The sequence below is a fragment of the Ziziphus jujuba genome, chromosome 11, assembly GCF_031755915.1.
Source record: "Ziziphus jujuba cultivar Dongzao chromosome 11, ASM3175591v1".
Classification (NCBI taxonomy): Eukaryota; Viridiplantae; Streptophyta; class Magnoliopsida; order Rosales; family Rhamnaceae; genus Ziziphus; species Ziziphus jujuba.
In genome coordinates this window covers 15,697,071-15,839,085 of record NC_083389.1, presented here as the reverse complement: position 1 = coordinate 15,839,085, position 142,015 = coordinate 15,697,071, and the positions used below count along the sequence as shown (strand labels likewise).

Sequence of the window (142,015 nt, the reverse complement as noted above, 5' to 3'; positions counted from 1 at the left end):
CTATGGAGGTCTTGGTTGGATTGCATGCTTGAGGTAAGTGACCCACCTTCAAACTTAATTTTGGGTGTTTAATTATATGTATTTTATGATAATTGATTATTTGAAAATGCAATTTTTCATGTGTTAATTGTTTAGTAAAATTATATATTGGAATTTTGATGGCACAATTTAAATAAATTGAAATGTATATGTGTATTAAAGCATAATTTGATTTTAACAAATTATGGAGATTTTATTTTTATGAAATTCAATTTTTTAAAAAATTGTGAATTTGAATTGTTGTTCAATTTAATTGTGAATTTATTTATGTTTTATAAAAATGTATTTATATATTGATGAATTGTGGAATTTAATTATATTTTAAATTTTAAGGAATTGAAGGAATATTTATTTTAAATTATTGTTAATTTCATTGATAGATTTGAAATTGATGGAATTTATGCGATTGATTTATGATGATATTCATAAAGGACTTATAAAAAATTTACGGGTTTAATTGGATAGAATAAACCCGGTGGTATTTAAGAAATTTTTTATGTCAGGACCCGTCCAAGATCCCTCACCAGAACCCTAGACAAGCCCTGATTCCAAGAAAACCCTACCAAACCTTCCAATGGAAAATCCGGCAGAAGCTCCCCTAAAGGTTGGACTTACTACAATTTTTCTGCACTGAAAACATACTTCTATATATATACCACCTTATTCCTCCACCTTACTACAATTTAATTCCACAATAAACAGCACTTCCATAAATTAAATAGGAAACTAATGCAATATTTAATAAAATATATCCAATACAGTATACAGAGCATCATAGGGTACAATTAAGTATGGAAGTTATACAACAAAGGATGGAAAGAAATATTACAATAGAAATAAATGAAAAGAAAGAGAACTCCTCGAAATACGACAGCAACGAAGATCAAGCTCGCTCCAGACGAACGTCCACCAATCTTTGTACCTAGGGGAATGGATTTAAAAATATGAGATGTTAATCATCTCAGTGAGTGATCCTATTTACTATACAATTATAATAGCAACAATAGTCAAAGTACACTTGAATAATTAAGAATAAATAAGTAAATAATTAATAATTAATTGAAAATAATATTTTCTCACAAAACCCTCACCATTCACTCCGTTAGAAAAGTTTCCCTTTTAAAACATTTTCGCAAAACCCAATCATTTATGCCCCAAAAAAATTAAGGAATAATTAATTTAATAAATAATTAAATAATTCAAATACGAATAAAATACAATAAAATAATTTAAAATACTTGCATTAAAGAAATATAACATAAAAGTGAAATTCAATATATAATTCGTAAAATTTGATTTAATAAATCAAAATAAACAATGTCAAAAATATAATTTCAATAATTACAAACAATCATGTTAAATAAGTGGTAAAAATATTATAAAATTCATTTTGGAATATTCAATCAATCTATATAATAAAAATATGGCAAGATGCATTTTAAAAACATTGATTTAAAATAAGTGACATAAAATATGAATAAATACATTTTAGAAAATATTAGTGGGAAATAGGTGATGAAACAAGTTAAATATATTTAATCTAAATACGATTTTAAAACTTTAGGATTAGAAATTTATATCTGAAAAATAATACTTGACGTATCACACTATATACCAGTGATGGCCTACGATACCCAGCGTCCCAAGCACTATCCGACAGGAGGTTAAAGAGAGAAACTTGCGTATGGTCGCTTCGGCATCCCGACAGCGCCGCTGCTTAAACCATCATCTCGGCCATGGAAGGGGCCGGTTTATGGCCAATATCAAACTTGTCTGCCCTCGGTTCGATGGCAACTTACGAGAAACATTATAACTTGCGCACTCATCTACATACACAGTACAGACACCAGTACTGTATGAGTGCATCTAAAACAAATAATCATATTATTTTTAAAAAAATAACATTTTTTGCAAAACTCACCTTGGGAATCATACCATTTTTTAAATTCACAATCCCATATTTTTTCTTTAATATCTCCAGCGTAAGTCCATCAATAATAATGTACAAATAACTTTTCCCAAATCATAAAATCAATCAAATAATATTTTAAGGGCATAATTATATAATTTGAAAGCACCAAACTTAAACCAATATTTTTCTTGAAATATCTAAAATCGAATCATGCCCAAAAATAATATTAAAATCCAAATACAATTAATTAAATGAAAACACCTTGCTCATGCATAATAAATTCAATTAAATCACAATAATAATAATCAAGAATTTCTTAATAAACCAAACTTTTATTTAGCATCAATAAGCATATATATATATATATATAAAAGAAATCACCAAAATTGAGAATACAATTTACCACAGTTATAAATAAATTCCACCACATGAGCATATTTTCTAAATATTAAATTAACACAAAATAAATATAATTAATCACCCCAAAATAGTTTTAAAGGTGGGTCACTCACCTTAAGCACATGTATTAATCGAGATCCTCTGCAAGATCAACTCCACTATCCACACGTGCACCTAAAATATCCACAATACACAAAACTAGTTATTTTAATATTTTAATCGAGTAACTCCCAAATGGGTCCCTGGGGAGCAAACACAAACGACAACCAAAATTTACGAGTGATATACTGAATCGAAGCTTGTGAAATGAGGATTACGAATCTGGTCTCACTTTTCGGAGATCGGACCCAACGTGGCCGAAATCTCATCGGAAAGATGTTAGATTTTGGATCCTCGAACCTCACAAACTACCGTGAGTTGGAAGAAACCGATCTCAGATCTGGGTTTAGGGGGTTGAAACTAGTAGGAAAGGCAGGCGGTGCAACTGGAAACTCATCGGAAAGTCGATTTCCCGACAAGCTACCGTGGTCACCGGAACCCATCACCGCCGGTGGCGCATCCGGTGGCCACTGGTCGTGATTTTTGAAGGAAATGTAGAGTGGAGGATGGGCGAATGGATGGGACCAGCGGTGTGGCAAACGAAGGCCGGATCGGAGAGAAATCTAGGTTTGAAGCAATCGGCGTAGCCCCCAGAAAAAGTCTCGATCCGAATGCGTCGGCAGTCCGGTGGCTGTGAGATTTGGTGGGCTGGCTGGAAATGGAATGGGCAAGGTGGAGGTCGGCTGCCTGTATGGGTGAAATGTGAAGTCCCACATCGGTTGGAAAGGGGAACGAAGCATGGCTTATAAGCATGTGGATACCTTTCCCTTGCGAGGCCTTCCCAGGAGAGAACGTAAAACCGTGTGGGCTGGATCTAAAGCGGACAATATCATGATTGGGCCTGAGATACCCGTGCCATTGGGACTGGTAGGTAGGGGTTGTAAGAGGATTCCCCCTAACCATTGCGAGGCCTTTTAAAACCTTAAGGGCTCGGTTGTAAAAGGATTTTCCATATCCAAAAAGAACAATATCGTATGCGGGTGGACTGGGCTGTCACATGAAAGGGGTGGAGGACGGCGAACGGAGGGTCGCCGTGGGTGGTGGCTTCTCTCTCTCTCTCTCTCTCTCTCTCCTCTCCTTTCTCTTTCTCTCTCTCTCTCTCTTTCTCTCTCTCTCTCCGGTCACACGACTCACACATGGGTTTGACCTAATAAAAGGCCATCTCGTGGGTGCCACTGTGCACTCATGAGAAAGGTTGAGGGCTTGACATGTGGTGCACATTTTTCACAATAACACCATTTAATTGGAAAAAAGTATAAAATAATACTGTACCAGAAAAATTTTGCGAGTCCATAACTTTTTAACCTGGTGTCCAAATTAGGCGTGCCACTAGTCTATAGACTCATATCGATGAGTACTTTACAACCATACAAAAGTCAAATCGAAATTCTACATAAATAAAAAGTCAAACTTGGTACCCTTGGACAGCTTGGACCACAACTTGCCTTGCGCATAACTTTCAAATGGTAGCTCCGATTTCGACACGCTACTAGTCTACGAACTCGGAACGATACGTACTTTGAAATGGTGTCTCGATCAATGCAAAATTCCATCCAGAACAAAAAGTCAAAATTTTGACCCTCTCGGTCAACGATCAACCTCAGTCAACGTGCAAAAATTCCGACGTAATTTGGGGCGGGGTTTTACATTTGAGATTTTGAAAATGTATAAATTTTATGATTTTTATATGCATCACACACGTACTGGTGTTCTGTATATGTGGATATGATTAGCGCGCAGGTGGATGTGCTTAGTGCATAGGTGGGTGTGAGTAACGCACAGATGATTTATGGGGTTGTCCTGTGGTTGCCATCGGATGAGGGTAGGCCGCCCTTCCATGGCCGCGACGCCTGTTTGTAGTGGCGCGGTGGGACGCCGCGCAATGGTATGCCGATTTCTCTCTTTAACCTCCTGTCTGGTGGTGCTTGGGACGCTGGGTACTGTTGGCACCACTGGTATATAGTGGGTGTATTAAATGGTTTTCACGACGTGATTTCAATCATAAAATATTTTAGAAATTTATTTAAATTAAAGTGTATTTAATAGTGCTTTGTAAATTAAATTGTTTTGGTATTTTAAATTAAACTCTATAAAATATTTTAAACGGATATTTTAGATTATTTTAAATATTTCTTTTAGAAATAAATTGATTTACTTTATTTATTTAAATATTCCTTGGATCATTTTAATATAAATTTTATTGTGATTTTGTATTATTTGTTATGATACTTTAGTTATAATTTAATATTTGTTATTAGCATTATTTTTATATTTTTACCTCTCACAATAAATTTTGGATTGTTAATTTATTGCCTTTTAATTAAATACGTTTTGGATTTTGGGGCTTAAAATATCGGATTTTGTGAAACGTTTTGAAAATGGAACATTTTAAACTGAGTGAATCGTAAGGGTTTTGAGAGAAAATATTATTTTCAAATTCTTAATAATTAATTACTTATTTATTATTGATTAATCAAATTTATTTTATTGTTATATTATTATTATTTATTTCCCTGATTAATAGATTAGGCCACTTACTGAGATGATTAGCATCTCACGTTTTTAAATTCTATTCCCTTAAGTCCAGGTTAGTTGACGTTGATCGTCCGGGGGCGAGTTCGACGTCTTGGTTCATTGCCGAAAATCCAAGAGGCTTCTCCTTTCCTTTCTATGTTGTATTATTTCTTTTTATCTTATATTGTATTAAATTTCATATTCAACTGTAGTTGATAACGTTCTGTATACTATTTGGACGATTATTTATTTAATTATGCACTGGTTCCCTGTTAATTATTGAAGTGCTAAAATTTATGATAATACTTTGTAGTAAGGTGGGAGGAATAGGATGGTGTATATAAAAGTGTATTTTTTATACAGGGAATTTTATGGTAAGCCCTACCCTTAAGGAAGATGTTGTCGGATTTTTCGTTGGATGATTCGGTGGTGTTTTCCTGGGATCAGGGCTTGTCTAGGATTTTGAGAAATTTTGGATGGATCTTGACAATGTGAGGATGCCTCTCTAGTTCTGAAATGGAAAGTAGGCCATAACTACCATCATTTTTTTTTTTTTTTTTGGATAAGAACCATTACTATCTTCTTTGTTCTAAACTTTATGGATATATAAGTGACATTGCAATTAAAAATCCTCCTTTATATATATATATATATATATATATATATATATAATTTTGCTATATAAAAAGCATATGATCATGTCCATAGTGTAAGCACATATTTTTATGCAACATGTTGTGGTATTAGGCCTGCACGATAGAGGAGGATAAATAGTACGGCTATATATATATATATATATATAGTATGGTGAGCTGAGGAGGTTATTTCTCTGCTATTAAAAAAAAAAAAAAAAAAAAAAAAAAAAAAGAGAAATATGTGTTTCACCGTATAAGCACATAATTTTATGCAACATGTTGTGGTATCTAATATTAGGCGTGCACTATAGAGGAGGATAAATAGTACGGCTATATATATATATATATATATATAGTATGGTGAGCTGAGGAGGTTATTTCTCTGCTATAAAAAATAAAAATAAATAAAATAAAAACTATGTGTTTCACCGATTGACAGAAGGAAGGGTATTATTTATATATATATAGATCCAACAAAAAACTAAAATAAATGATAAGTATTTGCAATTTCTAAAGACTAATTATATATATATATATATATATATATATAAAGTATGGTGAGCTGAGGAAGTTATTTCTTTGCTATAAAAAATAACTAAATAAATAAAATAAAAATAAACACTATGTGTTTCACCGATTGACAAAAGGAAGGGTAGTAGATATATATATATATATATATATATATAGATCCAACAAAAAACTAAAATAAATGATAAGTATTTGCAATTTCTAATAACCAATTGGTGTGTTAAGTAAAATGACCAAACTAGAAGAAATGTTTATGTAATTTACCCAGATAAGAAAATCCAATTTTGCATAATACTAAAAACTACTGGTCAATGCTTCGCAGCTTGATCCAATTTTGTAGCTTAAAAATGTTTTTATCTAGTGAAGTTAGAGTTCAGATTTTCAACCAGATTTTACTCCTGTGAGTGAAACTAGATGTGAAGAATAATGTATCTGAATAATATTATGCCTGGTGTTATCTCTCTATAAAATCTGCTTCATTTTATTGGCTACTGTTTTGATGATAATCAAATGAAGTGGGACTTGTATGGCATATATGGTCCTTGAAGGCTAAAATTCCCAACGTTGACCAGTAGTTTTGTTGAATTAAGCTGCGAAACAGACAGAAAGACAGGTTTAACAATTGTAGTTCTTTGCTCTGTCTGCAATTTACTCATAGAGATTACTTGTCATGTTTTCAGATTGCTACATCTCTAAAAGAATTTGATTGGAACGGGGGGCTGCTAAGAATGATCCCAAATCTTTTGGTGGAAAGTTATAAAAACTTTAATACTAAAAGAACTAATAACTTCATCACAATTCTGTATGGATTTTTTATTATCTGGAATGCTATTTTTGTTACTGCTTGTTGGGTTTTTGTTTGGTTTTGACCAATAAGACAATGTTGGATGTCAGATTAATGGAAGCAGTACTTGTTTAAAACTGATGAGGCTCTTAAACATCTTGCTTTTGTTGGCTTGGTGTTGCCTTCTACATGCATATATAGGGATAAAGACTGTCCTACTCCAAATTCAAACTTCTTGAAAATTTGGACAGACAGGGTTCATTTTTGGTTTCAGGATGAATTCTAACGGTCAGAGCTTAGTTTTTCTTTTCTTTTTTTTTCTTTTTTCTTTTTTTGACATACATTCAACTTATTTAAAAAAAAAAAAAAAAAAAAAAAAAAAAAAACAAAGTTGCTTTTATGGATTGGAGGAACTGGTGTGTAGAACTTAGTAGAAAAAAGGAAAATGGGGTGAAAAATAAAAGAGAAAGAAGGGGGGGAAAAAAAATGAAAGAATGAATTAAAGAAGAAGATGGAAATTTTATATGAAAAATTAATTACAAGTTATCATGCTCTATAACATGTGCTCCTCTCCAATCCTCACCAGGCTTTACAACAAGAGGTACCAACATGGATGTAGGACCAGTGCATATGAAATATTCCTTACCATATTTTTCAGAGAAAGAACCAGGGCTTGATAAGTAGATATCCTCAAATCCCATCCTTATTACCCTGAAGAACAATTCTCGTCCCTGAAAACGATAACAATCATATTAGAGTTGCTAACTTAATTAAGAGACTAATAATGGTGTGCCATTTTTCTATCTGTCAGCATTTGATCCCATTTCTTTTTGCATTAGTACAGTTTTGTTTCGAAAAAGTTCAAATTCTACAACATCACTTCGTAAACAAAACTTGGCTTTGATTAAAAGAAAGTTGATAGCAATGTAACTGATCAAGAGTTTCATATTTTGAAGGTGGTTTGTCGTAAAATGCCTTCAATATCGCTTTAGGAGGGGCTGCATAAACTCTGCTGAGCTTGTTTTTCAGAATGGTGAAAGACACATCTTGAGAAGTCCACAAACCTGGTTTCTTTTCAGGCTTATAGGTGTGAGCAGTAAGAACAGCCTCGAAGACCTTGGATTGCTGCCCCATTTTGCTTTTTGAACTTGAAATGGCTAAGTATAGCATTTGTAAGAGTCACATTCTTCTTTCCTTTGTTCTTCACAATGTGTGCTGTTGCCATGCTTACTGGATGTAGTGTAACGACATAGATTAGATCAAGTACTCCACTTGTGCAGCTGGGCTCTACCTGCAGCAAAGAAGCAATGGCATGGGAAAAAAAGAAAGAAAGAAAAGAAGAACATTTTCTTCCCTGGTTTCATCATTTTAGAACTATTTACTCTGATTCTCACAAAGATATGATTTAGGCATTTTACCCACTCAAGAATCCCCCTTCCAAAACTCTGCTACTACTTAAATTCAACTAATCGAAAGTGGACAAATTGGACAATAGGTACCCAACATAACTTTGGTGGAATTGGACACAAAACATTAGCAATAGGAAAATGGCTATTACAGCAAGAATTTTGGAGTAAATAAACCAAATGAGGCCTAGACTTTCACTGAGAAAATTAGAAGCATCAAGAACCATATTTTGGAGTAAATAAACCAAATGAGGCCTAGACTTTTATTGAGAAAATTAGAAATGAGGCCTAGACTTTCATTGAGAAAATTAGAAGCATCAAGAACCATACCATCTGAACCTTTGCCAATGGAACAAGACAGTTGAATTAAGCAGTACCTGGAGAGCCTCAATGGCATCAGAATCAACATCTTTTACAGTCCACTCAGCAGGCATAAGTGACCCTTTTGATCCAGGCTCTGATGCATCATTGATGACCAAACTCCTTTGGTTCTAGTAGAGGCTGAACCATTTGCAGGAATTGTATAAAGAACCTCCTCATAGCCATCATCTTTCCAGTAGACTTTAGGCTTGTATGATGTAACAAGAGCATCAGGTACCTGTAGCTTTAAGGAACTACCATTCTTTAACAGTAAGCTCAACCATTGGAATGTTGTCGGATTGCCAAAACTTAATGCCCTTTCTGCTGAATTTCTCATTAAGGTTATCAGGAACGTAAACTGTGGTTGTTGCTGGGGAACGAGCCTTTAAGATGTTCGGTTTCGAAAGAGATAAGGAAACAACAGACGGCATTAGGGAGAGAGAAGAAAACTCTTCCCAGTTTCAGCAACACATACACCAGTGGTTTTGTCTATAAGGCTAATCAGCAAATAAAATATTTGTTTTAAAGTAAATATAGTAGTAAAAATCAGCAAATAATTATGAATAACCAAAACACAAAAATAAACTCCCTCCCAAGTCCTAGCAATCTATATTAGTGGGGCTGGTCTACTACCAAAAGTACTAACCCCTTGTGGAAGAAACTCTCCCACATCAAGAGTCTTCAAGAACAATTGGCGTTATTGCCACAGTTTTATTGCTTTTGGCTAAGCTATTTTGTCTTACAATATCTTCCAACAACCCAAAAAATAAATAAATAAAGGGAGACTCTCTTTCCCATTTTACTTTCTTTTTTTTTTTTTTTTTAATGCATCATTGACATCGGCCGCGTTTCAGTGTAGGAAATATATGTATGAAACTGAGTTGGAATACTTTGTGGGGAAATTTTCTTAGAGCCGTCGACAACCCTGGATTCATTAATTTATCAGGTAACCAATCAAATAGGAAAAACAGACTTAATTCGCTTATTTTTTTAAAATTTGAAAAGGGTAAAATATAAAAAAACACAATTAAATAGCATGGCATAAACCCATCATCCCATGGAACATTGTCCAGAGATGAAGTTATAGTTAATTTACAACCCAAAATCTAAAGGCAAACTAGCCAACTCATAAATTTAACGGCTGTTGGCCTTCTTAAACACAAGTCAACCCTCTGTCACACATTCGCTAAGGAAATGTCATGAATTAATCATTGCTCGAGAATTATGGAACTGTGCAAACGGCACAAGGCTTGGTTTGGAATCCCATTGGATCCATATATATTTGAAATATAGGAATATATAGGATTGGATAAGAGTAGTATTTTTTTTTTTTTTTTGGGAAAAAAATTAGAGAATAATTTGGAAAATGCTTTAAAGACGTTTTTGCATTTATTGAAAAAGTTTGGAAACGGATATATAACAAAGATATGAATAATATTTATCACTTCCAATAACAATACTTTTTTCCATATATATCAACCAGGATTCTATCAAATTGAGATTAATTGATTTTGTCATCATGTCTTCTTTTGTAAGTTGTTGGATTCCTCTAAATGCTTAAATTTAAAATTTTATTTATAGTTCACCCAACTATATAAAATTCACTTTCCCAACTATGATTTTAGTAAATCATCCAATCTTATATTATATCATTGTTTATTTTTAAATCACAATTATTGAAATGATCCAACGGCTTACAATGGAAGACTTGTACAACCATGTTGTGTCAGGAGCCAACTCGAGTGTGTCAACGTAGTTATCTTCATCAAGCCACTTACTTGATGTCTAACTTTGTAGGCACAGTTCCTTTTTCCCAAGATCAACGAAAAAGGGAGAAGTCAGCTGATTCTTTTGAAGAATCGAAAGCGAAGCGCTATTCTGTGGTGGGGGATGGGAAGAGAAACGGCTTGGGAGAAAGAAATTGGATGATAAAATCATCTGATCGATCTGATGTGAGCCTGACTATTTGATATACATAGTCAGTTTTTTTTTCAGGATATCTAATGGATTTTCTGGGATTTATTTCTGAGATTTTATAATGAATTTTGAAAGGTCTATAAATGCATTGAACAACAAGCCTAAGCTTTGCACAATTAATTTTCATTTTAAATTCATATAAAGATAAAAAGCTAACAAGGTAGTTTAATATTGGTGTTATTAGTTTTTTATTTGATACATGGTGCTTATATGAGATTTTTTAAACTTGAAAAATAACTAGGTCCTCAAGAATTTGTTCGGGACTTTGCTCACATTATTTCATTGCTTTGATCTTTTATTCATAGTAGGGTAAGTTCCCTGTACTTTTTTGTTACTCACATATAAAACTCTGTGATTATAAGCGAGGTCGCCCAATTTATGATAGGGGATAGCTATCTCTTAATTTTAAAATTTTGGTTAAATACATGCAATTGTCATAATCAAACGGTAATAGATGGTTGTTATGGTGGACAAACCGTGCCAATAATAACATTACTATAGAATAAAATAAAACATGCAAAAAGCTAGAGATGAAGGATTATTTGGTTAATAATTATAAATTTTTTCACTTTACCAATTAATTTCATAGTCTCCTAATTCATTATATGTCCTTGGTATATAATTAGATGGTGCAAATGCAACATTAAGCAATGACAACCGAGACACAACAGCAAAATATAAGGAAGACAAAGCAAACAACACAATTCTTCTCCTTTATTTAGTAGTATATACAGTCGTTAACGGTTATTTACCATAGCTATAGGCTAGGTATTATATAAATACCATTAACGATCTGCATGTTCATGTGAGAAGAAAGAAAACATACATATATTAGTGTGTGTGTATGTATATATATATATAGATATAGTTTTTTTTTAATATAAGCATTACACACCAATCACCCTGAAAATTTGTCCAATCAATACAAGAACATTGCCAAGCAGTCCAGGGACAATGGTAAGAACGCCAAGAGGGATTCTAAGTACTCCACGGGGAGGGAAAATAGTGCAGTTGACGAGCGGGAGGCCGACAAAGAGGGCACAGTCTGTTGTGTTAAAGAGAAGGCCCTGAACCACGTTGAGAGTGACGTTGTAAAAACCGGCGGTGTTGGTGACGGCTTGTGCGAGAGTGGTCCTGCCTCCATCGCAGGACAAGTTGACAAGAGCACCAACCACAGGTGGGCTGGGGACAAAGGGAATAGGAGTCCCGGTGACCGTGCAAGAAAGGACGCCAAGAGCCTGAACTTGAGCTACGTTAGTGGAATTTTGAAGCACGGGAGGCAAGGTAGAAAAGGGAGGCAAGATCTGAGCTGATGAGGATGTGGCTGTGGCAAGAACCAAGATGGCAAGGAAGAGCAAGTATGCTGAAGGATTTTTTGCCATTGTTTGCAATCTAGCTACTTTGTGATATCAGGGTTTATTTCTTTCTTTCTTTCCTTCTTTTTTTTTTTTTTTTTTTTTTTTGTTGTTGCTCTTGCAGATCTTTGGAAGAACCACTTATGGATTCATATACTTCTAACAAATATATATATATATATATATATATATATATATATTGTTTAAAGGATGACTTCAGCTCTATGGATATCAAGTTGGCCAAATAAGAGATTTATTGCTATGTTCCTAACCTTGTTTGGAATAAATTGACCTGCAAGTGCAAAGGATGGTTGTTTACTCAAGTAAATTATTCAATTTTAAATTATTCTATTTATATGATACTTAATAAAACATAACTTTTTTATATAAAGAAAGTCGTTATATTATCAGAACCATCAGAATAAAAAAATCATCATAACATTTATTATTAGTTTTTAAATTGCTATAAAAATTAAAATCTAAAAATGTATATATTTGTGTATTATACGAGTCTAGTAAAATATTAAAACCATGAAAATATAAAATGCATCATATTAGAACTCATATAAATTTTGAACATATTTTTAAATCTCAACTCTTACAGTAATCTAAAAACCTATAAAAAATGTCTAAATGATTTTTCACTAAAACAGTCTTAACTTATGAATTCATGTATATATATATAACTTTGTTATAACATACTTGCATATTTATTTTATGGTAGGCATCTCACAACTGACCACATTTAGTGAGATGTATGGTTTTTATAAATTTATTTATTTATTTTTTTCATCTCATCAAATATGGTGGGATGTAAAATATTCATTATAATGTAAGTGTATAAGCTTACCATAGCACAACTATTTATAAAAGACCAAGCTCATATTATGTGTCAATAAAATTTTATTTTTTAGCCACCAAATTACTTTAAGAGCTGATACTTAAAAATATATATACAATTCATTTTTTTAATAAGATTTTAAAATTTTACTAAATTCATTTTAGACCACTAATTCATTTTCAAATCTCAATCCTTAAAATAATTTAAAAACTAATAAAAGATTTTAATATTAAAATCATCATGTGGATATGATGTGAGATCCACTCTATATATGCTGACTTTGCTTAATTATAGCCATGCCAAACTCTATAGCTGGCAGTTCATTTAACCGTTACCAAGTTTTTGTTCACCAATTTGCATGCTATGTACATAGAGATATGCCCATTTTGCATTTTAATGAAACAGGCATAGTCAAAGGCCTTAGCCGCCTTAACCTTCCGGCGGCTATGTGAGGATGCCTCTCTAGCTCCCAAATGGAAATTAGGCCATAACTACCATCATTTTTTTGTTTTGGTAAGAATATTACTATCTTCTTTGTTATAAATTTTATGGATAATTGACATTGCAATTAAAATTCCTTCTTTATATATATATATATAATTTTGCTATAAAAAGCACATAATCCTTTCCACAGTGTGAGCACACAATGTTATGCAACATGTTGCCATATCTAATATTAGGCGTGCACAATAGAGGAGGATAAATTGTACAGCTATATATATATATATATATATAAAGTATGGTGAGCTGAGGAGGTTATTTCTCTGCTATTAAAAAATAATAATAATAACTCTGTGTTCCACCGATTGACAAAAGGAAGGGTATTATAACTATATATATATATATATATCTATAGATAGATAGACAGATGCAACAAAAAACTAAAATAAATGATCAGTATTTGCAATTTCTAAAAGACCAAGTGGTGAGTTAAGTAAACTGACCAAACTAGAATAAATGTTTATTGAATTTACCCAAATAAGAAAATCCAATTTTGCGTAATGCTACAAACTAGTGGTCAATGTTTTTCAGCTTGATCCAATTTTGTAGCTTAACAATGTTTTTATCTAGTGAAATTATAGTTTAGATTTTCAACCAGATTTTACTCCTGTGAGTGAAACTAGATGTGAAGAATAATGTATCTGAATAATATTAAGCCTGGTGTTATCTCTCTATAAAGTCTGCTTTACTTTATTGGCTACTGTTTTGATGATAATCAAATGAAGTGGTACTTGTATGGCATATATGGTCCTTGAAGGCTATAATTCCCAACGTTGACCAGAAGTTTTGTTGAATTAAGCTGCAAAACAGACAGAAAGACAGGTTTAACAATTGAAGTTTTTTGCTCTGTCTGCAATTTAATCATAGAGATTATTTTTCATGCTTTCAGATTGCTATATCTCTAAAAAAATTTGATTGGAAGTGGGGGGGGGGGGGGGGGGGGGGGGGGGGGGGCTGCTAAGAATGATCCCAAATCATCTGGTGGAAAGTTATAAAACTTTAATATTAAAAGAACTAATAACTTCATCACAATTCTGTATGGATTTTTTATTATCTGGAATGTTATTTTTGTCACTGCTTGTTGGGTTTTTATTTGGTTTGAACCAATAAGACAACTTTTGATGTTAGATTAATGGAAGCAGTACTTGTTCAAAACTGATGAGGCTCTTAAACATCTTGCTTTTGTTTGCTTGGTGTTGCCTCGGATATGCATATTTAGGGATATAGACTGTCCAAGTCCAAATTCAAACTTCTTGAAAATTTGGACGTACAGGGTTCATTTTTGGTTTCAGGATGAATTCTAACATTCAGAGCTTAGTTCTTTTTTCTATTTTTTTATTTTGGAATCACTATCTTCATTAGAAAAGGAAAAAAGAAAAACTTGGACATAAATTAAGTTTCATTTATAGATTGAAGGAACTGGTGTGTAGAACATAGTAAAAAAAAGGAAAATGGGCTGAAAAATAAAAGAGAAAGAAAGGAAAAAAAAAAATTTGAAAGAATGAATTAAAGAAGATGGAAATTTTATATGAAAGATTAATTACAAGTTATCATGCTCTATAACTTGTGCTCCTCTCCAATCCTCACCAGGCTTCACAACAAGAGGTACCAACATGGAAGCAGGACCAGTGCATATGAAATATTCCTTCCCATATTTTTCTGAGAAAGAACCAGGGCTTGATAAGTAGATCTCCTCAAATCCCATCCTTATTACCCTGAAGAACAATTCTCGTCCCTGAAAATGGTAACAATCACGTTAGAGTTGCTAACTTAATTAAGAGACTAATAATGGTGTGCCATTTTTCTATCTGTCAGCATTTGATCCCATTTCTTTTTGCACAAGTAAAGTTTCATTTTGAAAAAGTTCAAATTCTACCACATCGCCTTGTAAACAAAACTTGGCTTCGATTAGAAGAAAGTTAATAGCAATGTACCTGATCAAGAGTTTCATATTTTGAAGGTGGTGTGTTGTAAAATGCCTTCAATCTCTCTTTAGGAGGGGCTACATAAACTCTGCTGAGCTTGTTGTTCAGAATGGTAAAAGGCATATCTTGAGAAGTCCACAAACCCGGTTTCTTTTCAGGCTCATAACCAAAAGCAAACAATCCAGGATCTTCAGTTTTCATTGCTTCAGCAGGTGATAATATTTCAAAACGCGACGATAAAGGAGGGTGTGAGCAGTAAGAACAGCCTCGGAGACCTTGGATTGCTGCCCCATTTCGCCTTTTGAACCTGAAATGGCTAAGTATAGCATTTGTAAGAGTCACATTCTTCCTCCCTTTGTTCTTCACAATGAGTGCTGTAGCCATGCTTACTGGATATAGTGTAACGACATAGATTAGATCAAGTACTCCACTGCTGCAGCTCAGTTCAACCTGCAACAAAGAAGCAATTGCATGGGAAAAAAAGAAAGAAAGAAAAGAAGAACATTTTCTTCCCTGGTTTCATCATTTTAGAACTATTTACTCTTATTCTCACGAAGATATGATTTAGGCATTTTTCCCACTTAAGAATCCCCTTTCCAAAACTCTGCTACTACTTATATTCAACTAGACAACCACTGAAAGGTGAACAAATTGGAAAATAGGTAACCAACATAACTTGGGTGGAATTGGACACAAGACACTAGCAATAGGAAAATAGCTATTACAGCAAGGATTTTGAAGTAAATAAACCAAATCAGGCCTAGACTTTCATTGAGAAAATTAGAAGAATCAAGAACGATATCATCTGAACCTTTTGGCAATGGAAAAAGACAGTTGAATTATGCAATACCTGAAGAGCATCAATGGCATCAGAATCAACATCTTTTACAGTCCACTCAGCAAGCAGAAGTGACCCTTTTGAACCAGGCTCTGATACATCATTGATGACCAAACCGATCCCTCCTTTGGTTCTAGTAGAGGCTGAACCATTTGTAGGAATTGTGAAGTAAAACGTGGATCTCGATCGGATATGATGGTGATTGATACTCCATGAAGACTCACAATATGTTGTACAAACAACTGGGTCAATTTCTTGGGCGAGAAATGCTCTCGTACCGGTAAGAAGTGTGCCGACTTGGTAAGACGATCAATGATCACCCAAATACCATCGTATCTTCTAGTTGTAGGGGGGAGCTTGAACACAAAATCCATATTGAGTTCTTTCCACTCCCATACAGGAATAGGTAAGGATTAAAGTAGCCCTGAAGGCTTCTGTCTTTCTGCCTTTACTTGTTGGCAAATTAGGCATTTTGATACAAAATATGCCACTTCCCTCTTCATGCCAATCCACCAATAATACTTAACAAATGTTCGGTACATTTTGGTACTTCCAGGGTGCATCGCATACATCGAGCTATGCGCCTCCTCTAAGATCTCTGTCTTGAGTTTTGAAATATCAGGAACGCAAAGTCTTCCTTTATACACAAAGGCTCCATCCCTCCTTATGGAAAACTCCAGATCAAGACCTTCTTGTGCCTTGCTCTTAATTGTTCTCAATTTAGGATCTTCCATTTGAGTCTCCAATATACGAAAGGATGCATATGCATTAACACTCACATTTTCTTCAACTCCACCATAAGAGGTAGTTGGATGGCTTGAATATGGGCAAGAGATTCGGTTGCCTTCCTACTCAAAGCATCTGTGTAACACCCCGTCCCAAATCGCACCGGAATCCGTGCACGTTGACCGAGGTTGACCGTTGACCGAAGGGGTCAAAAGTTGACTTTTTGACTCGGTGGGAATTGCAAGATGACTAGGGTACCGTGGCGAAGTGCACGATGCCACGAGTTCGTAGACTGGTAGCACGTCGAAAACGGAGCTACGGTTTGAAAGTTATGGACGAAACAAGTTGCGGTCCAAACTGTCCAAGGGGTGCCGGAGTTGACTTTTTGTTTATGGGGAATTGAGCTTTGACTCATGCATGGTTGTGAAGTGCTCGTCGATACGAGTTCACAGACTAGCGGCACGCTCAAAACGGACATCTGGTTAAAAAGTTATGGACGTTTGAAGTTTACCGGATACCGTATTATTTTAATGTTTTTTTTGGGTCGGTGAACAGTGAAATGCCACGTGTCAGTTTCTGATTGGTCCACGTGGCATGAACAGTGTCACACAGGGTTTTAATTTTGAAAAAACTCTCGGGGAAGAGAGAGAAAGAGAGAGAGGAGAGAGAAAGAGAGAGAGGAGAGAGAAAGAGAGAGAGAGAGAGCCACCGGAGTTTTCCACTGTTCCGGCCGAGTTACTGTACACGCGCCGGACAGAAAGCTTGCCCACCTCATTTCCGGCAAAACCTCCAAGTTTCACGGTGAACGGCCGCCGGACGCGCCCGGATCGGACGTCCGAAGTTTGGCGGCGATTTTTCCCCTCCACCGCCGGCCACTGCGAATCGGCACTGTTCCGGCCATTTTCCGGCCACACGCGCCTGACAGCCTTGATCCTCTCCTCAAGTCCGGCCTACCCACCAAAAATCACGGCCATCGGACCACCGACGCGCCGGGATCGGAGCGTTTTCCGGCGAGGGGTCGAATATCTTCAAACGGTGATTTCTCCGCCGTCCGACCTCCGTTTTGCTCACCGTCGGTCCCGTTGGATTGCTCTCCTCACGATCTACAAATCTGCAAAATTTCACAGCAAACGGCCACTGTCGGAAAATACTGTTCCGGTGACGGTTGCCGGTGACGTGGCGGCCCGCCGGAAGTTACTGTTCCGGCGAGTACCCGAAAATTCCGGCCAGCTCCAGTCCGCAGTGTTCGACCTCCTGAACCCAAATCCGACTTCCGTTTCCGCCAATTCGCGACGGTTTGGGAGAATTGCGGAGCCGAAACTCGAAAAGCTTTCCGGCGAGATTCCGACCCCGTTGGGTTCGATCACCGGAAAGTAAGACCGAATCCGTGATCCTCATCACGCGAGCTTCGATTCGGTATATAACTCGTAACCCTTAGATTTTGCGTGGTGTTCGCTCCCCGGGTATCCATTTGGGAATTACCCGAATAAAATATTAATATTTTTGGTTTGTGCACTGTGGTTGTTTAGGTGCACGCGCGAGTAGTGGAGTGGATCCCGAGGAGGATCTTAGTTGATTTACGATCTCCAGGTGAGTGACCCACCTTCAAAAAATTATTTTGGGCAATTAATTAAATTTAATTGGTATTTAATTTAGTATTTAATTATGCTCATGTGGTGTGGTTTAATTATGATTTTAATGCGGTTTAATTTAAATTATTTGTTATGCATGAGCAAGGTATGTTTCGGTATTAATTTCACGTGGTTTCAAATGTGATTTCTCGGGCATAATTAGGTTAAATATTTTATGAAAATATTTGGTTAAATTTTATAAATTATGCCCGCGGTATTTTTATGGTTGCATTTCGTATTTCGAGAAATTGTGGTTTGTTGGTTATCAATTGATTCGTACCGGGTTATTAAATAAAAATATGTGGGATGGTGTTTGTGAAAAATTTGGTATACTTCCCACGGTGGTTTTTGGAAAAAACGGTACGGTTGGTTGTTTATGTTTATTTTTAGACGCACTCATACAGTATTGGTGTTCTGGTGTATGGTGTATGGACACGTGGTAGTGCGCGGTTATTATCTGGTTTAGCGCACGGTTATTACTTCACCCGTGAGTTGCCATTGGACCGTGGGCAGGCAAGGTTATTGTTGCGCACAGCCGCCCCCCTCCTTGGCCGGGTGATGGTTTTTAGCAGTCGGTACTGTCGGGACGCCGAAGTGACCACTGCAGGTTTCTCTCTTTAACCTCCCGCCAGTCGGTGCTCGGGACGCTGGGTATCGGAGGGCATCACCGGTATATGGTGTGGTGCGTCAGGTGTAATTGTCGGTGTAATTGCAAATAATGGTTTAAACCCCAAAGGTGTTCAAAATTTATTTATTATAATTTATTATATTTTTATTATATATTTGGGGTATGGATTTCTTTAATTGTTGTTGTTAAATTATTTAATCCCTTGGTTTTTGGAAGGTATGCACATTGGGTTTTGCGAAAAGGTTTTAAAAAGGGAACATTTCAAACGGAGCGATTGGTGAGAGTTTTGAGGGAAATCATTATTTTCCAAAGGTTATTATTATTTATTATTAATTGTTGGTATTTGTTCCACTCCTTAATTGTTATTATTTTATTATTATTATTAAAAGGTGTTCAGTAGTTCGGGTTACTCACGGAGATGATTAGCATCTCACACTCTTAAATTCCGTTCCCTTAGGTGCAAGTGGTGGTAGACGTTCTTCCGGAGCGAACCAAGTTTTCCGCTGCTGTTGTGTTTCGAGAAGTTTCTTTGTACTCTTTCATTTCAGTGTATTATTTCTTTTCAGCCTTGTTGTATTTCTGTTGTTTAGCACTTCTTAAAGCTCTGTATACTATTGGAATACTTCTGTTTTATTTATGCACTGGACTGTTGTTGCTTTGAGAAGTGCTGGAATTTGTGGAATCAGTTTGTAGTTTGTGGGAGGAATAAGGGGATGTTTTTAGAACTGTGTTTTCAGTGCAGGTAAGTTGTGGTAAGTAAATCCCTTAGGGGAGGCTCTGTCGGATTTTCCTTTGGAGGGTCCGGTAGGGTTTCCCTGGGATCAGGGCTGTCTAGGGTTCCGGGGAAGGAATTCTGGACGGGTCCTGACAATCTGCTACTACATTCGCCTTACCCGGGTGATAATCAATCACATAGTCATAATCCTTCAACAACTCCATCCATCTGTTTTGCCTCATATTTAATTCCTTCTGAGTGAAAATGTACTTGAGGCTTTTGTGGTCGGTATAAATTTAGCATGTGGCCCCATACAAGTAGAGTCTCCACTTCTTTAGAGCAAAGACTACTACAGCCAATTCTAAGTCGTGTGTAGGGTAGTTTTGCTCATGCTGCTTCAGTTGGCGTGAGGCATATGCTACCACCCTTTGATTCTGCATTAGCACGCAACCCAAACCTTGATGGGATGCATCACAATAGACTTCAAAACCCTCATTCCGATTAGGTAAAGTTAAGACAGGTGCGGATGTCAACCTTTGCTTCAATTCCTGAAAACTCTGCTCACACCTGTCCGTCCAAGTAAATGCAACATCCTTTCGAGTTAAATTGTGAAGTGGTCTGGCAATTCTCGAAAATCCTTCTATAAAACAATGGTAGTATCCTGCTAATCCAAGAAAACTTCGTACTTCCCTCACAGTAGTAGGGCGCTCCCAATTCAACACTGCCTTCACCTTATCAAGGTCCATATAGATACCTTTGGCTAACACAATGTGTCAGAGAAAACCCACTTGATTTAACCAAAACTCGCACTTATCGAATTTAGCATAAAGCTGATGCTGTCTTAGAGTTTGAAGCACTCTCCTCAAACTCTCGCCTTCTGCCCTCACGATAGGCAGGAGGGCGGTACTCTATGGTGAAGGCAATCTTAAACTGATCCCATGTGTGCCTCCTACGAGTCTTTTCCACCTTCCACCACTTCCTGGCGTCACCTTCTAACATACAGCCGAATATTCTAACCATATTTTTGTCAGGGCACTGCATCCCTTCTTCTAGGATCTTCTCCATATTAGATAGCCAATTCATAGTCGCAGCTGGACCTTGGGTCCTATTAAAACTCACGGCTCCCAATCATCGAGCTTGGTCCACGGAATGATTACTAGAGCTTGAACTCCCTAAGGCTCGAGTTAGTTGAGAGATAAGATTTCTAAGGCTCAATCTGCTTCCGAAACTTTCAGCCGAGCCTTTTCGAGTACTACGTGCGCCCCGCCTATGCATCATAGCAAATTCTGAAGAAACAAACAAGAGTTCAGAGATAAAAACACTTAAGCATTATTACAAAAAGAAAAAATTTACGGATGGGATGTACAGCAATGCACAGTCCCTTAGGATTACAAGAACCTATGCTCTGATACCAATTTGTCAAGACCCGTCCAAGATCCCTCACCGGAACTCTAGACAAACCCTGATCCCAGGGAAACCCTACCGGACCTTCCAATGGAAAATCTGACAGAACCTCCCCTAAGGGTTGGACTTACCACAAATTCCCTGCACTAAAAACACACTTCTATATATATATACCGCCTTATTCTTCCGCTTTACTAAAATTTAATTCCACAATAATCATTACTTCGATAATTTAAACAGGGAACTAATGCAGTATTTAATAAAATATATTCAATACAGTATACAGAGCATCATAGGGTACAATTAAGTATGAAAGTTATATAACAAAGGATGGAAAGAAATATTACAATAGAAATAAATGAAAAGAAAGAGAACTCCTCGAAATACGAGGCAACGAAGGTCAAGCTCGTTCCGGACGAACGTCTACCAATCCTTGTACCTAAGGGAATGGATTTAAAAAATATAAGATGCTAATCATCTCAGTGAGTGATCCTATCTATTGTACAATTATAATAGTAACGATAATCATAATACACTTGATTAATTAAGAATAAATAAGTAAATAAATAATAATTAATTGAAAACAATATTTTCTCTCAAAACCCTCACCATTCACTCCATTGGAAAAGTTTTCCTTTTTAAAACATTTTCGCAAAACTAAATTTTTTATACCACAAAAATCAAGGAATAATTAATTTAATAAATAATTAAATAATCCAAACATGAATAAAATACAATAAAATAATTTAAAATACTTGCATTAAAGAAATATAACATAAAAGTTAAATTCAATATATAATTCGTAAAATTTGATTTAATAAATCAAAATAAACAGTGTCGAAAATATAATTTAAACAATTACAAACAATCATGTAAAATAAGTGGTAAAAATATAATATAAAATGCATTTTGAAATATTCAATCAATCTATATAATAAAAATATGGCAAGATCCATTTTAAAAACATTAATTTAAAATAAGTGGCATAAAATATGAATAAATACATTTTAGAAAATACTGATTGGAAATAGGTGATAAAACAATTTAAATACATTTAATTTAAATACGATTTTAAAACTTTGGAATTTGAAATTTATATCTGAAAAATAATATTTGACGCACTACACTATATACCAGTGATGTCCTACGATACCCAGCATCCAGAGCATCGTCCGGCGGGAGGTTAAAGCAAGAAACTTGCATATGGTCACTTCGGTGTCCGGACAGCGCCACTGCTTTAACCGTCCACCCGGCCATGGAGGGGGGCGGCTTATGGCCAATATCAAACTTGCCTGCCCTCGGTCCAATGGCAACCCACAAGAGACATTATAACTTGTGTGCTCATCCACATACACAGTATAGAACACTGGTACTGTATGAGTACGTCTAAAGTCAATTACTAAATTTATTAAAATATCAAGTTTTTCTAAAATTCACCGTGGGAATTATACAATTTTTTAAATTCACATTCCTACATATTTTTTAATCTTCATCATAAATCCATCACTTTAAAATCTATCAATTTCAAATCCATCCATTTAAATATAACAATTTTCAACACCATGAAAACCTGATCCACAAATAATCAAACGTATAAATATTGATTTTGAACTCAATACTTTAACACAATTATTTTTCTCAAAATCTTAAAATCAATTTGTATCAAAATCACATAAATTTCATATTTGCTTAAATCCACATAAGTACATTTATTATACGCAATTAATTCCATAATATAAATTTAACAATAACCAATCATTATTTAAATCTGTAACTTCTTCAAAAGCAAATGTATGAATTCCATGCAATATATGCTTAAATCAATAAACTTTTGGCATCATAAATTCAAAAATAAATTTAATAACAATTTAAAACATAATTTATTTAAAAACCCAAAATATAATTTTTGATGCAATACATATATTAATTAATCATAATTTGGTATTATAAATTCTAAATATCAATTCCTCTCAATATCAACATATTTATTTTCCATAATTTCAAATAACACAAAATATATATTTTTAATAGTCCTTAAAATAGTTTTGAAGGTGGGTCACTCACAGCAAGCACTCTAAAATAGATAGAGAAAAATTAGTTTTCAGAATTTTTTGGTTAGTGAGTGCGGTAAAGATTAAGTACTCTAAAAGTTCGAGCGAAATCCAGGTGGTGTTTTTGTCTAAGATTTCGAATCCATTGTATCCTGAGAGACTGCCATCGGAAAACACTCGCACCAGTGGGACGAAAATTATCTTAAGGAAACTGTGGTATCACACAGGCCTCAGACCATTTTTTCAACCAGTAGATTAAAGCTAAGGACATTCAGGTTCTTAATTTTATTTTATTAATTTTTATAAATTTTATTTACATTTGTAGATCCACATGTATATACACATATATTATATTCCCACAATATTTTTTTACAGTATTAACCCCTTGTGGAAGAAAATCTCCCACATTAAGAGTCTTCAAGAACAATTGGCATTATTGCCATAGGTTTATTGCTTTTTGCTAAGCTATTTTGTCTTACAATATCTTCCAACAACCCAAAAAATAAATAAAACAAACTTAATCTGCTTATTTTCTTAAAATTTTGAAAGCGTAAAATAGAAAAAACACAATTAAATAGCATGGCATAAACCCATTGTCCCATGGAACATTGTCCAGAGATGAAGTTATAGTTAATGTACAACCCAAAATCTAAAGGCAAACTAGCTAACTCCAAAATTTCACAGCTGTTGGCCTTCTTAAACACAAGTCAACCCTCTTTCACACATTCGCTAAGGAAATGGCATGAATTAATCATTGCTGGATAATTATGGAAGATAAACGGCACAAGGCTTGGTTTGGAATCCCATTAGAACTATATAGGATTCGATAAATAGTAGTTTTTTTTTTCTTTTTTTGAAACAATTAGAGATTAATTTGGAAAATGCTTTAAAGAGGTTTTGCATTTATTGAAAAAAGTTTGAAAACGGATATATAACAAAGATATGAATAATATTGATCACTTTCAATAACAAATATATCAACCAGGATTTGCTCTAAATTTTTAAATGTAAAATTTATTTATGGTTTACCCAACCTGATAAAGTTCACTTTCCCAAATATGATTTTAGTAAATCATCAAATCTTACATTATATCATTGTTTATTTTTAAATCACAAGTATTGAAGTGATATAAGGGCTTGCAATGGAGGACTTGCACCACTCTGTTTTGCCAGCAGCCAACTTAAGCATGTCAACTTAGTTATCTTCTTCAAGCCACTTACTTGATGTCTAACTTCCCAACCGGTAGACAGTTTCTTTTCACCAAGATCAATGAAAATGGGAGAAGTTAGTTGATTCTTCTGAAGAATCAGGAAGCGAAGCACTATGCCCAGCGGGGGACGGCAAAAGAATTGGCTCCGAAGAAAGAAATTGGATGATAAAACCATCTGATCGATCTGATGTGAGTTTCACTCGCTGATATACACAGTCAATATTTTTTCAGGATATCTAATGGATTTTTCATTAGTACTTTTGTTATTAGATCTTAAATTACTTCCAAGATTAGAATTTAAAAATAGATTTGGGATTTATAAAATTTTATAAAATGTTAAAATCAAAGTAAAGTAAACCTTATCAGGACTTACAGACTTCAAATGTATGTTAAATTTTAAAAATGATAAGGTATATTGTTCCTCATGTAAGAATTTTATATGTATATGTCATATTTAACAACTGTCAGATGCTTGTTTACCATTTTCAGTCATGTAATTCTTGTTGAACAAATTGTCAAGCACATGCCTAAATTCTAAACATATAAAATTCAACTTTTCCTTCACCCTTTACAAATTCATTATTAAAAAAAAAAAATTACAAAGGCATCTTTAATAATTAAGAATTTATTACCGAGACTTTAATATGAATTTTGAAAGGTCTATAAATGCTTTGAACAACAAGCTTAAGCTTTGCATAATTAATTTTCATTTTAAATTCAAACAAAGATAAAAGGCTAACAAGATAGGATAATATTGGATTTACGGTGTTTATATGAGATTTTTAAACTTGAAAAATAACTAGGTCCTTAAGAATTTGTTTGGGACTTTGCTCATATTATTTCATTGCTTTGACCTTTTATTCATAGTAAAGTAAGTTCACTACACTTTTTTTTACTCACATATAGAGATCGCCCAATCTATGATGGGGGATAAGCAATCTCTCATTTCTAAGAGTTTGGTTAGATATATGCAATTGTGATAATCGGACAGTAATAGATGGTTGTTAAGGTGGGCAACCTCGCGAATAATAGCATTACTATAGAATAAAACGTAACATGCAAAGAAGCTAGAGATGAAGGATTATTCGGTTAATAATTATAAATTAATTTCAGTCTCCTAATTCATGATATGTCCTTGGTATATAATTAGATGGTGCAAATGCAAAATTAAGCAATGAAAATAGAGACACAGCAGCAAAATATAAGGAAGACAAAAGCAAACAACAAATTCTTCTCCTTTATTTAGTATTATGCATAGTCATTAACAGTTATTTATAACTTGGTATTATATAAATACCATTAACGACCAGCATGTTCATGTGGGATGAAAGAAAACACACATATATTAGTGTGTGTGTGTGTTTGTGTGTATATATATATATATATAGATATAGTACTTTATAATTAAGGATTACAGTCAAATCGCTCTTAAAAGTTCTCCAAGATATACACGAATTTCGTCAATCACGAGAGGAAGTTGGCTAACCGTTAAAGGGACAATGGAAAGCAAGCGAAGAGGGGTTCTAACTACTCCAGAGGCAGGGAGAGCAGTGCAGTTGGCGAGAGGAAGGTTGACAAAGATGGCACAGCCTGTTGTGTTAAAGAGAATGCCCGGACCCACGTTGAGAGCGATGCTGTAAAAACCGCCGGCATTGGTGACGGCTTGCCCGAGACTGGTCCTGTCTCCATCGCAGGACAAGCTGACATTAACACCAACCACAGGTGGGCCAGAGGGAGGCAGAATCCTTCTGACCGGGCAAGTAACCCTGCCAACAACCTGAACTTGAGATCCAACAGCCACATTGAGAGACGTGGCGGATGAGGATGTGGCTGTGGTAAGAACCAAGATGGCAAGGAAGAGCAAGTATGCTGAAGGATTTTTTGCCATTCTTTGCAATCTAGCTACTTTGTGATATCAGGGTTTATTTATTTTTATTTTGTTGTTGTTCTTGCAGATCTTTGGAAGAACCACTTATGGATTTATATACTTCAAAAAAAAATATATATATAGTTTAAAGGATGACTTTAGGCCTATGGATTTATTGCTATGTTCCTAACCTTGTTTGGAATCTATTGACGTGGCAAGCGCAAAGGATTGATGTTTACTCAATTAAATTATTCAATTTTGAGTTATCAATTTATATCACCTTTAATAAAACATAACTTTTTACATAGAGAGAGTTATTATATTATCAAAACCATCCAAATAAAAAAATCATCACAACATTTATTATTAATTTTTAAATTGCCATAAAAATTAAGATCTAAAAATGTATCTATTTGTGTATTATACGAATCTAGTAAAATATTAAAAACGTGAGAAAATACAGTGAATCCTATTAGGATTCATATAAATCCCGCATATATTTTTAAATCTCAACTTTTAATTAATCCAAAAACTTATAAGAAATGTGTGAATGATTTTTCAGTAGAACAATTTCAACTTATGAATTCATATATATATATATATATATATAATTTTGTTAAAATATATTTGCATATTTATTTTATGGTAGGCATCTCACAACTCACCACATTTGGTGAGATGCATGGTTTTTATAAATTTATTTGTTTGTTATTTTTTTCATCTCATCAAATATGGTGGGATGTAAAATACTCATTATAGTGTCAGTGTATAAGCTTACCATAGCACGACTATTTACGAAGCTCATATTATGTGTCAATAAAATTTTATTTTTCATCCATCAAATCATTTTACGAGCTAAAATTTAAAAATATATTTTTTATATACAATTCCTTTTTTTAATAAGATTTTAAAATTTTATTAAATCCATTTTAGACTATTAATTCATTTTCAAATTTTAATCATTAAAGTAATTTAAAAACTAATAAAATATTTTAATATTAAAATCATCATGTGGATATGTAGTGAGATCCACTCTATATATGCTGACTTTGCTTAATTATAGCCATGCCAAACTCTAGCTGGCAGATCATTTAACTGTTACCAACTTTTTATTCACCAATTTGCATGCTATGTACGTAGAGATATGCCCATTATGCATTTTAATGAAACGGGCGTAGTCAAAGGCCTTAGTCGCCTTACTCTTCCGGCAGGCTATGTGAGGATGCCTCTCTAGTTCTGAAATGGAAATTAGGCCATAACTACCATCATTTTTTTGTCTTGGTAAAAACCATTACTATCTTCTTTGTTACGTAAATTAATGGATAATTGACATTGGAATTAAAGGTCCTTCTTTATATATATATATATATATATATATATATATATAATTTTGTTATAAAAAGCACACGATCATTTGCATAGTATGAGCACCTACGTTATGCAACATGTTGCGGTACCTAACGTTAGGCGTGCACTATAGAGGAGGATAAATAGTACAGCTCTATATATATATATAGTATGGTGAGCAGATGAGGTTTTTTCTCTGCTATTAAAAAAATAACAATAACTATGTTTTTCACCGATTGACAGAAGGAAGGGTATTTTATATATATATATATATATATATATATATATAGATGCAACAAAAAACTAAAATAAATTACATAAGTATTTGCAATTTCTAAAAGACAGATTGGTGTTTTAAGTAAAATTACCAAACTAGGAAAAATGTTGTGTAATTTACCCAAATAAGAAAATCCAATTTTGCTTAATGCTACGAACTACTGGTCAATGCTTTTCAGCTTGATCCAATTTTGTAGCTTAACAATGTTTTTATCTAGTGAAACTGTAGTGATTTTACTCCTGTGAGTGAAACTAGATGTGAAGAATAATGTATCTTAATAATATTAAGCCTGGTGTTATCTCTCTATAAAATCTGCTTTACTTTATTGGCTACTGTTTTGATGATAATCAAATGAAGTGGGACTTGTATGGCATATATGGTCCTTGAAGGCTATAATTCCCAACGTTGACCATTAGTTTTGCGACAGAAAGATAGGTTTAACAATTTAAGTTCTTTGCTCTGTCTGCAATTTAGTCATAGAGATTGTTTTTCATGTTTTCAGATTGCTACATCTCTAAAAGAATTTGATTGGAACTGGGGGCTGCAAAGAATGATCCCAAATCTTTTGGTGGAAAGTTATAAAACTTTAATATTACAAACTAATAACTTCATCACAATTCTGTATGGAATTTTTATTATCTGGAATGTTATTTTTGTCACTGCTGTTTGGGTGGTTTCGACCAATAAGACAACTTTGGATGTTAGACTAATGGAAGCAGTACTTGTTCAAAACTGATGAGGCTCTTAAACATATTGCTTTTGTTTGCTTAGTGTTGCGTTGTTTATGCATATGTAGGGAAAAAGACTGTCCTAGTCCAAATTCAAACTTCTTGAAAATTTGGACATACAGGGTTCATTTTTGGTTTCAGGATGAATTCTAACACTCAGAGCTAATTTTTTTTTTTTTTCAATCACTATTTTCATTAGAAGAGGGGGGGAACATACATTCAACTTAATTTAAAAAAAAAAAAAAGAAAAAAAAAGTTGCTTTGATAGATTGGAGGAACAGGTGTGTACAACTTAGTAAAAAAAAGGAAATAGGGTGAAAAATAAAAGAGAAAGAAGGGGGGAAAAAAAATGAAAGAATGGATTAAAGAAGAAGATGGAAATTCTATATGAAAGATTAATTACAAGTTATCATGCCTCCAATCCTCACCAGGCTTCACAACAAGAGGTACCAACATGGAATCAGGACCAGTGCACATGAAATATTCCTTCCCATATTTCTCAGAGAAAGAGCCAGGGCTTGATAAGTAGATCTCCTCAAATCCCATCCTTATTACCCTGAAGAACAATTCTCGTCCTTGAAAACGGTAACAATCATGTTAGAGTTGCCAACTTAATTAAGAGACTAATAATGGTGTGCCATTTTTCTATCTGTCAGCATTTGATCCCATTTGTTTTTTCACAAGTAAAGTTTGGTTTTGAAACAGTTCAAATTCTACCACGTCACTTTGTAAACAAAACTTGGCTTCGATTAGAAGAAATTCAATAGCAATGTACCTGATCAAGAGTTTCATATTTTGAAGCTGGTGTGTTGTAAAATGCCTTTCAATCTCTCTTTAGGAGGGGCTACATAAACTCGGCTGAGCTTGTTGTTCAGAATGGTAAAAGGCACGTCTTGAGAAGTCCACAAACCCGGTTTCTTTTCAGGCTCATAACCAAAAGCAAACAATGCTGGATCTTCAGTTTTCATTGCTTCAACAAGTGATAATATTTCGAAAGGCGACGATAAAGGAGGGCTTGAGCAGTAAGAACAGCCTTGGAGACCTTGGATGGCTGCCATATTTTGCCTTTTGAACTTGAAATGGCTAAGTATAACATTTGTAAGAGTCACATTCTTTTTTCCTTTGTTCTTCACAATGTGTGCTGTAGCCATGCTTACCGGATTTAGTGTAACAACATACATTAGATCAGGTACTCCACTGGTGCAGCTCGGTTCAACCTGCAACAAAGAAGCAATGGCATGGGAAAAAATGAAAGAAAGAAAAGAAGAACATTTTCTTCCCTGGTTTCATCATTTTAGAACTATGTACTTTGATTCTCACAAAGATATGATTTAGGCATTTTATCCACTCGAGAATCCCCTTTCCAAAACTCTCCTACTACTGAAATTCAACAAAATAGCCACTGGAAGGTGGATAAATTGGACAATAGGTACCCGACATAACTTTGGTGGAATTGGACACAAAACACTAGCAAAAGGAAAATAGCTATTACAGCAAGGATATTGGAGTAAATAAATCAAATGAGGCCTAGACTTTCATCGAGAAAATTAGAAGCATCAAGAACCATACCATCTGAACCTTTGCAAATGGAACAAGACAGTTGAATTAAGCAGTACCTGGAGAGCATCAATGGCATCAAAATCAACATCTTTTACAGTCCATTCAGCAAGCATAAGTGACCCTTTGATCCAGGCTCTGATGCATCATTGATGAACAAACCGATCCCTCCTTTGGTTCTAGTAGAGGCTGAACCATTTGCAGGAATTGTATAAAGAACCTCCTCAAAGCCATCATCTTTCCAGTACACTTTAGGCTTGTATGAAGTAACAAGAGCATCAAGTACTTGTAGCTTTAAGGAACTACCATTCCTTACAGTTAGCTGAACCATTGGAATGTTGTCGGATTGCGAAAATTTAGTGCCTTTCCTGCTGAATTTCTCATTAAGGTTCTCAGGAACTGAAACTGTGGTTGTTGCAGGGGAAAGAGATAAGGAAAGAGCAGAAGGCATTGGGGGGAGAGAAGAAAGCTCTTCCCAGTTTCGGCGACACATAAAGGTCTATAAGGCTAATCAGCAAATAAAATATTTGTTTTTAACTAAATAGAATAGGAAAAATCAGCAAATAATTATGAATAACCAAAACACAAAAATAAACTCCCTCCCAAGTCCTAGCAATCTATATTAGTGAGGCTGGTCTGCTACCAAATAAACTCTTCACACCTACATCATGGAATCATCCGTTTGAGATATTATTTCCAACCTTTCAGAGTAAAATTTACCGGAACTCCATTAAAAATAAAAAGTACTAACCCCTCGTGGAAGAAAATCTCCCACATCAGGAGTCTTCAAGAACAATTGGCGTTATTGCCACCGGTTTATTGCTTTTTGCTAAGCTATTTTGTCTTACAATATCTTCCAACAACCCAAAAAAATAAATAAATAAAACGAAATTTATCTGGAAACCCTCTTTCCGATTTTACTTTCCTTTTTGAATGCATCATTGACATCGGCCGCATTTCAGTGTTGGAAATATCTATATGAAACTGAGTTGGAAGACTTTGTGGCGTAATTTACTTGAGCCGTCGACTAGCCTGGATTCATTAAATTTAGCAGGTAACCAATCAACTAGGAAAAACAGTCTTAATTGGCTTATTGTTTTTGAAATTTTAAAAGGGTAACATAGAAAAAAAAACACAATTAAATAGCATGGCATAAACCCATCATCCCATAGAATATTGTCCAGAGATGAAGTTATAGTTAATTTACAACCCAAAATCTAAAGGCAAACTAGCTAACTCCAAAATTTCATAGCCGTTGGCTTCTTAAACACAAGTCAACCCTCTTTCACACATTCGCTAAGAAAATGCCATGAATTAATCATTACTGGATAATTATGGAAGATAAACGGCGCAAGGCTTGGTTTGGAATCCCATTGGATCCATAGAGGATTGGATAAATAGTAGTTTTTTTTCTTTTTTCTTTTTTTTTTTTTTCGAAAAAATTAGAGATTAATTTGGAAAATGCTTTAGAGACGTTTTGCATTTATTGAAAATGTTTGAAAATGGATATATAACAAAGATATGAATAATATTTCAATAACAAAATATTTTTTTTTTCCATATATAGCAACCAAGATTCTATCAAGTTGATTAATTGTTTTGTCTTACTTTGGAAGTTGTTGGACTGCTCTAAATTTTTAAATTTAAAATTTTATTTATGGTTCATCCAACTTTATAAAGTTCACTTTCTCAAATATGATTTTAGTAAATATCAAATCTTATATTATATCATTGTTTATTTTTAAATCACAATTGTTGACTTGATATAAGGGCTTACAATGGAGGACTTGCACCACTTTGTTTTGCCACCAGCCAACCCGAGCAAATGGATTTTCCATTAGTACTTTTATTATTAGATTTTAAAATGTTTAAAGGATTGGAATTTAAAAAAGATTTGAGACTTTTAAAATTTAATAAAATGCTAAAATCCTATAAAAATTAAGTGAACCTTATCAGGACTTATAAACTTCAAAAGTATATTAAATTTTAAAAATGATAAAGTAGATTTTTCCTCATGTAAGAATTTCTCTCTGTACATATCATATTTAACACTGTCAGATGCTTGTTTACTATTTCACTCATATAATTCTTGTTGAATAAATTGTAAAGCACATGCCTAAACTCTAAACATATAAAATTCAACTTTTCCTTCACCTTTTACAAATTTATTATTAAAAAAAAAAAGTTTTACAGAGGCATCTTTAATAATTTAGAATTTATTACCGAGACTTTAATATGAATTTTGAAAGGTCTATAAATGCTTTTAACAACAAGTTTAAGCTTTGCATAATTAATTTTCATTTTAAATTCAAATAAAGATAAAAGGCCAACAAGGTAGTATAATATTGGTGTTATTATTATTATTTTTTTTTATCTGATTTATGGTGCTTATATGAGATTCTTAAACTTGAAAAATAACTAGGTCCTTAAGAATTTGTTTGGGACTTCGCTCATATTATTTCATTGTTTCGATCTTTCATTCATAGTAAAGTAAGTTCACTACACTTTTTGGCTATTCACATATAAAAATTTTGCTATTATAGGCCAGGTTGCTCAATTTATGATGGGGGATAAGCAATTTCTCAATTCGAAGAGTTTGGTTAGATATATGCAATTGTGATAATCGGACAGTAATAGATGGTTGTTAAGGTGGGCAACCTCGCGAATAATAGCATTACTATAGAATAAAACGTAACATGCAAAGAAGCTAGAGATGAAGGATTATTCGGTTAATAATTATAAATTAATTTCCTTTACCAATTAATTTCAGTCTCCTAATTCATGATATGTCCTTGGTATATAATTAGATGGTGAAAATGCAAAATTAAGCAATGAAAATAGAGACACAGCAGCAAAATATAAGGAAGACAAAAGCAAACAACAAATTCTTCTCCTTTATTTAGTATTATGCATAGTCATTAACAGTTATTTATAACTTGGTATTGTATAAATACCATTAACGACCAGCATGTTCATGTGGGAAGAAAGAAAACACACATATATTAGTGTGTGTGTGTGTTTGTGCGTATATATATATATATAGATAGATATAGTACTTTATAATTAAGGATTACAGTCAAATCGCTCTTAAAAGTTCTCCAAGATATACACGAATTTCGTCAATCACGAGAGGAAGTTGGCTAACCGTTAAAGGGACAATGGAAAGCAAGCGAAGAGGGGTTCTAACTACTCCAGAGGCAGGGAGAGCAGTGCAGTTGGCGAGAGGAAGGTTGACAAAGATGGCACAGCCTGTTGTGTTAAAGAGAATGCCCGGACCCACGTTGAGAGCGATGCTGTAAAAACCGCCGGCATTGGTGACGGCTTGCCCGAGACTGGTCCTGTCTCCATCGCAGGACAAGCTGACATTAACACCAACCACAGGTGGGCCAGAGGGAGGCAGAATCCTTCTGACCGGGCAAGTAACCCTGCCAACAACCTGAACTTGAGATCCAACAGCCACATTGAGAGACGTGGCGGATGAGGATGTGGCTGTGGTAAGAACCAAGATGGCAAGGAAGAGCAAGTATGCTGAAGGATTTTTTGCCATTCTTTGCAATCTAGCTACTTTGTGATATCAGAGTTTATTTATTTTTATTTTGTTGTTGTTCTTGCAGATCTTTGGAAGAACCACTTATGGATTTATATACTTCAAAAAAAAAAAAAATACAGTTTAAAGGATGACTTTAGGCCTATGGATTTATTGCTATGTTCCTAACCTTGTTTGGAATCTATTGACGTGGCAAGCGCAAAGGATTGATGTTTACTCAATTAAATTATTCAATTTTGAGTTATCAATTTATATCACCTATAATAAAACATAACTTTTTACATAGAGAGAGTTATTATATTATCAAAACCATCCAAATAAAAAAATCATCACAACATTTATTATTAATTTTTAAATTGCCATAAAAATTAAGATCTAAAAATGTATATATTTGTGTATTATATGAATCTAGTAAAATATTAAAAACGTGAGAAAATACAGTGAATCCTATTAGGATTCATATAAATCCCGCATATATTTTTAAATCTCAACTTTTAATTAATCCAAAAACTTATAAAAAATATGTGAATGACTTTTCAGTAGAACAATTTCAACTTATGAATTCATATATATATATATATATATATATAATTTTGTTAAAATATATTTGCATATTTATTTTATGGTAGGCATCTCACAACTCACCACATTTGATGAGATGTATGGTTTTTATAAATTTATTTGTTTGTTATTTTTTTCATCTCATCAAATATGGTGGGATATAAAATACTCATTATAGTGTCAGTGTATAAGCTTACCATAGCATGACTATTTACGAAGCTCATATTATGTCTCAATAAAATTTTATTTTTCATCCATCAAATCATTTTACGAGCTAAAATTTAAAAATATATTTTCTATATACAATTCCTTTTTTTAATAAGATTTTAAAATTTTATTAAATCCATTTTAGACTATTAATTCATTTTCAAATTTTAATCATTAAAGTAATTTAAAAACTAATAAAATATTTTAATATTAAAATCATCATGTGGATATGTAGTGAGATCCACTCTATATATGTTGACTTTGCTTAATTATAGCCATGCCAAACTCTAGCTGGCAGATCATTTAACTGTTACCAACTTTTTATTCACCAATTTGCATGCTATGTACGTAGAGATATGCCCATTATGCATTTTAATGAAACGGGCATAGTCAAAGGCCTTAGTCGCCTTACTCTTCCGGCAGGCTATGTGAGGATGCCTCTCTAGTTCTGAAATGGAAATTAGGCCATAACTACCATCATTTTTTTGTCTTGGTAAAAACCATTACTATCTTCTTTGTTACGTAAATTAATGGATAATTGACATTGGAATTAAAGGTCCTTCTTTATATATATATATATATATATAATTTTGTTATAAAAAGCACACGATCATTTGCATAGTATGAGCACCTACGTTATGCAACATGTTGCGGTACCTAACGTTATGCACACGATCATTTACCGTAGCTATAGCTAGGTATTATATAGATACCATTAACGACCAGCATGTTTATGTGGGAAGAAAGAAAACACACATATATTAGTGTGTGTGTGTGTGTGTGTGTGTGCGTGTGCGTGTGTGCATATATAATATAGTACTTTATAATATGAGGATTACAGTCAAAACCCTCCTAAAAGATCTAAAAAATACACATAAGTTCGTTGAATCACTAGAGGATGTAGGCTAATCGTTACAAAGCGAATGGCACCAATGAGAAGCTGTAACACCCCGTTCCGAAGTACATCGGAATTTCTAAAATTTGACCAAGGTTAACCGGGTTTGACTTTCGTTGACCGAGAAGGGGTCAAATGTTGACTTTTTGCTCCTAATGGAGTTTAACATTGACTGAGATACCGCTAAAAAGTGCACATTGTCACGAGTTCATAGACTAGTAGCACGTCAAAAACGGAGTTGCGGTTTGAAAGTTATGAGCAAAACAAGTTGAGGTCCAAACTGTCCAAGGGGTGCCGGAGTTGACTTTTTGTTCATGCAAATTTGAACTTTGACTCATGCATTGTGAAGTACTCGTCGATACGAGTTCATAGACTAGCGGCACGCTTAAAGTGGATATCTGGTTAAAAAGTTATGGACATGCAAAGTTTTTCGAATACCGTAATATTTTAATATATTTTGACTTACTGAATAGTATGTGTCGCGTGTCGTGTTTTCAACCAATCACCTGAGTGAACAGCATCACCCACGGGTGGCTTTTATTTTGGCAAAAACACGTTAGCCGAGGGGAAGAAAGAGAAAGAGGGGAGGAGAGAGAGAGAGAGAGAAAGAAAGCTAGAGAGAGAAACCCAATCGGCTAACCGCCGTTCACCCATTTCCGACCACTAGAAAAGTACATGTGCCACCCTAGCTTGAAGCCCACCTGAAAACCGGCCAGCCAGCCAAAAATCACTACCAACTGACCGCCGACGCGATGCGCCCGGATCTAGACTTTTTCTCGCTGCAGTGTTGATTTTTTCAAACCCAGATTTCTCCCTATCCAGCCTCCATTTGCCTCACCGCCAATTCCATTGAGTCACCCATTCCCCGATCGACCTTCCCACCAAAAATCACGGCCATTTTCCACCGGACGCGTGCCCGGAGGTGGCGGATTCCGGTGACCACGGTGGCTCGTCGGGAAATCGACTTTCCGACGAGTTTCCAGTTGCACCGCCCATCCTTTCCCACTAATTCCGACCCTCTGAACCCAAATCCGGTGTCCACTTTCCTCAATTCTTAACGGATTGTGAGAATCAAAGGCCTAAATTCTGAAAGCTTTCCGATGAGATTCCCGCCACCTCAGGTCCGATCTCTAGAAAGTAAGACCAAATTCGTAATTCTCATTTCACAAGCTTCAATTCGATATATTACTCATAAATTTTGGTTAACGTTTGTGTTAAACTCCCGGATACCGGTATTATTTATCCGAATAAAATATTAATTTATTTGAGTTGTATAATATTGTTGTTCTAAGAGCACGTGTGCGTTGTGGAATTGATCCCATGGAGGATCTTGGTTGGATTGCATGCTCAAGGTGAGTGACCCACCTTCAAAATTATTTTGGAATGTTAAAAATATATATATTTTGTGTTAATTGGTTATTTGAAGAATATGTTTTATGTGTTGAATATTTAACAAATTTATATTTGGAATTATGATGCCAAAATTGAATGGAATTAAATATTTGTACATTATAAAATATTTTGGTTTTAAGGAGTTTGAGATTTTGGTAATTATTATCAAATTTTATTGTTGGAATATTTCATAAAGGAATATTTCAAAAATATGTTTATGTGTTCAATATTATGAGAATTTCTATCTAGAATTGTATTGCCAATTTATAATGTTTTTAATATATGTTTTCGTGCCAAAAGAATATATTTGGAAATTTAAAGAAATTGTGGTTTTGATTTATTTTAATTATTGCTATGGTTATTATTCAATTATTGTGCACAATTATATGAATTAATTATATATGGAATTTATATGGTTTTCATATTACTGATTTAAATTGATTTTTGAGAATTTGAGAAAAATATAGATTTAAATTATTATGTTTTAAAAATATTTATGCATTGAAATATTAATGGCTTGACCTTATGCCATTGAAAAATTTGTATATTCAAATTGATGGATTTGAACTTGATGGATTTTAAAGTGATGGATTTATGATGAGGATTAAAGAAAAAATGTGGGAATGTGAGTTTGAAAAATAGTATAATTCCCACGGTGAATTTTGGAAAAAATTGTGCAATTTAATAATAAATTTGGTTATTTGTTTTAGACGCACTCATACAGTACTGGTGTTCTATACTGTATATGTGAATGAGCGCACAAGTTATAATGTCTCCCGTGAGTTGCCATCAGACCAAGGGTAGGCAAGTTTTATATAGTGCACATAAGCCGCCCCCCTCCATGGCCGGGTTGATGGTTTAAGCAGCAGCGCTGTCGGGATGCCGAAGTGACCGTATGCAAGTTTCTCTCTTTAACCTCCCTCCAAATGGTGCTTGGGACGCTGGGTATTATAGGGCATCACTGGTATATAGTGTGGTGCGTCAAGTATTATTTTTCAGATATAAATTTCAAATCTTAAAGTTTCAAAGCAGCATTTAAATTAAATGTATTTAATTTGTTTTATCATCTATTTCCAATTAGTATTTTCTAAAATGTATTTATTCATATTTTATATCATTTGTTTTAAATTAATGTTTTTAAAATGCATCTTGCCATAAAAATATTAGATGGGTTGGTTGAATATTTCAAAGTGAATATTATAGTATTTTTCTACCACTTATTTTATATGATTATTTGTAATTGTTTAAATCATATTTTTGACACTGTTTATTTTGATTTATTAAATCAAATTTTATGACTTATATATTGAATTTTACTTTTATGTTATATTTCTTTAATGTAAGTATTCTAAATTTATTTTATTATATTTCATTATATTTTATTCATATTTGGATTATTTAAATTTTTTTCCAAATTAATTATTCTTTTATTTTTGGGGCATAAAAGATTGGGTTTTGCAAAAATGTTTTAAAATGGGAACTTTTCCAACGGAGTGAATGGTGAGTGGTGAGGGTTTTGAGAGAAAATATTATTTTCAATTAATTATTATTTATTTACTTATTTATTCTTAATTAATCAAATGTACTATAATTATCGTTACTATTATAATTGTACAGTAGATAGGGTCACTCACTGAGATGATTACCATCTCATATTTCTAAATTCTGTTCCCCTAGGTACAAGGATTGGGAGACGTTGATCGTCCGGGGCAAGCCCGACGTCTCAGTTCATTGACGAAAGTCCAAGAAGCATTTCCTCCCTTTTCCTCTTCATCTTGTATTGCTTCTTTATCTGACATTGTATTAATTTCATATTTATTTGTATAATGCTCTGTATACTGTATTGGAAACATTTTATTAAATAATGCAATAATTCCCTGTTATTATTTTGGAGTGCTGTAAACTTGTGGAAACAAATTGTAGTAAGATGGGAGGAATAAGGTGGTGTTTATAGAAGTGTGTTTTCAGTGCAGGAAATTTGTGGTAAGTCCAACCGTTATGGGAGGTTCTGTAGGATTTTCCATTGGAAGGTCCGGTAGGGTTTCCTTGGGATCAGGGCTTGTCTAGGGTTCCTGTGAGGAATTTTAGACGGGTCCTGACAGAAGCTGGGCTCTAACTACTCCAGAGGCAGGGAGAGAAGTGCAGTTGGCAAGAAGGAGGCTAACAAAGATGGTACAACCTGTTGTGTTAAAGAGAAGGCCCGGAGACACGTTAAGACTGATTTTGTAAAAACCGCTGGCGTTGGTGACGGCTTGCCCAAGACTGGTCCTGGCTCCATCGCAGGACAAGCTGACATTAGTGCCAGCCACAGGTGGGCCAGAGGGAGGCGGAATCCTTCTGACCAGGCAAGTAACGAAGCCAGCAGTCACAACGTTAGTTCCGCTAGCCAAATTTACAGACGAGGCTGATGAGGATTTGGCTGTGGTAAGAACCAAGAAGGCAAGGAAGAGCAAGTATGCTGAAGGATGTTTTTCCATTGTTTGCAATCTAGCTACTTTGTGATATCAAGGTTTATTTATTTATTTATTTCTTTTTATTTTGTTGTTGTTCTTGCAGATCTTTGGAAGAACCACTTATGTATTTATATACTTCAAAAAAAAAATATTGTTTAAAGGATGACTTTAGTTATCAAGTTGGCCAAATTAGAGATTTATTGCTATGTTCCTAACCTTGTTTGGAATCTATTGACCTGGCAAGTGCAAAGATTGTTGTTTACTCAATTAAATTATACAATTTTAAATTATTAATTTATATGACACTTAATAAAACATAACTTTTTATATATAGAAAAAGTCGTTATATTATCAAAACCATTTGAATAAAAAAACTGTCACAATATTTATTATTAGTTTTTAAATTGCTATAAAAATTAAAATCTAAAAATGTATATATTTGTGTATTATACAAGTCTAGTAAAATATCAAAACCACAAAAAGATAAAGTGTATCCTATTAGGACTCATATAAATCTCAAATATATTTTTAAATCTCAACTCTTACAATAACTTAAAAGCTTATAAGAAAATGTCTGAATGATTTTTCATTAGACCGATCTCAACTTATGAATTCATGTGTGTATATATATATATATATATAATTTTGTTATAACATATCTGCATATTTATTTTGTGATAGGCATCTCACAACTCACCACGTTGGGTGACATGTATGGTTTTTGTAAATTTACTTATTTATTTTTTTCATCTCATCAAATATGGTGGGATGTAAAATACTCATCATAATGTAAGTGTATAAGCTTACCATAGCACAACTATTTATAAAGAAGACCGAGCACATATTATGTATCCATAAAATTTTATTTTTCAGCCACCATATCACTTTAAGAGATAACATTTTAAAATATATGTTCTATATACAATTCATTTTTTTAATAAGATTTTAAAATTTTACTAAATTCATTTTAGACCACTAATTCATTTTCAAGTCTCAATCTTTAAAGTAATTTAAAAGCTAATAAAAGATTCTAATATTAAAATCATCGTGTGGATCTGATGTGAGATCAACCCATATATATGCTGACTTTGCTTAATTAAAGCCATGCCAAACTCTATAGCTGGCGGTTCATTTAACCCTTACCGGCTTTTTATTCACCAATATTCATGCTATGTACATAGATATATGCCCATTATGCATTTTAATGAAATGGGAATAGTCAAAGGCCTTAGTTGCCTTACCCTTCCAGCAGCTATGTGTGTAACACCCTGTCCCGAACAACATCGGAATTTTCTTCACGTTGACCGAGATTGACCGGGTTTGATCACCATTGACCAAGAGAGGTCAAATTTTGACTTTTTGATCCGGATAGAATTTCTCTTTGATCGGGGTATCATTGCAAAGTATGCATCAATCCGAGTCCATAGACTAGTAGCACATAAAAAACGGAGCTATAGTTTGAAAGATATGAGCAAAGCAAGTTGAGGTCCGAACTGTCCAAGGAGTGTCGGAGTTGACTTTTTGTTTGTGCACAGTTGAGCTTTGACTCATGCATGTTTGTGAAGTACTCATCGATGTGAGTTCATAAACTAGTGACACGCCCAAAACGGATATGTGTTTTAAAAGTTATGGTTCTACAAAATTTTCTAATATATCATTATTTTATTATTATTTTATTAATTTACTTTCCTTTTCTTTTTGTTTCTTTTTCTTTTTCCTTTATTTTGTTCTTTCTTTTTCTTTTCTTTCGAGTATGTAAAAAAGAGAAGGGAATGTGTGAAGTCCCACATCGGTTGGATAGAGGAACGAAGCATGACTTATAAACGTATGGATACCTTTCCCTTGTAAGGTCTTCCCATAAAGGAACATAAAACCATGAGGGGTAGGATTGGGCTCATGACCTAGCTTCCAAAGCGGACAATATCTCGATTAGGACTGGGAGGCCCGGGCCAGTGCGACTGGCAGGTAGGGGTTGGAAGAGGATTCCCCCTAACCACTGAGAGGCCTTTTAAAACCTTGAGGGTTGGGTTGTAAGAGGATTTCCTAGGTTCAAAGAGGACAATATTGCATGCGGGTGGTCTGGGCTTCACAAATGGTATCAGATCCGGATCCGGATCGGTGTGCCAGCGAGAACGCTGGGCCCCAAGAGGGAAGGATTGTGAAGTCCCACATCGGTTGGAAAGGGGAACGAAGCATGGCTTATAAGCATGTGGATACCTTTCCCTTGCGAGGCCTTCCCATGAGGGAACGTAAAACCGTGAGGGGTAGGATTGGGCTTGTCAGGACCCGTCCAGAATTCCTTCCCCGGAACCCTAGACAGCCCTGATCCCAGGGAAACCCTACCGGATCCTCCAACGGAAAATCCGACAGAGCCTCCCCTAAGGGATTTACTTACCACAAACTACCTACACTGAAAACACACTTCTAAAAACATCCCCTTATTCCACCCACAAACTACAAATTGATTCCACAAATTTCAGCACTTCTCAAAAACAACAACAGTCCAGTGCATAAATAAAACAGAATTATCCCAATAGTATACAGAGCTTTAAGAAGTGCTAAACAACCAAAATACAACAAGGCTGAAAGAAATAATACACTGAAATGAAAGAGTACGAAGAAACTTCTCGAAACACAACAGCAGCGGAAAACTTGGTTCGCTCCGGAAGAACGTCTACCACCACTTGCACCTAAGGGAACGGAATTTAAGAGTGTGAGTAACCCGAACTACTGAACACCTTTTTGTGATAATAAAAAATAATAGTAATAGAAATTAAGGAATAGAACGAATACCAACAATTAATAAATAAATAATAATAATAACGGTTGGAAAATAATAATTTCTCTCAAAACTCTCACCAATCGCTCCGTTTGAAATGTTCCCTTTTTAAAACCTTTTCACAAAACCCAATGTACATACCTCCCAAAAACCAAGGGATTAAATAATTTAACAAACAACAATTAAATAAATAAATACCCCAAATATAATAAAAATGTAATAAATTATAATAAATAATTTTAGAACACCTTTGGGGTTTAAAACACTATTTGCAATTTACACCGACAATTACACCTGATGCACCACACCATATACCGGTGATGCCCTCCGATACCCAGCGTCCCGAGGTACCGACTGGCGGGGGGTTAAAGAGAGAAACCTGCAGCGGTCACTTCGGCGTCCCGACAGTACCAACTGCTAAAAAAAAACCATCACCCGGCCAAGGAGGGGGGCGGCTGTGCGCAACAATAACCTTGCCTGCCCACGGTCCAATGGCAACTCACGGGTGAAGTAATAACCGCACGCTAAACCACATAATAACTGCGTGCTAAACCACATGTCCATACACCATACACCAGAACACCAATACTGTATGAGTGCGTCTAAAAATAAACATAAGTAACCAACCGTACCGTTTTTCCAAAAACCACCGTGGGAAGTATACCAAATTTTCACAAAACACCATCCCACATATTTTTATTTAAACAACCCGGTACGAAACAGTGATAATCAACAAACCACAATTTTCCTCGAAATACGAGATGCAACCATAAAAATACCGCGGGCATAATTTATAAAATTTAACCAAATATTTTCATAAAATATTTAACCCAATTATGCCCGAGAAATCACATTTGAAACCACGTAAAATTAATACCGAAACATACCTTGCTCATGCATAACAAATAAATTAAATTAAACCGCATTAAAACCATAATTAAACCACACCACATGAGCATAATTTAAATACTAAATTAAATACCAATTAAATTTAATTAATTGCCCAAAATAATTTTTGAAGGTGGGTCACTCACCTGGAGCACGCAATTAACCCATGATCCACCACGGGATCAATTTCACGACTCGCCGGTGCTCCTAGAACAAAATTCACAGACAGTCAAATAAATTAATATTTTATTCGGGTAAATAATACCCGGTACCCGGGGGTCAAAACACAAACTTTAACCAAAATGGTCGAATGATATACCGAATCGAAGCTCGTGGAACGAGGATCACCAATCCGGTCTCCATCGACCCTAATTCCGCCGGAGGTGGCCGGAATTTGGTCGGGAAGTTTCGGCCAGTATTGATCTTGAGGGATCTTTCAAACGGTGGGGAATTTGGGCAAACTAACCTCGGAAATGGACTCAGAGGGGTCGAAAATAGTGGGATAGAGGTCGCGACTTCGCCGCCGCCGCGACTTCGCCGGCCCGATCTGGGCGTCCGGCGGCGGCTTGCCGGGAAACTTGGTGGCCGAGGTCGCGAGGTGGCAGGCTTTGACGGTGGCCGGCGCGTGTAGCATTCTGGGGAGTGAAATCCGGCGAAACACCGGTCAAACAGGGAGACGCAGAGAGTCAAAGGAGAGAGAAATGGAGAAAAAGCTTGCTGCGTGTTTTTGGTCTCTCGGGCTCGGGGAAGAAGAAAGGAAAGGGAAAGGAAAAAAAGAAAAGAAAAAGAAAAAAAGAAAGAATGGTGTTTTCCCACGTGGGGAAGGAAAAGAAAAAGAAAAAGAAAAAGAAAAGAAAAAGGAAAAGAAAAAGAAAAAGGAAAAAGGAAAAATAATAATAATTAAATAAAAAAAATATTATTATTTAAAATAATAATAAAAATAATTTGATTTTTCACATGGTTGACATGTGGCATTTCACCATGGTGACACATGGCCACCTTCATTAAGTCACACGTGGCACATCGTTATGCATGTAAAAATAATAATAAAATAATACAATATTTGAAAAACTTTACAGGTCCATAACTTTCAAACCACATGTCCAAATCGGACGTGCCACTAGTCTACGGACTCGTATCGACGAGCAGTTCACAACCATGCATGAGTCAACACTCAACCTTGCATGAATAAAAAGTCAACTCTGGCACCCCTTGGACAATTTGGACCTCAACTTGTTTTGCTCAAAACTTTCAAACCGTAGCCCCGTTTTCAACGTGCTACCAGTCTACGAACGCGTGCCAGCGTGTACTTCGCCACGGTACCCTGGTCAACTTGAAATTCCCACCGAGTCAAAAAGTCAACTTTTGACCCCCTTCGGTCAATGATCAACGGTCAACCTCGGTCAACGTGCAAAAATTTCCGACATGATTCGGGACGGGGTGTTACAGGGCTCACCACCTAGCTTCCAAAGTGGACAATATCTCGGTTGGGTCTGGGGGACCAGGGCCAGTGGGACTGGCAAGTAGGGGTTGGAAGAGGATTCCCCTTAACCACTGAGAGGCCTTTCAAAACCTTGAGAGCTGGGTTGTAAGAGGATTCCCCAGGCCCAAAGAGGACAATATCGTATGCGAGTAGTCTGGGCTGTCACAGAAGGGGTACTATTCATCATCTCCTCCCTCTCCCCTCTCTCTCTCTCTCTCTCTCGCTGTCTTTCTCTGTCTCTCTCTGTCTCTCTCTCTCTCTCTCTCTCCCGTCAATATCTCTCCTCGGTCTGCACCATTTCTAGCCATCGAACGGCCACACGTACTAGCCATCAATGAAGTCCAGTCGTCGACAAGCTCAGTTGCCAAGTTTGGCGGCTAGCCGATCGGCGACGCACCCAGATCGGCGACGACCCATTTTGATTTTCCGGCGGTTTCGCTGTTTTTCGGCCAACCCAGTCCAATTTCATACTCTTTTCCCCCTATTTTGGACCTTCTGAGCTCGATTTTGATGTCCATTCAGCTCAATTCCCTATCGGTTGGGAGATACTACAAGTTGAAGTTCGGCTGAAACCTTCCGGCCACCTCCGGTCGAGTTGAGTCCAACAAAGGTCGGTAATGTCATCCTCGTTTCATTAGCTTTCCATAGATACCTCATTTGTGAATTTTGGATACCGTTTATGTTAGTTTCCAGAGGTAATGGGTATTATTTATCCGAATAAAATATTAATTTATTTGACCCTGTGTAATATTGTTACTCTAGGAGCACGTGTGAGTCGTAAAATTGATCCTATGGAGGTCTTGGTTGGATTGCATGCTTGAGGTAAGTGACCCACCTTCAAACTTAATTTTGGGTGTTTAATTATATGTATTTTATGATAATTGATTATTTGAAAATGCAATTTTTCATGTGTTAATTGTTTAGTAAAATTATATATTGGAATTTTGATGGCACAATTTAAATAAATTGAAATGTATATGTGTATTAAAGCATAATTTGATTTTAACAAATTATGGAGATTTTATTTTTATGAAATTCAATTTTTTAAAAAATTGTGAATTTGAATTGTTGTTCAATTTAATTGTGAATTTATTTATGTTTTATAAAAATGTATTTATATATTGATGAATTGTGGAATTTAATTATATTTTAAATTTTAAGGAATTGAAGGAATATTTATTTTAAATTATTGTTAATTTCATTGATAGATTTGAAATTGATGGAATTTATGCGATTGATTTATGATGATATTCATAAAGGACTTATAAAAAATTTACGGGTTTAATTGGATAGAATAAACCCGGTGGTATTTAAGAAATTTTTTATGTCAGGACCCGTCCAAGATCCCTCACCAGAACCCTAGACAAGCCCTGATTCCAAGAAAACCCTACCAAACCTTCCAATGGAAAATCCGGCAGAAGCTCCCCTAAAGGTTGGACTTACTACAATTTTTCTGCACTGAAAACATACTTCTATATATATACCACCTTATTCCTCCACCTTACTACAATTTAATTCCACAATAAACAGCACTTCCATAAATTAAATAGGAAACTAATGCAATATTTAATAAAATATATCCAATACAGTATACAGAGCATCATAGGGTACAATTAAGTATGGAAGTTATACAACAAAGGATGGAAAGAAATATTACAATAGAAATAAATGAAAAGAAAGAGAACTCCTCGAAATACGACAGCAACGAAGATCAAGCTCGCTCCAGACGAACGTCCACCAATCTTTGTACCTAGGGGAATGGATTTAAAAATATGAGATGTTAATCATCTCAGTGAGTGATCCTATTTACTATACAATTATAATAGCAACAATAGTCAAAGTACACTTGAATAATTAAGAATAAATAAGTAAATAATTAATAATTAATTGAAAATAATATTTTCTCACAAAACCCTCACCATTCACTCCGTTAGAAAAGTTTCCCTTTTAAAACATTTTCGCAAAACCCAATCATTTATGCCCCAAAAAAATTAAGGAATAATTAATTTAATAAATAATTAAATAATTCAAATACGAATAAAATACAATAAAATAATTTAAAATACTTGCATTAAAGAAATATAACATAAAAGTGAAATTCAATATATAATTCGTAAAATTTGATTTAATAAATCAAAATAAACAATGTCAAAAATATAATTTCAATAATTACAAACAATCATGTTAAATAAGTGGTAAAAATATTATAAAATTCATTTTGGAATATTCAATCAATCTATATAATAAAAATATGGCAAGATGCATTTTAAAAACATTGATTTAAAATAAGTGACATAAAATATGAATAAATACATTTTAGAAAATATTAGTGGGAAATAGGTGATGAAACAAGTTAAATATATTTAATCTAAATACGATTTTAAAACTTTAGGATTAGAAATTTATATCTGAAAAATAATACTTGACGTATCACACTATATACCAGTGATGGCCTACGATACCCAGCGTCCCAAGCACTATCCGACAGGAGGTTAAAGAGAGAAACTTGCGTATGGTCGCTTCGGCATCCCGACAGCGCCGCTGCTTAAACCATCATCTCGGCCATGGAAGGGGCCGGTTTATGGCCAATATCAAACTTGTCTGCCCTCGGTCCGATGGCAACTTACGAGAAACATTATAACTTGCGCACTCATCTACATACACAGTACAGACACCAGTACTGTATGAGTGCATCTAAAACAAATAATCATATTATTTTTTAAAAAATAACATTTTTTGCAAAACTCACCTTGGGAATCATACCATTTTTTAAATTCACAATCCCATATTTTTTCTTTAATATCTCCAGCGTAAGTCCATCAATAATAATGTACAAATAACTTTTCCCAAATCATAAAATCAATCAAATAATATTTTAAGGGCATAATTATATAATTTGAAAGCACCAAACTTAAACCAATATTTTTCTTGAAATATCTAAAATCGAATCATGCCCAAAAATAATATTAAAATCCAAATACAATTAATTAAATGAAAACACCTTGCTCATGCATAATAAATTCAATTAAATCACAATAATAATAATCAAGAATTTCTTAATAAACCAAACTTTTATTTAGCATCAATAAGCATATATATATATATATATATATATATAAAAGAAATCACCAAAATTGAGAATACAATTTACCACAGTTATAAATAAATTCCACCACATGAGCATATTTTCTAAATATTAAATTAACACAAAATAAATATAATTAATCACCCCAAAATAGTTTTAAAGGTGGGTCACTCACCTTAAGCACATGTATTAATCGAGATCCTCTGCAAGATCAACTCCACTATCCACACGTGCACCTAAAATATCCACAATACACAAAACTAGTTATTTTAATATTTTAATCGGGTAACTCCCAAATGGGTCCCTGGGGAGCAAACACAAACGACAACCAAAATTTACGAGTGATATACTGAATCGAAGCTTGTGAAATGAGGATTACGAATCTGGTCTCACTTTTCGGAGATCGGACCCAACGTGGCCGAAATCTCATCGGAAAGATGTTAGATTTTGGATCCTCGAACCTCACAAACTACCGTGAGTTGGAAGAAACCGATCTCAGATCTGGGTTTAGGGGGTTGAAACTAGTAGGAAAGGCAGGCGGTGCAACTGGAAACTCATCGGAAAGTCGATTTCCCGACAAGCTACCGTGGTCACCGGAACCCATCACCGCCGGTGGCGCATCCGGTGGCCACTGGTCGTGATTTTTGAAGGAAATGTAGAGTGGAGGATGGGCGAATGTATGGGACCAGCGGTGTGGCAAACGAAGGCCGGATCGGAGAGAAATCTAGGTTTGAAGCAATCGGCGTAGCCCCCAGAAAAAGTCTCGATCCGAATGCGTCGGCAGTCCGGTGGCTGTGAGATTTGGTGGGCTGGCTGGAAATGGAATGGGCAAGGTGGAGGTCGGCTGCCTGTATGGGTGAAATGTGAAGTCCCACATCGGTTGGAAAGGGGAACGAAGCATGGCTTATAAGCATGTGGATACCTTTCCCTTGCGAGGCCTTCCCAGGAGAGAACGTAAAACCGTGTGGGCTGGATCTAAAGCGGACAATATCATGATTGGGCCTGAGATACCCGTGCCATTGGGACTGGTAGGTAGGGGTTGTAAGAGGATTCCCCCTAACCATTGCGAGGCCTTTTAAAACCTTAAGGGCTCGGTTGTAAAAGGATTTTCCATATCCAAAAAGAACAATATCGTATGCGGGTGGACTGGGCTGTCACATGAAAGGGGTGGAGGACGGCGAACGGAGGGTCGCCGTGGGTGGTGGCTTCTCTCTCTCTCTCTCTCTCTCTCTCCTCTCCTTTCTCTTTCTCTCTCTCTCTCTCTTTCTCTCTCTCTCTCCGGTCACACGACTCACACATGGGTTTGACCTAATAAAAGGCCATCTCGTGGGTGCCACTGTGCACTCATGAGAAAGGTTGAGGGCTTGACATGTGGTGCACATTTTTCACAATAACACCATTTAATTGGAAAAAAGTATAAAATAATACTGTACTAGAAAAATTTTGCGAGTCCATAACTTTTTAACCTGGTGTCCAAATTAGGCGTGCCACTAGTCTATAGACTCATATCGATGAGTACTTTACAACCATACAAAAGTCAAATCGAAATTCTACATAAATAAAAAGTCAAACTTGGTACCCTTGGACAGCTTGGACCACAACTTGCCTTGCGCATAACTTTCAAATGGTAGCTCCGATTTCGACACGCTACTAGTCTACGAACTCGGAACGATACGTACTTTGAAATGGTGTCTCGATCAATGCAAAATTCCATCCAGAACAAAAAGTCAAAATTTTGACCCTCTCGGTCAACGATCAACCTCAGTCAACGTGCAAAAATTCCGACGTAATTTGGGGCGGGGTTTTACATTTGAGATTTTGAAAATGTATAAATTTTATGATTTTTATATGCATCACACACGTACTGGTGTTCTGTATATGTGGATATGATTAGCGCGCAGGTGGATGTGCTTAGTGCATAGGTGGGTGTGAGTAACGCACAGATGATTTATGGGGTTGTCCTGTGGTTGCCATCGGATGAGGGTAGGCCGCCCTTCCATGGCCGCGACGCCTGTTTGTAGTGGCGCGGTGGGACGCCGCGCAATGGTATGCCGATTTCTCTCTTTAACCTCCTGTCTGGTGGTGCTTGGGACGCTGGGTACTGTTGGCACCACTGGTATATAGTGGGTGTATTAAATGGTTTTCACGACGTGATTTCAATCATAAAATATTTTAGAAATTTATTTAAATTAAAGTGTATTTAATAGTGCTTTGTAAATTAAATTGTTTTGGTATTTTAAATTAAACTCTATAAAATATTTTAAACGGATATTTTAGATTATTTTAAATATTTCTTTTAGAAATAAATTGATTTACTTTATTTATTTAAATATTCCTTGGATCATTTTAATATAAATTTTATTGTGATTTTGTATTATTTGTTATGATACTTTAGTTATAATTTAATATTTGTTATTAGCATTATTTTTATATTTTTACCTCTCACAATAAATTTTGGATTGTTAATTTATTGCCTTTTAATTAAATACGTTTTGGATTTTGGGGCTTAAAATATCGGATTTTGTGAAACGTTTTGAAAATGGAACATTTTAAACTGAGTGAATCGTAAGGGTTTTGAGAGAAAATATTATTTTCAAATTCTTAATAATTAATTACTTATTTATTATTGATTAATCAAATTTATTTTATTGTTATATTATTATTATTTATTTCCCTGATTAATAGATTAGGCCACTTACTGAGATGATTAGCATCTCACGTTTTTAAATTCTATTCCCTTAAGTCCAGGTTAGTTGACGTTGATCGTCCGGGGGCGAGTTCGACGTCTTGGTTCATTGCCGAAAATCCAAGAGGCTTCTCCTTTCCTTTCTATGTTGTATTATTTCTTTTTATCTTATATTGTATTAAATTTCATATTCAACTGTAGTTGATAACGTTCTGTATACTATTTGGACGATTATTTATTTAATTATGCACTGGTTCCCTGTTAATTATTGAAGTGCTAAAATTTATGATAATACTTTGTAGTAAGGTGGGAGGAATAGGATGGTGTATATAAAAGTGTATTTTTTATACAGGGAATTTTATGGTAAGCCCTACCCTTAAGGAAGATGTTGTCGGATTTTTCGTTGGATGATTCGGTGGTGTTTTCCTGGGATCAGGGCTTGTCTAGGATTCTGAGAAATTTTGGATGGATCTTGACAATGTGAGGATGCCTCTCTAGTTCTGAAATGGAAAGTAGGCCATAACTACCATCATTTTTTTTTTTTTTTTTGGGTAAGAACCATTACTATCTTCTTTGTTCTAAACTTTATGGATATATAAGTGACATTGCAATTAAAAATCCTCCTTTATATATATATATATATATATATATATATACATATATAATTTTGCTATATAAAAAGCATATGATCATGTCCATAGTGTAAGCACATATTTTTATGCAACATGTTGTGGTATTAGGCCTGCACGATAGAGGAGGATAAATAGTACGGCTATATATATATATATATATAGTATGGTGAGCTGAGGAGGTTATTTCTCTGCTATTAAAAAAAAAAAAAAAAAAAAAAAAAAAAAAAAAAAAAAAAAAAAAAAAGAGAAATATGTGTTTCACCGTATAAGCACATAATTTTATGCAACATGTTGTGGTATCTAATATTAGGCGTGCACTATAGAGGAGGATAAATAGTACGGCTATATATATATATATATATATATAGTATGGTGAGCTGAGGAGGTTATTTCTCTGCTATAAAAAATAAAAATAAATAAAATAAAAACTATGTGTTTCACCGATTGACAGAAGGAAGGGTATTATTTATATATATATAGATCCAACAAAAAACTAAAATAAATGATAAGTATTTGCAATTTCTAAAGACTAATTATATATATATATATATATATATATAAAGTATGGTGAGCTGAGGAAGTTATTTCTTTGCTATAAAAAATAACTAAATAAATAAAATAAAAATAAACACTATGTGTTTCACCGATTGACAAAAGGAAGGGTAGTAGATATATATATATATATATATATATAGATCCAACAAAAAACTAAAATAAATGATAAGTATTTGCAATTTCTAATAACCAATTGGTGTGTTAAGTAAAATGACCAAACTAGAAGAAATGTTTATGTAATTTACCCAGATAAGAAAATCCAATTTTGCATAATACTAAAAACTACTGGTCAATGCTTTGCAGCTTGATCCAATTTTGTAGCTTAAAAATGTTTTTATCTAGTGAAGTTAGAGTTCAGATTTTCAACCAGATTTTACTCCTGTGAGTGAAACTAGATGTGAAGAATAATGTATCTGAATAATATTATGCCTGGTGTTATCTCTCTATAAAATCTGCTTCATTTTATTGGCTACTGTTTTGATGATAATCAAATGAAGTGGGACTTGTATGGCATATATGGTCCTTGAAGGCTAAAATTCCCAACGTTGACCAGTAGTTTTGTTGAATTAAGCTGCGAAACAGACAGAAAGACAGGTTTAACAATTGTAGTTCTTTGCTCTGTCTGCAATTTACTCATAGAGATTACTTGTCATGTTTTCAGATTGCTACATCTCTAAAAGAATTTGATTGGAACGGGGGGCTGCTAAGAATGATCCCAAATCTTTTGGTGGAAAGTTATAAAAACTTTAATACTAAAAGAACTAATAACTTCATCACAATTCTGTATGGATTTTTTATTATCTGGAATGCTATTTTTGTTACTGCTTGTTGGGTTTTTGTTTGGTTTTGACCAATAAGACAATGTTGGATGTCAGATTAATGGAAGCAGTACTTGTTTAAAACTGATGAGGCTCTTAAACATCTTGCTTTTGTTGGCTTGGTGTTGCCTTCTACATGCATATATAGGGATAAAGACTGTCCTACTCCAAATTCAAACTTCTTGAAAATTTGGACAGACAGGGTTCATTTTTGGTTTCAGGATGAATTCTAACGGTCAGAGCTTAGTTTTTCTTTTCTTTTTTTTTCTTTTTTCTTTTTTTGACATACATTCAACTTATTTAAAAAAAAAAAAAAAAAAAAAAAAAAAAAAAACAAAGTTGCTTTTATGGATTGGAGGAACTGGTGTGTAGAACTTAGTAGAAAAAAGGAAAATGGGGTGAAAAATAAAAGAGAAAGAAGGGGGGGAAAAAAAATGAAAGAATGAATTAAAGAAGAAGATGGAAATTTTATATGAAAAATTAATTACAAGTTATCATGCTCTATAACATGTGCTCCTCTCCAATCCTCACCAGGCTTTACAACAAGAGGTACCAACATGGATGTAGGACCAGTGCATATGAAATATTCCTTACCATATTTTTCAGAGAAAGAACCAGGGCTTGATAAGTAGATATCCTCAAATCCCATCCTTATTACCCTGAAGAACAATTCTCGTCCCTGAAAACGATAACAATCATATTAGAGTTGCTAACTTAATTAAGAGACTAATAATGGTGTGCCATTTTTCTATCTGTCAGCATTTGATCCCATTTCTTTTTGCATTAGTACAGTTTTGTTTCGAAAAAGTTCAAATTCTACAACATCACTTCGTAAACAAAACTTGGCTTTGATTAAAAGAAAGTTGATAGCAATGTAACTGATCAAGAGTTTCATATTTTGAAGGTGGTTTGTCGTAAAATGCCTTCAATATCGCTTTAGGAGGGGCTGCATAAACTCTGCTGAGCTTGTTTTTCAGAATGGTGAAAGACACATCTTGAGAAGTCCACAAACCTGGTTTCTTTTCAGGCTTATAGGTGTGAGCAGTAAGAACAGCCTCGAAGACCTTGGATTGCTGCCCCATTTTGCTTTTTGAACTTGAAATGGCTAAGTATAGCATTTGTAAGAGTCACATTCTTCTTTCCTTTGTTCTTCACAATGTGTGCTGTTGCCATGCTTACTGGATGTAGTGTAACGACATAGATTAGATCAAGTACTCCACTTGTGCAGCTGGGCTCTACCTGCAGCAAAGAAGCAATGGCATGGGAAAAAAAGAAAGAAAGAAAAGAAGAACATTTTCTTCCCTGGTTTCATCATTTTAGAACTATTTACTCTGATTCTCACAAAGATATGATTTAGGCATTTTACCCACTCAAGAATCCCCCTTCCAAAACTCTGCTACTACTTAAATTCAACTAATCGAAAGTGGACAAATTGGACAATAGGTACCCAACATAACTTTGGTGGAATTGGACACAAAACATTAGCAATAGGAAAATGGCTATTACAGCAAGAATTTTGGAGTAAATAAACCAAATGAGGCCTAGACTTTCACTGAGAAAATTAGAAGCATCAAGAACCATATTTTGGAGTAAATAAACCAAATGAGGCCTAGACTTTTATTGAGAAAATTAGAAATGAGGCCTAGACTTTCATTGAGAAAATTAGAAGCATCAAGAACCATACCATCTGAACCTTTGCCAATGGAACAAGACAGTTGAATTAAGCAGTACCTGGAGAGCCTCAATGGCATCAGAATCAACATCTTTTACAGTCCACTCAGCAGGCATAAGTGACCCTTTTGATCCAGGCTCTGATGCATCATTGATGACCAAACTCCTTTGGTTCTAGTAGAGGCTGAACCATTTGCAGGAATTGTATAAAGAACCTCCTCATAGCCATCATCTTTCCAGTAGACTTTAGGCTTGTATGATGTAACAAGAGCATCAGGTACCTGTAGCTTTAAGGAACTACCATTCTTTAACAGTAAGCTCAACCATTGGAATGTTGTCGGATTGCCAAAACTTAATGCCCTTTCTGCTGAATTTCTCATTAAGGTTATCAGGAACGTAAACTGTGGTTGTTGCTGGGGAACGAGCCTTTAAGATGTTCGGTTTCGAAAGAGATAAGGAAACAACAGACGGCATTAGGGAGAGAGAAGAAAACTCTTCCCAGTTTCAGCAACACATACACCAGTGGTTTTGTCTATAAGGCTAATCAGCAAATAAAATATTTGTTTTAAAGTAAATATAGTAGTAAAAATCAGCAAATAATTATGAATAACCAAAACACAAAAATAAACTCCCTCCCAAGTCCTAGCAATCTATATTAGTGGGGCTGGTCTACTACCAAAAGTACTAACCCCTTGTGGAAGAAACTCTCCCACATCAAGAGTCTTCAAGAACAATTGGCGTTATTGCCACAGTTTTATTGCTTTTGGCTAAGCTATTTTGTCTTACAATATCTTCCAACAACCCAAAAAATAAATAAATAAAGGGAGACTCTCTTTCCCATTTTACTTTCTTTTTTTTTTTTTTTTTTTAATGCATCATTGACATCGGCCGCGTTTCAGTGTAGGAAATATATGTATGAAACTGAGTTGGAATACTTTGTGGGGAAATTTTCTTAGAGCCGTCGACAACCCTGGATTCATTAATTTATCAGGTAACCAATCAAATAGGAAAAACAGACTTAATTCGCTTATTTTTTTAAAATTTGAAAAGGGTAAAATATAAAAAAACACAATTAAATAGCATGGCATAAACCCATCATCCCATGGAACATTGTCCAGAGATGAAGTTATAGTTAATTTACAACCCAAAATCTAAAGGCAAACTAGCCAACTCATAAATTTAACGGCTGTTGGCCTTCTTAAACACAAGTCAACCCTCTGTCACACATTCGCTAAGGAAATGTCATGAATTAATCATTGCTCGAGAATTATGGAACTGTGCAAACGGCACAAGGCTTGGTTTGGAATCCCATTGGATCCATATATATTTGAAATATAGGAATATATAGGATTGGATAAGAGTAGTATTTTTTTTTTTTTTTTTTGGGAAAAAAATTAGAGAATAATTTGGAAAAAGCTTTAAAGACGTTTTTGCATTTATTGAAAAAGTTTGGAAACGGATATATAACAAAGATATGAATAATATTTATCACTTCCAATAACAATACTTTTTTCCATATATATCAACCAGGATTCTATCAAATTGAGATTAATTGATTTTGTCATCATGTCTTCTTTTGTAAGTTGTTGGATTCCTCTAAATGCTTAAATTTAAAATTTTATTTATAGTTCACCCAACTATATAAAATTCACTTTCCCAACTATGATTTTAGTAAATCATCCAATCTTATATTATATCATTGTTTATTTTTAAATCACAATTATTGAAATGATCCAACGGCTTACAATGGAAGACTTGTACAACCATGTTGTGTCAGGAGCCAACTCGAGTGTGTCAACGTAGTTATCTTCATCAAGCCACTCACTTGATGTCTAACTTTGTAGGCACAGTTCCTTTTTCCCAAGATCAACGAAAAAGGGAGAAGTCAGCTGATTCTTTTGAAGAATCGAAAGCGAAGCGCTATTCTGTGGTGGGGGATGGGAAGAGAAACGGCTTGGGAGAAAGAAATTGGATGATAAAATCATCTGATCGATCTGATGTGAGCCTGACTATTTGATATACATAGTCAGTTTTTTTTTCAGGATATCTAATGGATTTTCTGGGATTTATTTCTGAGATTTTATAATGAATTTTGAAAGGTCTATAAATGCATTGAACAACAAGCCTAAGCTTTGCACAATTAATTTTCATTTTAAATTCATATAAAGATAAAAAGCTAACAAGGTAGTTTAATATTGGTGTTATTAGTTTTTTATTTGATACATGGTGCTTATATGAGATTTTTTAAACTTGAAAAATAACTAGGTCCTCAAGAATTTGTTCGGGACTTTGCTCACATTATTTCATTGCTTTGATCTTTTATTCATAGTAAGGTAAGTTCCCTGTACTTTTTTGTTACTCACATATAAAACTCTGTGATTATAAGCGAGGTCGCCCAATTTATGATAGGGGATAGCTATCTCTTAATTTTAAAATTTTGGTTAAATACATGCAATTGTCATAATCAAACGGTAATAGATGGTTGTTATGGTGGACAAACCGTGCCAATAATAACATTACTATAGAATAAAATAAAACATGCAAAAAGCTAGAGATGAAGGATTATTTGGTTAATAATTATAAATTTTTTCACTTTACCAATTAATTTCATAGTCTCCTAATTCATTATATGTCCTTGGTATATAATTAGATGGTGCAAATGCAACATTAAGCAATGACAACCGAGACACAACAGCAAAATATAAGGAAGACAAAGCAAACAACACAATTCTTCTCCTTTATTTAGTAGTATATACAGTCGTTAACGGTTATTTACCATAGCTATAGGCTAGGTATTATATAAATACCATTAACGATCTGCATGTTCATGTGAGAAGAAAGAAAACATACATATATTAGTGTGTGTGTATGTATATATATATATATAGATATAGTTTTTTTTTAATATAAGCATTACACACCAATCACCCTGAAAATTTGTCCAATCAATACAAGAACATTGCCAAGCAGTCCAGGGACAATGGTAAGAACGCCAAGAGGGATTCTAAGTACTCCACGGGGAGGGAAAATAGTGCAGTTGACGAGCGGGAGGCCGACAAAGAGGGCACAGTCTGTTGTGTTAAAGAGAAGGCCCTGAACCACGTTGAGAGTGACGTTGTAAAAACCGGCGGTGTTGGTGACGGCTTGTGCGAGAGTGGTCCTGCCTCCATCGCAGGACAAGTTGACAAGAGCACCAACCACAGGTGGGCTGGGGACAAAGGGAATAGGAGTCCCGGTGACCGTGCAAGAAAGGACGCCAAGAGCCTGAACTTGAGCTACGTTAGTGGAATTTTGAAGCACGGGAGGCAAGGTAGAAAAGGGAGGCAAGATCTGAGCTGATGAGGATGTGGCTGTGGCAAGAACCAAGATGGCAAGGAAGAGCAAGTATGCTGAAGGATTTTTTGCCATTGTTTGCAATCTAGCTACTTTGTGATATCAGGGTTTATTTCTTTCTTTCTTTCCTTCTTTTTTTTTTTTTTTTTTTTGTTGTTGCTCTTGCAGATCTTTGGAAGAACCACTTATGGATTCATATACTTCTAACAAATATATATATATATATATATATATATTGTTTAAAGGATGACTTCAGCTCTATGGATATCAAGTTGGCCAAATAAGAGATTTATTGCTATGTTCCTAACCTTGTTTGGAATAAATTGACCTGCAAGTGCAAAGGATGGTTGTTTACTCAAGTAAATTATTCAATTTTAAATTATTCTATTTATATGATACTTAATAAAACATAACTTTTTTATATAAAGAAAGTCGTTATATTATCAGAACCATCATAATAAAAAAATCATCATAACATTTATTATTAGTTTTTAAATTGCTATAAAAATTAAAATCTAAAAATGTATATATTTGTGTATTATACGAGTCTAGTAAAATATTAAAACCATGAAAATATAAAATGCATCATATTAGAACTCATATAAATTTTGAACATATTTTTAAATCTCAACTCTTACAGTAATCTAAAAACCTATAAAAAATATCTAAATGATTTTTCACTAAAACAGTCTTAACTTATGAATTCATGTATATATATATAACTTTGTTATAACATACTTGCATATTTATTTTATGGTAGGCATCTCACAACTGACCACATTTAGTGAGATGTATGGTTTTTATAAATTTATTTATTTATTTTTTTCATCTCATCAAATATGGTGGGATGTAAAATATTCATTATAATGTAAGTGTATAAGCTTACCATAGCACAACTATTTATAAAAGACCAAGCTCATATTATGTGTCAATAAAATTTTGTTTTTTAGCCACCAAATTACTTTAAGAGCTGATACTTAAAAATATATATACAATTCATTTTTTTAATAAGATTTTAAAATTTTACTAAATTCATTTTAGACCACTAATTCATTTTCAAATCTCAATTCTTAAAATAATTTAAAAACTAATAAAAGATTTTAATATTAAAATCATCATGTGGATATGATGTGAGATCCACTCTATATATGCTGACTTTGCTTAATTATAGCCATGCCAAACTCTATAGCTGGCAGTTCATTTAACCGTTACCAAGTTTTTGTTCACCAATTTGCATGCTATGTACATAGAGATATGCCCATTTTGCATTTTAATGAAACAGGCATAGTCAAAGGCCTTAGCCGCCTTAACCTTCCGGCGGCTATGTGAGGATGCCTCTCTAGCTCCCAAATGGAAATTAGGCCATAACTACCATCATTTTTTTGTTTTGGTAAGAATATTACTATCTTCTTTGTTATAAATTTTATGGATAATTGACATTGCAATTAAAATTCCTTCTTTATATATATATATATATATATATATATATATATATATATATATATATATAATTTTGCTATAAAAAGCACATAATCCTTTCCACAGTGTGAGCACACAATGTTATGCAACATGTTGCCATATCTAATATTAGGCGTGCACAATAGAGGAGGATAAATTGTACAGCTATATATATATATATATATATATATATATAAAGTATGGTGAGCTGAGGAGGTTATTTCTCTGCTATTAAAAAATAATAATAATAACTCTGTGTTCCACCGATTGACAAGGAAGGGTATTATAACTATATATATATATATCTATAGATAGATAGACAGATGCAACAAAAAACTAAAATAAATGATCAGTATTTGCAATTTCTAAAAGACCAAGTGGTGAGTTAAGTAAACTGACCAAACTAGAATAAATGTTTATTGAATTTACCCAAATAAGAAAATCCAAATTTGCGTAATGCTACAAACTAGTGGTCAATGTTTTTCAGCTTGATCCAATTTTGTAGCTTAACAATGTTTTTATCTAGTGAAATTATAGTTTAGATTTTCAACCAGATTTTACTCCTGTGAGTGAAACTAGATGTGAAGAATAATGTATCTGAATAATATTAAGCCTGGTGTTATCTCTCTATAAAGTCTGCTTTACTTTATTGGCTACTGTTTTGATGATAATCAAATGAAGTGGTACTTGTATGGCATATATGGTCCTTGAAGGCTATAATTCCCAACGTTGACCAGAAGTTTTGTTGAATTAAGCTGCAAAACAGACAGAAAGACAGGTTTAACAATTGAAGTTTTTTGCTCTGTCTGCAATTTAATCATAGAGATTATTTTTCATGCTTTCAGATTGCTATATCTCTAAAAAAATTTGATTGGAAGTGGGGGGGGGTGGGCCTGCTAAGAATGATCCCAAATCATCTGGTGGAAAGTTATAAAACTTTAATATTAAAAGAACTAATAACTTCATCACAATTCTGTATGGATTTTTTATTATCTGGAATGTTATTTTTGTCACTGCTTGTTGGGTTTTTATTTGGTTTGAACCAATAAGACAACTTTTGATGTTAGATTAATGGAAGCAGTACTTGTTCAAAACTGATGAGGCTCTTAAACATCTTGCTTTTGTTTGCTTGGTGTTGCCTCGGATATGCATATTTAGGGATATAGACTGTCCAAGTCCAAATTCAAACTTCTTGAAAATTTGGACGTACAGGGTTCATTTTTGGTTTCAGGATGAATTCTAACATTCAGAGCTTAGTTCTTTTTTCTATTTTTTTATTTTGGAATCACTATCTTCATTAGAAAAGGAAAAAAGAAAAACTTGGACATAAATTAAGTTTCATTTATAGATTGAAGGAACTGGTGTGTAGAACATAGTAAAAAAAAGGAAAATGGGCTGAAAAATAAAAGAGAAAGAAAGGAAAAAAAAAAAAAAAATTTGAAAGAATGAATTAAAGAAGATGGAAATTTTATATGAAAGATTAATTACAAGTTATCATGCTCTATAACTTGTGCTCCTCTCCAATCCTCACCAGGCTTCACAACAAGAGGTACCAACATGGAAGCAGGACCAGTGCATATGAAATATTCCTTCCCATATTTTTCTGAGAAAGAACCAGGGCTTGATAAGTAGATATCCTCAAATCCCATCCTTATTACCCTGAAGAACAATTCTCGTCCCTGAAAATGGTAACAATCACGTTAGAGTTGCTAACTTAATTAAGAGACTAATAATGGTGTGCCATTTTTCTATCTGTCAGCATTTGATCCCATTTCTTTTTGCACAAGTAAAGTTTCATTTTGAAAAAGTTCAAATTCTACCACATCGCCTTGTAAACAAAACTTGGCTTCGATTAGAAGAAAGTTAATAGCAATGTACCTGATCAAGAGTTTCATATTTTGAAGGTGGTGTGTTGTAAAATGCCTTCAATCTCTCTTTAGGAGGGGCAGCATAAACTCTGCTGAGCTTGTTGTTCAGAATGGTAAAAGGCATATCTTGAGAAGTCCACAAACCCGGTTTCTTTTCAGGCTCATAACCAAAAGCAAACAATCCAGGATCTTCAGTTTTCATTGCTTCAGCAGGTGATAATATTTCAAAACGCGACGATAAAGGAGGGTGTGAGCAGTAAGAACAGCCTCGGAGACCTTGGATTGCTGCCCCATTTCGCCTTTTGAACCTGAAATGGCTAAGTATAGCATTTGTAAGAGTCACATTCTTCCTCCCTTTGTTCTTCACAATGAGTGCTGTAGCCATGCTTACTGGATATAGTGTAACGACATAGATTAGATCAAGTACTCCACCGCTGCAGCTCAGTTCAACCTGCAACAAAGAAGCAATTGCATGGGAAAAAAAGAAAGAAAGAAAAGAAGAACATTTTCTTCCCTGGTTTCATCATTTTAGAACTATTTACTCTTATTCTCATGAAGATATGATTTAGGCATTTTTCCCACTTAAGAATCCCCTTTCCAAAACTCTGCTACTACTTATATTCAACTAGACAACCACTGAAAGGTGAACAAATTGGAAAATAGGTAACCAACATAACTTGGGTGGAATTGGACACAAGACACTAGCAATAGGAAAATAGCTATTACAGCAAGGATTTTGAAGTAAATAAACCAAATCAGGCCTAGACTTTCATTGAGAAAATTAGAAGAATCAAGAACGATATCATCTGAACCTTTTGGCAATGGAAAAAGACAGTTGAATTATGCAATACCTGAAGAGCATCAATGGCATCAGAATCAACATCTTTTACAGTCCACTCAGCAGGCAGAAGTGACCCTTTTGAACCAGGCTCTGATACATCATTGATGACCAAACCGATCCCTCCTTTGGTTCTAGTAGAGGCTGAACCATTTGCAGGAATTGTATAAAGAACCTCCTCAAAGCCATCATCTTTCCAGTACACTTTAGGCTTGTATGAAGTAACAAGAGCATCAGGTACTTGTAGCTTTAAAGAACTACCATTCCTTACGGTTAGCTCAACCATTGGAATGTTGTCGGATTGTGAAAACTTAATGCCTTTTCTGCTGAATTTCTCATTAAGGTTATCAGGAACTGAAACTGTGGTTGTTGCAGGGGAGCAAGCCTTTACCATGTTCGGTTTGGAAAGAGATAAGGAAAGAACAGAAGCCATTAGGAAGAGAGAAGAAAGCTCTTCTCAGTTTCAGCAACACATACACCAGTGGCTTTGTCTATAAGGCTAATCCATACTTTGTCCAACCTGTTTTGTTTGTATTTGTTTCTTGGCTTCATGCTATCACCTTTTGTACCAAAAGCTTTCTAATAAAGTATTTGCCTATTTTGCCCTCTCAAGCTGGACCAGTAAAAACCTCCTCAAGACCGACGAGCGTTCAACCTCATCCTTATATGAGCCGAGGCATCCCAAACGATCAGTCATTTGACCATGTTTTAAGTTATCCAAATAGTGGTATTTTTTCGCCGAACAAATAAACTTCAGGTTGCCATAAAATCAACTATCACCCAACGATTGGCTTTTGCCTTATTTCTGTTTATTAAACGTTCATTGCACCCCATCACCTATACAATGGTTGGTTGAAGTTGAAACGTAGAAGTTTTCAAATTAAGCATCCATTAACATTACCGAGGGCTAAGTTTTCACTCTATTACACGGATATTATGTCAAATAATAAAGCATTTTGAGACTACTGTAGAATCCAGTTCTTTATCTTCTCTATGAAACATGGCCTAACACGGCAGACCAATCAAAGTCCAGCTCCACGCTTTACCGTAGAATCATAAGCAATTGATTAAGAACAGTTAAAACTTTTGATTATCAAGAGCTTTTTGAGCACCCAACAAAATCGTAAAATCATGTTAATGGGGTAAGTCATAGAGGAAAGACAACAAACATATTTTCACCAAATATTTCACTGGGGCAATCTAACTAAATATCGCTCAAGCACCACCAAATATTTCACTGGGACAATCTAGCTAAATATCGCTCAAGCACCCACTCATGTTTTCAGCTACAACCGGACCACAAAGTGCATAACAGGTTTATCATCCTCGCATAAAGCACGGTTACAAGTGGCATATACATTTCTTTCATCACAAACAAAATTTTTCCGAATGACATATTTTGGCATCTGAAGAAAACAGAAGATGCCTAAACCAAGTTCAAGAACCTGCCCTAGGGCAATACAAGCAAGATTCAAATGTTCATTTGTCATGCAAAAAGTTTAATCTTCATCCATCCCTGCAGGCTGATCTCTCCTTGGACCACCCGCTGGCTTTGCCATTATAATCTGCAAGGTAGTCAATGATTAGTCAAAAAACTTTTTAACGATAAAAACATAGTATCATTATATCAGGCATAATGTGCTTAATTAGATAGTGTTACTTCTAATTGACATTGACCACCAATTTGGTGGCAAAGACTTTTTTTGGAAAAATAAATAAATAAAACAGATACAATACAAGTCAGTATCTTGATAAGTGACCAAAAACTGTTTGCACTTTGTTTCAAGGTGGGAATTTGTATGTGATGATATTTTCAAAATTCCATTTTGTAGGCTTATTAATCATCAAATTCGTAAATATGCATGTCATTGCATGTAGAGAACCTTGAACTGCAACTGCTTCACAACAGTTCTTGGCAGATTCAAACATCTTTGAAGTTAACAATCAAAGAGGGGGGGGGGGGGGGGGGGGGGACCTGAACAATTTTGTGAGTCTTGAAACTCACTAACCAGTTATATTCAACGGTGAGGGGTCTGGAACAATACTAAGCTTCACACATCTTAAAGCAATTTCATGATTACCTCTTCCTTTATTTTACTTCAGCTAGCTTTGTTTTTCATCATCTTCTAAATCATGTTGCAATCTTTAGATAAGAATTTAACTAACAAGTTGTCATATAAACGTTTATGAGAGATTGTTTAGGGACAGCATGTTTGATGACATCAATAATCCCACAAGAAGGTTATACATTCAATACCTTAAAATTTATTAAACCCTGGGAGACTAGTAGGGCTCCAAGCATCATGATTGATTAAGAAGAAAAACAAAAAATTATTTACTCACATCAAGCATTTATTATTCTGGATACAATAAATCATGGAACTGTTGTGCATTGTCTACACATTGTAAGGGAGACCTAGTCTGGACTACGAATTTATTTACACTCCATTTAGATGCTCATTTTTTCTTCTTTAAGAGCTTAGAAGAAAGATCCAACTCATCACCATTCACCAATTACTCATAATCTAAATTTAACCAGGTTCAACCAGGGACTGAAAGGTGAAAGATCAAATATTAGAGAAGTGTACGGCAAGTACAGAATCCATGATCAATTATTACTAGTTAATTACCTGGTCCACACGTAGCACAGTGCAGGCAGCATCTGCAGCATACTTGAGAGCAAAGAATCTGGAATTAATAGTCCAAGAAAAATGAATCACGCCAACATCGCACACAATAATTATAATTTCTCTCAAAATAAAAACATTCTTGTGTTATTATTAAAAATAACCCAAAAAAATTATAAACTCTGACCTGCATAAAAGACTGCAACACTTTATCTACAAGACCACAATATCTATAGTGCTTTTTAAGTATGACTACTTAGTTAATCTAATAGATCTAGGCAATCTAATAGATCTAGGCATCTATATTTCCTTCCATATAAATGCCAATAGCTAAGCAACACTCCATAATGTATTCCTATCTGTAAATTTTTATAGAAAATTTCAAAAAGGTTGACACAATCACTTAGATATACTCAGAGTCAATTGGATATCATGAAGGAACCAACTATACAGGAAAATACTAAAGCACTTGACTTGATAGGAGCAGGGAACCCTTAGCTGACATATCCTTGCAAACACTTCTTCCAAACATGCATAGAAGCATAGCTAAAACAGTAAAAGCATTCTACCTAAACTTTCAAAAAGAAAATATGGGAACTAGCTTACTTGGTAATATGAAGGTCCCAAACATTCATAGTTGAGATATCCTTGCAAACACCTTCTTCCAAGTCAATGCCAACTTTAGCATTTCCAGATGCATGCTCAGCATATAAAGAAGAAATGATCTCCATTGCATTAAGCCCAGCATTCTCAGCTAGAGTTTTAGGAACCATCTCAAAACTTTCTGCAAATTTTGCTATAGCGTACTGATCCAACCTGCAAAGCCATTGCTGTAAACATTAGTTAAATTTTCCACTATAAGAAGACAAAAGTATAGAATGTTCAAATTCCAATCATCTGTCTAATATCAACATTCTATATATTTCTTAAGGCAGCCAAACTAGCCATGCGCAAAAGCTTTTCACAGTTCAAATAGGAAGAAATGAAAATACCTTGTAAAATAGTTCACAACATAAAATGTTAATTTATCTCAGAAACTTTTGACAGTCCCCTAAATTATAATCGTAAGAAATCAATTTGATTTCCTAGAAAGCAACAAAAGTAACACAATTCATTTTTATTTTCACGGACAAGTTTCAATGTTATATTTTCTAAAATTGGTGAGGCACCACAACCATCTATCTTCCTCCAACAGAAAGATTGGAGCAATATCTCTATTGCATAGAACATCACACAATAAAAAATCACCAAAATTGATGATAGTCTAGCCACATTGGCTTTTACAATGGTTTTAAATTATTAAGCCAAAAGGAAAAAAAAAAAAAAAACCGATACCCTGTTTCTTTAAAAGAGAATTCCTTCACTCTCTTAGCTAACTCAATTTCTGTAGCTGCAGCTCCAGGAACTATACGGCTGTCCCTGCACATAGCCTGACGAATGAAATGTATTGAGCACAGATATTCAAGTCAAAAAAACCCAAGCCAAATAAGCCTAATTTAGAAACTATTATCAGAAACTATATCCTAAAAAATGATTACAAATGCAGATAAAAACCATCCTCAAACAAACAGGCAAAATGAAAACATTGTACAAAATTACCTTGTAAGTATTGACACCATCATCAACTGCTCTTTCAAGGTCATCTAGTATGCTATCAGTGCTTCCTCGTAAAACCACAGTTGATATAGAGTTTCCACCTTCTTCGTTCTTCACTATAGTGACCTAAATAACATTATACAACTTGTTAAAATATGGGGAAAAGGAGCAAAACAATTTGATATGAAGAATACAAACTTTTAAACAAATAAGGCTACAATATTTTACTTACCCTAACACCACCAATCTCTTCAACCGAAACCGAATCGACATATCCCAGATCATCCGGATTTGGCCGGCTAAGCTTCAACTGATATAAGAATAAAAAGAATATTAAAAAGAATATTAAAAAGTTTCAACACATTATTACTGGTAGTAGCCTTACCATAGCAACTGCACCGGTTGTACGGCAAAATCGTCTTAGTTCAAACTTTGAACTAATCTTGAGAACCAAGAGCCTGCAAGCAAGAATTCAAATTAAATTACTACAAAAGCTTCAAGTGCCTCTAAACAGAATCTTAATCATTTGGCATACTACAATGAAAAACTATGCCCCACTATCAACTCTCATAATTGTGCAACATGCATAAAAGTATAATCCATACTTGCATGAAAAGAACAATTTAATAAAGGAGAAAATAGAAGTTGTACTTGTAACGTTCACAGAAATGCAGTGCCATCTCTCCAACTGCTGCTCCACTGACAATTACCTTTGCCCCTGAATCTGCGACTGCTTTGATGAGCTCCTCAACTTTAGCTTCTTCAGTTTTAGCATAATTCTCTAGCTACAGCATTCCAAGAAAAACTATTAGAAGCCATTTTAAATACACACCAAACATTAAAAAACCTAGGTAGTTTATTAAACCTGAAGTATAGACAAAAACAAACTGTTCAAGTTGGTTTCAGTTGGGTTTCTGCTCAAGCTAATTTAGTTAAAAATCAATCCAAGCTAAAGCCTAGATAGAGGCGAATTTAATAATTGAGCCCAAGCTCATGGTTACCAGCCAATGTTTATGATAAAGATTATACTTCCATTAAGCATACAAAAGTACAACCTATAGTTTTATAGAGAAAAAATGTAGGGATTCTAAACTCAAGTTGGATTGTTCAAGCTGGAATCTACTTCGAGCTTGGACAACTTTCCTCAAGTGAAATTATGAAACTCAAGCTGGTTGTTCAAGCTTCAGTCAAACCTAGGGCTCCGGCAGATGCATACTGAAATACACATAAGATATATATCCAACTCCCTTATGTGTAAACAAAAAATAAACTAGTTAGACATTAACCAAGGGACCCCAAAAACCAAAAAAAAAAAAAAAGAATGCAAGAGTAGATAGTACTCAACATGCTGACCCCTTCTCTTTACCAACATATGAACATGAATAAGTATCCATGCATGCATGCACACACAAACACACCATATTATAATAGGTTAACAACACTATTAATTGACTAATCTCCTAATAAATAGACAATCTAAAGACAGAATCCTTTCAAATCAACATAACCATGACACAAGAAAGTCCTCCTCAATAAGTTACCTGCTCAGCATTATGAATTAAGACGGTTCCTTTTGTTTCAGTTGCAGAGGTGTCAACACCACCAGCAAACACAGCAACCTGAAAAAGTTTTCACAAATTATAAAAGTTCGGGAAGCTGCACTAAAGCACATTCCAGTTTACATTAGTACCACATAACAAAAGGTTGAATAGATAATCTGCTAAAAAAATACTTGAATGAAGCACAAAACTCATTGAAACTATGTATTGCATGCCTTTATACAGGAAAACAAAACAAAACCCAAAAAAAAAAGGAAAACGAACACAAAAGAAGAACATTAATACAAAGCAATCGCCAACACATTCAAAGGTTTGCCCATGTTTGTAGAATTAAGAGCATAGCTCCACAAACTTATCTAAATTGAATAATGTTACATATATTAAACACAATTCTAAAAAATGTACCTACAATCCACGTAGGATAAGCAGCCTAGAAAGTAACCAGAAATTTTATCCCTTAATAAAAAATAACAAAACTAAAACAAAATAACTTCAACTACCTAGAAAAATACTTGAAAGACCAAATCAGAATAGTTCATGAACAAGCACATATGCTTAAGCTCAACACAAACAGAAATAACGAGTACTAACCTTGGCCTTCTCCATCCGCTTTATACTCCCAACAGCATCACTTTTCAACACCATGCCACGAACTATTGTACAATTATGCAAACCCCCTCCCAAAAGCTTTGCAACACGCACATTGTCCACGTTAAAGTTTGCTGGGTTCTTGGGGCATACTTGGATACATGCCTGTGTTGGCCAATGACAAACATATATAAACAACATTCTGACCAAAAAGGATGAAGATTAGTAAGCAGAATAAGTAAGCTGTAATTACATCAGCAACAAGAGAGGATAAAATATCTTCTTGTCCAAATTGCTTGCTGGCAACAGCAGCTTTCATTCGAGACACCACTTGTTCCTTATTGCGCACATCCATATTCTCGGACCCTTTCTCCACCAGTTCATCTAAGATTTCAACTGTCTGAAACGTTTTCAAGAAAAGACCAAAGACATCAAGAACCATTCTACATCTAGAAAACCGTTCGACATCAAAATCCCAGTAACCAAACTGTCTAAGAAACTAAGTAACCTTATTGATGGCTTTAGTATATAACTAAACAGTCTAAGAAACTAAGTAACCTTATTGATGGCTTTAGTATATCCACTAATGATCTCACTTGGATGCAACCCCATTCTGATAAGTTCCTCTGCATTTTGAAGAAGCTCCCCAGCGAAAGAAATTGTCAAATTAGCACCATCCCCAATTTCTTCCTGTTGAGCTTTTCCCGCTAAAACCAAAATCTTGGCAGCAGGATGCTGAACTTCGAGTTCATTCACAATGGTAGCAGCATCATTCGTGACAAAGAGCTTGTCCAGATGATTGATGACCATCTTATTCATACCTAAGAAAGTTCAAAATTATCCAGAAAACAATTATTCTACAAGAACAAACAAACCCAAATGCTAAAAAACAAAAACCAAGGAAGAAAAAAAAAAAATCATTTTCAACATCTGGATCTTTCAGAGCAAAGATTTGAGAGTATAGCAAAATGGGGGGAAATGTGAAAATACCATTAGGACCGAGAGAAGTGCGGGTGATGACGGAGAGCTGCTTGCAAGCATCGATGTTCTTGACGACGGCTTCGTCGAGACCAGAGAGGTGCTTGTGACCCTCCTTCAGCATTGCTTGTATTCCGTACGGCTGCATTTGGTACCCCATCTTCCTCTACTTTTTCTTCAACACCCAAAAAGCACAGAGAGATAGAGAGAGAAAGCTAGAGAGAGAAATACCAAAACCTCTGGAAATGGTTTTGCTCTGGAACTTCAAAAAGAGAGTGTGTATATGTGTGAGAAAGAGAGAGACCGGAAAGCCCTAGAACTAGTGCTTCCTTGTTCGGCGTGGGTTTTAAAATGGAGGCTAAACTCACCAGACAGTGAGTTTAGGATAAATGACTGACAACTGGCTTGAGACTTGGGCGGGTTTTCCCCGCCAACCCAGCCCGTCAAATTTGTTTAATTGGGCTGGATTTCTTTTGGGAGAATAGGGTTGGATTTTAACCCCACTAAAAAAATTTTACTTTATTTTATTGTGCATTTACAAATGTATAATTATATTTAAGATTAGATTGGATATTTTTTAAACGTCATGACCATTTTTATTTAGGATTTTCTATGGAACAATTTCTTTTGTTTAGCTAATTATCTATTATTAGTAAAACAAAAAATACAAAAAAAACATTTTATTTTATCGTTTGACATAATTGTTGGGCTTTCATTTCCAAAAGGCCCTTTTAAACAAATACTTCCAAGAATTTAATCAAATTGGTCTGCTTCATGAATGTCACCTAAATTTTGTAAAAAGTTCATAAGAAAAAGGTAAAAGAATATTTTACATTTTATGACCATCATTTTCTTTTCCACAGAGAAAACCAAAAGCCGAAACGAAACAGAACAATAAATTTATTCTTGTTGGATATAGGTTTTTGTCAATGTCTGTACCAGTACAATCTGAAACAGTTCCATCAAGACTGCAGAAGAGTGTAATGTAAAACCTGGAGAGTAGGAATTTCTTTTTATTCCTCTTTATCAGGTTCAAGGCCAAGCATTATTACATTTCATAGAGTCTCTAAAACAAAAAGTATCCCAAATCAGCAGGACCTTTCTCTTTGTAACCTCTAACAAATAATCTTTGACTTTTCTCATATTCATTTGCAGATTCCATGGCAGAACTAACAAGATAGTATTTGACCATCGGTTTCTTCATTACATAATAATCTCTCTTGTTAAAAACGTGTATTTTCTGGGAATCCAGTTTACTATTCTTAAAATGAAACATTCACTTCCCTCAAAACTTTGGCAGCATCTTCAGGGAAAACAGGATTTATGTAGCATCCAGTTCCAATTTCAAACCCTCCTACCCCCGTTAATTGAGGTACTATCTGTAAGAACCAATGAGAATAAGGTTTCTCTGAATCATTAACATGAAGTGGCGATGTCTGAATCATAAAATTGAATGGTGGATTGTTCAACTGCAAGGATAGTTTTCTCAGCATAAGTTTCAGTAAACCGCCAAAGTCAACAACCTGCAAAGTGAACATCAAGCAAGCTAAATAAGTATTTAAATCATTTTGATACAATTTGCATCCATAGTCATAGAAGAAAAAAACTTGCAACTAAGTTGTGAAATGTAAATTGGCTTGAAGGTTTTCCCAGCCACTCATGACCCAATCAACATTCTTCATAGAATGCCCTCATCAAGATTTCTGTAGCAAAGATGGTGTTCTTCAACATTATTAATGCCATTTTGTGTAGAATTATTACTCTTATTCAAAGCCAGTATTCTTTTCCTTATACTTCAATCTTCACATAAACACCAATAATTCACTTATCATTTTCTTTCAATCTTATTCAACATAGTGTTCCACTTTCATAACTTGGCCATTCATCAAGAACATCCTCATCAGCAACCACCAAGAATGAATTTTTATTACCACTGATTTTTATTTTTATTTTGCGTTCAAAAAGCTAAAAGTAATGTACTATAGTTCTTAAAATTTATTCAAGGACCAACCAAAAAAAAAATAATAATAATAATACTTGCAGTTCTATCTTCCTCCCTAAGCAGGCAACAATTATGTACATAGAATAGATTATTTACAATCACATATGCTTCATTGGCTAAATTAAGTAAGATAATAAATTGTCTCCCATTTGTGATCTAGAAGCAAAATCAGTAAACAAATGAAGATAAGGATGTGATGATATTACCTTCTCACTATCTATTTCATGGAAATGTGGAGAGTGATCCCGGGGAATGATCCATATCTCAAATGGGAATGTAGCAGCAAAAGGGACAATGGACGTAAAATGGGATGAAGCATCAATCAAAATGTCCTCCGAATGAAGTTCACAAATACTACATTTTCCCGTCTTGTCAAAATACTCCTTCATACTGCCAAGTCGTGTAGAAACCGCAGGAGGAGCAACTGGAAGAGCCAGTATCTGACTATGAGAATGACTCATCGACGCCCCAGCAGATGCACCATGGTTCTTGAAAACCTTTTAAAGCATAAAACGAACATCAGCTTAAAAGGTTATGCACAATGAGATGGAGAAAGAGAGGGAAAAAAGAGAGAAGAGGTGATATTTCACATGAAAAACGAATTTCCCTTTCCAAATCATACTTCCAAATGACTTATTCAGATAAGAACCATACAAACTGTAAACAAACCCGGCTAAGATATCAACCTAAGAAAGAAAAATTATTTAATCTTGAATCCAACCGCAATCCTTACTAGTTCAGCTCTATAAGCTATGGTTTTACTAGCTTCATTATCATGAGCAGAGCTCATAAACTCTTTTCATATCATATATTTGAGAATCAATTCTTAACATTATGCTTTTATTTTTTTGATTAATTTCTTTCAGGTATCACAATTCTAATAGAAAATTTTCAAACATGTAAAGAAAAAATTTATACAATGATAAATATAATCTTGAACTATTGAGAAAAGAATAATGAAAAACCAAAATTTTAAATATATTAACTCAATTATTATATGATTCGCTACGTACATTACTAACATCTTCGAATTAAAATAACCCAGCAAAAATCAACTTTACACTTTTAAAAACATTGCACGTTAAAAATTGCATAATAAAATTTCAGTGAAATTGAGAATTTTTCCAAATTGAAGACCCAGAAGGAGTGAACCAAACCTGGACATATCTGATCGAATCGCAGCTTGCAATATGCTCAATCCTCCTCCTATAAGCAAGGACAACCTCACCGATCTCTCGCGGCGACAGATCAGATAGCTGGACCGAGTGGACCGGGGCTTCGATCACAACGTCGTGGAAACCGAACCCGTCCAAAACCCTGCCCCATGGAGCCGAACCCAGATCTGAATCAGGGTTCGGAACAGATGGGCGGTCAGGAATTTCCCTGCTGAGAGCGGGGTAGAGGTTCTGGATGACCCGGATTTTCCAATCCGGGCTGTCGGGCGGGAGGCGGAAGATCTCGGGTGCGCACTCGTGCTCGTGGCCGATGCAGAAGGGGCATTGTTGTTGATTAGGGTTAGGGTTTTGGGGGAACTTGGACTTGAAGTCGGACGGTCGCTTGGCTCTGGCGGGTGAGAATATGACCCACCGGTTCGTTACCGGGTCTTTTCTCAGCTGGGAGCTCCGAGCCGGTGATTCTTCTGCCATTGCTGTTTTGCTTTTTGTCTCTTTGGTCGATTAGTTATTATCGGTTGGTGGTATTACGATGTCGTTTTTGCTAAAGGAATTATAGAAGAAAGAAAGCACCTTTTTTTGTAAAAATGTCTCCATATATGTATATTCTTTTGTTTGTGAGCTTGGCAAAATTTATTTATTTATTTTTTCTTTTTTCTTTTTTTTTTTTTTAACAGAAGTGTGCTTGCAAAACTCAGCATTAGAGTTTTGTGATACACTATGCTAGAGTGTTATCTTGTAGTGATTATTGAAAGTTTAACCAAGCAATCTGACACCAGTAAGTTTTTTTTGTTCTTTTACTTGTTTGTTTTTTATAATAATAATAATTATTATATATATATAAATTGGGAAAGCAGAATTTTTTTTTTTTTTTTTGTTTAATGAATCCAAAATGTGGAGCTAACACTAGTAATTATTATTTTAATCCAACACTAATAATTATTGTTATTTTGATTATCCCATTATAACCTAGGTTAACAATAAGTTTTAATTTGTTGCATATTATAATATGGTTTGTATTTATAAACAAGTTAATGTAATAAAAAATAAAAAATAAAAGAGTAATTTTGATGTGTTTCCCAATAATTGAATCGGATCTAATATTTGACTCTCTGAATTTTTTCATTTTGATATTTTAGTCTCTAAATTTAAATTTTACTCACACAAATGTTCATAAGTTGAATTACAGTTGCATAAATAATTTTTAAATTAATCATGTTTTGACAATTTAAGAAAAATTTAACTTCAAAAAACTAAAGTGTTAAAAAATTTTCAGTAAATAAAAATACCAAAACATATTCAGTTAAAAGAAAAAAAACACAATTACCCATAAAACAATATTACAAGTTGGTACTTAACATTTAATAAATAAATTTGATAATTTTTACAAAATTTAAAAAAAAAATACGGATCGTTTATTAAACATTTCTTCTTCTACGATAGTCAAAGTATAGTCAATAATTAATTTTTAAATTTTTATTTGCTTTAAATATATTTTTTCTTAAAATCTTAAATTTTTAGTATATATTTGTGTATAAATATAATACTTTAATTTTAAGTTATTTATTTCTTTGATTAGGAGCTTGGTGAAACAAAAGAGGGGGCAATTTGGTCATCTTCTATGTACTGAACATCAAAACCCTAACAACATAAACCCTTACGACTTCACTACTCAAAAAGCAAAGTCCGCCATTGCCGAGACTCGAGAGCTCCTTTTAACTATTAGCGAATTCGTCCTTCATTGTCCCGTCAAAAAGACCAATGAGACCTCCGAGAGGCGGTGGTGGTTTTAGGGGAGGCCGTGGAGACCGTGGCGGCCGCGGAGGTGGGGACCGCGGTGGCCGTGGTTTCCGCGGAGGTCGCGGCGGTGGCCGCGGTTTCGGCGGTGGGTTTCGTGATGAGGGTCCTCCCGAGCAAGTCATAGGTGTGTTTACATTTTTTTTTTTTCATTTTGCTATGCCCCTTTCTGTGTTTCTTGGTTGGTTAATGAGAAACTTCAAAGCATTTTTAGTGTGAGAGTGAGTGAAGCTGGAAAATAATCTATGAGTTTGGGCTTCTGTGACAATAACAAAGAAGGAAAAAAGGCTAAGAAATGTTGGGTTTTGATGATGAACATTTTCTCAGTATATATTTTATTTAACGATGATTAGAAACTGGAAATCTCTGCAAAACTTAAAACTGGTTTTATGCTTATTGTTTCATCTGGTTTTTATCTCTGTCAATTTTTCTCTTTGCACATTTAGATTAAACACTTATTTATTGGTTCTTGGTGTACACAGAGGTATCGGAATTTCTTCATGCATGTGAGGGTGATGCAGTCACAAAGGCTTTGACTGACAAGAAAGTACCCTTCTTTAATGCACCTATCTATTTGCAGAACAAGACCCAGATAGGGAAAGTTGATGAAATCTTTGGCCCCATCAATGAGTTTGTGAGTTCTCTTGTGTGCATTGGTACTTTTTGCTCCTTGTAGTTTGTGTTTAGCTTCACTTATATATTTTTCCTTTTGTTGCAATTGCAGCATTTTTCGATTAAAATGATGGAAGGCATTGTGGCAACTTCTTATTCAGCCGGTGATAAGTTCTTCATTGACCCAGCTAAGCTTTTGCCGTTGGAAAGATTTCTTACACAGCCAAAGTATGCTTTACCATTATTTCATTATTACGGAAGACAGTTGATTTCTTTATTTTTTATAAGTTGAGTGAGAATTATAATTATTCATTTCCAAGTCATATGAAGAGTCTATTCTCAGCCTTGACCTCTAGAACTCTAGAAGTGTGTTTATGGGTAGCAGGGGATTCCCTAGTTAGACAATATGGAATTCAAGGTTCAACCTGCATAACCTCAAATTAGCCCCATATTTAGTTTTTATTTTGGATTTGCAGAGTTGGAGGGAAGAAGTTGAGTTTTGAGAGGTAGGTGAGTGGTAGTACTCTGTTTTTGATCGTGTAGTTGATACCATAAAATCTTTTTAGCCAAGTTCTTGATTTCAGGTACAGCATAATTCTTGACAATGTTGTCTTTCCTTGTTTTTTAATGTTCTAATTGAATTTGAACTTAAATGCAAATCATTATCTGAGATGGTTGCTTTGAATATTCTATTTACAAACTATTAATATTTTTGGACATGTGTTCCGAGTTTCTTCTTGTGTTAGGCATTTCTTTCACCACTACCAATCAGCTAGGCTACTTTTTAGCTGTTTGGCTTGGGGAGAATTCATGAGGTCACATGATTAGTGCAGTTTTTGCTTTGATGTTTTATGAATGCAGTTTTTGACCTATTCTTGGTTGTTTATATTGTGCCCCCCTTCTCAGCCAACATGGTTCTTAAGGAAGCTTCCATGCAGAACTTTCTGTTATTTGGCTGCCATGGATGTATATTGTCTGTGGGAATTTAGATAGTAGTTAAAAATCAGCTTATAGTAACAGCCAGTGCATCATTCTGTTTCTTTCTCGGTTTCTCTTAGCATTGTTCTGCATCCTGTGTACCTCTAGAAGTGTTCATGCATGCTCCTTAAATCCCTTGAAAAAGATCCATTATTATTGCAGTCATCCGATCATGAAATATATCTAACATTATGTTTCGCATTTAAAAGCAATGTAATTGGCTGGTTTCTGTTTCAGGGGACAGGGTGCTCGAGGTGGAGGCCGAGGAGGAGGCCGAGGGGGAGGTAGAGGTGGTGGCCGAGATGGTGGCTTTCGTGGAAGAGGAGGTCCACGTGGAGGCAGAGGCGGCCCACCCAGAGGTGGTGGCCGTCGTGGTGGCTTTAGGGGTAGAGGGAGATTTTAGAATATGTAATATTTTTACTGCTCTTCTCCTTTTCTGTTATTACTTTTGGATGCATAGGCCTCACAACGATGGACAATCAGTTTCAATATTGACATTTTCTTTTTAATTGAGTGATTAGTCTCACTGCATATTGTAATTTTGACCCAGCAGCAATGTGGACGTACAATGGTTTTGGGTTCTTTTTTAATTCTCATTCTAAATTTATAGTACTCGTCTTGAAGAGATCATGGGCTGCCTACTTGACATGTGATTGGTATTGTTTTTGGAGTATTCTATTATGCTACCGAATCCTCAGTTGCACCTCTTTCTAGGTGGTTGTTCTTGTTCATACAGGGTGCCACTACTATTTGTTCTGTTTTTGCATTTCAACATCAAAATTTGACCTTTGAACTCGTTTGCCACATCTTCAAAAGCATCTGGGAATGCGTTTTGAGTTTCAGAGGTGAGAGTCTAAATGAGCATCCACTTTGGTCATCAATTTGGAGTTTCTCCTAAGGGGTTCAGTGTCCTCTTGTGACAAAAATTGATTAAAAATGAGTTATTGCGTTTTAAATAAAGATTGGCAGCATGTAGCTTTTTTCTCTGTTTTTGTTGGACGCGCCAAATATGACTCTGAGGTCTGCTTCTAGAATGGTGTTTGCTTTAATTAGATTTAACAGAGATTGGCTTTTTCAAAACCAGCATTTATGTGCATGCGGGAGATTATAATGTGTGCTTTATCAGATATTTTTACAATACAATTTGGCTTATGTAATTAACCCTCCAACAAATTATCAGTTTACCATACAATTTGGCTTGTGTAATTAACCCTCCAACAAATTATCAGTTTGTTTTTCTGATTGTATTCTCTTTACTCTTTACTGTTCAGGAAAGACTGATTTTTTACCCTTTTCAGATTACTTTCAGTGAAGGTCATCAACGTCATAGAGACAACTTTATTTGGTGGTTTTTAAGAGTTCTGTTAACTGAAAAATACGTAATAAATTAATAAGCTGTACAACATAAACAGAGAATTACTGTTTGTTACGTTGTACATTTTATTTCCAACTTGCATGTATATCTAAAACACACTTAATCCGAAATTACCGGATTAATGTAGGACGGTGCTCTAAATCTGTCTGGTGGGCTTCGTCGTCTTGGATGCTTTAGGTTTCGATGTAAATTTTGCTTCTGTTCTTGAGTCAAACCATAAAACCCAGACAGGAATATTCAAGGCAACAACTAAAAATAATGAAACAACTGCTGAATTTCTTCCCGAGCAAGAGAAAGAAGACCAAACTAAGGGAACCCCATTAGAGTCATCTTTATTCAAAGAGAAAATAATTAATCTCAGGCTTCCCAGCCCCTAAGAACAGTAGCTCGTGCAACTCGGTTAACACCGAGAGTGAAGGCTCCCATTCGGAGATCACAATTATGGGTTTTGCACATCTCCTTCACATCTTTAAACCCTTTTGTCATGTATGTCCTTAACTCATTGTTCACCTTCTCCTCATCCCACATGAAACCTTGTATATTCTGCAATGCACAAAACAACCAAAACCAAAAAAGTATAAGAAATCTGAGCAGTTTAAAGTTTTGATGCAAAAATTTTGTCATTGGCAAACTACCTGAACCCACTCAAAGTAACTAACAGTAACACCTCCTGAGTTTGCATATATATCAGGAAGAATGACTACTCCTTTCTTTGACAAAATCTGCAAAACAGGAAAATACTTAGGAGATAACTGGCATTTTAAACTCCATAATCTAAAATGCTGACAGAAACTTACCTCGTCGGCCTCAGGGTCAGTTGGATGGTTAGCTGCTTCAATTATGAATTTGGCCTTTATGTCGTTTGCATTTTCCCTTCAATCAAACAAAGAAAAGAGCATTCAGATTTTATATAATTTTATACTCATTTCACCAATAAAACAAACGAAGTGAAAACCAGATTTTATCTGCTGAGGAACCTAAATTAACATGAACAAGTGCTGATTCAAATGGATAATAAAAGAGGACCTGTTTATGACACCTCCTAGAGCAGCTGGGATGAGAATATCACAGTCCTCAACCAATATTGACTTGGGATCTATTGGATCCCCTCCATGGAATCCCTTGACACCGCGGTTTTCTTTGGCATGGATAAGTAAACTTGGAATATCAATTCCTTTGCTGTTCTTTATAGCTCCACTGATGTCACTTACTGCAACAATCTTGCCACCATTCTCATGGATTAACTGTGCAGCCCAGGAGCCAACGTTACCAAAACCCTGAAAATGGAAGATATAACATATTAATATATTAATCAAGAAAGTTAAACCAAGCTTTTGTTTCTTTGATCATCTCCAGTGTAAAATATAAGATCACCTGTATAACAAACCGCTGTCCGGAGATGCTCTTCCCATGCTCTTTAAGTAAAGCCTCTGTTGCGAAAAGTACTCCTCTCCCTGTAGCTGCATCTCTTCCAAGTGATCCACCAAGATCCTGATTTAGAAAATTAGAGAGTTAAATATAAATTTGCTACACAAATCAGACTATTTTCTTGGAATTTTTTTTTTTTTTTTTTAATATATACTTACCGTGGGTTTGCCAGTCACTACCGCAGGTGAGTAACCATGAAATTTGGAGTATTCATCTAGTATCCATGCCATAGTCTGTTCAAAAACAAAGAAATTTCAATAAATGGCATTTTCAAGCCAATAACAGCTAAAACAAAGAAAAATCTCTGCCGAACTCAACCTGTGGTCCTGTTCCCATATCTGGGGCTGGAACATCAGTGTGTACCCCAATAAGATCATGTATCTTTTGGGTGAAAACTCTTGTAAGCCTTTCCAGTTCAGATACGCTTAAATCCCCTGGGTTACATCCTATCCCACCTTTGGCACCTCCATATGGGATATTCGCTACTGCTGTCTTCCATGTCATTAGCTGTGCTAAAGCATTCACCTCATCTGGGTCAACCTGTATCATCCATTTAACAACCATTCAGTCCAAACCCTATATCATTTGCGAAAATTTGCAGAGAATTTTGCAAATTTTTTTCACCACTATGTTAGTAATTCATACAGGGTTTAAAAATTAGACTAAAATAACTCACCTCTGGGTGATATCTGATTCCTCCTTTCATGGGCCCTCTAGCATTGTCATGTTGAACCCTGAAACCAACAAAAGATGCTAAAGTGCCATCATCTTTAGGTATGGTACACTCCACCTGAAAATTTGATCAAAAGGAAAATGAAATGAAAGCAGCAGTGTCAAAAACCAAGAAAAACCACTGAGGCATTTTATCAGAAACCAAACAGATCCATTGAAACCAATTACATCAAATTTATAACCAAATTCATCTTCATGTTTTATGCATTACAGAAAGCAGAGCTAACCCAATTGCAAGCTAGGTGATCGGTGTTTCTACCTCCATTGCCGAACATAACAAAGTAAGAAATATTGCAATTTGCTTACCTTAATCTCCCTGAAGGGTATTAGCAAACTTTTCTCAAGCTTGGAGTCTAAACCCAAAAGCCGAGCTGCGAGCTTAAAGTTTCTGTTCGTAGCCACCAAAGCATTCATGGTGTTCTTTTTGGCACTGTAGTCGGTAAAAAAAGGGTAAACAAAGAAACAAGTTTGAGACACTTGTATGGAACTACGGAAAACCAAGAATAAGATGAAGAAGAAGAACAAGATCGATGGCTTTTATAATGAGCAAAAACAAGGCCAAAACACCCACAAGTCTATAACAAATTATTAATCGAAGTCTTGTACCAAAATTAAGACTTGGCAAAAATGAAAAACGAGAAAAAAATTATAAACAACAATTATTATGCAAAGAAAATTACACGTTTTTGTTTTTCGGTCACTAATATGCAATATTCTATGTGGGTATACAGAAAGTTAGATACCATTAGACGACATATTGTTGAAAAGGCAAAGTAAAATCTGACCTGCAGCTTCTAGGATTGACTTAAAAAAATAAATTTCAACACCAATAATTCTTATTTGGTTGCTTTCAAGAAGCTTAAACTTGACCACCAGTACATTTTTTGTTACTGTTTGATCTCAAATTTCTCCATGCAATCTAAAAACTATGTTGTTTCCATTAGAACAATAAGAAACTACCAATATTGACCATATAATTAGTTTTGTTCTTCCATCAGAATCTACTAGCATTTCATACATATGTATACTTGATATTATTTTGACAAATAATTATTTGTCCTGTTTTTCATGATTTAATAAATTAATGACAAAATAGATTAGGGAAAATCCTCATGTTACATTTAACAAGATATTAGATCGTCAAATTAGTATACCTGATGGTATATTTCTGGATTTCGTTTTTCGCATTGATTAGATTTTTCATCACGCGGCAACATGTGTACAACTTGAACAATGTTTACTTATTTATTTTATATATATATATCTGTAAGCTTTAACAGACAACATATTATGGAAACAATTTATAAATACAGTACAAATTTATTTGTTACATATATAAGCTTTAACAGACAACATGTTATGGAAATAATTTATAAATATAGTATTAGGTACAGAGCTAGATCTTTGTTCAGTTACATATTTTTTTCCAAGCAAGTTGCTCTGTTTGTCTCTTATAACTATATTGTTGTTATATTATTATTATCATTTTATTTGTTACTCAATCTAGAGACACAATCTGATTACTTTCGAAGCTAGAATAAAAAGGTTCTGGTGATTAATCCTAAAATCATTAGTTAAAGTACATGGAACACACAGTAATTTATGCAACAAAGTTCATACAAGATTTGCAAACCACATGGAAATTATTTTATAAAAGATTTATCAGAAGGAGCAAACTCTCACATGCCATGATCATATATATATATATATATATATATACATATCAAAATAAATAAATAACTGAGTAAAACGTGGCGCCTCGATTTGACTCGAAAGGATATGGTATAAAATAATACGAACTTCATTAAAATATTGTACACACTTGGAATTCTGATCTGTAACTGACAAGGAGGGGAGATTCATGCATGTCTGCACCAACCATTGATCTTAGCTAATGGGTTTTGGGATATGAATGATGATTGTGTTTTAAAAGAAGAACACAAATTGGTCTTTGTTTAAAAAGTTTTATAACCAATTGGGATAAGGTTCCCAATTGGTTGATGAGTTGGTGATGTTGAGAAACATTTGCCCCAAAAAACCAGCTTAAAAAATAAAAAACATTTACATTTGAGAGGTTGAAAACTTTTGTGAATGTTATTGCATGAACAATCCAGGGATAAAACCTTTATTTTTTTTTTTTAGAATTTCCCAAACCATAAATATATATTTTTAAAAAAATTTTAAATTAATGTTGGATAGAAAAGAGAGGATGCCTATAGACATATGCATCCGTATAGTAACCAATTTCCATAAATTAATAAAACAAGTGCATTTTGTGGGTTAATTCTTAATTACAAACTTGTTTGGAGCTACCAGCAAGTCTTTCCCAATAAACCACCTTTTCGAATACCCAAAAGAAGAAAAATTAAAGGAAACGCCAATTCCTCAACCTTTCAAATTTCAATCTCGTATTTTATAAGATTGCTGAGGATCCAGAAAAAAAAAATAAAAAATAAAAAAAATAAAAGTTAGTAGACCCAATTCGATACTACTTTCCACCAAAAAAAATATAAAAATATAAAAAAAATTCAATATTACTTAAAAACTACATGATCCTTAACCTTAGAAAGTTTAGGCACTCATATAGAACCAAGAACGCAGTGTAGGGTTTTCCATAATTTTTTTTTTTTTCATAAATTTTAAATTTCTTTAGGAAAAAAAAAAAAAAAAGAAGGTAATTTTAAACTTTTAATCGTGCAGGTCAACACTTTGACAAAAGGCTTCGGAAAATGAAAATTTTCTAAACCATAAGAAAAAGAAGCCGAGTAAAATAAGCTTGTAAATTAATAACAAACTGTCACGGCTATTAAACTGTAGCCAATTAGCCAAATGCAGATGCAATTGCAAAAAGCATGAAAATGATGGTTCCACCAAAGATATACCACCAATAATCCAAACCAGAAATTGATTTTTTGGCAGAAAAGGAAAAATTAAAGTTCAAATTCAGGACAGCCAAGAAGAAAAAAACACAAACACATACCCATTCAGACTCTCTCTCTCTCTCTCTCACTGCTTAGCAAAAACCCAACATATGCATGTGTCTGCCTACCTACAGAGCCGGCATTAACGACCCACGTACCACCCACAAGAGAATTGAAATAGACTTTATGAAAGTATATGATATAAAAAACAAATATATATAATTATATTCAATAAATAATAATAAGAAGCTAGAGGAAATTAAGTAAAAGTTATACCAAATAAAATATGGAGAAGAGGGGTCTGTCCAAAGTTCAGCACAGAAAGAGAAAGAGAGAGAGCTGCCAGGCTAGCTGGGTTTGGATCTCCAGGAGATGAACTTCGAATCTAAGAGCAAATTTATGTGTGTTTGTGTGTGTGTGTATATATATATATGTATATGTAAAACCAATATGCCAAAATCAGAATCTAATTCCCAAAGGAATGATGAATTCTGGGAACATAAAAAAAAAAAAAAAAGGAAAAGAGTAATGTGAGATAGAAGTACTAGTATTGTTGATATAAAAAATAAAAAAATAAAAAAATAATAGGTGATATCTGTGATAAAGAATATGAATATGATTCTCAAAGGGCCTGTGGGATTTTCCAAGTACCACTACTTACTAGGAGGTCCCAAAAAAGAGCACCATTCGTTTGAGATTTTGTTAGCAACAATTTATAGTAGTAAAAGAGATCAGCGGACATGAATCACTAAGGAAACAGAGAAAAACAGAGAGACACAGAAGATAAACATCAGAGTGGGCAAATGCGTTCACAGGTACGTGAATCCAACGCAATACCCACCACATTGCACAACCATATACCACCTATATATATATATATATATATGCACAATGCATATATATATATATGCATGTGTATGTATATAAATTATAGGATACAATGTATATAAATATATACCATGGTTGAAAACTTCTCGAAGGCATTTTATGCGCAGGAGGGGGTTTTTAAGATTATTTGTCTTTAATGGCTGTCTAATTAATTTGATTCACCACTCTCCCAGTGTTATGTGTTAATTCTATAAAGTATGTATATATATATGTGTGATATAGTCCAATTCAGGTCAGGTCTCTCAATTTTGTTAGTAATATGTTGCAGTAAGTTGGTTCGTAACAAGTTGTGGGATGAAAATTTTATCCCAATTTATAATTTGGCTACGTCAGTAGGTTTCGGTATAAAGTAGATTTCTTTTTTTTGATCTTGAAATATAAATTATGTCTCATTAAAAAAAATTTTGATCTCTATTTTATAGTTATTTGAAAAAAAATATTATTTATCACTGTTGATAATAAATTAATATTTTAATATTAAATTTTATTGGTAATGAATAATTACTAATGGTAATGAATAACGAATTGAAATTTTTATATAAAACTTGTAGATGGGTGTGTGTCAAGTACCGAGGGTTTCATTTCGAATAATATTTAAAACTAAAAACTTGTCAGATAAATGCCAACCTTAATATTCATCATGTTAATAAATTGATTTTCAACGTAAAGTAAAAACTTAAACAAAGATCAGCCAAAAAGAATAGACAAACTGGGACGGAAGCAGAATCAAAATAAATTGACAACCATAAACAGTGTGCAGGATATAATATGTACAAATATATACATATATAGTTTTCGATCACGACAACTTAATGATCAAAAGAGCACGCTTTTGTAATAGCGTATCCACTTTTCTTACTTGCTCCAAATTCATCAATCATTACAAGTTTTCAATATAAGATATATATATATATATATATATAAATTCTCTTGACCACAGGTTTGATTAAATCTAAAATCCATGATGAAGATCTATTATCGATAGTAGAATGATTTTGGACTTTAATTTCTTTTTTTGTCTAGAATTCCTTTAACAACCTCATTAATATATAAAAATTCTCTTATTTACATACAAAACATTTTTCTCATCAATTTCTTGACTTTAAAAAGTAAGAGATAATTATAAGTCAGCTTAAACGTTGACACATCCTATTTAAAATTTTTAAAATTTAATTAAAGTATTATTATAATTTTATCTAATAATTAAACATTTGTCATGCAAACATCTCATTTAACTAAATGAAGGTTTCTCTTATAAGAGAGTATAGGATTTTGAAATATTAAGAATGCAATAAAGACCTTATTCTAACAAAAATTCTATATAGCAAATCATGTCATTCATATTGATTATTCTTCATCAATCAAATTTTTAGGAAAAAAAAAAATTCAGTTAACCTTTTTATCATAATTACCAGTAGGTTTCATGCAAATTTGAAGGTTGTTATTTCCCTATTTATATGATGTGATATTATTAAATGGTGTAGCTTGTCACATAGGCTATTGTAATTGGATGGATTAATATGATTGCATGTAATTGGATGGATTACATACAATTGGATGGTTGTCCTAAATAGATCTAACAATGTATTGTATTGAATCGTATTTATATAAAATCCAGTTCATGCTAACATGATCCATTAAGTACATGTTCTTAAAATTTTTGTGTACCCTATCATTTAATTCGTTAACCAATTAAAATTATATAAAAATTTAAAAATTTAAATTTGACTTAACTTTCAAATAATGAAATATTTTTTAAAAAAATTGCAAAATGAACTTGTTTATTTCATATTTCTAAAAAATTTAAATTGATACAAACTAAGTAATCTTTGAAATTATAAAACTTGCATAATATTAAAAATATTATCTTTAATGATTTTATGAATTTGTCGTGTTTCATTCATGAATACCTAATAATTAATGGATTTTATTGGATTTCATAAATATAAATGATATTATCAACCTAGTTCATAAATTATCGGTCATGTCTATGTAAGACTTTATCAAACCAAATCTCCAACTAAATGACGGCTATGCCCTCATAATAGCAAAATTATATATATATATATATATATGTATATATATATTTTAAATTGAGAAGGCTCATCAAATTCAAATCAACCTTTAGTTCTTTTGCTACGACAAGCTAGTGACTGGTTGATTAATGTATGAACATTTCCACTAAGAATACTCCATTAAGAACACTTGCTTTATACTAATGGTCAATTGATTAGAGTGGATGAATGGAATTACTTATACTATCTTGAATAATAAGCATTTTTTTTATTTTTTGCGGTGCTACTTTACAATTGGTAAAGAAATATTTTTAGCCAAAAGAAAATAGTAACGAAATATTATATGGATACTTGGACTTGCGCATATAACAATACTTAGCCTTTCTGTTTTTTGGTAATATAATACCTTAACCTTTCTTGAATCTGCAATTTTAAGGATATGATGTCACTAAGTGCTTTTAGATAAATATGGAGTACTATCACTTTCACAAATGCTAATAAATATATTCACCAAAAAAGATACTAATAAATATTAAATACGTATAATATATCACGTAAGTATTATAGTACTAGTGCATGCAATTATATATTAAACTTTTATAAAGCATATTGGTTGATATGCTTATCCTTTTATAAACAGAGAATATCCACCTTCTCCTTTGCCATGTTCATTGTTATTGAGGCTACTTAATTAGTAAAAATTATTCATTCTTAATTTATACTCCGTGCACTTTACCATAATATATAAAGTAGAACTATTTATTAGTTAATTGCTTCAAGTTGATGGAGATCGTTTTGGTTGAAATTCTTTCAACTGCTGAAATAGATAAGAAAATAGTATTAAAAAAAGTGTAGAAACCCTAATCAATTGGGTTTATATGATGATCAAAAATTTATAAAAGCACCAATTCAGGTCCACCAGATGGTTTTGAAAAATAAAACAAGGATATATATATATATATATATATCACGACGATATGATAATTTTAACATCAAATTTTATTTATTAATTTTTTGATTATATTTAATGTTAAAATTTAAAATTTAAAAAATAACTAAATATAAATTTATTGACATATTAAAATCCTATTTAAAAAAATTGAACTATGTGGAAACCCTTATAATTAATAAATATAATTTTAAATTTTAATCTTTAATGCATTTAAAAGAATGAAAATTTTTTTTTGACTTTAATCATAACATTAAAGGCTCGATTTGATATAACCGTTTATCTATATATATATATATATTTGATAAATTGATAGGAAGATTATTTAGCACTAGATGTGATTGAATCCAAAATCTAAGGATTATGATGATTGCTAATTGTCAACTATGTTCCAAAAAACTATGAGTTAATATATTATTAATATTATCTAAAATTATTATTATTATTAATTTGTTTTATAACTTGTAAGCTTAAAAACACTTTAATTCACTTTCCTTTAATAACGAAAAGGGACTTTTTTTTTGAAATACTAAACAATATAATTAATTACCACCAAATTATATCATATTTGATATATATATATATATATGGAAATTTTCTCCTAAAGGATCATAGACAATTTAAGGTTCATACGTAGAACCTCTCGTAACATGTTGCAGGACTCTATCCCCAAAAGAATGATATATATATATATATATATATTTAGATATCAAATCAATTGCTTAGCAATCAACTTACTCACTCTAGACCTTCTAGGGCTTTTGGTTGTGGGGCGCAAGCAGAGGTGGATGTTGCATGTGATATGCATCTATATGTATATAAATGCATAGAACGTAACTAAGCCTGGTTACAAATCATATAATAGAATAGGATTACATATTATTATGGCAGCAGAGTTTCACTTTGAAGCAGAAATTAGAAACATGGATTCGTGAAACATAAAAAGCTCAAAAACCAACATGTTCAAATGGATGGACCATGGATGTGGTCCATACATATCAATATATTGATCATCATCGATCAGTATCGGATTTGATACTGTTTGCGTGGTGCTGATGGAAAAAAGAGGCCCGATTGAACAAATTCTAGTGTTTCACACGCATGGCATGGTAATGGGGTGGTTGAACAATTAATTGCTTCACCTCATTAGTTTATATATATATACACGCATATTTATACCTTTCCATTTTCTTCAGAAATATATATACACAATTTTGATCTTTTGGAATCTGGTTATAAACTCTTGTGTGACCATTTTTGTAACTTTGTGTTGCTATTCGAACCTTTTAGGTTTGATGCTATATTCCCATAAACAAATGTATTAAAACGGAAACTTATCCTTGGGCCCTTCGCCTTTAATTTCTCCAATAATCTCCAATCTGCATGCAGGCTTCATTCAATGTCACATGTATACTGTCGATGTTAAAAAATAAAATAAAACAAATAAATAAATTATAGGGCAGTGTCTAATTATATCAATGCCTGAATTTTATGTAATATATATGTTACACTCGTTCAAGCAGCAATTAGAATTCTCTCTCTCTCTCTCTCGAAAAATCACAAAGGTTTACAAAAGTGTTTTCTTTAATAAAATTCCAAGTCTGAAAAAGGATATTGGGATTAGATTTCAGGGGTCAAAAGCTGCAGGTTTCCCACTAGTAACCAACCCCTATAGGCCTTGTTGCCTTCATAGTGATATAAAGCCATCCAAAATCCAAGATAGAAAAGAAGCCCGGCATTGCCTCCCACTGACTTCTTAATCTTTCCTTTCCAAGAGAGCATCTTCTCCTTATCATGCACTCTGCCTGAGCTTATTGCAATATAAGGCTCACATCATGGTTCTATGATTTGAACCTTTTTATCGGTTCTTAGATGTTTTAAATATTAAAATTTTAAAATACATTGATGGTTTGTTAATGAATTACTAAAGTTATATATAAATAAATTAATACTTATAGAAATCCATATAAGTTATTAATGTATGTTTAAATCTCAACTTTTAAAGTAATTAATAAAATTATAAAGAAAATGTTGATAATAAAGCTATTAAATTAACCGAAATATGAGTTTTATTGTAAATACATATAGGATTTTGTTATGATAAATAGAAACCATACTAATGTAATATTTCAATTAATGATTTAAAAATTAAAATATCAAGGTAATTTAACAACAAAATCATTATTTTTTTAGAAGTTCAAATCATTCTATATACCTTTCAAAATTTTAAAAATTATAATAATAATAATAGTAAGTTAAAACTAAATGCCTAATTATGCTAGTGGCAATCATTAAATTTGTTACATCAATAGATTTTCAATATAAAATGAAATTCTAACATATTAAAATTGTATATTATATATATATATATATACACGATTTGCTATAGAAATGATCAAATTATTACTATAAGATGAAAATTTAATATCAAATATTATTTCAGAATGATTAATTTTGTAGTAGAGTGGACAGTTCCACTATATAGGTAAGTTTCGCTATATAGGCAAGTTTCGTAAAAAAATATCTACTCTGAAGCAAAACTAACATTTCCAAAATGATATTCAATCTTAGATCTTCATCTTAACAAATAAATCTACTTTTTTGCGTTGCAAAATTTTATATATATATATATATTATTTTACATAAAACCTAAATCCAAATAAAGAGACCATGTATGTTTACAAATTATTCTTAAATAGCTAATTCTATTTTTTATTGTTTTTCATGAACCAAATTATTGCACCTTTCGATTTTGAATTATATGTACTTTTCTTTTCTTTATTGTTTTTGCCTTTATCTCTTGGCAAATGGATACAAGATAGATCGGCATTTGCTTACTTTTGCCAAGAAAAAAAGTGCTTGATTTAATGTTTTGCTCCTCTCACTTGGGGGTCAACAAAAAACACCAAATTAATTCCCTATTTCACTCTTCTAAGGAGTATACAACCTACTTGATCAACATGTTGGTGGAATAAAGTTCATTTGTCTTTACCCAAAACATCCTTTTCTTTTTCTTTTTTCTTTATCTTTTTCTTTTTATCTTTTTCTTTCTTCTGCAGTATTGTTTACTCAACTCTAAAGTATGAATGCAATTCACCAAAAAGAACTCTAGAAGGATTAAGAGAAGAAAAGTCGTAAGTGAGAAACCTTTGAAATATCCAATTATGAGCTCCAAATAACCAAGGTAATACATCAGTAGAGCAATCAATTATATGGGGCCAAGATGTTGTGATAAATGAAACAAAATTTGTGAAGTTCCACTAGAAGAGAATCTCTTAGGTATGGAATCCATCTCAGAATCTATGACGTTCCATCTCTTCCACCATGGGCACAAAGATAGATTCCCTTACGTCTGGAGAATCACTTGGGATTCCATTTTGTTAACGAAACAATATTTTGTTTCATTTGATTCATTGTAAAGCCTTCCTTTAAGCAGTCCATTTGTGTTTCATTCATTAGCATATCCATCATCAGAGGCTCTTTTTTAATGGATTGCATACTTCATCTTGAATTAGACTCTCTATTACTTAAGTACTTTTAACGAATCTAATTTTTCATTCAGATTTGACAGAAAATAAAAGTAAAGGAAAAAAATTTAATAATTTTTTTTAATATTTCAAAATTATCCTTATTAATTAAAAACTAATTGATTGAAATATCTTGTATGTAGGATATTTTTGTAAAAAATCTGACTTATATTAATTATTTGTTTTCATTTTCATTAAACAGCAATTATTATAAATATATTATTTTTTCTTCTTCTTTCCTTTCCTTTTATTAATTATCTAAAGAAAAATTACTAATAAAACACTTTCTTTTCCTTACTAAACTTATCTTCTTTTTTCTCTTCCTCGCTTCAATCCAAACATTATACATACGATAACGGTGTCACTATTTTGAACTTAAAAATGATAAATGAAATTAAATATAAACCAACAAAATAATAATAATTTATTTTATCACATTATTTAGTAAACAAGTTGATGGCCACTTAATACCTATAAGATTATTGATAAATAATATGTAGACCCATTAATGTTCTGGACTCGACGGCCCATAAGGATATTTCCCATAGTATATGATTCCATTGTTTATCTTATTCTACTTGTAAGTTGCACGAGGTTATAATAATTTACGAGGGACTATAGTATTCATTCTTCCCTTAATTTGTATACTTTTCTAGCAAAATAATACAAACTAGTTATATACTTGTAACTATGGATATAATTATATTAATACTTGTAAACAATACAACAATATATTTAATATAATTACAAATCACCCAAATATGTTACCAATTTTGAAGATATACGTTCATATTTTCATAAATTACAAAAACATTCCTCACATTTCAGTTTTGTTGCAATATCATTCCTTTATGTAGAAAATATGTATTTATATAGTTCGTAAAACATATAAATTTGAATTTGTGTAAATTTGGAAATACAGGGGCATATTCGCAAAACTAATTAAACAAAAAAAAAATAGAAAATTAACTGAAATATAAATTTGTAATTATTTAAAATATGCAACGAAACTGAAATACATGTTTGTACTTAGTACATGTACGTATTTAGTACCTTAAGAAAATACAAAGGCATATTTATGAAACTAACAAAACAAACGGATACTAAATTTAGAACTTAGGAAAAGTAAATTACTTCTATGACATTTGAGTTTGTTTTTACCAGAAGATATAACCGAAAAATAATTTTAAAAAAAGGAAGTAAAATAAAATAAAAGAAAAGAAAAAGAAAAAAGAGGAACCATCAGTTATCAATTCTATGATAATAAGCATAATTGACTTATAGTATATCCCAAGCATATCACATGTTATCAGGATATTCTGTGATAGGGCTCACGTCTTTCATCCTAATTGAAACACTAAATAATAACAATAATAATAACTAATAAGAAAATCAAAAAATTGCAGATTACTTCAGTGAGAGATGTTAAAAAATAAAAATAAAAATAAAAATAAAAAATTCAACACGGTGAAAACCTTGTTTTGAATTACTAAGTGGAGTTGATGACAGTACATTGTGTTAGTTTACCAGCAGAGCAGTGCCCTGTCCCACTGAAGACAGACTTAACTATATCACAATTTTGAAGACCATGAATAACCGAAACTAATTCAAACAGAACCCTGTCCTAAGATGGACCCAATACGCCACATTTAAATAGGATGTTTCCTCATCTACATGCCACATCCACAGTTAACTGGATCAGCTATTTATCAATTACACCCCATCATGAACAAATATTCAGACTTGTCAATAGCAATGGAAATTTCATGTCCTTCAAAGTGCAATTCCAACATGATATGAAAAACAATACTGAAAACTGAAATATTTTAACTCAAAGTTCTCCCAAATGTCAGTCTTATAATAACCTTTACTTTTTTTCTTCTTTTTTTTTTTTTTTTTTTTTAAATAGAGCCAGTCCTACACCCATTGTTTTAAAATCGTCTGAGGCTTACATCTTGAGGCCCGCCTCGAGATGATGCTCAAGGCATTGCCTTGAAGCTGTAGCCTTGGCACCCTATGCTGAGGCTTACACCTCAACATGGTGAGGCTCACCACCTCATGGCTTAAGCCTTGAGGCAGTTGAGGCACAAGCTTTACCTTTGCCTTAGTTTGGATGTGGTTTTTTTTTCTTATGGTTTCAGTGGTTAGTGGTTTTTCTTCTTCTCCTCTCTCTTTATTAACTTTTCTAGAGGCTGTATTAAAAGAGTATTTGAAACAATAAGAGAGCTGAATCAATCATGTGAAAGAGAGTGTAACTAAATTAGAAACTATTTTTAACAGAGGAATAATCAACTTAGTGGTTATAAATTTAATTGTTTTCTTATTCTTCTATGTCTCTATGATCTTTTTAGTGTTTTTTATCTTTCTATAATTTTATTTTTTTTATCTAATTTGAAACTTATACGCCTCACCTCAAATAGCAAAAGCACCTCTTGTATGCCTTTTAAGACTTTTAAAACCTTGCTTACAACTAAAGAGAAAGTAATGATGACTAACAAAAATACATGAAATAGGTATGAAATTGTGATAGCTTTTTAATATCATGTCTGTGATACTCCCTATATGACTTTATCTCTAAATTTCTTATTGGAGATTTTCTTGAAACACATGAGAATTAAGTTCTATAAATTAACTTCATTGACTTGCTTGAAGACAAAGTTATTGCAATTTAAGTTTTTCCAGTTTACACCTCCTTAGTGAGGAACAATTGCATTGTAAAACACAATTAATATTAGTTCTATTATACGTAGTTAACAATTAGCAGCAAACAAATATAAATTGCTGGCACCAACAGCACCGCTAACCACACAAAAATAAAGGCCAGCAATAAAAGGCTCATAAAAGGGAACCAAGATAAAAGAACCATTTGCATCATGCACATCAATCATAAGTCATAGCAATCGAGCATACATTGCCCGAGAGGTTATGTTTCAAAAACGTAGTAGAATTTGAATATCCCTACTTGAAAACCAGACAACATTAAAACTAACAGCAAAGCAAATTGAGGAAAACTCACAAAATCCATAATTTATCAACAATAAACTTAATTAGCACGAGAACATTACCTCAGCCAGCATCTGATCAGCCTCATCAAAAACAAGAATCTTCACATGGGTAACACCCAATTTCTTCGCAGACATCCACTTCTTTATTGTACCAGGAGTACCAATCACTATTTGTGAAGTCACCGGTAGCCGTTTTTAAATGTTAGTATCATTGGTTCTATCCGCTGGAACAGCACATTCCGAAGTTATTCCCGTATACATCCCCATCCTTTGGAGATTATACATATTCTGTGACATTCATGTTGGAAATAATGTGTGAATATATATACGTAAATACATGTGGATACAACATAATAATGTAAAATAAAATTATATAGATATTCAAAGAATTTAGAACCTGTACTTCGTTAATTAATCTGTTTTTTAGAAGTCTAACCGAAACCTATATGATACTACAGTATCCTTAAAGACATTTTACATCCACCGATACAAGAGTTTTATGATGAATGTCTCCCAGTATACAACGTTGCAAAAACTTTCAAATCTAGCACTTCCGAAATTTTTTTCTTCGAACTTTTAGCGTACCTTCACTTTATCATCGTTATTGTTTTCTCTTTGTTTTTCAAATATTTCTCAAAATTTTTTTTTTTTCTGTAAAACTTCAAAAACTGAAAAGAACGTTTTTTTTTTTTCAAATACGTACAAACTTCAAATTCTCACAAAAAAAATTGTTTACTCGTAAAATTTTTTTCCACTATTTTCAAAATATTATTTTATTTATTAATTAAAATAAATATTATTTTATCAAAACTCAACCAACCGAAAAACGAACCAAAGCCCAAATCATACACACATATGGCTCTGGCCCAAACTCCAACAATTCATTCACTTACCATCGTCAATTTCCATTCAATTCTTATGGAACTCATAAGAAACTACACCAAATTATTCTCACTTTAGCAAGAAAGCAAATAGAAAATTGCACCAAAAATCAATTATTGACGTTTGATGCAAGTTCTGAAAATTCATTATATACAGCAAAACAATATTTGTAACTTTTTTATCAAAATTCTAACCAAAAAAAAATAAAAAAAAATAAATCCCATATATGACGCTTTCAGATTTAGTCGCCGAGTTTCATAACAAACAAAATTCAGAATAACCCAAATGAAAAAAATAAATAAATAAATAATTGACCTGATTAGCCAACTCCCTACTGGGGCAGACGCGAATAGCCTGAGGAGCCTTGAGCTTAGGATCAACGCGGCTCAACATCCCAAGAACGAAACAAGTAGTTTTACCAGACCCATTATGGGCCTGAGCAATCAAATTCTTGTAGGGAGGGTTCAAGATCATCGGCAAACTTATAGCTTGAATCTTTCTAGGCTTCTGAAACTTCATCTCCAAGTACAAACCCTTGAGAATCTCAGGCGACATATTCAAATCCTCAAAACTACTCGCCGTCGTATACGGTGTATCTCCGAACGTAAGCTATATATACCCAAAACCCAAATCAAAAACTCAGTTTTTTTTTTTTTTCTCTTTTTTTACCCTCAAAAACCCTAAATCACTCAAAGCCCTAAATCTTTACATAGAGACAGAAATAAAGAAGACCGTACAGCTTTGATTTCAGAATCTTCGGGGTCATAGAGGAACTTGTTAATCTTCTTGTCCTCGTCGATTTTCAAGGCGTCAATGTTAAGCCCCAAGCCTGAACTAGACAACGCAGCCCCCGTCGACTCGTCCGCTTCATCGGACAACCGTCCGAGCTCTGGCGTATTTCCTGCTCCGGCCATGGGCTGAGGAGGGTGGCAGACTATTACAAAAGGTGTATAAAGAGGAGGGAATGAATCAAAATCAAATTTTTATTATAAATAACCATCCTTTAAATTAAATACAAATAAATAAAATAGATAATATATATATATATACACACATACACACAATCCATATACAAAATCCGTCAACAGTACAAACGATTTGGATATGGATTTTCAGAATTGATGATGGGAAACCATCTTTAATATTATTGTATAAAAATGAATATCGATGGTATTTTCGATATTGAAATTTAAACTTTACAATTTTTCTCTGTATATATATATATATATTTGAATACATTATCTAAATTACATACTGTTTAAATTATCTATTTTTTGTATAATTCGAATTCATTGACAAAAAAACAAAAATGTTCAACAAGTTAATCCATTTCGTCGTATATATATATATATATATTAGTATACAAAAATAAACAATACCTGACTAAATTTCTTGCTCTTTTCACCGTTTTCTCACTTTCAGGGATAATAGGTACGGATTACATGGGCTGAATAAATACATATTTGATAACCGTACGTGAAAGTAGCTTCACTTTGAAGCTAAAGAAAATATTACTGAAATAAAAATAATAATAATAATAAAAATAGCGACATTTTTACTTTCAATATCCTAATTAGAAATCGAATGGCCCAGGTAATTTTATCTTCTTTTTTTTATTTTTTATACTATAATATGTTATTTGTTAGTTTAATTTTTATTAAATAAAAAAAAATTAAGAAACAATTATCTTCTTTTTTTGTCTGAAAAATATTTGATATTCAAAATAAAATTAACCCATACCAATTTTCACATTTCTTTAGTTTTAAATGATAAATTGTTTTATTTTTTGGTAAATTGTTTAAGAATTATATAATAGATTAAAACATGAGTAAACGTTTTGAATCGTTTAACTATATATATATATATATATATAGACAGTATTGTCATACACTAATGCTATGGTAGTAGTAATAAGGTGGTTTTTTTTTTTTTGGGGGGGTTTGTTTGATTTATTTATTTCATTATTATTATTATTTTAATGGAAGACGTGGTTTGAATTTCATTTAGATCATGTCATGGACAACATTTTTGATATATTTTTTTTCTTTATAACTTCTACTTCTTTAGAAAAGTTTCTTAAAAACCAGTGGCTTTTGGTTTTATTTCTTGTAGAGGCCTTTATTAAATGGCATTTTCAGGGACTGTCAAAAAACACTTTGAGAAGCTCTTTTTGCACATCAATAGTTGGAAAACAATATTTTAAAAGGCATGCTAACCAAAATCTTAACCCTTTGAAAGTTTAACAATTTACATTAGTATATATTATTTTTATCATATTATTTGGTAAATAATTTATTTTATGACATTATTGTTTTATATATATATATATATATATATATATATATATATATTAAATTTTGATTTGTTCAAAATTGTGTTAACATCATAAAACACTTTAATTAACAATTTTTTTAAAAAAATCTAAAATTCTAATTGGTCAAGTAAGGATAGCAGTTAGGGTATGTATTCCTTATTTCGGGTCGCCACTCTCCTCATATTATCCCCCCACCAAGGATACCTGCCCTGGCCTACATTGGAATACTGGGTACCTAAACCTGCCATGACCCTTTATTTATTTATTTATTTATTTATTTTCTGTTTTGCTTCTGCTAGGGGAGTTTATATAATTTTCTCAAAATTTAAAGTACATGTTTTATTATTTTTTTAATATCATGTCATAAATTTTCTCTTAATAAAATAACAAAAAGATTGTATTTTGTATCTGTATTAATTAATAATAAAAATCAAATTTTATTTTTTATTGTAAGATAAAGAAATTAATGGATGAAAAACAAAACTTCTTTATTTGGATTTGCAAGGTATCCATTATTTAAGGAGTTATTATATAATAATTAATTGATTATTTCGTCAATGAATTAAGGAATTAATGAATAATTATTAATTGATTTTTTTTTTGTTTTTGAAACGTATTGATTGATTGGTGAATAATTGTATTTGATAAATTCAAAAGATTCGTATTTATTTATGACTTTTTTTTAATTATATTTCAAAGGCCCCAATATTCCTTTTCATAATGCTTTATTTAAAGAACCCTATATATTAATTTTTCTAGCAACGAAAGAAAGCAAAAAAATATCAAATTAGATGTAAATAATTCATTCATTTCAAATTTATAGTTATATACTATATTATCATAAGATTTTTATAACAAAAGCATTTCAATAATACTTTATATTCCAAGTAAAATGTATATATATATATATAACGAAAATAAATTAAATACTTGTTTTTAGTTGTATGTTATTTAATAAATTAAAGTCTGTGCGGACTGCGGACCGGATCAAGTCAATCTCTTCAAACATGACAGCGTTACCAATTGTTATCCTATCCGTATGTGTGTGGTACCAAAATCTCTATGGAAACGCATACGAAAAAGTCATAATGTAAATTTTTTTTTTTTTTTTTTTTGGGAACTGTAATAATATAAGGGTCAAATACATTTATTTCCACCCAAAAAAAAAAAAAATCAAACACATTTCACATTTTACCTTCCAAATTATACAAGTTTTAGCAAATTTTGTACTCTACATTCTAAATTAAAGAAAGTTCTACATTATTATTCCCTACATTATTATTTTCTGTCACTTTGGTTTAATTGTTTGGGATGATTAATTTGATGAAATTAAAGATACACAGTTCATGAAACTCTCTAAGAAAGTATTTTATTTTATTTTATTTCAATTGTGAGCTCTGTGTTTGCCTAATTTTACTAAATTCAATAGCAAAATCCCATATGATTAGACTAATGTGATAAAAAAAAAAATTTGAACAGTTTAGGAAGCAATGCAATTTTTTTTTTCTTTACTTTTGAGGGCAAAATGCAAAAAGCAAAAAAATAAAAATAAAAATTGTTTAATGGTAAAATGTAACTAACCCTAATTATAACATAAAAAAAAAATTACCCATTTATTACAAGTGGTGATGAAACATAAGTTGGATCATGTAACATGTTGATAATTGCTAATTAGCTGGATTCAATTTCATATCTATATTTTATTCTAAAAATATAATATAAAAAAGCGATTGTCACTAATAAATAGTATTTTTTCTAACTAAAGAAAAGCAGAAAATTAAATTTATAGGTTTTTATAACATAAATTAAAATAAAAAATAAAAAATCAGAAAGTAAATTTTATGCACATGATCGTAAACATTTATTATTCATGAAATAAATAATAATATTAATAAAAAGAATAAAAAAGTAATAACAAACGCTGACCGAGTTTGGAGTAGGTGGAACTATCGTTGACATTGTGAATGTCCGTATAAAAATACCAAGTCCCTAGAGCAAATATGAGTCCTTGTCTTTTGCTTCTTGAGGTTCCTATATATCATATATTTCCAAGTCCAACGAAAAACAACAACGCGGTTTCTATATTTTGTACTCACCCTTAAAAAAGCAATACTTTTTTTTTGCTTCTTTAGGTTGTCTCTGTTTTCCAAGATTTCTGATATTATCTCCGACCCAAGAAAAAAACCAAACGGTTTTGGATCAAGAAAGTTTTTCTTGCTAACCTCCAAAACCCAAAACCCACAATTTCGATTTTCTCAATTTTTTTTCCGGGAAAAAGGAAAAAAAAAAAATGTGTCCAATGAGGTTCATCTTGGTGTTTTTCTCGGCGATTCTTGCTGGGTATTTCGCATGGAGAACTGTTCGTTCTTCTCCTGGAGTCGATATTATGTTAGAAGATTCAAATAACGAGAAGTTTCAATCCAAAGAAGAACAAGAATTCAACTTCAAAAGGGTATGTTTTAATTTTCTTTTCCTTTTTGTTTTTTTTCGTAATAACAATTGCTTTCCATGAATAAAGTTGGGGTTTCTGTTTGTTTCTGTTTTCTGTTTTTGTTTTTGTTTTCTTGGGGGTTTATGTGACTGAAGTGCTTTTTTTGTGAATTTGATATTTCAGATGGTTTTGAACAGCTTCTGGGTTTTCGTTGACATGGCCAGCGGGAGATACTTGTGGAGGAATTTGAGGGAGATGAAGCAGGAAAAAAAAATGAAAAGTCATTGAAAAGAATGTAAAAATAATATTCTTTTTTTTTTATAATTTTTTTTACTTAATTCTTAATATTTGTAATCAATATTCTGTCCTTTGGAAAAATATGAATCTTTTTGTACCAAGTTGTTTTATAATGAAGAAGAAAAAAATTGACTGTATCTGTATTAGACTTTGCCGATTCAATGTATAATGTTGTTTATAACTTTGTCCTAAGTTTTAACCATCAAAAGAAGATTATTATTAGAAGCAAAAAAAAAAAGATTGTTATTATTTACTAGTTCAAGTTCTCATTAATTATTATTTTGTTCTAACATCACGTTCTTGAGTTAGATTTATTTTTTATTTATTTAACATTTAATACGAGCTGTATGTCTTTGAATAAAGAACAATGTTGAGTTTGCCTATTCAATGTACAATGGTGTTCATAACTTTGTATTAGCGATCAAAACAAGATGATTATTATAATTATTATTGTTGTTTACTAGTTCAAGTTCTCATTAATTACTACTTTGTTCTGAAATCACTTTTTTTTTTTTTTTTATAATTTGATTTAAGAACATATTTCCTCTTTTGATCTAAGCTTCATTTTAAATTTCTAAATACATAAATAATGATCTAATTACAAAATAATAATAATAATAAAACTGTGGAATAATAAAAAGTGCTTTAAAATTTTGTATACATAAAAATTTGAGAAGAAATTGAATACAAGTGGCCCCATAAAAGTGAAAGTAAAATCATGCTCAAAAACCTCAAAACCTATATTCAAACAGGATGAAAAAATTTATTAAATTTGTCAAAGGATTAAAAAAATGTAAAAAAAAAAAAATATATATATATATATAATTTTTTCAAAAAGAATAAAAATTTAAAAATTTGTACAATCACTAAAATAATGTTTCCAACATAAATTAAAAATAATTACATATTACTAATGTTACTGGTTTTGTTTTTAGACTTAAATGTGTATAATCTTCCCCAAAAAAAAACCCCTGTATTGCTTTTATTTCGAAGTACTCTGTGTTAAAGTGGAGTTTTATCATCAAATTTTTTTTTTTTTTTTTTTAGGTATGAAATGTTGAGTTATTCAAAGTTTGTTTATATTTTAAAATTTTTTATTGTTTATATTTTAAAAATTGTTACTAGACAATTATATTCATGAATATAATTATTACATTTTTTAAAAGGAGATTCATGATTATTTTTATTTTTATGCTAGTAAAATAATAAAGCATCATTTTGCCACATCAATTCATAAACAACTTTTTTGCCATAACATTATTGTTACACCAAAATTGCAAACCCAAAATATATATATATATATGTAAAGGATCCGAAAATTTAGAAAAATATGTATGTATATATATATATATATATATATACGTATACGATCCCAAAATTTTGAACTCCCATCCTCCAAATCAAATCAGTTTAAATATCATACTACTTTTATCCATTAGGAGAAAGAAATATTTACAATGATTGTGAATAAAATATATACATTTGTTACATAAGAGAATAAAAATCTAAAAAATGTTAGTTCAAGTCCACTTGAAGCTTAATGGACATATAGAGGAGAGTAAGAAGAGCACCTTGTGGAAGTGGTGCATACCTTGCAAGATTGGAGCCAACCCACATAGCTACAACAACCAGAACCACCATACTGCTGCTGGTTTTTCCACAAACCCAACTAGCAAATGAGAGGCACAAAGTTAGCAGAACGCCACCTCTCCCACCCAAAATCCAAGCAATTATATACCCGATTTTGTATCCAGCATCCAACTTCCTATCAAGCAGGGCCATCAGGCTGCTAAAGGTGAGAGAGAACCGGGATCCAAAGGTCTGCAACAGTAACAGAGACATAAATGCAGATCTAAGCACTTCAATGAAGGAGCCTCTTTCTTGCATTGAATTTTCCTCTTCAGCTACTTCGCTTGTTTCTTGGAATCCCTCATTGACTCTGTTACCTTCCCAATAATTCTCTTGTTGCATTCTCCACCTTAGTTCAGCCCACTCCCACCGATAGACCTTCACCCCATCATCAAACTCATCGTCAAACTCAGTACTGTAACTCTCTCTCCTTCGTTGCCTACCTGTGTCTTCTTGTAATTTCAGTGCTTGGTCATACTGAGTCCTCGTTGCTTCATTAGATAGTACCTTTTAAATGAATAAAGGTTCTGAATTCTGTCACTGAGAATTTATAGGAAGAGAAAAAGAAAGCTAGAGGAAATATAAAACATTCCAGCGCATTTCTGGTTATGGGAATTCAGGAAGAAATTCAGATTTTTGGATTAAGTCTTCTAAGCGGTTTGAGAAAACAATTGAGACAAATTGGTCTTCTAATACACTTGTCATGATTGTCAATTGTCAAAAGAGATTTCCAATTTCCAACAATTTCATAAGCAGTTAGTATTAAATCAGAAGTTAAAACTTACTTCATATGCATGGCGTATGCTCTTGAACACCTCTCCAGCCTGAGAAACCTTGCTAACATCAGGATGATACTACAATCATCACACGTGCAAATACAGAAAGCAGATCATTGTCAGTGCCACTCTCATAGAGTCCACAAAATCAAATTAATATAACCTCAACTCTTTTAGCACGTAACAAAATATTTTAGTCAACATTTGAATCCTTAGAAAACATGTCAAATGGATAAAGTACATGAAAAAAAATCAGTAAAGAATGACTACAGAACCACACCAGTTGCAAGGCATAAAATGCAAACCATAGATATCAAGACCAGGCTCAGGATTGCCTCTGTTGCAACAAGGACCATATAAAGACATGAAACTGATGCAAATATAGATACCACATAGCATTCCCTCACATCAGTCTACAGCAGAAGTACCAGCTACAAAGTACTAACCATATAACAATATACATGGAATGCACAACTCTCAAGTAAAATTGTAAATGAGTTAATACGTCCTATTACTACGATGTGAAAAAACCATATATTGTATGAGCATAGTTGCTAGTAAATAAGCGTTTTAAATTCAAGCAGATTGATCAAAGTATAAGATAACACTATGCTCTGTATTAAGTAGATTACAATAACTTCTTATATTCTAGATAAGCTCGGGTATATACATCTCTGCAATTCCCAAAATGAAATTGTCTGGCTCTGTATGTTCGTGCGTGAAAGCATGGATATGCTAAATTTTGCGCATAACAAAAGACTGAAGAAGTGTGAAAGAATTGATAACTGAACAAGATTCACTTAAATACAAGGTACTATAATTCTTATTATAAATAAATAAATAAATAAAGATGTCTTACAATTTCCCATGCACAAATTCAGTAATGAAACTGAACCTTGTATCAATATAACAAAAGGCTGATAGGTCTTTGGAGAATAAGTAGAGGGTAGAAGGATGTGGAAGCTCTCAACATCTAATTAAATAGCACAATGACTTGAAAATATTACCCGAAAAAAAAGATAGGTTAACCTATGCCACCCTAAGGTTCTTTTATACTTAAAGGTCATCAATGCTAGGCATCACGAAATATTAATTACTAATTTGCAGTTTTATATCTAATATCTAATTTAAGAAATTATTATTGGAACTATTTAGGATTTTCATTTATCACACAGATGATGCTCTATTAACTGCAGAGCAGTGATCAAATTTTATTAAATTTTATATCATGGCTCAACAACAAACCAATGTGGTTTAACAACCACATTTCAAGATCAAAATACACACACACACACATTTAGGGCTTCCCATATCCATATGCTGAACCCACATACTATGTCCATGAGTCAAGGCCTTAATAGGTGTTAAGGTTGTCTTACTAGGAGTTTAGGGCTAAAAAAGCTATTAATTTGAATAATTAGTTATAAATTATCAATCTCTGTATGTGCAGAGGCATAAGAAATCTTTAAATGGACTAACAACTATGAGTCAATGAGTATTTTAATCAGTTTTAGGTTACCACATATAAGAAATTGTTAATTAAGTTTTGGTGTCCAAATCTTATTAGTAGAATCCTAGGAGTTCACAGACATCTCATAGTACTCGAACTATTATAATCCTTTCTATATTTAAGCAACCATGCTGTTAACCAAAATATTTTTTAACGCCTGCTACCCAAAAGATCATTTCAGATTATAATCAATTTCCTATAACTCGAGAGCCATGAAACCATTTTCTTTCTGAACCCTAGAAAATCTACAGGTCCCAAACCCCTAACCACGAGACCTAAAATATCATGTTTCTCAAAATCCTAGCTCACAGATACACATACAAGGTCAGATTTGCAAAAGTTTCCAGCATCACATTAAGAAGCTAAGTTGATTTCTTTTTGTTTTTTGCATTTTCGTATACCATCATTATAAAGATATTATACGGTGCTGAACTTGCCAGAAATGATAATATAAATTTTGAAACTCTTCTTCAAAGCACTAAAACATAATCAGATTTCAAAGCATAATTGCACTCTAACCTCCAAAAGCTAATCCAACAAAACTTTCACCATTGCCAACATCTTGTCCAAGTAGCTCTATCTAACTATAGCTTTTAACAACACATTAATCAAACTCAAATGCAAAATAATTTCTTCCATTTCCATTCAAAAAAATAGCACTAGTATTGAATCATCACATTAGTACTTCCTCTAACCTCCAAAAAACCACACAAACAAGAATGAAATGAATACAACAAAAACGAACATCAATCATCCAACACACAAATGGTAATTAATTAATTATAAACAAAAAATAGTAAAATAATAATAATAACAATAATAATAAACTAAACGGGGACAAAGGATTGGTACTTAGCGATTAGTGATTTTTCAGATACTACAAGAAAGTTAAACCATTAGTCCAAAAAATTGTCTCTCACTTTCCCAGCGTGCTTTCTCAGAAACCAAACATTAAAAAAATAAAAAGTAAAAAATAAAAAATGGAGTACCTTACGAGCGAGGAGGCGATAAGCCCTCTTGATTTCAGCGGAAGTGGCGTAGCGTGAGAGGCCGAGCACCGCATAGTGGTTCTGCTTGCCGGGAATAGCCCAGGACGACGAAGCCGCAACGATCAGCGGGCTCCACCGCCGGTGATGGCGGACCCTATTTTGGTGGTGGAGATGAGTTGCGGAGTGAGATGGAGGGCCAGGATTAATCTGGAAGCCAGAATGGAAGCCAAAGCAGCCGTTGATGGGGATGGGTCCCACCAGGAGTTGCGACTGCATTATCATTCACGTATTCATCCCCTTAGCACATCTTTTTATGTGTGTGTGTGTGTCTGTGTCTGATATTTTTAAGATTTTGCCCCAACCCGTCATATTAGGAAGACGATGGTTTGGAATTTTTTTTAATAATAATAAATTAAATTTCATAAAAAAAATAATTAAAATAAATTTATTATTCAAACAGAGATCAGAATTCTATATCTTATAAAAATTTACTGGAGTTTCTCAACAGATAAGAAGTAAAAATTTTATCTAAATTTCCCCCCACTTATTTTTGTCTTGAAGTGAACTTTTATTTCTAAATTTTTTTACTTTTTTTTTTTTTTTAAATTTCTCTTCCTGTTATGGATTCTGTATTATATACACGTGGAACCAAATAATCAAAAGGAGCAGTATTGTATTTATAAAAATTCCAAATCAAAAAGATTTCAAAACGTGCTTAAAATTTGTGTGGTCCTTTGAAGTTTGAACTAAATTATTTGCATATATTTCCCATATTTTTTTTAAAAAAAAAGGTATATTCCTTCATATGGAAAAAAATAATAATAATAATAATAATCAAAGAAATTATAAAAGCATAAAAGTTTTTCGATTTTTATTTTCTTTTAATTTCTATGTGGCCTTAAAATAAAAAAATAATAATATGAATCCACTACTTTTTTTTATGAATTTAATATTTGTTTAGAAAATAACAGCTTTTCTATGAAGAATATTTTCATAAATTTTGACTCTTCTTGATAGAAAGAAAAATACTATTTTATCTCCACCAACACCATAGAATTCATTATTTATAAAGCGATTCCATTAGTGTTTTTTTTCATTTAAAAAACAAAATTAAACAGTATATTTTAAGTTTTATCAAATCAAATTTTGACTATATTTAAAATGGTCTAATTCTATTCAGGCCAATTAACCCCAGGAGTATTTACATTTTTTTTCTTCTTTTTTATCTCTTGCAACCAATTAATAATTGTGATATCAATTATTTAAAAAAGATTGTGATATCAACAATGAATTCACTAGAGATGAATTTGAAGCAAAGGTTAGTAAAACTCTAAATCGAATATAAAAGTATAATCTAGTAGCAAAATTCATGTGTTTTAATAATGTTTTTTAATTTAAATTATCATACTTTTTTGTCACAATTCAAAATGAACATTAATAAAATTCATGTTAAGATGATAAATATAATTGGATACATACAATATGCATTGATTTTTTATGCTAAAATTTTAATTTTTTTAATTATAAATTATTTTAAATCATGTTATTTTTATGATTCGAACTTATAGTTTTACAACATAATAAAAAATGCTCGACGATCGAAATTATTCTTTTAAAATTTTAATATTAAAAGATCGTTTTGTTAGGCAGGTAACAACTAACAAATAACATTTTTAAAAAATAATAAATTAAAAAAAAGTAGGATCGGGTGCCACGTCAGAAAGTCAGAGGCACGATGGGTGCCACGTCAAAGAGAGTAGAGGAAGAAGCCGAGTGAGACAATTGAAAGGGAGGAGGAGGGGAGAGAAAGCGGAAGGAAACGGCGAAGGAAATGAGTTGAGGTGGAGAGAAGTTGGAAAATGGGGAAGTGGAGGGAAAGGTCGAGGAGATTACTGAATGGAAGAGGTTCAGTTTTGCGTCTAGACACATTCATTCAATGAAAACCTCAATTTCCACAAGAGTTGCCTTGAATTCAGCCCCCAACTACGAAAACTGCCTTCTCATTCCCATGACTACTTCTTCCTTCTTTACTCATTCATTTACCTTTTCATCTTGCATTTAAACCCCCCTTCACCCCCCCACCCCACCACCTCTTTCTCTTTTCCTCTCACTCTATTTACCAAATAACCGAACACCTGGTGAGCTCCTAATTTCTTTCTCCTTTTTTTTTTTTTTTTTTTTTTTTTTTTTTTTTTGGTTGGTTGGTTGCTTTTGTCTGCATGGCTTATTACAATGCCACTCTACAATTGCCTGAGGAAGTATGCTTATTTATTTTATTTTTATCGTTTTGTGAAGTTGGTTTTGAGATCATGCTACCTGGTAGTGATATACATTGGGTTGCTGTTTAAATGGGTTATTTCTTGTACAATGATTATATCGTTTAAAATGGAAATTTTCATTGTTGCATTTTTGTGGGATGTCAAGGAATGGGGATCATATCGTTCAAAATGGAAATTTTCATTGTTGCATTTTTGTGGGATGTCAAGGAATGGGGATATATATATATATATATTCATATTCGTTTTTTTTCCCCCTAGTTTTGTCCCCCCCCTTTTTTTTTTTTTTCTTGCTTTTTCAGTGTTGGATGTAGATAATATAAACAAAAAAGGCTAATGGTGACAGAGATTGATTCCATTAGAAGAAGAATCTCAAAAGCAACTATGGCATAGTAATTTTGAAGATTCAAGGAAATGCCAAAAACTTTTCCCATTGCTATGTTTTGCAAAACTTATCATCCCTGGGATTGGATTAAGTAAGATGTTTCTTTGTTGTATGGAGGACTTGTGTAACAACCTTTCAGGATAAGGAAAATAAAAAAGAGAGAGAGGGGGAGAGAGAGAGAGAGAGAGAGAGAGAGACCATCCTGATTGGATTAAGTAAAAATTTGTTAGTCTGAGAATGACAAAACTGAAACCATCCTGTTTAAGACCTGTCCTTTTCTTTATAGCTTGGTTAACTATTTACCCTGGTTTTAGACTTAGAAATAAGAACCCTTTAAATGAACAAAAAATCAGAAGGCTTTTAGCGATGTCTATTTCTCACCATATGGCATGCACCAAAATTCTAATTACTTTCTTCATTTTCTCCAGCTCTTTGTCATTTGAAGAATTTTGTATACGAAATGGGATTTTTAGAAATTACTGGTGTACTATAAACAAAAGTTGGTCCAGAACAGAAACACTTACTTTTGTGTTTGGTTCTTTGCCTATTTAAAATATTTTTCAATCCTTTTCCTCTTTTTTCTTATCATCTTGTAGATGGGTTTGCAGTAGTATATATGTATTTTTGATCTAAATTTTTGTATTCTGTGAGTGAACTTCCTAATTCTTATCTCCTCAATGTTTTTAGTGATTTCACGGTAGATTGGAGGAGAAGAATAATATCTGATGTCTTCTCTAAACAATTCAACAAATATATTTTGGCAAGAATGTCCTGTTGGGAAGGTTGAAAGGCAAAAACTACTTAACCAAAAAGGATGTGTTGTATGGATTACGGGTCTCAGCGGATCAGGTACATTTTTTAGATGATAATTCATTACTTATGCATATGTGTTTAATTTATTTATTCTTTACTCCTTTACAATATTTGGCAATATTGCATTCTTAATCTCTAAGTGGCTGATGACTAAAATATCTCAAACAGAGGTCTCACCTCCGTTATTCTAGTGGACTCTTCTTTTTCTTCTTTTTATTTTTTTTATTTTTTTATTTTTATTTTTAATCTTGAAAAAAATTAAGATTGTATGTTCTATTGTTCTTCCATGAACGTGCAATATATTACCAGCTAGTGAAGCAGAGACTATTCATAAATATATCATTTGCTTTCAAGTTTCAAAAAAAGTGAAGATTGCATCCATAAGCATTAGTGATGACACAACCAAGGCTTTATTATTTTATTGCAAATATTATTCAATCTTCTATTTCCAAACGATTTTCAGACCAGTAAGTATGCTTTATGGGCAACCAGTTAGATTTTAAATTGTTTCGGAAAGCACAAAAGGTTTTGTGGTTTTTGAATCTGAGCAAGGAGATTATTAAAACCATGATGCAAAAAATGAAAAAAGATTATATGAGGAAACATCTGGTTAGCGGCAATTGTTGTGGGCATGTATTATGTATAAATGATCACTGGGTAACTGATAAGGTGCCATTGGCTTTGCTCTCTCACTTTCTCCACTCTTTCAAAGTTTGGATTCCCTGTATGTCCCAAAAAGATGAGATTGTTGCATAGCTCTTGTATGTTCATACGTTTCAAGTGTTGTATGAGCTTATCTGCCTTTACACCTCATAAAAGTTGAATTTTAGTTATTTAGTTGATCTGGTTTTTTATCTGAATGCTACTAAATATGCTCTAATTCTCAGGCCAGATATGTCATGGATGTCTAGTTATTTGCAATCGATTGTGTCTTATGTCTTGCATATGCTAACTTGTTGATATTGATTGTACCCGTTACTCTCAAGATGATTTCCTGCAATGAACTATCATGTAACTTATTGTTTGTCACAAATCTTGAACTTTCACAGCCAAAAGTTTTCAAGTGAATGGGGTATATTTATGCCTTACTGAATTTCTCTGTATTTTGTGGTAATTTTTATGATATATCATGCTAAACTCTGGAAAAAATTTACAGGGAAAAGCACCCTTGCATGCACAGTAAGTAGAGAACTGCACTCTAAGGGAAAGCTTTCATATGTTCTTGATGGAGATAATCTTCGGCATGGACTAAACAAGGATCTTGGTTTCAAACCTGAAGACCGGACTGAAAATATACGTAGAGTTGGTATGTTTCTTTCAATGGATTTCTTAAAGAATATGGAGATTGTTAAGTTTCAATTCAAGCTTTTCCTGCAAATCACTCTGACAAGGCATAAACAAATGTATGTCAAAGCTATATTTCATCGTTAGAATGCTGGTGTTGGTGTTCAACTTTCTGAAGTATGAAATCTACTTATACGCTGTAATTAGTTGACAATATATTTTTGTAGGTGAGGTAGCAAAACTTTTCGCAGATTCTGGTCTGATCTGTATTGCCAGTCTGATATCTCCCTATAGGAAAGATCGGGATGCTTGCCGGGCAATGTTGCCAGATTCAAATTTTATTGAGGCAAGGCTCCTTAATATAAATCTTACATATGTAATTTTCTTGGTTTGTCTATCTACAGGTTTTGAATATGAAATCCTGTACCCTTTTTTTTTTTTTTTTTTTTTCGAAAACATGTAATCCTGTACCTTTGTGTACAGGTTTTCATGAACATGCCTTTGGAATTGTGCGAGTCAAGAGATGCAAAAGGCCTTTACAAGCTTGCACGTGCAGGAAAGATTAAAGGTATACTTTTGGGAACATACCTTTTCTATAGCTTTTGTTTGCTGAAGTGGATTTATCTGCTCCTTTATTTCCACAACCCCTGTATATGTGGGTATAGAGTATAGTAACACCAAAATAAGAATTATATACAAATTTAAGTGAAAGAAATTCAATTCTAAGGTTGACAAAGGATATGAGACTTCTGTTTTTTATTAGATGCTGCTTCTTCCTATTTTGATTCATTATTAGCTTCTTGTGTTCTGGGGTTTGAGGGTGAAATATACTTAAAATACGCCCAAGGTGTATTCCTGGAAGCTTAGAGTGGACTTTACTTTGGCACCTTGAATGAACAACTTATAATGACTTTGTTACTTAAAAGCAGCATCTAACATGATTGCATTTTACTTGGGCGTTGTTTGGTAATGCATTGTTTGTTGGTTTTTTCTAGCTAATTTTGTTCAATTTGCTTACTTCAAATGTTTGTTAGTGTTAGTGGTAGTTAGAGTATGTTAGGCATCTCAAATAACAATGAAGGGAAGAAAAAACATAAAACATAAACATCAAATTGAAAACCATTTCCAGCTGTTTGTGTTTTGGTGTTTTTGTTTTTTATTCTCCCTAAAGTTTGTTGTTAATTGAGATTCCTAACCAAGTCTTAAACACACTAACATTTGAAGTAAGCAAATTACACACAAATAGATAGAAAAAACCAAAAACCAAGACGCTACAAAACAAGCACTTAATAATTTTATATAGAGTTATCAATCTACGTTACAGTGGTTCTGCTGATGGATGTGCTGTTTATGTCTAGCACCTCATTTGGTTGAGCATTAGAATTGGAAGTAATTAAAGCAGTAGAATTGGAAGTAATTAATCATATTTACACTCCACTATTGAAAGAAAATTAACCACCTACATTGTGCAAAAGTCCATGAACTGTTTTGCTCTTGTTTTCTGATTTAACGATCCTTGTCCCTGTCTTTTGATCTTGCCATTTTTGAATCTTTGTGCCCCCAAGGTTACCAGTCTTTTTGTTCTAGACATTCTGGAATTGCATATATCTTTGTATTTAACATTTTTACCTGAGTTCAAAATATGGTATGATTTTAATTAAAGATAACTAACTTATTAGTTTAAATTTACTGACTTTCTAGTTTTAAATGAAATGGATGTAACTTCCCTGGTGCTCAAGTTATTCCATGCTGACTCATTCATATCATCCATTTTTGTTTCTTCCAATTTAATTAACTCTGTTTTGTTGCAGGATTTACTGGGATTGATGACCCTTACGAGCCTCCATTGAACTGTGAGGTATATGTATATTTTCTTTTGCAAATGAGTATTTTTATATAGATACATGTTATTGAACATTATAAAATTCCTCGACATCAATCTGTCACCATTTTGTCTTCTGCAATGCTATTTTCGATTCTTCTTAAGCAATTTCAACTGAATGATTTACCTCTTTTTTCTTTTTCTTTTTTTTTTTTTTTAAAGATAAAATTACAACAGGAAAATGGAGTTTGCCCCACCCCATCAGCCATGGCTGGCCAAGTGGTTTCTTACTTGGAGGACCAAGGATACCTTCAATGCTAGTAGTCTTCCGTTATTCTTCAACTTTTGCTCCCTGGTCTCTGCTAATCATTCACTATCTAATTAGAGGAACTTATTTAAGACACTGTTGGTGGGTGCACAATGCCCTTTAGTACCACCTGATATTCTTTTTGTATGGATAAGTTATTAATGGCTATTAAGTCTAAATTGTCAGAAAGTGAGTGTATACGAGGATTTTTATTAATGTATTTTTTATCTTCTGGACTAGTAAGATATAGAGTAACTTTATCAAATTTTCAATACTTTTTTGTATTGGTTAATTTACCATTTTTAGATTTCTATTGAAACTTTTTTGTTTTCATCATTAATTTATAGAATGGAGATTGATTTTATGTATAACTTGCATTAAAATTGGAATGCAGTTCTCAGAATATTGTAATGTCATCATATGTGCTCAATGTAATGTAGTTTTATTTCTTTATTTTTTATTGTTATTAACAATAAAAGGCTGATAATGTATTTTAAACCATAAAATGCTAGCCATGTTTTTGGGTTTCTAAAGTCCACACATTTAAACATGCTAAGGTGTAATCAATGGGCTTAAACATGGATTATCCACAAACCCCGAGGTTATACAATCCACAGCTTTTTGATTGACCTCATTTTAATACAATTTTATGTGCTTAAGTTAATTTGGTTTAATTAAATTATTCCTATTTGTTACAATTTTAAAATGATTAAAACTTTATATATATATATATATATATATATATAAAGGTTTAATTGCAACTTGACTCACTTTACTTTGATAAAATTGCACTTTGGATTTTATAAGTTTAAAATATCGTAATTGAAACCTCAAATTTTCATATTTTATTATTTTTTGGGTCTAATCATAAATTTTGGCAAACAAAATTAAAGTGGGGTTTAAAAGAGAGACACACTTAAATGCAAGTTTACAAAACTGAATAATTTAGATGGCAAAAGATTGGACCAATATTCCATTTTAATATCAAAAAAGTTCAATGGTACTGTTAACAACCGTTAAAAAAAGTTGAATGGCGACGTCTAGATCGGGTTGCCAGGTGGATCGGTCAACTACTTGGATCTGGATCCGAAACGAGGGAACGCGGCAAAGGCACAGGGCAAATAGCAATAAAGGCAGAGAGGAAGAGAAACACAAAGCGAGAGAGAGAGAGAGAGAGAGAGAGAGAGAGAGAGAGAGAGATGGTGTTGAATAGCAGTGTGGTGGTTTGGGTAGCCACAGTATCGGCAAATCTGTGGCAGTACGTAGCGTGCAATCCAGAGAGGTTGAGTGCGCATCAAGTCCTCCACCTCATCTTCTGCTTCCCTTTCCGTCGTCTCGCTCTTTCTCTCTCCTCCCTTTTCTTCTGTTTCCCTACTTCTTTTCTTTCTTCCTCCGATGCCGATGCCGATGACGATGATGATTCCGATCTCTCTATCAACACCGCCCGCTCCCACTCCGATTAAAAAAACAAACAAAAAATAATTCAATTCCTGTAAATTTCTTCACTCTTTCTTTATTTATTTATTTTTTTTTCTGGATTTTTGTGCGATGCATTAATTTGTTCTTGTTTTTCTTATAACTACTAAATTTTGGGTAAGGTATTATATGTTTATACATTTCACAGATTTTATTTATTTATTTATTTTTGGTATTCTTTGGATTCAATTTTTGATATCTGCTCTGTCCTTTTTGCGATCTGTTCTTTTTCTTCTTTATCTTCCTCTTTTTTTTTTTTTCTTTTTTTTAACTTTTTAATTTTCGTAAATGTTAATTTGATAATATTGTTGAGTATTTTAGTTCAATTTTGGTATTCAAATCAAAGTATTTTGATATCTTTTTTTTTTTTTTTAAATGATACTGCAATAAATCATTCTGATTTCTTTGTTTTCATGGTTCAATGTTCAATTACTATAATTTATTTAGTTAGGTTTTGATTGCCAAACAGATCATTGTTGCCTATATTTCTATATTATTTAACACCTAATAAAAGGATAAATTAACCTGAAAAAGAAGGAAATACAAACTCTTATATGGAATGTGGATTTTTGCCTCATTGAGTTTTTTGGTATATAAATATAATGTAGTGGATGGAATCTTATTTTTTAGATCATTTTTGTTTTAATGCTATTTTGAATTACCATCTTTTTCAAAAAATTTAATTATTGAAAGCTGGAGCATGGTTTTATTCTTATTATCCTAACAAGTAACAACTAAATTGTCTTCTTTACAACAACCCAAAAAAAAAAAAATAAAAAAAAAAATAACAGTAATTATATAACATTAAAAGCGTCTAAGCAAATTTCATTAAAAATACATAAATAAAAAGTGTAAGTGAAATTTTTTATTTTTTATTTTTTTGGTTTTCTAAAAAGCTTATGATATAACTACTCATGTAGTTCGCAGAAAGCTTTTATGGCAATGTAAGGCTCTTTTATTTTACCAAAAAAAAAAAAAAATTGTAAGGCTCTTTTATATCCACATCAACACAACCTATATGTTAAGTTAAGCCGAAAAGAAGCACAAGGTTTGTTTATTTTTGGTAATAAAAAAGAAAAAACAATCTATATTGTTGCTGTTATTATTATTTTTGGCTAATTAACACAACCATTTTAATAACTTATGTAGACCATATGAATGTCTAGCATATATGAGTCTCATAATACTAAATTTCAAGATAACCAATTCAAAATTTTTTGTTTTATTATTATTATTTTGTGGAATGCTTTTTTAGTTTAGTCTCCTTGAATGTTAATTCTTATTTCAATTTAACCACATATGTGTCAAAAACAGTATTTTAAGTGTTAACAGATCAATGATGTAATTCCGAAATGATACATTTGTCCCTTATTTCATAATAATAAAAATCATCTGGTATAAATATAAATTTGCCAAATTTTTTTATTAAATTTATCGAATATTCTCTTGTTTAAATTTTTATTAAGCGTTTTTTTTTTTTTTGGGGTAATGATATTAAGCAAGCCGTTTAATTAAATAAGAATGACAAATTTTTATACATTTAGCTTTTTTTTCTTTTTGACTAGACAGTTGGCTATTGTTGCTGGGATTGAATTTAATGAAAATTGAAACGCAAAAGGTGTGAATTGTAATCTCTAAAAATAGTGACTGAAACTGTTAGTATTTTTTTATTTTTTATTTATTGGTAAAATAATTAGCTTATAGTAATTACTAATAGTAAAAAGGGTTAATAATTACTAATAGTAAAAAAAGGTTAATTGCAATTAAGTATCCTTTGCATTTTGGATCATAAAATTAAAAATGTTACAATTTAAAATTTTAAATTTTGATTTATTGTATTTTTTATCCAATTAGATTTTTTTACGATTAATGTGAGATCTAAATTAGAAATACTAAAATAAAATTATATAAAACTATAGGATCTATATTGCAAAAAAAATAAAAAATTAAGAGATTTAATTTTCAATATATTAGATCTAATTTCATTTTAATATTAGTTAAGTATGGTGGAACCGTTAACCACAGTTGTTAAAAAAATATATTACAAATTGATTTTTTTTTTTTTTTGAATGAATAACAACTGAATTTAAGCGCAAGAATCCGCAGAAACGGGGATTACAACACGAAGCAACTATCTATTATATCAATATTGATTATTACATCACCTATATCAGCAGGGAGTGCTTGTGCTTCCAAAGAAGAATCACAAAATCTAATACAAGCATTTGAATCAAAGACTAATACAACAAATTGAAAATTGATAACATAAATTCCAACGTCTTAAATTTTACATAACAAGTAATATATATAAATATAATCCCATTCTTTTAAAGGATAAGCTTTAGAATAATTTAAATGTTGAATATCTAATAATATATTGTGGAAGAATACATCTATAATATATCATAAGATGTTTTAAGCATTTAGACAAAACGGATAAGAAACATTTTAAAAATATCAAAAATTAAAAAATTAAAAAAAAAGTTTTTGTTTTATAAAAAAAATAAATAAATAAATTAAAATAGAATAATAAATAATATTAATTTAGAAAGAATGTTCGTTAGGTGAGGTGGTGGGTTGTTGGTGAAGCGAAAACGATGACAATAGTGAAGCCATGGACGACTTCTTCCCTATTCTCGCGTCTTTGCATAAATGGCAGTTCTACCCCTCTCTTCCCTTTTATTTTACACTTTCGACACTCCTTCACCTTCCTCTCTCCTACCACTCCTCGTCTTTCCATGGCCGCTTCCCCTCCTCAGTCAACCTCTCAGGTTCTCTCTATTTTCTTATATTCATTCTTCAAAAACATATCTTTCTCTTCCTTGTTAGAAAAAAAAAGAAAAACTAATCGGATTGGATTTTAGGGTTTGTAATTTATGATTTTGTCCCATTTTATATAAATTTATTATTATTTTTTAATAAATAATTTGTTGTTACCTAATCTGTAGAATCTTTGAATGCTTGATTATTGATTATGGAAACTAAACTGTGATTGTGATTTTTTTTTTTTTTTTCAACGTAGACTGTTTCTCCTGGAGGTGTTCAAGGTGATGAAACCAATGTCTTCCAGTTGATTCAATCTCATCAGGTGCCACTTTCTTTTTGTTTTTTGATCGATATTAGTTTGATTGTAAATGTGTTTTTGAAATTTGTTAATGTGGGTTTTATTGGTTTTTTTTTTTTTTTAAAAAAAAAGGAAAAAGCAGCTCGGCTTTCTCCGCTTGAGGAGATTCGTACAGTACTCGATGGAAATGTGCGTGGTACACTTTCTACGTTTTCGCAGGTTTGTGGACGCTCCTTTGTTGATTTTTCTCCTTGTTTCTCTGTTAATCCATTTTATTTGCTAATCTTAAAATGATTGCATCAAACTACTCGTTAAATTTGTAAATAAAATGTTTTTATATATGCTTGTGTGTGTGTGTGTGTGTGTGTCTCTCTCTCTCTCTCTCTCTCACATTAGGTATCGAATATGTACGGAATTTTGATGAGCTAATGGAAATTCGACTTTCATTTCCAAAATTTTAATTTATAAAGAATGAGCACCATTTTGCTGCACTCAAAATATTTAAACCGTATCAACCTTTTAATTCTGGTAATGCTTTGGGAAAGACGCTTTTTCAATCTATTCAATTTTTGGTGATCTGTTACCGGTTAACTTTCTGTTTCCAAGTAGATATTACTTAGTTTGAAACACGTACTCATGTAAAGAGGACAGACTATCACAAAAACACATGGAGAGAGAGAGAGAGAGAGAGAGAGAGAGAGAAACGAAAATGTTTGTGTAAAGTTTGTTAGTTTCAGTAACAAGTAAACTTACAAAGTTGGAAATTTTTTGAAATACTTAAATCTTTACTTGACATATTTCGTATCTTAAGTCTAATGAATTTGATTAAAAAAGGTAAATCAAAAGTTGGATATGCAACAGCGTCATATGGCAAAAGAAGCGTGTAGAGATCAATTATTGACTTAAGAAATAAGAACTGGAGTGCTTCTGTATGTGGAAAGTTGTTTCAAATTCACAATCCTCTGGAAGTTAATAAAGCATATAGTTGTTGACATAAATGGCATATGCTCTTGCAAGTATAAAACCGATAACTATGGGTTTCTCTGGTGTTTATGTTATTAAAAAAAAAAAAAAAACACTTCGAAGAAGAAAACTTTAGATAGAGTTGTAATATAATGCTAAAGTTTATAACATTCTAATAATGTTCATATCGGGTCATGGTGCAATAATGATCTTTACTACTGGTGGTATTGAAGTACATAATTGCATTTTCACTCTATTCTATATTGTATCTGATTATGGTAAACATAGCTTGGCAACCTTGTTGTCTTTGTCTCAACTTGTTTGATTTGATTTGAGGTGCAGATGCATGATGGCTATCCATCGGGATCAATGGTTGACTTTGCGTGTGATATAGATGGGTCTCCAATATTAGCAGTCAGCAGCTTAGCTGTTCATACAAAGGTATGCCCAGTAATTTATACGTCTTACCTTGCTCATATCTATGCGTTTGGAAGTTACAAAGTAATTCTTGATGATAAGGTTTTTTTAGCGGCAGTTATGAAGATTCTTTTCCACAAGTCACGTGAAATAAAGGGCTCATAATTGAACATTTGTTTCTTTCATACCCAAAATTTTGATTAGTTTTACTTACAAATAAATACTAAAAGGAATCTACTAAGTACACTTCAAAAGAACGATAGACGCTTTAGATCATTTTATCCAGGTGCAAAGTCTCAAGTTCACCTATCTACACATGCTCTCCATGCATGTCATGTACAAGTTATTAGGATTCATATTTGTCACCTTCTTATATTTTGTTTAGAAATTTCCAGCCTTATTTTCTATATCTTGCAGGACTTAACAGCTAATTCTAAGTGCTCATTGCTTGTGGCTAAAGATCCCGAGGATAGAACTGATCTAATAATCACTCTTCTTGGTGACGCTATTCCTGTAAGGAATAGCTCTCTCTCTCTCTCTCTCATTTGATATTACTGTTTTGATTATAAGAATGAAATATTTATCCTGATTAATTATTTAGGTTTCTGAGAAAGATAAAGCAGCAGTTCGCACTGCATATTTGGCTAAGCATCCGACTGCATTTTGGGTAATTATGCACTCTTTTTCTCAAGCAGGATTGACATTGTTTTTATGATACTTGTTGTAACTTGTATACTCAAACTATCATTTCACTGATTTCTATTTGAAGGTTGACTTTGGTGACTTCCAATTCATGCGCATTGAGCCAAAATTTGTACGATATGTGTCAGGGGTTGCAACTGCTTTGCTAGGATCAGGAGGTTTGTATGTGATGGAGATAAATGTTCCTTTTCTTTATTGTCTCTGTTAACAAGACCAATTCGTTTTAGTTCCTTTCTTTTGTCCCTTTTGTCTGCAAAGGAGAGTTTCGGCATTCCCCAAGTAACTAAATATATGCTGTCAGCTGAATCATTACATGAACTTTCTGTTTTCAGGACTCTTAACAGTATTATATTGTGTTGTTAAGTTTTCTCCCTCTTCATTTCTTCTTTCATGTATCTTTCTTTTACTTCAGTGTTCAGTGGTGAGGAGTATAAAGCTGCAAAAGTTGATCCACTAGCTCAGTTTTCTAAGCCTGTTGCGGTAATCACTCATATTTTGTCTATCGGTTGTTGTGTGCTTATCTTAATTTCAATTTTCATTTTTTCTAACTGAATCAAAAACTTTATTTGCTAGTCTCACATGAACAAGGATCATGCTGACGATACAAAAGTCATTGTACAACATTCAACATCAATTCCGGTAATCTTCATTTTCAATGCTAGAATCATGTTAACAAATTTGGTTTTTTTCTTTTTTTATTTTTTACAAATATTTTAGGTGTACTGGAACTTTGCTGTTATTGAATTCAAGTCATGTCAAACAGTCCAAAATTAGGAACAGAAACTCTTTTGCTAGGATGTCAGGGTCACATTTTGGTGTATTTATTTTTATTTTGACTTTATGGATATTTTAGCCAAATGTAGGGGAATTTTGTCGTTGAAAAATTTGGATCATTTTAACTAGGCCAAATACAATACAAATGCTTTCTCAGTGCATGTTAAGTGATTAATCCAAGATTTTTGACATATGCCACCGTCATGTGTTTGAATATGTATTTATATTTCCTAAATTCCTTAGACCACACAAGTATGTGGGATCAGAGAGTGAGGTTAAATCTGTCTTTATTTATTTTTCTTTTTTCTTTTTTTTAATTACTTTATGGTGGGTGAGTATTTTTAATCTTTGTGCAGGTTGACTTTGCGTACATGCTGGACTTGGATAGCCTTGGTTTTTTTGTGAAGGTATTGTTTATGATTATCCTTTTGCTTTTCATTATCTTCTTTACTTGTAAATTATTTGTTTTCTAACTGGAAAATGGGTTTCATATTATCAAAATACATACTTGGTTTCTTGTTTTCTTTCATTTCTTTTTTGTTAATGGCTTTAAATATGGAATCATCTTTGCAACGTCAAGGAGTCAAATTTCATTGATGGTTTTTTTCCTCATTCCATTACAAGTCTACTTTCAAACTAAAATTCCCTTTGTCATTTTGGTAGGAAACTGTGTTAACCATTCTCTTGTTCTTCTTTCAGGCGGGTTATCAAGGGGATACTTTCAAGCTTCGAATACCTTTCCCTAGACGTGCTGAGGATCGAAAGTAAGACTCCTTTTCAATTATGTTCTCCGAAAGGATGCTAACGTGTGCACTTTTGTTCTCTCTTTAGTTTTACTTTCCGATTATGTTTCTTCAAGAGTTCTAAAATTTAACTTCTTGTATGAAAATATTATAAATGTTTTTTACATGGCCAAAAAGCTTTTGTGAGGTTGTGCTTATCTATTTTCCTAACTGACTTGGTTGATGGTCCTACTCGGGATACTTATTAATGTCAATAAATCAGTTAATTACATAAATCACAGTCAAATTTAGAAGTGTGTGAAGGCCAAAAATTCCTACTCCCATAAATTCATGTGAAGCTGGGGCAGGAGAGTTACTTTCATCCTATGTATCTGACTGTAGTCCATTTCTCTTAGGTGATTAGAATTAGATGTAATAAAAAGTTGATGACTTTGCTTCTGTGTTGTTAATTATATTCTGTTTTGGCTGTTGTAAGTATTGCCTCTTCTATGTGATAATAGTTTAGAGGTTGCTACAATAATGTTTGGTTGGATAATATCATTTGATTACTTAATTACTGGTAACCAATACATGTATCCATTTCCTTTTTAGGGATCTGAAGACCCTCATAGTGGAAATGCTTCATGCTGCTAAGGAGTCAAGATAATGGATCACAAAACATTACGGAGAAAAGAGTTGCGCTTATCCAAACTCCTGGTGGTAATTGCCTTTATTTCTTTGGGCCATTGTACTATTATAATTTTACCTGCTAGCTTAAACAAATAAATAGAAACAAAAAAATAAATAACAAAACAAAATAGAAAAGATAGTGTGTATGAGTATTATAGTTGGGGTAATCAAACTGAATTGTCTGATGTAAATGGTATATTGAAAATTACAAACATGTGTGCTATTGTGTATAGTTTTCCTTCTTTTTTTTTTTTCTTTTTTTTTTTTTTCACCTGAAAAAGAAACTGTTTGGTGAGATTGTACAAGGAATAGAAAATGCTATGAAACCTTGTGAAAATTGGAAATGTATGAGATAACATGGTATTAATTTGAGAACAGCACCAGGTCAATTGATCGAATTTTGTTTACCTAATGATCCAAATATTGAACTAATCAAATAATGACACATCACCTATTATTCAAATTTTGCTTGATATATCTTTTGCTGTCGAAACGATAATATGCACCAATCAGAATTGGTACTACCATAGCTTGTAGAAGCAAGCACTTTTTTAATGACCAACTTCCCTGCATTGATTAGAATTAAGGATGTTGAGAGGGTGATCCAGGACATTGTTTAATATGGGCTTGGCAGGCATCCTACAATGTTTTAGAATTATTGAGAAGAAAGGAAGTGTTAGATTTGTGCCTATAATATTTTTATTATATCATTGTAGGTCAAAATTTTTTTAGTGGATGATTTCAAAAACAACTTTAAAACATCGTTGAGAGTGATTTCAGGCATACTATATCTATATATGGTATTACGTACTATCAATGCCAAATAAAAAAACCTCAAAAGCTTCCAGCAAAAAAAATTTAAAAAAAAAAAATACCTCAAAAGCAAATGAGATCAAGAGCTGATAATCGGACTCCAAAAAATTTGCAAAATGACCATATCTGGGATATCGACTAAAAATTTCATTTTATTTTCCATTTAAAAAAAAAGAAAAAAAAAGTTTAAAAGTTGAGTGGATCAAAATTTATAATTTCAGAGATCCATTTGATCATACAATTTTTTTATTTTTGTTTTTTATTTCTTTTCTTTGTAACACCAAAAAATTCATCATCCAAATTCCAAAATCATTCTTCCCTTTGTTATACTTTTTCTTCTCCTAAAGTTTCCGAAGAAACGGTTTTATAAAAAAAAAAAAATAATAAATAAATAAATAAATAAATAAATAAATTATAAAGAACCAGCCGATGAAAGTTGTGTCGGCAACCATATTATTTTTATTATGCAATTACTAAAAACCCTAGTATTTTATTAATGCTTGAAAACCAAATATAGTACACATTAATAAATGAATAAATACATCACAATGTAGCCGTGCACAGTTCTGAACCCTAAACAGTAATCTCATTCGACGCTGTGCAAAAAATGTATCAATCAAAATGATTTGTCAAATTCGTTGGTAAAAAAAAAAAAAAAAAAAAATCAGTAATGCTACACATATAATTTATTTATCAAATAATATATATTAAAATATTATTAAATAATATATTTATATAAAATTTAAATATAAAAATAAATTTTAAAAAATAAAATAATTAAATGTTATTATATTGTTTAATAAATAATTTTAATAAACATTTTGATAAATTCAATATTATTTTAAAAATATATATCCACAAAACGGCCCATAAAATAAATAAAGCACCCATGCATAAAATTGATTTTCCATTGGGAATTGAATTTTTACATACACAAAGATGCTGCCCGAAAATCCATAAGTTAAAAAATAAAATAAAAAAAATCCTATACACCAATATAATATGGCTCTGAATAAATAAACAAATAAAAAATAATATGCTATAACAACATCAACTCTCCAAAAGAATTTGAAGTGAAAAAAACAGGGACAGGCTTAAGCAATATGCACCCATCAAACCCTCATAATGATTCGCCTTCTATGCCATCGATCACCCAAAAAAAAAAAAAAAAAGAAAAGGGAAAAGAAACATAAAAAAATTCATCCAAAATCATAGAACACCATAGAAAAAATATACGAAGTAAATTTGAAAACCATGCAAAATTAAACTTTTCATTTCCTCATACTTTCTTTGAACTTTTCTTCTTCTAACTTCGCTTTTTTTTTTTCTTTTTTTTTTTTTGTGAATATTCAATTTTTGAGGATTGATCATGTAAATTGAACGGTGATTCTAAATGGGTGTTGGTTTTTGTTTGCTCAATACTCTGTTGTCGCCTGGAAGTGTTCAGGGTGATGAAACCAATGTCTTTTCGTTGATTCAATCTCATCAGGTACAGCTTCTTTGTTTTCAATCAATATTTGTTTAAAATTTGTTTGTAAAATGTGTTTTTCTGAATTTTGTTCATGTGGGTTTATTGCTTATCTGGAAAAGTCAGCTGGGCTTTCTCTGCTTGAGGAGATTCATATCGTACCTAATAATAATGAGTTTTCGCAGGTTGGTAGGTGTTCCTTTTGCTGATATCTCTTTGTTTCTGTTTCTCTGTGTTTTTGGTTATTTGCTAATCTTAAAATCAAGCAAACCCATATTCAGGGACTCCAACGTCTGGGCGCAAATCAATCAGAACTATGCCAAAACCAAGTAGCTGAATAAAGGGAAAGAACTCCACGCCCAGCTGCTATTCTCAGGCTATTCACCATGCACCTTTCTCACCAACCACCTGCTCAACGTGTATTCCAAATGTGGTCAGCTCGACCATGCTACCAACCTTTTCGAAATAATGTCTCAAAGAAACATGGTTTCCTGGACCGCTGTGATCCCTGGGTTTTCTCAGAACCTGAGAATCTCAGAAGCTATGAAAGCCTTTTCCCAAATGAGAATTTCAGGTGAGAACCCGACCCAGTTCGCATTTGAAAGTCTCGTTAAAGCTTGCTTGTAAGGTGGATTGAGTTGGGAAAGCAAATGCATTGTCTTGCATTGAAACTTGGGTTTACTTGGGGTATACATGTGGGTACTAATTTGGCTGATATGTACTATAAGTGTGAGGTAATGGTTGATGCCTGTAAATTTTTTGAAGAGATGCCATGTAAGGACGCAGTTTAATGGACTGCAATGATTGATGGGTATGTGAAGAATGGTGATTATGGAGCAGCTTTATTAGGTTTGAAGAGGATGATTGAGGAAGAAATTGTGATTGATCAGCATGTTCTTTATAGCACTTTAAATGCTTGTGTGGCACTAAAGGCTCATCTTTTGGAAAGTGTCTTCATTCCGGTATTGTAAAGTTTGGATTTGAGTTGCAGGTTATTGTTGGTAATGCCTTGATTGATATGCATTCAAAAGCAGGAGACATGGAAAGTGCTTCAAATGTTTTTGGGATTGTCTCAGAGTGTAGAAATATAGTGTCTTTTAGCTCCCTGATCGATGGGTATGTTGAAATGGATCAAATTGAGAAGGCTGTAAGTTTATTTATTGACTTGAGGAGACAAGGAATTGATCCTAATGAATTTACTTTCTCAAGCTTGAACAAAGCTTGTGCCACCCAAACAGAGTTTTTAGGTTTAATCCCAGCTTCATGCTCAAGTGGTTGGGTTTAATTATAGTGGAGACCCTTTTATTTCTTCAGGTCTTGTTGATATGTATGGGAAATGTGGGTTGCTACATCGCTCAAACCGAGTGTTTGATGAGATCAGAAATCCAACTGAAACTGCATGGAATTTCTTATTGTGTTTGCTCACCATGGCTTAGGAAAAGAAGCCATGCAAACATTCGATAATATGTTACCTGCTGGAGTAAAACCAAATGCGATAACATTTGTTAGCCTTTTAATAGGGTGTAGCCATGCTGGAATGGTGAAGGAGGGGTTAATTTCTTTCATTCTACAGAGAAGATATATGGGGTGATACCTAGAGAAAGAACATTACTCGTGCATTATTGATTTACTTTGTCAGGCAGGAAGACTTAAAGAAGCTAAAGACTTCATAAACAGCATGCCTTTCAAACCAAATGCTTTTGGATGGTGTTCTTTTCTGGGGCTTGCAGGATCCACGGTGATGAGGAGAGGGGCAAAATTGCAGCTGAAAAACTGGTGAAGCTTGAACCTGAAAATGGTGGAGCTCATGTTTTGCTTTCAAATCTTTGTGCAGAGAAAAGGCAATGGGAAGATGTGAGGAGTTAGATGATGAGAGATGGCAACATGAAGAAATTGCCTGGTTATTGCTGGGTTGATGTTGGAAACAAAACTCATATATTTGGGGTTTAAGATTGTTCTCATCCTCAAAAGGAGGAAATATATACAAAGCTCCATAGTCTTGATGGATGAAAAAAATCTGGATATGTTCCGTACACAGACTGTTCCATTTGAAATGGATGATAATCAGAAGGAGAAGTTTCTTGATTATCACAATGAGAGGATACCTGTTGCATCTGCTCTAATAAGCATGGCAGGGAATCCAATCACAGTGAAGAAAAATATAGGGTATATGTGGATCGCCATTCTGTTTGTGCTCCCGTGGAGATTACTGGTAAGTGATAATCAGGTTTTGGGGGCAAGAATATTTAATACATTCAGGGGAGTTTATCTAGAAACTTCTTTAACCTGTCGAATGCCATGAGTATATGAGGAACTAAGACAAAGACAATTGATATGGCAACGTCGTAGTTGACAAGACAAAGCAGGTAGACTTTTGGTATTTGGTATTCAAAATTGGGTCAACATATCTTTTACAGTGGAGAGGGTAATTGTTGAACTGTGAACTTGTTATCATGCCATCAACACTGACACTGCTCCGAAACGGCCTTGGAGCTGTAATGCACTAAATAGATTTGGTATTGTAACTCCATAGCTAGTAGAAGCAAGCACTTTTTAACAGAGAATTTGGAGCAGCCAATTTCCCTGCTATGAGTCGAATGAAGAATGTTTAAGGGGTAGCTCTCAGATACTGTTTAATATGGGGACATCAGCATCCTGCAATGTTTGAGAATTATGATGAATTGGGGAGGAGAGGATATTTTTTAGCTCCAAGCTTTATTGAACTGAAAACCTTGTTGTTAACACACGTTTTCATCTGTGTAGTCCCCAAACCATCTACCATCCATTTTGGCATGCCTGAAGTTGTAGTTGTTGATTTCAAGCACAACTTCAAAACATCATTGAGAGTGATTTTCAGGCATGTAGATACACATCTTTCATGGATACCATGCCCAGTATACATGGAAAAGAATAAATAAAACAGAACCAGTCAAAGAAGTTACAGAGAAATAAATAAAGGGGGAAGGCAGGGGCCTCCCCTTGTGATTATTATTATTTGGTTCTCGTTATCTCATCTTTATTAAAATTATATTGTTACTTGTATTTATTTTTTTGATTGTAAATTTTACTCCATATTATATGGAAAAGAAAGTTCATAATGCATATTAATGAAGTACAAAAACATAAAACTATAAAATCCTAAAAATAGTTGAATTTTGAAAACTTATGATTATTTACTTTCATTTTTAAATTACTAAGAATCCACATAGTTTGGTATTTGTGCTTGGAAAAAAAAAAATGTAGACGTTAAATGTATAAATACATCACATTCTAGTTGTACCAAACACAGTTGTGAAACAGTGCCTACAACTTGCCTCTTACAATTATTTTATCACATTATTTGATATGAGTGTTAGTGCACTGATATTCACCCTAAAAATTAAAAAACAAAAATCTAAGCAAGGGTCCCAATCCCAGAAGGTTGGTGCACTTTATTTATTTTTTCTTTCTTTTTTGTACAAACAGATCAATATACTGTTCTTTTTTCCCCCTTTTCTATTTTGATTTTTTTTTTTTTTCCGGGGTGTCATTGGATGGAATTGGAATTGAGATTCGACACATCCAGTATAACTTGGTATTGTTTTGAGTAGCAATGAGCTTTTAGATATTTATGGCAACATCTTAATTCACGTAAACAAAAACAATGGACAATAATGTAAAACACATGTTTATTTTTTTTATTCAAATAATGTAAACAAATGTTGCCCAGAAAAAAAAGAAAAAAAAAGAAAAAAAAAAGAGTTCTTTTGATTATTAGTTCCATATTCAAATATGTTTTAACAAATAACTTGCACAAATCATCGCAACTACTACAATAATCTTATCCAACGGTTTACAAAAGATCGATCCAATGAAGATGACTTGTCAAATTCATTGGTCAAGAAAAGCAAAAACAAGAGGAAAAACTATCCCCGTAAAATAAAGATAAAAATAAAAAATATAAAAATATAAAAATATATCTCTGCATAAAATTGAATTTCCATTAGAAATTGAATTTAGAGTTTATGTACACAAAAGATACTGCCTAAAAGTGAAAAGCCATACCTATAAATATGCTATAATTAACAACAACTCTCTCCAAAAGAATTCAAATAAAACAAAAAAACAGGGACTTGCTTCAGCAATATGCCCCCTCCATTTAACGCATCGTTTGGATCTATCATTCTGATTCGCTTTCCATACTACCCATAGCCTTCAGTCCTCTTGGCCTCTGCTTCACCAAACAAACAGGGAAAACAGAAACATAAAAATTCATCCAAAAATCATTGAGAATTTCAAAGAAGAAAAATATTAAAAGTAAAATTAGAAAGAAAACCAGATAAAAAATAAAAAATAAAAAATTTCCACATACTTTCTTAGAACTTTTCTTTTCTCTGACTTCATATCTTTCTTGACACATATCAGTCAGCCACGCGCCTGGACTCACCAGCTACAACCACCAAAAACCAAATTCAAAAAAACAAAAACAATCAAAACCATTCAAAACAAGAACAAACCCAGATCACAGAAAATAGAAAACTTTTACAAAGCCGGATCACGGAAAATAGAAACTGGAAGGACTTACAAGTAAGCTCCTTTGGACGGTCTTGGCCCTTTTCTTAGGCCTTTGAGGAAGCTTACAACCTTTCATGGCCATGAAATCTTCCTCTTTCTCTTTGCTTGACAAAGTGATATAAAGCTTAGGCCACACCAGCCCTCTATCCTCTCTATTATTATTATGTCCATCCCCTGAAACCTTCCCATTTCCATTCTCTTCCAAACCCACTGAGCCTCTGGTGGTATAGAACCTGTCCTCCTTCTCCGGCGACGAGGATGATTTCCGGTGGTTGTCGACTGAACCAGACCGGAGTGTAGCCCCCTCAGAATTCCTGAAATTAAAAACAAATAGACCCAAAAATTTTTTTTTTTTCCCTCTTAACAATTTATAGTTGAGAAAATTGGTCGGGGTAGTTGGGGAAAAAAGGGGTATAGATAAGTTATTACTTGAGATCCAAGGAAACCAAAATCCAAGCTCCAAAGAAGAGCCCCAATTTGGATGACTTTTTCTCTACACCTTAGAAATCACAAAAAGAGAGCTTCTTCTTTTTTTCTTTCTCTATTTTTTTTTTTCCCCATTCCTTATCCAGTTTGTTTCTCAGGAACCAAACAGAGGGTGGGAAAAAGAAACAAGATGTCTCGAAAAAAAAATTGTCCTTCACCTGGTGAGGCGATTGGGTTGAAGATGGTGAGAGATTTCCTTGTCGGAAGCAGTGACCAAACACCGATCAATCCGAGACGATGAGATTTTCCTCCTAATCCCACCACCACCGAATCTTTCTGCAACATCTGAGCCTTTAACTCTTACGCATCTGAGCCTCTTTTTGTTTCCCCACTGTAAGAAAAATTCGGGTTCCGAAGCCTTGCACGCTCTTTGATTCCTCTCCTCCGTCTCCATATCTGAAAAGCACAGAGAGTTCCGTCAGTTATTTTTATTTTTATTTATTTATTTATTTTTTTTCCCCTGAGACCCAGAAGTTAAAAAATCAAAGAAATTGTCAAAGTTTTGAGTTGGGAAAAATATGAATTTTCAAAATACCCACTTGAATTTTCTTCCTTAAACCAAAGGAGCTGAGATGTGGGTAAGCCAGAAAAATGGAAAATTTTGGGTTTTCTTCCTCAGGTTTTAACTCCGAAAAGAAAACCCAGAAGAAGAAAAAACTGAAAAAGAAACATAAAAAAAAAATCTCATCTAACCTCAAGATCTATGACTGTAACGGACAAATCGGAAAGCGAATCCTTCTCAAATCTACCCTGAAAGTCAAACAACAGACTGGTTAAGACAAAGAATCCCCAGAAAAGAGATGTGAAAGAAATGAAGAACAGAGACTTGAAGAAGAAGATGGATGAGAAAGAAGAAGAAGAAGAAGAAGAAGAAGAAGAAGATGGATGAAAAAGAAGAAGAAGAAGAAGAAGAAGAAAGAGCTTACAATGGGACAATTCTGAGTCAGAGAATCAAACAAAAACAGAAAAAAAAAAAACCAAAAAATTATATATATATATATATATATATATAATTTTTCCCAAGAGACAACAAAATTGTTGAACGAGAAAACAAAAAGAAGGAATCCTAGATCGTCTTCTTGTTCTTCTTAATCTTATTCTCTACCCCTTCTGAATTCCCATCCTCTGCGTCTCTGAACTTTCTTTTTTCTCTCTGTTTCTCTGTTTGTCATCTACTTTCCCTTCTGGGTTTCGGCTCTATCTCTCTCTCTCTCTCTCTCTCTCTCTCTCTCTCTCTCTCGCTGTGATTTTCCCTTCGAACCTCTCTCTCTGAAGCTTTTTTTTTTTTTTTTTTTTCTCTAATTTCTTCTTCCTTCTTCTTCTTCTGCTGGGTCTGTCTGAGAGGCTTGTAACCCATTTATCCTAGAAAAGCCAGAAATAAATAAATAAATAAATAAATAACTGAAGATTACCACAGCCGTTAGATTCTACATCAACGGCTCGATGTGACGGAGCCACCTATAATGTTTGCTTTTTAACGCGCCTCTTGCATTTTCACTCTCTTTTCCCGTTTGGTCCATCTAACCAAACCGGGTCGTCGGGCCTCATTTTCAAGCCCAACTTCTTCCTTTTTATTTATTTATTATTATTATTATTATTATTTTTTATATTCAGACTTGGGATTTCTACAAAAAGAAAATTATTGAGACTTGGGGTCTCAAATCCATACAAAAGAATAAAATAAAATATTGAGAATTCAGAAATCATAGAAAAAAAAAAAAGAATAAGAATATGTAGAATACAATTTAATTGAGTAACGTTTACATGTAAATGTGATTTTTTTTTTACAGATGAATTTTTTTTTTTTAAAAGGACACATATGTACAAAAATGAAATACAGTGGGATAGTTTTGTAATTTCTGAAATTAAAATGTTCTACAAATATATTATTGCATATTGGACAGGTTAAAAAATGTTCAAAGATAAACAAAAGTTAAATTATGGTGCCACAATTGACCAACATAAACTCTGTTTTTTTTTTTTTTTTCCTTTTTCCCGCTAAAATTGTCCAACATGAATTTACTCGGAAGATCTGAACTCCAAAATATTTAACTATTAAGACAAATATATAAAATGTCTTATATTTCATTTTACAAAAGAAATATTAACATATAATTAAAAATAAAACTAAAACCTCTACATGCTTATCTTCGTGTCAAAATTATCACTTATAACAAAAATTGTAATGAAACTATAGAAAATAAAATTATGTAGCATAATTATTTAAGTAGTTTTAATTAATAGTATAATTTTCTTAGTAAATTTTTAATTTGTACAAATATAGAACTATTTAAACGAATGTGGTAGCTGAGTTGGTAAAAGCAATCCTATCTATGTTTTTTTACGTTGGATTCGAATCTATTCGAATCTATCGAAGGATAAAAAAATATCTAGAAACATGTAATTAGTCAAAAAAAAATAATATATATATATATATAGAACTATTTGAAATTTAATCATGCATTTGTTATTAAGTTTTACTTTTATGGTACTATAATATCTAATTGTATCAATTTGCTTTCGTTTTATCTTGCGGTGCTCAAATATTTTCTTTTATTTGCAATGCTTAACAAGGTTTTAAAAACATATTAGAGCTACGCTGATTCAAATAATTTTTGGGCTGATGAATCCCACCGAAAAGCCTTTTTTTTTTTAGTTAAAAAAAAAGAAAAGAAAAAGAAAAACCTTGAATTGTATTTTTGTTGTACAGTAATCTCTAATATGTTAACCACAAAATGTCAAAAGAGACCTTGTTTGAAGCCTGAGATCATATTCAGTTTTTTCACAATTTCAGTTTTTCTCTTCTAAAGTCTAAAAAAAGGAAATATAAATATATTATTCAACATTTATTAGAAAAAAAAAGGTATTTCACAAAAGTTGTTTCAATATAAATTCTATATATATATATATATATAACTTTAGAGTTTATGGAAAATATTACAAACTAAATAACATGTCAATTTGATTTACTTAATCAGTTAATAACCAACTTATAAAAACTAATTTTTTAAAATAAAATATTATGTTATAATGGGATATATTATTCTATAACTAATAATTAATTACCTTTTTATTGACAAAATATAACTAATAATCACCTCTGAAAGTTTAAAATTATTTCTTAATGTAATCCTTTGTCAGAAAAAAAAAAGACAAAATACTCAATGCCTACTATAAGAAAAGATCCTAATACTTATAATATATAAAAAAAATCACAAAGCCATAAATTCCAAAAGTTCGGTGGTAACAAAATATTATAAATTAATTAAAATATATAAGTACGTGGGAAAGGAATCATATTGGGAAGACTGTTTGGAGGACATTTTACAGAGAATTACGAGGAAATGAGGAAAGATACGTAGTCATGAAGAAGTATGCAGGGACTTTTTTATCACAAACGAAGGCATAAAAACATGTGGATTTTGGTACCACAAAATGCTGTACTTTAGGACGAGAAATAACAAATAAATAAATAAATAAAAATTGAATCTAATAAACACCATCATCGAGGGGTATTTTCTCCTTTTACCCAAAAAACAAAAAACAAAATACCAAAAAAACAAAAAACAAAAAATGATATTTTTTTTATGTTATTACTAAACAACATCTTTGAATATAAAAGGTAAAATTTTTAAAATTTCTTTAACAATATTTTGTATCATATTTTTTATTTTTATTTTTTCAATAAATATTTATTATTATGTTTATTTTCTTCATTCTTTTGTAAAAACGTATAAAAGGAAAAATGTAAAAACACGTTTCCCATCAATGGTAGCAAATTGTTAGTGTGTTTCCGTCAAATGTTTCCAAAAATCTAAAAAATTGTAAGAGTCGTTTAATATTATATTCCTCAATTTTTCTTCTTAAGGACTCTACATTCACCAAAATAATACATAACCAAAAGTATTTTCGCCTTCTAGCTCAGTGCTGTAAATCCATTCTTAGAATTTTCAGCCAGAAGCTTGCCTATTTTCTATCTAGATGATATTGAAGATTCAACCAGAGGTCAAGTCCATGCTTCTACAAACTACTTAGCAGCCTTATGCAGTGCCCTAAGCCATCTAACAATATCTTTAAAGGCTGATGATACATCTGAGGGCATTTGGGCTGAAGAACAGGCAACATAGACTGCAGCTCCCTGGTTCAACAAATTCCATAGCCTCCGGCTGTATTCTTTCATCTTATGCTGCACATATACCTTCTGTTGCTGGTTTCTTGAGAATGCCACGTAAAAGCCTCTCCCCCTTCTGCTTCTGATAGTACCCCATCATTTTGTGAATGAGACAACCAAAAATCTTTCTATAAAAAAGTCGTTTGTATCGGTCGCACTTTGGATGGATCTTTCCTCCACAAATCCATGGAAAGGTGCACAACTAGTTCCAGGTCCAATGAGAATGAGAGGAAGAGATGTAGGTGACGGTGGAGGGGAATCTTTATGAAACCATATTGGAATATGAGTGCCTGATCATGACAGAAACAAAATAATATGGCATTAATGGGTGATTCATTTGGTTGCTTATCAACAATGGGCCTTAAAAAATCGTATTTTATGCCATACATTCCTCAGGATCGAGCTGGCTTAGCCATGTTCAGCAGAGACCCCAATCGTGTCCTTTTATAAGGTGTTGTCAATGATACTACATTTACAGTTTTAAGTGCACTTGATTTGGGTGAGCTGAAAGAGAGGAAGATATGGAAAATGCTCTGGTTTTCAAAGAAGGAACCAATTGTACCAGCCATTCAAACGGCATTTGAACTAAGGAAAATGCTCCAATACCTGTATGCTAAAAAAACAAATTATATTCATTCATTAAAAGGCCAACCTTTTTTACCAACCAAAAAATAAACTATTAACCGACCAACTTCAACGTCATTAATAAATAATTCAGTTGGTATATCTATTATGTTAATTGATTCATCAAAACCCCATGAAACAGAATGTATGAAAAACTACTTTAATCAGAAATTTGTGTTTTATTACAAGAAACATATACTGCTGAATAAAATGCAAAATAAATTAGCAACAACCGATTTTGAGGAACTAGTATGCCTTGCTAAAATCGTTTACTTATGTACTTAAATGTTTGAAGAATTCCAAGTGGCGCACATCTTTTCCACAACCTCCCTTAGTCAATGGTTGATTTCGGGTCTACATGAGCATGTTCAAATGAATTTAGAAATGGATGAGGAAAAGAGATGGAAAGAAAGAATCCAAAGAAAATTTTCACTAGCATTCATGTTTGACATCCAGAGGCAAAAAATACCTACTTGTGCACAGCATAGTTATAATACAAAAAGAACTCATTTAGGAAATCTAAGATGAGAAAGATTGCTTACAAACAGAGAATGTAAAAACTAACCACATTTATAACTTGGAAAGGGAACTATGCAAATTTAAACATCGTAAAGACTTCTATCTCTGTAGAAAGGAAACTAAAGGTTTCTACAAGAAAACTTGACTGAAAATTAAAAGTTATTCAATTTTCATCCATGGTAAAAACTAATAACTGAAAAACAACAGAGACTCTTTTTCTTTTGCAAGAATGGCTGGAAAAGGGTTTCTCATAAATTAATCTACACTGTGAACCGTATAAGTTACATTATACAAACACACAATCATTGAAATCCCAACCAAACTCCGTCAAAACTCAAAAAAGAATAAAACCAGTGAAACTAAAACAACATATTTATCTGTCCCTTTGTCAGTTCGAGAATAATTAACTTACAGCTATGGTGTACTGTAGCCATACCCTGATTTGGTGTTGGTCATTTCCTAAACCTCTTTCAACTATGGCAGTTGCCCCAAGATACTAAAGTCTTCAGTCAAGATTCTTCGCAACAAGCTGTAGCCATATATAACTAATGAATTCCAATCGAAGCAACTTTATCACTGTAACATACATTATATTGTGTAGAAATCATGTAACAACATCCACAAAAATTATACCACGAATACAGAATAAATTTTACAAGCAGATAACTTGTTAAACTATTGAAGAAAAACAACAGAGATAAACAAGACAAAATGTAAGCAATCTAAGCTTGTTTGAAGATCATAAATCAGAATTCAAATTTTTATTCAAGATTTTATATGTCATAATAAATACATCAATATTTAATATTCCACCCTCAATGATCAATATAGATAAAAATCTAACAGATTGACACCAAAGAGAGGGAAAAAGAGAACATATATATATATATATATATATATATATATATATATGTGTATATATATCATTACATTAAATTTCTGGTAACCGGAATCACTGAGACCAAACACAGCATAATGTGCTCCTTCTTACCAATGCTGATTTCTCTGCAGAAGATAGAAGCTTGACAGGGCAGCCTCTGCGCTCAGCTTCACGGCCAACTTGTTTTGCCATGTCCAATACATTTCCAGTCTGAGATGCATATGGTATATCAGTAGCTTAGGTCCTTCTTCCATGGCCTCCTATAAAATTATTTTTTGAAGAAATGGATAATTAGGAGAAGATAATCATATTAGAGATCAAGCTTTTAGCCCTCTCCCAGCTTTCCATATCCCTCAAAACTCAACACTCCACTTGCTTACATCCAACTCTGCTTCAGAACTTATATTTACTTAGTATGGAAACAAAAATATATAATAATTCATCGATCATCAATTCAGATGATTTGCAATGAACCAAATTATATAACAATGAAAAAAACAAAGACACAAAACAATTCGCATTGAAATAGTGAGAATTTTCCAACCAAATGATGGGTTCTTAATTATTAAGAGTAAAACTTGGAAATTAATTCTTCTCATTTTTATTTTTTTTTCCACATTAAATATTCAAAAGAAAAACTGAATTGGGAACAAACCCATTATATATATTTCAGCAAGCAACCAAATTTTTAAACAGACTAGCAGAACTCATGAGTAGTAAGTAGCAGAAAGTGGAGGGAGAGAGAAGAAACAAGGTGGCAGAGTGGTACATTTGCAGTATAATTTTCTTTTTTGACACCCATTCTTCAAGGTTTTGAGCATCATAGGATGAAATAAGCAAGAAAAAATGTTGAGGAAGCTGAAGCTAAAACCCTATTAGTCATTTCGATTTCTCATACAAGGATATGAACAAGGAAAGGAAGGAAGAACGAAGACTTGGAAGAGGAAGAAGAAACAGAAAGCTTATGATGAAATGATTAAATTCCGTGTAAGAAAGCTTAATATTTTTGTATTTTTCCCAAGAAAATAACAAAATTCCTTAACAAGAAAAACAATCCCATAATCAAAATCTTCTTCTCCATCTACACTTCCGAAATTCCCAACCTGTGCCTCTTTCTCTCTCTCTCTCTCTCTCTCTCTCTCTACGTCTCTCTGGCGGTTTTCCGGGTCGGGTCTTGAATTTAATCCAACCTCCTTATTATTATTATTGTTATTATTATTATATCAAACTTTGGATTTTAAATAAATCCATGAAAGATAAGAGAAAAATTACTGGGATTTTTAGCTGTTTTGTGTTGAAGTTTCTCTTCAATTTTTTTTTAATTAAACAATTTTATAATTTTTTTTATTGTACATTTTTAAGCCACAATGCAATATAGAATTTTGATATCTTAATCACCATTATTGAGCTCACCATAATGATGTTCCAATTTTTTTTTAATACTGTATTTATATATTTAATACTGTTAACAAATCAACGTGGCCAAATATATGTAAAAATATATTTATCTGTCAGGAAAACATATATAATAAATTAATAAAACGGTCAATCAATTGATGTTGTAATATTATTGTTAAATGTTATAAGTAGTCTGTGATAAAAATAAAAAATTAAAAAAAAACAATGGTATTTCAAGAAAACACCAAATAAATGTTAAAAAAAAAATCGAATATTTAAAATGTATATTAGTTATATCTTTTTTTGATAGGAGATAAAAATAATTGAGGAATGTCATAACCATGACAGTGAATATTAATTACCAAAAAAATAAAATAAATAATAAATATAAATTATTTATTTTTCCTGTGTCTTGTATTATTTAAATTTGTATTTTCATAAATATAAATAATACTCCATCATTACAATTAACCTACTTCGACAGTATATATTAAAAAAATATATATATCATAATTATTTTAATTAATAATTGCATATGCTTTTCTAGGAGAGATAAATAAATAATATATTTAGAAAACTGTTGCACGATTCCCAAAACACCGTCTGAATACAGATGAACCGAAACAACGATTAACAAATTCAATGTGAAGGCCTTTGATTTCCATCCTCAAATCATTTCCTATCCAACAAATATGCACGTGAGATATTCTTTTTTATCATTATTTTTAATTCGAACCCAAAAAATAAAAATAAAAATAAAAAAAAAAAGGTAACAAATATATAAACGGAGGGAGGAAATTAGATACAGTGTATATATGTGTGACTACCAACTACGCCTATGCTATTATTGACCCAAAAAAAAAATAAATAAATAAATAAATAAAAACTACTTCTCTGCTACACCGATTGGCAGATTGCTGAATGAAATTGGAATCCTCATTGATTTTGTTTTCCTAATTTATTTTGGTGTTTCTTCCTCCTTTCTCTCTATAGTTACTGGCCCCACAGAACCACTCTGAATCAAATCCAAAGGCTAGCTTTTGCTTGTTTATCTTTCAGGTTTTTTACCACTCCTTCCATTTGTTTGTGGGTTTCATTTACTTTTTTGTTTAATGGGTTTTTATTGTTTTGCTCATGTTTGGTTTCTACATGTGTTTTTTTGTATGTTCTTAGAATTTCTGTTATGGGTTTAATGCTTATGTTTGTATCAGTTGCTTGATTTTCTAGGAAATTTGCTTGCTTTATTTTGCTCTGCAAGCCAAGAGCGAAAATTGAGTTTAGCGTGCAGGCATACTATTGTATTGTGTCTGTATGTGTATATGGGTATTATGTGTATATAAATTTGTATTTATATGTTTATATTGGCAGCTGAAAATGGTTCTCAATTGTTGCAAACAGTGTTAAGTCTATACTGGATATCGAACTATATGGCTGCAACCGTCTTAGATTTTAGCAAAATAAAAAATAAATAAATAAAAGATACTTAGATCATTACTGTTATTTTATGCATATTACATGAATCCATGATATTAATTCCTGTTTCTTCTGCAATGCATTTGCACAATCAAATACTCACTTTCTGGAGAATAGAATCAGGAATCACATGGTTTTCAATTCTGTGTCACTAATCACTGTATCTGAATATTCTTTGCTTTTAACTTCTGGGATTCTTTTAGTTGATCAGATATGAGAATGGGTATTCTTTCTTTTGGCGGTTCTGTTTCTGTTTGTATGGTTATTGTGCTCACTTGTTTTAGCTGCTGCTAGTTGAATATGGCTTGACTGTTTAGTGCTGTTTTTTGTATCTATAGAACATGGGTTTCCTTGTTCTTTGGGGTTATATTCTTTTGTTTATTTATTTAGACTTTTGGTGGAGCTGTTGTAAAGTAGACGCATATGAATTCTTATTCCGGATTTAGTTAAAATGGACTTGAGATCCCAATTTTGCCAAGAAAGTTAAATTTTTATCATTTGGGCAATCTTTCCAACTTCAAGTTTTCTGAAGGCTGGAATGTAGATTAGATGTCCCATATATGGATTTGAAAATATGAAGCAGCTAGAGCCATGACAGTAGGAGAAATAGTGAAAAATTCCTAGGAAGTGGCTATGAAGTGAATGAGAAATTATTGATGTTAAGGGGAATCTAAAACAATGCACACAGTTCTTCAGATTTTCTTTCAAAGAACAGTAAATTAAGCTGTATGACCTATAAAAGATGACAGTTTGATGCATGACAGCCCAAATATTTTGCTTAGTCCACCAGCTAATATTTCTTGTTTCACGTGTTGATGATTGCTTCGTAAATTTTCTTTCAACACTTAGTTTATGCTTGTTGTTTGTTGTTAAGTTACTTTCAATTCTAAGGGTTTGCATCCAATTGAGTTTAATAGGTTGCAAAGTCTCTCATAATGAAATTCACGTTCTTAGAGTTGTATAGAATTAAGATTTCCAAGTCAATATAAACCCTACGTTCTTAGAGTTGTATAGAATTAAGATTTCCAAGTCAATATAAACCCAGCACTGGTGTATGCAGTTCCTTTTAGAATGGTTTAATAATTTCTAGTATTGACATTTATCTTTTTAATTCTGAATTGCAGGTTGCATTAACATAATTTATTCTTGAGCTCTGAGCACAAAATGGGGAGTGTCAATGGAGACAAACTCAGGTTTTGCATTGACAGAGGGGGCACATTCACTGATGTTTATGCCGAAATTCCTGGTCAACCTGATGGTCGAGTTTTGAAACTTTTGTCTGTTGACCCATCAAACTATGAAGATGCTCCAGTTGAAGGAATTCGGAGGATTCTTGAAGAATTTACAGGGGAGAAAATTCCACGTAGTTCAAAAATACCAACTGATAAGATAGAGTGGATAAGGATGGGTACAACAGTGGCAACAAATGCACTTTTAGAGAGAAAAGGAGAAAGGATTGCGCTGTGTGTGACTCAAGGGTTCTCTGATCTGCTCCAGATTGGTAACCAAGCTCGTCCAAAAATATTTGACCTCACTGTGTCAAAACCATCAAACCTTTATGAGGAGGTTATTGAGGTCGATGAGAGGATTGAGCTTGTTCAAGATGAGGGAGAAAATCAGGGCTCTTCCACATTAATTAAAGGGGTTTCAGGTGAGCTTGTTAAGGTTGTGAAGCCTCTTAAAGAAGAAGCTCTAAAGCCTTTACTAAAAGGTCTGTTGGACAAAGGGATTAACTGTTTGGCTGTTGTTTTGATGCATTCCTATACTTATCCACAGCACGAAATAGCTGTGGAAAAGTTAGCTGTGAGTTTGGGCTTCAAACATGTTTCCTTATCTTCAGCTCTGACGCCCATGGTTCGAGCTGTTCCTCGGGGTCTGACAGCTAGTGTGGATGCATACTTGACTCCAGTAATTAAAGAATACTTATCAGGGTTCATGTCCAAATTTGATGAAGCACTGGGGAAGGTGAATGTTTTGTTTATGCAATCTGACGGAGGACTTGCACCAGAGAATCGATTTTCAGGGCATAAAGCAGTTTTGTCAGGTCCCGCTGGTGGGGTTGTTGGTTATTCACAGACTCTTTTTGGGCTTGAAACAGACAAACCCCTCATTGGGTTTGACATGGGTGGTACATCTACGGATGTGAGCCGTTATGCTGGAACTTATGAACAAGTCCTGGAAACCCAGATTGCTGGTGCCATAATACAAGCGCCTCAGCTCGACATAAATACTGTTGCTGCAGGTGGTGGATCAAAGTTGAAGTTCCAGTTTGGAGCTTTTCGGGTTGGACCGGAATCTGTGGGGGCACATCCAGGTCCAGTGTGTTACCGGAAAGGAGGAGAATTGGCAGTTACAGATGCAAACTTGGTTTTAGGATTCGTTATTCCCGATTATTTTCCATCCATCTTTGGCCCCAATGAAGACCAGCCTTTAGATATCAAGGCAACAAGAGAAGAGTTTGAGAAGCTTGCAATACAAATAAATTCTTACAGAAAGAGTCAGGATCCATCTGCAAAGGACATGACAGTAGAGGAGATTGCAATGGGATTTGTGAATGTGGCTAATGAAACAATGTGTCGTCCAATAAGGCAATTGACTGAGATGAAGGGCCATGAGACAAGGAACCATGCTCTTGCTTGCTTCGGAGGTGCAGGGCCGCAACATGCTTGTGCCATTGCTAGATCTTTGGGTATGAAAGAGGTACTCATTCACAGGTTTTGTGGGATTTTAAGTGCATATGGGATGGGATTGGCAGATGTTGTAGAAGAGGCACAGGAGCCATATTCTGCTGTTTATGGTCCTGAATCTGTGATTGAGGTCTCTAATAGGGAAGCTAATTTACTGAAGCAGGTAAAACAGAAGCTGCAAGAGCAAGGGTTCAGAGATGGAAACATTACAACAGAGACATATCTAAATCTAAGGTATGAAGGTACAGACACTTCAATCATGGTTAAACAGAAAGCCAAAAATGGAGTTTTAAGTGACTATGATGTGGAATTTGTGAAGATGTTCCAGCAGGAGTATGGTTTTAAATTGCAGAACAGGAAAATCTTAATATGTGACGTTAGAGTCCGTGGTGTGGGAGTCACTAATATATTGAAGCCACAGGCTACACAGTGTGCATCTGGTACTCCTAAAATTGAAGGCTCTTACAAGGTTTATTTTGGGAATGAATGGAAAGATGCACCACTATTCAAGCTTGAGAAGCTAGGATATGGGCACGTCATCCCTGGTCCTGCAATCATCATGAACGGAAACAGTACCGTGATAGTAGAACCCAGCTGTAAAGCTGTCATAACCAAATATGGAAACATTAAAATTGAGATAGAGTCTACTTCAAGCACCGTGAAGGTAGCAGAAAAGGTTGCAGATGTTGTGCAGCTGTCAATTTTCAATCACAGGTTTATGGGTATAGCTGAACAGATGGGAAGGACCCTACAGAGAACGTCTATCTCAACAAACATAAAGGAACGACTAGATTTCTCATGTGCCCTTTTTGGACCTGATGGGGGACTAGTTGCTAATGCCCCTCATGTTCCTGTGCACTTAGGGGCTATGTCTAGTACAGTTAGGTGGCAGATCAACTTCTGGGGTGACAATTTGAGTGAAGGAGATGTTTTGGTCACCAATCATCCTTGTTCTGGAGGCAGTCATCTTCCTGATATTACTGTTATTACTCCTGTTTTTGATAATGGAAAGCTGGTATTTTTTGTGGCAAGTAGAGGACATCATGCAGAGATTGGTGGCATTACTCCTGGAAGCATGCCACCCTTTTCCAAGTCGATATGGGAGGAAGGTGCTGCCATAAAAGCATTTAAGCTTGTAGAAAAGGGAATCTTTCAAGAAGAAGGAATTGTGAAACTTTTGATGTTCCCCTCTTCGGATAAAATAGAACATAAGATCCCAGGAACCCGTAGGCTTCAAGATAATTTATCAGATCTTCGAGCTCAAGTAGCTGCAAATCAGAGAGGGATTTCCCTTATCAAAGAGCTTATTGAGCAGTATGGTTTGGACACTGTTCAGGCTTACATGACATATGTACAGTCGAATGCTGAAGGAGCAGTAAGAGAAATGTTGAAGTCTGTTGGTTCTAGAGTTTCATCTCAATCAAATAGTTTTGGAGATAGAAATTCTGTGACTATTGAAGAAGAGGATTACATGGATGATGGGTCTGTCATTCATTTGAAACTTACAATTGATTCGGACAAAGGTGAAGCAAATTTTGATTTTAGTGGAACCAGTCCAGAAGTTTATGGGAATTGGAATGCACCAGAAGCAGTAACAGCTGCAGCAGTCATATACTGTCTTCGCTGTTTGGTGGATGTTGATATTCCCCTCAATCAAGGTTGTCTGGCTCCTGTAAAAATCCATATACCACCAGGCTCATTCCTCTCTCCAAGTGATAAGGCTGCAGTAGTTGGGGGTAATGTTCTCACATCCCAGAGAATAACTGATGTTGTACTTACTGCATTTCAGGCCTGTGCTTGTTCACAAGGCTGTATGAATAATCTCACTTTTGGGGATGATACGTTTGGTTATTATGAGACAATTGGAGGTGGCAGTGGGGCTGGGCCAACCTGGGATGGAACCAGTGGAATCCAATGCCATATGACCAATACACGAATGACTGACCCAGAGATTTTCGAGCAGAGATATCCTGTTATACTGCATAAATTTGGTCTCAGAGAGAATAGTGGCGGAGTTGGACTGCGCAAAGGAGGTGATGGGCTGGTCAGGGAGATAGAGTTCAAGCGCCCTGTTGTTGTGAGCATTCTTTCAGAGAGGCGTGTTCATGCTCCAAGAGGGTTAAATGGAGGAAAAGATGGATCTCGTGGGGCTAACTACCTGATCACAAAAGATAAGAGAATGGTTTACCTGGGGGGTAAGAACACAATTAAGGTACAGGCAGGTGAAAGACTTCAAATTTTAACTCCTGGTGGCGGTGGATGGGGTTCCCTTCATTGATTCTTCATGGTAAGCATTACTTTTTTATGAGAGCCACTACAACTGGTCTGGTATGTTACTGGAGCATATGGATGAGTAATGTAAACCACTTTTTTACAGGGATTAATAACAAAATTAGCTTGGCTATTTGAAGTCTAGAATGTTTGTTGTGAGTTACATGTTGGTTCTATGTTGTGAAGTCTAGAATGTTTGTTGTGAGTTACCTGTTGGTTCTATGTGAACTTGGTAAGAAATGTTTTAACATGAATCATGCCCTCAGTAGTAACCAAAATTAGTTATTCTATTTGAAAATGGTGGGTTTCCTCTATAAATTTACGATACATTTTCAGACTGGTTTTATGATCCTGGTGGCAGTTCTTTTTTTTTTTTTTTTTCCCTTTTTTGTTTCCCTTTTTTTTTGGTTTTTCTTTTTTCTCTAATCTGCAAAAAATATTTACTGCATCTGCATTTTCTTGGGGACTTTTGCCTTTCCATTATTAGAAGTAACTAAATTACAAAAAGGAACATTGTTATGTTAGGAGAGAGACTGAAATGGAACAATCTAAAACTCACCTTGATTAGCAACTAAGGCAAAAATACACCTATGGGATGAGTCAGCAGATCACATTATATATTGGATTGCATCAGAAAGAGAGGTTGAACCTCTTTTTTCTGGTTTCCAAGAGGTGTCAAACCAGAAAGAAACATAGCTGTCATCCCATAAAACCCTTTGCTTACTTTTTCTTCTTTTTTTCCCTCTGTTTTATAATACCTCTTTTGTAAATGGAAACAATACTGCTTGAAATACAGCCTCGTCCGATGAAACCAACCTTATTATTAATTTTTTTACTAGAATAAAACGTGGGGAATAACTTGTAACTTTTTAATTGGATTTGGCCACTGTTTGGCATGGTAAGTCTTCCTTCTTGTTATTTACCAAAAAAAAAAAAAAAAAAAAAGTTTCCCTTGTTATTTCTGTATCTGAGATTGTCTGCCTTGTTTTGTGATCCTCGTAGGCTCGGATTTCAGCATTGGATGCTTCATACTTTTTGAAATCTTGCGAGTGATTTTATAAATTAAAATCATGGTTTGCCGTTTCACGATTTTTGGCAGCTAGAGACAAAGAGTAACTAGGAAGTAGAAATTTACTGAGACTTGATATTTTGAATAGCTCTGTTTCTCAAAAGTGACCATCCTAGATGGGGAGGTGACTTTTATGGAGTGTCATTTGCCTGCTATTGTTTGTTGATGAACCTTCTTATAAGATTTTTGGGCTAACTGTATAAACTCCACTTCTCTTGCTGATAAAAGTGTTTCAACAGGAAAAGAAGCAGCTGTGGATTGATCAGTTTTAAGCCTTTCACACTAGTTATCCTTGAATCTTTCGAGTATGACCGTGTTTGTGCAGTTGGGACTTAGTAGCAGCTGAGTATTAAAGGAGCAAAAAGCTGCTGCTGAGAAATGATCTGTTGTCTAAATCCATCGAACATCGTCCTTGCTCAGGAAATAAGAGTGGGGTGATACCTGCATTCACATGGCTGGTTCCTGGTACTTTTCTGTAAACCTTAGATTGAGGTCTCTCATTGAAATAATTGATTTGGTTTTACCAAAAAAAAAAAAAAAAAAAAAAAGGATTATAAGCACGTCTATGTTTCATTTTGTTGTTCAATAATGAAATCCCACAGCCATACAAATTTCAAGTATTAACATAATGTTCCTTGGTTAAATTTTTCTCATACAAATCCCAAAATATGCTCTGTTGTGGCTGACTGAGAGGAAGCATCTTCCCTTGACTGATCAAAATCTGTTTTTAAAACGTGTTAGCTAAACAACATATGTTTTTACAGTATACATGCCTGCAAACTGCAGAGTGGGTGGATTTCCTTCCTGAACTAAATTTTCCATAGCAGTAAATTCAAGTGTGTATGTTTTAACATTTTAAACCCCCTCATTTTTTTTTTTACTTTTCCCAACTTAGTAAGTAAACTGCAATTGGTTCAATTAAGAAT

At 33.2% G+C, this 142,015-nt stretch overlaps 17 protein-coding genes, 1 long non-coding RNA gene and 5 pseudogenes across 26 annotated transcripts; 6 read left to right on the top strand and 17 right to left on the bottom strand.

Moving 5' to 3' along the window:
- Positions 1-7,446: 7,446 nt before the first annotated feature.
- LOC132799842 (photosynthetic NDH subunit of subcomplex B 2, chloroplastic-like) lies at positions 7,447-9,107 on the bottom strand (annotated as a pseudogene).
- A 2,433-nt stretch (positions 9,108-11,540) lies between these two features.
- On the bottom strand, positions 11,541-12,035 carry LOC132800021 (uncharacterized). Its single transcript, XM_060812911.1, has one exon. The coding sequence runs from the start codon at positions 12,033-12,035 to the stop codon at positions 11,541-11,543; it is 495 nt and encodes a 164-aa protein (XP_060668894.1).
- Positions 12,036-13,731: 1,696 nt separating this feature from the next.
- LOC132800020 (photosynthetic NDH subunit of subcomplex B 2, chloroplastic-like) lies at positions 13,732-20,896 on the bottom strand. Its single transcript, XM_060812910.1, has 5 exons — positions 20,671-20,896; positions 16,126-16,409; positions 15,285-15,725; positions 14,895-15,085; positions 13,732-14,149 (listed from the first exon to the last, which is right to left on the bottom strand). The coding sequence occupies exons 1-5, from the start codon at positions 20,894-20,896 to the stop codon at positions 14,041-14,043; spliced, it is 1,251 nt and encodes a 416-aa protein (XP_060668893.1). The 3' UTR covers positions 13,732-14,040.
- Positions 20,897-25,896: 5,000 nt separating this feature from the next.
- LOC107432680 (uncharacterized) lies at positions 25,897-26,367 on the bottom strand. Its single transcript, XM_016043868.2, has one exon. It carries the CDS (start codon positions 26,365-26,367, stop codon positions 25,897-25,899), a length of 471 nt encoding a protein of 156 aa, XP_015899354.2.
- Positions 26,368-29,097: 2,730 nt separating this feature from the next.
- Positions 29,098-30,740, bottom strand: LOC132800019 (photosynthetic NDH subunit of subcomplex B 2, chloroplastic-like; annotated as a pseudogene).
- A 2,591-nt stretch (positions 30,741-33,331) lies between these two features.
- LOC107432763 (uncharacterized) lies at positions 33,332-33,802 on the bottom strand. The gene has a single exon (XM_048465733.1). The coding sequence runs from the start codon at positions 33,800-33,802 to the stop codon at positions 33,332-33,334; it is 471 nt and encodes a 156-aa protein (XP_048321690.1).
- A 5,139-nt stretch (positions 33,803-38,941) lies between these two features.
- LOC125419532 (uncharacterized) lies at positions 38,942-39,334 on the bottom strand. Its single transcript, XM_048465734.2, has one exon. The coding sequence runs from the start codon at positions 39,332-39,334 to the stop codon at positions 38,942-38,944; it is 393 nt and encodes a 130-aa protein (XP_048321691.2).
- A 13,386-nt stretch (positions 39,335-52,720) lies between these two features.
- Positions 52,721-54,381, bottom strand: LOC107425675 (photosynthetic NDH subunit of subcomplex B 2, chloroplastic-like; annotated as a pseudogene).
- A 2,228-nt stretch (positions 54,382-56,609) lies between these two features.
- Positions 56,610-57,411, bottom strand: LOC125419631 (uncharacterized). The gene has a single exon (XM_048465962.2). It carries the CDS (start codon positions 57,313-57,315, stop codon positions 56,821-56,823), a length of 495 nt encoding a protein of 164 aa, XP_048321919.1. The 5' UTR covers positions 57,316-57,411; the 3' UTR covers positions 56,610-56,820.
- Positions 57,412-60,018: 2,607 nt separating this feature from the next.
- Positions 60,019-61,946, bottom strand: LOC107407134 (photosynthetic NDH subunit of subcomplex B 2, chloroplastic). Its single transcript, XM_016014366.4, has 3 exons — positions 61,418-61,946; positions 60,577-61,017; positions 60,019-60,377 (listed from the first exon to the last, which is right to left on the bottom strand). Exons 1-3 carry the CDS (start codon positions 61,835-61,837, stop codon positions 60,183-60,185), a joined length of 1,056 nt encoding a protein of 351 aa, XP_015869852.2. The 5' UTR covers positions 61,838-61,946; the 3' UTR covers positions 60,019-60,182.
- Positions 61,947-62,505: 559 nt separating this feature from the next.
- Positions 62,506-69,077, bottom strand: LOC107407534 (T-complex protein 1 subunit theta). Its single transcript, XM_016014825.4, has 13 exons — positions 68,765-69,077; positions 68,333-68,595; positions 68,028-68,174; positions 67,778-67,939; positions 67,169-67,246; positions 66,279-66,412; positions 66,013-66,085; positions 65,860-65,937; positions 65,631-65,753; positions 65,367-65,461; positions 64,638-64,847; positions 64,035-64,092; positions 62,506-62,969 (listed from the first exon to the last, which is right to left on the bottom strand). The coding sequence occupies exons 1-13, from the start codon at positions 68,910-68,912 to the stop codon at positions 62,904-62,906; spliced, it is 1,635 nt and encodes a 544-aa protein (XP_015870311.1). The 5' UTR covers positions 68,913-69,077; the 3' UTR covers positions 62,506-62,903.
- Positions 69,078-69,636: 559 nt separating this feature from the next.
- LOC107407133 (ADP-glucose phosphorylase) lies at positions 69,637-72,500 on the bottom strand. Its single transcript, XM_016014365.4, has 3 exons — positions 71,912-72,500; positions 70,961-71,251; positions 69,637-70,275 (listed from the first exon to the last, which is right to left on the bottom strand). Exons 1-3 carry the CDS (start codon positions 72,398-72,400, stop codon positions 70,015-70,017), a joined length of 1,041 nt encoding a protein of 346 aa, XP_015869851.2. The 5' UTR covers positions 72,401-72,500; the 3' UTR covers positions 69,637-70,014.
- Positions 72,501-73,571: 1,071 nt separating this feature from the next.
- On the top strand, positions 73,572-75,938 carry LOC125419453 (putative H/ACA ribonucleoprotein complex subunit 1-like protein 1). Its single transcript, XM_048465499.2, has 4 exons — positions 73,572-73,850; positions 74,206-74,357; positions 74,448-74,563; positions 75,551-75,938. Exons 1-4 carry the CDS (start codon positions 73,688-73,690, stop codon positions 75,714-75,716), a joined length of 597 nt encoding a protein of 198 aa, XP_048321456.2. The 5' UTR covers positions 73,572-73,687; the 3' UTR covers positions 75,717-75,938.
- Positions 75,939-76,693: 755 nt separating this feature from the next.
- LOC107432686 (glutamate dehydrogenase 1) lies at positions 76,694-82,260 on the bottom strand. Of its 2 annotated transcripts, XM_016043873.4 has the most exons (10): positions 82,046-82,260; positions 79,155-79,278; positions 78,793-78,906; positions 78,435-78,656; positions 78,275-78,349; positions 78,063-78,179; positions 77,715-77,965; positions 77,486-77,561; positions 77,324-77,410; positions 76,694-77,231 (listed from the first exon to the last, which is right to left on the bottom strand). In XM_016043873.4, exons 2-10 carry the CDS (start codon positions 79,260-79,262, stop codon positions 77,046-77,048), a joined length of 1,236 nt encoding a protein of 411 aa, XP_015899359.2. In that variant the 5' UTR covers positions 79,263-79,278; positions 82,046-82,260; the 3' UTR covers positions 76,694-77,045. The 2 variants fall into 2 exon arrangements, with proteins under 2 accessions (XP_015899359.2, XP_048321455.1); XM_048465498.2 differs by lacking the exon at positions 82,046-82,260 and having other exon boundaries at positions 79,155-79,484.
- A 9,742-nt stretch (positions 82,261-92,002) lies between these two features.
- LOC107432683 (DEAD-box ATP-dependent RNA helicase 38-like) lies at positions 92,003-94,443 on the bottom strand (annotated as a pseudogene).
- Positions 94,444-97,393: 2,950 nt separating this feature from the next.
- On the top strand, positions 97,394-98,335 carry LOC107432696 (uncharacterized). The gene is made up of 2 exons (XM_016043885.4): positions 97,394-97,801; positions 97,964-98,335. Exons 1-2 carry the CDS (start codon positions 97,640-97,642, stop codon positions 98,066-98,068), a joined length of 267 nt encoding a protein of 88 aa, XP_015899371.1. The 5' UTR covers positions 97,394-97,639; the 3' UTR covers positions 98,069-98,335.
- A 1,147-nt stretch (positions 98,336-99,482) lies between these two features.
- LOC107432693 (uncharacterized) lies at positions 99,483-103,359 on the bottom strand. Its single transcript, XM_016043882.4, has 3 exons — positions 102,982-103,359; positions 100,492-100,560; positions 99,483-100,213 (listed from the first exon to the last, which is right to left on the bottom strand). Exons 1-3 carry the CDS (start codon positions 103,261-103,263, stop codon positions 99,593-99,595), a joined length of 972 nt encoding a protein of 323 aa, XP_015899368.3. The 5' UTR covers positions 103,264-103,359; the 3' UTR covers positions 99,483-99,592.
- A 1,402-nt stretch (positions 103,360-104,761) lies between these two features.
- Positions 104,762-110,100, top strand: LOC107432687 (adenylyl-sulfate kinase 3). The gene is made up of 7 exons (XM_016043875.4): positions 104,762-105,119; positions 106,330-106,491; positions 107,612-107,761; positions 107,967-108,085; positions 108,223-108,307; positions 109,551-109,597; positions 109,784-110,100. The coding sequence occupies exons 2-7, from the start codon at positions 106,368-106,370 to the stop codon at positions 109,880-109,882; spliced, it is 624 nt and encodes a 207-aa protein (XP_015899361.2). The 5' UTR covers positions 104,762-105,119; positions 106,330-106,367; the 3' UTR covers positions 109,883-110,100.
- Positions 110,101-113,892: 3,792 nt separating this feature from the next.
- Positions 113,893-118,918, top strand: LOC107432684 (uncharacterized). Its single transcript, XM_048465913.2, has 12 exons — positions 113,893-114,115; positions 114,367-114,432; positions 114,541-114,627; positions 115,714-115,812; positions 116,206-116,301; positions 116,390-116,455; positions 116,558-116,648; positions 116,903-116,970; positions 117,064-117,129; positions 117,621-117,671; positions 117,964-118,028; positions 118,599-118,918. The coding sequence occupies exons 1-12, from the start codon at positions 113,942-113,944 to the stop codon at positions 118,651-118,653; spliced, it is 984 nt and encodes a 327-aa protein (XP_048321870.2). The 5' UTR covers positions 113,893-113,941; the 3' UTR covers positions 118,654-118,918.
- Positions 118,919-121,128: 2,210 nt separating this feature from the next.
- Positions 121,129-123,951, top strand: LOC107432700 (pentatricopeptide repeat-containing protein At4g33170-like; annotated as a pseudogene).
- A 966-nt stretch (positions 123,952-124,917) lies between these two features.
- LOC107432699 (uncharacterized) lies at positions 124,918-127,313 on the bottom strand. Of its 2 annotated transcripts, XM_016043887.4 has the most exons (6): positions 126,924-127,313; positions 126,691-126,747; positions 126,156-126,393; positions 125,522-125,825; positions 125,309-125,386; positions 124,918-125,167 (listed from the first exon to the last, which is right to left on the bottom strand). In XM_016043887.4, the coding sequence occupies exons 3-6, from the start codon at positions 126,389-126,391 to the stop codon at positions 125,117-125,119; spliced, it is 669 nt and encodes a 222-aa protein (XP_015899373.1). In that variant the 5' UTR covers positions 126,392-126,393; positions 126,691-126,747; positions 126,924-127,313; the 3' UTR covers positions 124,918-125,116. The 2 variants fall into 2 exon arrangements, with proteins under 2 accessions (XP_015899373.1, XP_060668627.1); XM_060812644.1 differs by lacking the exon at positions 126,924-127,313 and having other exon boundaries at positions 126,691-126,901.
- Positions 127,314-129,774: 2,461 nt separating this feature from the next.
- LOC107432695 (uncharacterized) lies at positions 129,775-133,362 on the bottom strand. 6 transcript variants are annotated; one of them, XR_009634710.1, is made up of 4 exons: positions 132,242-133,362; positions 131,724-131,840; positions 130,556-130,774; positions 129,775-130,458 (listed from the first exon to the last, which is right to left on the bottom strand). It is a non-coding gene; the product is annotated as an uncharacterized LOC107432695 (long non-coding RNA). The 6 variants fall into 6 exon arrangements; XR_009634714.1 differs by having other exon boundaries at positions 129,775-130,774; positions 132,303-133,361; XR_009634709.1 differs by having other exon boundaries at positions 129,775-130,774; positions 132,242-133,359.
- A 1,059-nt stretch (positions 133,363-134,421) lies between these two features.
- Positions 134,422-141,775, top strand: LOC107432701 (5-oxoprolinase 1). Of its 2 annotated transcripts, none has more exons than XM_016043890.4 (3): positions 134,422-134,648; positions 136,187-140,036; positions 141,318-141,775. In XM_016043890.4, exon 2 carries the CDS (start codon positions 136,227-136,229, stop codon positions 140,025-140,027), a length of 3,801 nt encoding a protein of 1,266 aa, XP_015899376.3. In that variant the 5' UTR covers positions 134,422-134,648; positions 136,187-136,226; the 3' UTR covers positions 140,028-140,036; positions 141,318-141,775. The 2 variants fall into 2 exon arrangements, with proteins under 2 accessions (XP_015899376.3, XP_015899374.3); XM_016043888.4 differs by having other exon boundaries at positions 134,424-134,648; positions 141,329-141,775.
- Positions 141,776-142,015: the final 240 nt, after the last annotated feature.

Coding starts and splice junctions, on each gene's coding strand:
- LOC132800021 (XM_060812911.1), bottom strand. CDS start 12,035: ATGGCAAAAAATCCTTCAGCATACTTGCTCTTCCTTGCCATCTTGGTT.
- LOC132800020 (XM_060812910.1), bottom strand. CDS start 20,896: ATGAATTGGCTATCTAATATGGAGAAGATCCTAGAAGAAGGGATGCAG. Junction 15,726..16,125: donor ATGCCATTGATGCTCTTCAG/GTATTGCATAAT, acceptor TCTTTGTTGCAG/GTTGAACTGAGCTGCAGCAG. Junction 15,086..15,284: donor AATATGAAACTCTTGATCAG/GTACATTGCTAT, acceptor TACCATTTTCAG/GGACGAGAATTGTTCTTCAG.
- LOC107432680 (XM_016043868.2), bottom strand. CDS start 26,367: ATGGCAAAAAATCCTTCAGCATACTTGCTCTTCCTTGCCATCTTGGTT.
- LOC107432763 (XM_048465733.1), bottom strand. CDS start 33,802: ATGGCAAAAAATCCTTCAGCATACTTGCTCTTCCTTGCCATCTTGGTT.
- LOC125419532 (XM_048465734.2), bottom strand. CDS start 39,334: ATGGAAAAACATCCTTCAGCATACTTGCTCTTCCTTGCCTTCTTGGTT.
- LOC125419631 (XM_048465962.2), bottom strand. CDS start 57,315: ATGGCAAAAAATCCTTCAGCATACTTGCTCTTCCTTGCCATCTTGGTT.
- LOC107407134 (XM_016014366.4), bottom strand. CDS start 61,837: ATGGCTTCTGTTCTTTCCTTATCTCTTTCCAAACCGAACATGGTAAAG. Junction 61,018..61,417: donor ATGCCATTGATGCTCTTCAG/GTATTGCATAAT, acceptor TCTTTGTTGCAG/GTTGAACTGAGCTGCAGCGG. Junction 60,378..60,576: donor AATATGAAACTCTTGATCAG/GTACATTGCTAT, acceptor TACCATTTTCAG/GGACGAGAATTGTTCTTCAG.
- LOC107407534 (XM_016014825.4), bottom strand. CDS start 68,912: ATGGGGTACCAAATGCAGCCGTACGGAATACAAGCAATGCTGAAGGAG. Junction 67,940..68,027: donor TATCCTCTCTTGTTGCTGAT/GTAATTACAGCT, acceptor TGGCCAACACAG/GCATGTATCCAAGTATGCCC. Junction 65,462..65,630: donor ATGGTGTCAATACTTACAAG/GTAATTTTGTAC, acceptor TTCATTCGTCAG/GCTATGTGCAGGGACAGCCG.
- LOC107407133 (XM_016014365.4), bottom strand. CDS start 72,400: ATGGCAGAAGAATCACCGGCTCGGAGCTCCCAGCTGAGAAAAGACCCG. Junction 71,252..71,911: donor ATTCGATCAGATATGTCCAG/GTTTGGTTCACT, acceptor ATGCTTTAAAAG/GTTTTCAAGAACCATGGTGC. Junction 70,276..70,960: donor ATGAAATAGATAGTGAGAAG/GTAATATCATCA, acceptor TTCACTTTGCAG/GTTGTTGACTTTGGCGGTTT.
- LOC125419453 (XM_048465499.2), top strand. CDS start 73,688: ATGAGACCTCCGAGAGGCGGTGGTGGTTTTAGGGGAGGCCGTGGAGAC. Junction 74,358..74,447: donor TTGGCCCCATCAATGAGTTT/GTGAGTTCTCTT, acceptor TTGCAATTGCAG/CATTTTTCGATTAAAATGAT. Junction 74,564..75,550: donor AGATTTCTTACACAGCCAAA/GTATGCTTTACC, acceptor TTTCTGTTTCAG/GGGACAGGGTGCTCGAGGTG.
- LOC107432686 (XM_016043873.4), bottom strand. CDS start 79,262: ATGAATGCTTTGGTGGCTACGAACAGAAACTTTAAGCTCGCAGCTCGG. Junction 78,907..79,154: donor TACCCTTCAGGGAGATTAAG/GTAAGCAAATTG, acceptor TCAAATTTTCAG/GTGGAGTGTACCATACCTAA. Junction 78,180..78,274: donor TAGTGACTGGCAAACCCACG/GTAAGTATATAT, acceptor TTTCTAAATCAG/GATCTTGGTGGATCACTTGG.
- LOC107432696 (XM_016043885.4), top strand. CDS start 97,640: ATGTGTCCAATGAGGTTCATCTTGGTGTTTTTCTCGGCGATTCTTGCT. Junction 97,802..97,963: donor AAGAATTCAACTTCAAAAGG/GTATGTTTTAAT, acceptor TTGATATTTCAG/ATGGTTTTGAACAGCTTCTG.
- LOC107432693 (XM_016043882.4), bottom strand. CDS start 103,263: ATGATAATGCAGTCGCAACTCCTGGTGGGACCCATCCCCATCAACGGC. Junction 100,561..102,981: donor ATCGCCTCCTCGCTCGTAAG/GTACTCCATTTT, acceptor TGATGATTGTAG/TATCATCCTGATGTTAGCAA. Junction 100,214..100,491: donor GCATACGCCATGCATATGAA/GTAAGTTTTAAC, acceptor TTCATTTAAAAG/GTACTATCTAATGAAGCAAC.
- LOC107432687 (XM_016043875.4), top strand. CDS start 106,368: ATGTCTTCTCTAAACAATTCAACAAATATATTTTGGCAAGAATGTCCT. Junction 108,086..108,222: donor CAGATTCAAATTTTATTGAG/GCAAGGCTCCTT, acceptor CTTTGTGTACAG/GTTTTCATGAACATGCCTTT. Junction 109,598..109,783: donor AGCCTCCATTGAACTGTGAG/GTATATGTATAT, acceptor TTTTTTTTAAAG/ATAAAATTACAACAGGAAAA.
- LOC107432684 (XM_048465913.2), top strand. CDS start 113,942: ATGACAATAGTGAAGCCATGGACGACTTCTTCCCTATTCTCGCGTCTT. Junction 114,628..115,713: donor CACTTTCTACGTTTTCGCAG/GTTTGTGGACGC, acceptor TTTGAGGTGCAG/ATGCATGATGGCTATCCATC. Junction 116,649..116,902: donor TGCTTTGCTAGGATCAGGAG/GTTTGTATGTGA, acceptor CTTTTACTTCAG/TGTTCAGTGGTGAGGAGTAT.
- LOC107432699 (XM_016043887.4), bottom strand. CDS start 126,391: ATGGAGACGGAGGAGAGGAATCAAAGAGCGTGCAAGGCTTCGGAACCC. Junction 125,387..125,521: donor CCGTCCAAAGGAGCTTACTT/GTAAGTCCTTCC, acceptor TGGTGGTTGTAG/CTGGTGAGTCCAGGCGCGTG. Junction 125,168..125,308: donor AAAAGAAAAGTTCTAAGAAA/GTATGTGGAAAT, acceptor TTGGTGAAGCAG/AGGCCAAGAGGACTGAAGGC.
- LOC107432701 (XM_016043890.4), top strand. CDS start 136,227: ATGGGGAGTGTCAATGGAGACAAACTCAGGTTTTGCATTGACAGAGGG.